This window comes from Numenius arquata, chromosome 6 (genome assembly GCF_964106895.1).
Source record: "Numenius arquata chromosome 6, bNumArq3.hap1.1, whole genome shotgun sequence".
Lineage (NCBI taxonomy): Eukaryota > Metazoa > Chordata > Aves > Charadriiformes > Scolopacidae > Numenius > Numenius arquata.
Window position 1 is genome coordinate 1 of NC_133581.1, and position 102123 is coordinate 102123.

The window sequence follows — 102123 nt, forward strand, 5'->3', positions numbered from 1 at the left end:
GACTAGATGTTAGGAGGAAATTCTTTACCGTGAGGGTGGTGAGGCACTGGAACAGGTTGCCCGGGGAAGCTGTGGATGCCCCATCCCTGGAAGTGTTTAAGGCCAGGCTGGACGGGGCTTTGAGCAACCCGCTCTAGTGGAGGCGTCCCTGCCCAAGGCAGGGGGGCTGCAACACGATGATCTTGAAGGTCCCTTCCAACTCTAACCATTCTACGATTCTATGGTTTTTAAGGTGGCAGAACCTCTTGCGACTTCCATTAACAAAAACTACTCTCACCATTCGGGGCAACAAATCTCACATTTTTGAATAAAAACACGAGGACGGCACTGATACAGCCAGTATTATTTCACAAAAAGGACAGTTTTGTCTCTTCTGTTCAAAGCACAGCATACAAATAGCAATAGGCCAGTATTTTATGGTCTCCTTTCCTCGCGTTCATCCTTCATATATGTAGCATAAATAGGAATTAAGAATAGAAATTAACTTTGTGTTCATACTGAGGAGGAGCCAATGGGAAAAAAGAAATTCTAAATTTTGCATTTCAGTGTTACTTTTGACCAGCTGCAGTTGTTATATCCCACTCTGATATTTGGGGAATACATCTTTATACTGGAAATAAGGCACAGCCGCTGGCATCCGGTGAAACGTCACCTTTAAATGCCACTTTGCTGAACAGACAAACCTGATCAGACGCATTGAAATAAACTAGCTCAAGTAGCTGATACACAGAGGAATGCTCTGTCTAGCAACAGAAGCTTTTGCAAAAATGGAGGAAGCCAGAACAAAGCTGCAACAGTTACAAGTTGCAGATTTGAAAACCTCACCTGCTGTTTGAGCACCCCGCAGCCCGCCCAGCCCCTGCTTTCCCCCGCAGCCCCCAACGCCCTCCTGCCCACCCCCCGTGCAGAACCAGCCAAAACGGCTTCTGCTCTCCGCCCCCAAACCGCATCACTTACTGCCCCCTTCCGAGCCCCAAAACCCAGCCGCTGAGCCTCTGCTCGAGTCCCCAAAACGCCGGACTCCACCCCCGCCCCTCAGCCCAAAGCCACACGACTCCCTCTCCGGCTGAAGCCCCAACACCAGCCACGCGAGCCCGTTTGCCAGCCCCAGGAGCCGCGAGCACCTCCCCAGACGCCTCAGCCCGCCCCCCCGCAACGCCGTCTCCCCTCGGAGCCGCCTCGGGACCCCGGCCGCCTTCCCCGCGCCCCCCCGCTGGCCTCGACGCTGTCCAGCTGCCTCGCGACGCTGTCCAGCGGCACCGCGACGCTGTCCAGCGGCACCGCGACGCTGTCCGGCTGCCCGGTGCTTTCCGCCCGCTGCGGACCGGTCCGGTGCGGTGCGGTCCGCGCCGCGCCGCGCCGCAGCCGCTTCTGCGCGCGCCGCCATTTTCCCCCGGCCCCCTCCGGTTCCGGAGCGGCTCGGCCCGCCCATGCGGCGCGCCCATTGGTCACGGCGCCGGAAGCGGCTTCCGTCCTCGGGGAGCCCGTCCCATTGGTCGGTCGCGCCGTCAATCTTCAGCGCCTCCCACCCCGGCCAATCGGAGCGCGGCAGGCGATCCGACCAATCGGAGCGCGGCGGTCGCGCTGTGATTGGCTCGTCCTCCTGTCAATCCGCCAGGGGGCGGTTGCCATGGTGAGGACGCCCCGCCCGGTGGCGCATGCGCAGTAGTGAGGGCGGCGCCGTCCTTACTACTGCGCATGCGCGACCGGGCGGGGCTTCCTCACCATGGCAACCGCCCCCCGGGCGGATTGACAGGAGGACGAGCCAATCACAACGCGACCGCCGCGCTCCGATTGGTCGGATCGCCTGCCGCGCTCCGATTGGCCGGAGTGGGACGTCAATGGCGGTTGCCATGGTGAGGACGCCCCGCCCGGTGGCGCATGCGCAGTAGTGAGGGCGGCGCCGTGCTCGCTACTGCCCCCTCGTGGACAAAAAGCGGTACTGCAGGTACGCAGGTACAGGGCGGGGGGGGGGGGGGGGGGGGACGCGCATGCCCAGTAGAAAGGGGGGCGCTGCGCTCGCCGCCGCTGCCGCCCGTGCCAGCAGAAACCGGCGGTGCGGCTCGGGGAGCGGGGGGAGGCGGGACCGGGGAAGGTTCCCTTTTCCCCAAATTGGGGAAAATGTTATTCATGTTCGGGGTTCAATTTGGGGGTTCAATTTACGGTTCTGCAGCGTCAGCCCCCGCATGGGCGCCGTCCCCGGCGGCGGGGAAGGGCAAGAAAAACCCTAACAAAACCCTGAAGTCTTTTCCGTTGCGGAAAAGCACCGAAAAAAACCCCAAATTGAATAATTTTCCCCAATTTGGGGAAAATGGAACCTCCCAGGGCTCCGCCTTCCCCCCCCGCATCCGCCGAGCTGCAGCGCCGGTTTCTGCTGGCACGGGCGGCAGCGGCGAGCGCAGCGCCCGCCCCCCCGTCCACTGCGCATGCGGCCGGACCCCCCTACCCCCGTACCTGCAGTACCGCTTTTTGTCCACAAGCGGCGGCAGCAGCGAGGGCGGCGCCACTCTTTCCACTGCGCATGCGCGCCCCCCCCACCTGCAGTACCGATTTTTGTCCACAAGGCGGCAGTAGCGAGCACGGCGCCGCCCTTACTACTGCGCATGCGCGACCAGGCGGGGCTTCCTCACCATGGCAACCGCCCCCGGGCGGATTGACAGGAGGACGAGCCAATCACAACGCGACCGCCGCGCTCCGATTGGTCGGATCGCCTGCCGCGCTCCGATTGGCCGGAGTGGGACGTCAATGGCGGTTGCCATGGTGAGGACGCCCCGCCCGGTGGCGCATGCGCAGTAGTGAGGGCGGCGCCGTCCTTACTACTGCGCATGCGCGACCGGGCGGGGCTTCCTCACCATGGCAACCGCCCCCGGGCGGATTGACAGGAGGACGAGCCAATCACAACGCGACCGCCCCGCTCCGATTGGTCGGATCGCCTGCCGCGCTCCGATTGGCCGGACTGGGAGGCGCTGGAGATTGACGGCGCGATCGACCAATGGGACGGGGGCTCCTAGAGGACGGACGCCGCTTACGGCACCGCGACCAATGGGCGCGCGGTATGGGCGGGCCGAGCCGCTCCGGAACCGGAGGGGGCCGGGGGAAAACGGCGGCCAGCCCAGAAATCGCTGCGGACCGGTCCGCAGCGGGCGGAAAGCACCGGGCAGCGCCCACGCCCCCTTCCTTGTCCCCCTCTGAGACCTCACCGGGGCCATGAGCGGTGACCGCTCTCAGCCCGCTTCCCTCCACCCAGGGACCGTGACCACTTACCGGCGGGCAGGCCTTCCCGCTCTCTGCCCTGTCCCCGCTCGCAGTCCGGGCAGCCGCAGCCGTCGCCTCGGCGCCAAAAACCTCCGGTGTTCGCCCCGCAACCAGCCCCAGGGACGCCGCGGCGCTCTGCGCGTGGCCCCGGGGGCCGTGGGGGCGACAGCAGCCAGTCCGCCGGCGTCCAGGAAGGCAGGCGGGGGTGCCGCCTTATCCACCACAGAGACATCGGGGAGCTTTGCGTCCCTGCAGGAAAACGGGGCTGCGTTTTTTTCCTCCTGTCCCGCTGCACCGATCCAGCTCCCCAGGGCGGGAGGGGAAACGGGGGAAGGGGCTGCTTTTCATAGAATCATAGAATCGTCTAGGTTGCAAGAGACCCTTGGCATCATCGAGTCCAACCATCTACCCTACTCTACAAAGTTCTCCCCTACACCATATCCCCCAACACCACATCTCAACGGTTCTTAAACACATCCAGGGATGGTGACTCGACCACCTCCCTGGGTAGCCTGTTCCAATGCCCGACCACTCCCTCTGTGAAACATTCTTTCCTAATGTCCAGTCTAAACCTACCCTGTTGGAGCTTGAAGCCGTTCCCTCTCGTTCTGTCATTACCTACCCGTGCCAGGAGACCAGCACCGACCTCTCTACAGTGTCCTTTCAAGTAGGTTTAGAGAGTGACGAGGTCTCCCCTCAGCCCCCTCTTCCTCATACTAAACAGTCCCAGCTCCTTCAACCGCTCTTCATAGGATTTGTTTTCCAGGCCCTTCACCAGCTTCGTTGCCCTCCTCTGCACTCGCTCCAGCACCTCGACATCTCTCTTGGATTGAGGTGCCCAAAACCGGACGCAATACTCCAGGTGCGGCCTCACCAGTGCCGAGTACAGGGGCACAATCGCCTCCCTACTTCTGCTGCTCACGCTGTTTCTAATACAAGCCAGGATGCCGTTGGCTTTCGTGGCCACCTGGGCACACTGCCGGCTCACGTTCAGCCGCTTGTCCATTAGAACCCCCAGGTCTCTTTCTTCCAGGTGGTTTTCCAGCCACGTTTCCCCAAGCCTGTAGCGCTGCTCGGGGTTATTGTGGCCCACGCGCAGAACCTGGCGCTCGCCCTTGTTGAAACTCATACCACTGATGTTGGCCCAACGATCCAATCTACCTAAGTCTCTCTGTAGAGCTTCCCTATCCTCCTGGGAATCAACACTCCTGCTTAAAGCGCTTTTGAAAGCGCTTGGACGCCGGCAAGAGAGAGCAGAGGGGAGGGCCAGTTTGGAAATCCCTTCTAGCGATAGGCTCTCTTTGCAGTCTGGAACCATCTACAGCACAGGCGTTTACGCCTCCGCACTGACCGACCCGTGGGTAAGACTTAGGGAAAACGGATGCTCTTGATACACTTCGACAGAACCTCTGCTAAGAGTCACATCTGTTTAGACTTACAGATTAACACGCACGATAGACAACATCCAATTGGACTAGCGACCTGTCCAGACATCCGCTTTGACGCTTCAATCTCTCTTTATAAATAAATCTTTTAAAAAATCTTTCCGTCGTCTAAACTCCCATTAAATAATACAGAATCCTTAGAGATACGGGTTGGTATTTGGAACTCCTTTTATATACGTAAGGGAATATTATTTTTCAACACACAGAAAAATGAGAGATTGTTCTCTACTCCAATGCCTCACCCCCGCATATACAGCTTTTAACATTTTTTAAACACCACCGCCCAAAACCCCAACCACCTGCCCCGCACCAAGTTTTCAGGCGTTTGGGGGCCGTGACCCACCCTCTTGTGGGGGGAACCCCACTTAACCCCCACTCACCTGCTCCTCCGCCGCACCGTCGCTCCCCCGCTGACATCCGGCTGCCCCAAATGACATCATCACCCCCCCCCCCCCCCCCCCACGCACCGGTTTTTTTAATTCGCCCAAAAAAATGCACCGAACGACCAGACCCAGGGCTGGCCCCTTCCCCTCAGGCGGCTCCACCACCGGCTGCAAACCCGGGCCGGGGCATCTGTCGAGCAGCACGAGACGCGGACAACGAGGCACCTGCAAAACAAACAGCAAACCCCAACCGGAGATCAGCATCATCAAACGAAAGAGCACCGAAGAGAGTAGAGGAATTCCCTCCGGCCGAGGGACAGGACAGGAGCTGAGCTACAGGAGGATTGCGGGGAAACAGCTCCGCTCCAAAGACGGCACGGCCTGCCAAAGCCGGAGCCATCCCGACGCTTCAGGTCCCTATTCAGACTGACCCGTGCCACTTGCAACACCTTCTCAGCCTAACAGCGGAACAAACCCTCCGCCCGCTGGGGGGAAGCGCCTCCTCCCTTCCCTTTCCCTGCCGCTGGAAAGCTCTGCGCGCGTTTAGATACGGCCAAGAAAAATACTCACGCTAGAAAAGCCTCGGGTTTTTTCTTCGGCGCTAATTCAACTGGCACAGCTCCGAACCCCCACCGTTGCGCTCTCCGTCTCCAGAACGCGCAGTTGTCATTTGACCGGGGGCTGCTTTCTCTCCTACCCAAGGAGGAGGGACATCTGGCCGGCGGCACTGCCCGAGAGAGATGCTACCGCACTGCCGGGGAAACGCGACGCTGAAAGCCAGGCAGAAATCAGGTTCTTCAGAGCGCTCCGCCTAAAGAAAAGGGGGGGGAAAAACAAAAAACAAAAAAACTAGAAAAAAAACCCAACCAAAAACCCAACCCGTTACCTTCAGTCGCCTCTCTTTTCAAAGATTTGGAACAAATACCTCGCCGCTTAGGGACGCCTAAGACGCTGTAGGCTACAGCCGGTGGACGGTTGCCGTTTAAAGCCTGCAAGTCAGTTTGCACGTTATACGACTTTAACCCTTTTTTTAAAGTCTCCTTTACGATAGAAAAAACCAGGAAGGTAAGAGATTCCCCAAACGGCTGTACTTTTGGCGGGGGGAAATCCAATCCCCGGTGCCGCGATCCACCAGGCTACCGAAAACGACCGGCGGACCGGCCAAGGCTTTTGGCTGTGCCGAACACGCAGAGGAACAGGGTTTGGCCGTGTCCCCGCTGTTACGGGGGACCCAGAGCCCAAAGGCCGGCCATGCCATCGGCCGTCGGAAGAGGTGCCGCGCTCGGGCCTTTGGAAGGACATCGTCTTTCTTTTTGTCCCTATTTAATAGAGCGCGCGACGTCTCCTCGCTGATGACTTCTGCTGCCCAGCGCATCGTCTCCGAGGATCCCCTCTCGTGGGAACTTCAGGAGAGGCAACCGCTTGGCACGAGAAACCGGTGCCCTTTCAGAAAGGGAAACCTCCTTCCGACTGACGTCCAAATGACACGCCGTAGGCTACGGACAACGGACGTTCCTGGAAGGCTCGACTCACCTAAGCCACCTCAGGACTCGCCGCCACCAGTGACGAGGCTGATGATGCTCCTTGGTTCGTGGCAAAGCCTGGAAAACAGGCAGAAGCGGCGCCGGTTCGTCCCGTTTCGTCCACGTCTCTTCGTTGACCGCCCCGGCTTTCAGCGCAGATGCCATGAAAGAGGAGTGACAAAGAAAAGGCGAGGTCAGGCAGCAAAAGAGCTCTGCAGGCTGCCACCTGCAGTCAACCGCGCACCCTGTTTTGGAAGCCACACGCCCGCCCGCCCGCCCGCCACCCCCCGCCCAAAACAAACAAACAAACAAACAAACAAAGAGACAAGAACCCCGGCACCTGGCCTCTTTCTTGTCTTCAGGAGCTCATCCTGAAGCTCATCGCTTCTGTCTTGTCAGAGCAGGAAGCGCAGACCATCTGTATCCCGAGGACACCTGACCGGGATTAACACGTGTCCAGAGGTAGTCCCCATCTCTACGAGCGTGTCGCTTTGGTGCTTTTAATAATCCTAACTCGACGGTAGTCACTGGGACGGTCCTTTACGGTGGCTTCTTCAGACTTCTGGATCGCCAGTCCCAGTATTTCCATTTCATCCTACCAAAAAAAACCCCAAAGCACGTTACAGCTGCACATAACATTTTCTGCACGTTCTTGTACGAGTATTTAAGGCGTAGGAGAAAGAGAAGATCTGAAAGGCAGAAGAGGCATTCAAAAACCGTGCAACTATGAAAAAGTAAAGCAGCTCTCTCGGAAAAGCACGAGAAACGGCCATAAAAGGTATACTTATGAAATACGCCAAGTAATATCGGGGCACCAAAATATACTATATAGGAAGGCTAGGTGGCTCATTTGATAGAAATTCGATGTAAATCTAAGACAGTACCGAGAATTCTGTCTGTAAATGGGTAATATTCGGCACCACTCGGCTCTAAAATTGCCGCTGCGCCTGCCTGTGAAAAATCCGACTTTAAAAGCATCTAGTACGAACCTTAAAGTTTTCATCACAGTTACAGCCATCTTTCACCTTAAAGCATGCTTTACATTTCTGCCAACTTGGAGTGTACACATCTGTGTATACACGCTTGTAATTCAGGATGATTTGCACAAATCGTTTCTGTGCAGAAAAACAGGCCTCGTTTCATTATGCAATCAAATTTGAAATTTTTTTTCTCGGGAGAAGTTTTGCCTTTTTAACTGTGAGAATTTTAACTAGGAATTCACGTGCTACCCATGCCTCAAATTATGAGGAGACGCATCACAAAACGAACTCAAAACGAACATCCCGGATTCAGGAAAACTAATTGTGCCTCCCCCCTCTGTGGAACGTGTCCGTAGGACAGGAGCAGGCACCCGCTTTGCCACAGAAGCAGACGGATGCGGAATTGCTCCACGCGTGTCGGTTAACACACATTCGGCTAATGGCCCACCACTCCTTGTACGCAGAGGCTGACGACAGCCAGGTCGCCCGGTACGGGCCGAACACTTTGCAGGATTTGTTACAAACCCTTTAGTGAAATAGATTTTGAAACCCCAGGAAACACACCCCTACCTCCGAGAATTGTAAGGCAATAAATATTTTGACAACTTACATTTCACGTCTATCCATGTATGTCCCGTTACTGTCTGTGGTCATAAACTATCTAATATAGAATACTAAACGTTGCTACCATTTAAGAACCGAACGACAGCAACTGAACTGAACCGAAAGGAAGAGCTTTTCTTTGAAAATCGCAGTGCGACCTGAGAAGAAGCTGAAGACTGAAAATCGGGCGAGAGAATCACGCAAAAATATCAGCCTCGCTCTAAAAGCAAGACAGGAGAAAACCCACCAAAAAATAAAATGCAGTTTAATTGACCCAAAGGTCACCAAACAAAACAGGCAAAAAGCTTCACAATACACAGCGTTTGCACCGCTGTCGCTTTTCTGGCTTTTGCTGGGCCTAAGAGGTTGCTGTGACTTCCTCGAGCTGCCCTTCTGCGGTCACCAGATTGTTTCAGGGGAGACAGACGTCTCCCGGGGAGGCGCACGCAGAGAGCGCCGCTACGTCTCGGCTGTGACCCCTTGGTCACTGCGTTCCTGCGGTGCCCGTACCCGTGCTACCAACAGGATGTCACAAAAGGACGCAAGAGCAGGGGGAATCGCTACAGGAGTCCTGAATGTTTCCACGGGCTTTTGAAAACCCCATTTTCTAAATTAAGTTACGCGAGGGAGTCTTTTTGAAAGTTACGAGGCTTCTGTGTGTCTGCTACTAAAAACATCCAACCGACCGACTCAAAAAACACCCAGAACACACTTTCCCCACGTTCCCCCGACACCGTAGCCTTTCATCTCGGGGGATTTCCTTTCCTGCCTTGCGAACGGATGCAGGTTAGGGACACCATAAAACAGCTTCCCTAGGGTATCCGAACGGCTGTCAGCGTACCATTTAGATCCCTTGAGTACAAGCAATAGCGCGCGTTACCTCTCCGGTTTGATGCTCGCTGACAGGCCGAATCCTTTGTGGAACCTTAAGCTGTTGTTCCGGCTTCCCTATCTCTTGCTGGAAAAGGTCTCTCTCGTGCTCTCGGTCAATTGCTCGCTCCTGAAAGTGACAAAACAGTGAGGATGCACCATTTCACGTAAAAACTGTCTAAATTAAGGATATTACAGCTTCTTGCTTCTTTTAACACGAGGCTGCTAACGGTACATCAGTAGCATTATTACATGTCAGTACGAGCCGGCAACGCGCGCTGGCAGCCCAGAAAGCCAACCCCACCCTGGGCTGCATCAAGAGAAGCGTGGCCAGCGGGTCACGGGAGGCGATTCTACCCCCCTCTACTCTGCGCACGCGAGACCCCACCTGGAGTACGGTGTCCAGCTTTGGAGTCCTCGACACGGGAAGGACGTGGACCTGTTGGAAGGGGCCCAGCGGAGGGCCATGAAAACCATCGGAGGGACGGAGCACCTCCCCTGTGAAGAGAGACTGAGAGAGCTGGGGTTGTTCAGCCTGGAGAAGAGAAGGCTCCGGGGAGACCTCAGAGCAGCCTTCCAATATCTGAAGGGAGCCTACGGGAGAGCCGGAGAGGGACTCTCTGTCGGGAAAGGTAGCGACAGGACAAGGGGTAACGGTTTTAAATCGGAAGAGGGGAGATTCAGACTAGATATTAGGAGGAAATTCTTTACCCTGAGGGTGGTGAGGCACTGGGACAGGTTGCCCGGGGAAGCTGTGGATGCCCCATCCCTGGAAGTGTTTAAGGCCAGGCTGGACGGGGCTTTGAGCAACCCGCTCTAGTGGAGGCGTCCCTGCCCAAGGCAGGGGGGCTGCAACACGATGATCTTGAAGGTCCCTTCCAACTCTAACCATTCTACGATTCTATGGTTTTTAAGGTGGCAGAACCTCTTGCGACTTCCATTAACAAAAACTACTCTCACCATTCGGGGCAACAAATCTCACATTTTTGAATAAAAACACGAGGACGGCACTGATACAGCCAGTATTATTTCACAAAAAGGACAGTTTTGTCTCTTCTGTTCAAAGCACAGCATACAAATAGCAATAGGCCAGTATTTTATGGTCTCCTTTCCTCGCGTTCATCCTTCATATATGTAGCATAAATAGGAATTAAGAATAGAAATTAACTTTGTGTTCATACTGAGGAGGAGCCAATGGGAAAAAAGAAATTCTAAATTTTGCATTTCAGTGTTACTTTTGACCAGCTGCAGTTGTTATATCCCACTCTGATATTTGGGGAATACATCTTTATACTGGAAATAAGGCACAGCCGCTGGCATCCGGTGAAACGTCACCTTTAAATGCCACTTTGCTGAACAGACAAACCTGATCAGACGCATTGAAATAAACTAGCTCAAGTAGCTGATACACAGAGGAATGCTCTGTCTAGCAACAGAAGCTTTTGCAAAAATGGAGGAAGCCAGAACAAAGCTGCAACAGTTACAAGTTGCAGATTTGAAAACCTCACCTGCTGTTTGAGCACCCCGCAGCCCGCCCAGCCCCTGCTTTCCCCCGCAGCCCCCAACGCCCTCCTGCCCACCCCCCGTGCAGAACCAGCCAAAACGGCTTCTGCTCTCCGCCCCCAAACCGCATCACTTACTGCCCCCTTCCGAGCCCCAAAACCCAGCCGCTGAGCCTCTGCTCGAGTCCCCAAAACGCCGGACTCCACCCCCGCCCCTCAGCCCAAAGCCACACGACTCCCTCTCCGGCTGAAGCCCCAACACCAGCCACGCGAGCCCGTTTGCCAGCCCCGGGAGCCGCGAGCACCTCCCCAGACGCCTCAGCCCGCCCCCCCGCAACGCCGTCTCCCCTCGGAGCCGCCTCGGGACCCCGGCCGCCTTCCCCGCGCCCCCCCGCTGGCCGCGACGCTGTCCAGCTGCCTCGCGACGCTGTCCGGCTGCCCGGTGCTTTCCGCCCGCGCCGGTTCGGTGCGGTGCGGTCCGGCCCGCGCCGCGCGGCAGCCGCTTCTGCGCGCGCCGCCATTTTCCCCCGGCCCCCTCCGCTTCCGGAGCGGCTCGGCCCGCCCATGCGGCGCGCCCATTGGTCGCGGCGCCGGAAGCGGCTTCCGTCCTCGAGGAGCCCGTCCCATTGGTCGGTCGTGCCGTCAATCTTCAGCGCCTCCCACCCCGGCCAATCGGAGCGCGGCAAGCGATCCGCCCAACCGGAGCGCGGCGGTCGCGCTGTGATTGGCTCGTCCTCCTGTCAATCCCTTCGGGGGCGGTTTGTGGTTCTAATGTGCCAGGCCATCGAATTCACACAGTCCAATAAACTCGGTTATCCCTCTCCTCCTCCTGGCTGGAGACAGGGCACCTCTAACGTCTATAATAGGCAGATGAGTTTCTATGTGGACCGGAGAACCGCCCCCTACGAACTGGAGCAGCAGTCCTCCTGGAATGGTTCTGTCTTCTATCTGCTTTACCTTGCAACTCACTTACTCGTGCCTGTAGGGCCGAGGTAGGTTTTTTATCCCACTTCCTCATGTCCTCTCCATAGTCACAGAGGCAAAACCACAGGCTATTTCGTAGTGTGTTCTGTCTCCTCTGAGTCGGTCTCATAGGAGAGTGTCTTCTCCTGACAGCTGCAACATTGGTCCATGGAGGGGAAGAATAAGATCTTTCCTTGATCCTAGACAGTTTATCAAACAGTTTATCAAACAGTTTCTCATTTTTCTCAATCATTTTCTCAGTTTTATCAGTCAATTTTTCTACAGCTGCTACAGTTAGGGGACGAGAGAGACTGTCATCATACTGTCGCATTCTGCTAGCCACTTCTCTTACAGTTAGTGAATCATCATCAACTCCTGCCCAAATCAGTACCGACAAAGCGTGGGAATACATTGGTGGTGCACTCCGTGAAAACTTCCGCAACATAGGTTGTCTGCATGGCATCTCATCAGGATTTACAGTTTTATCCCAGTCACCATAAATCACCTCTTTCACAGCCAATTCTCTCAGGTACTTAATACCTTTCTCTATGTTGGTCCATTTACTTGGGGAGCATTCAATATCATCCTTAAAGGGGTATCTGTCCTTTACAGCTGATAAGAGTTGTCTCCAGAGACTGAGAGTCTGTGACTTTTCCCCAAGAGCTTTATCTATACCAGCCTCTTTGGACAGGTTTCCTAACTGCTTAGCTTCTGCACCGTCTAATTCCATGCAACCAGCTCCATTATCCCAGCATCGGAGCAACCAGGAGACAAGTGTCTCACCATCATTACGGCTAAAATCCTTTCTTATATTCCACAAATCCTTCATAGAGAAGGATTTAATGCTTATCTCTGTGTCTGAGTCCTCCTCCCTTGCTGGCACAGGAGCCTCTCCCTTATCAGCTCTAGAAGAACCCTCCTCTGTATCTCCGTCAGAAAAGTCCTCTCCCCTGCTGTCTGGCCTTACTTGCTGTTTGTCACTAGGGACAGAGGGCTGAGCTGACCTCCTCCTTTTCCTTCTGGTCACCGGAGCAACTTCTACCGGTGCGGATGGAGTCTGAGTAAGGTCAGTGTCAGTGCATATCGCAAGTCTGCGCCAAGATTTAAAGAGAAACCACCCCTGCAGCCCATGCAGGAAAATTGACACTAAAATAATGATTTTAAGAATGCAGCTGTCATTCACACTATTCAAAGGGGCTGCATCCTCTGTCTCTGATGATGACATATTCGCCTAAGCAGTAAAGGGTGAAGTAAACATTCCCAAGGTAAAATTCGAAGTATAATTAGCAACAGAATTCAGTACAAAATGCCCGAGGAATCTAGGTAAAGAAACCAGCCATTCAATCACGGTATGGATCAGAATCAAACACAATACCAGAATACCACGTTTGAACCACCGCATACAGACACAAAGAGCAAGTAAATTATACAACACATAAGGCAAATTATACAGTGCCGAATCAAGTAACCTGGACGAAATCCCCATCAAGATATGATACAATATCCTGTCTAAAAACATGATGTGAGCTGTCTGTTTTAATCCCTGAGAAAGCTGGAATTCAAACTATTTAGACAATCTACCAGAGCTCTAGTCGTACCACAGTCGAGCCCCACGTTGGGCGCCAATAAATCTGTCGTGGTTTTGACCAGATTAACCAATCAGAGCGACAGATGGCCCCTCCCCCCCCCAAGGAAAAGAGAGGAGAGGAAGAGATAAAAGAGATTTATGAGTTTAGAAAAAACTAAACTACTTTAATGAAAATATTAATAAATAATGAAATAATAAATAATAAAAAAAAAAAGGGAAAAAAAATAAAAATATACAGTATATACAAAACCGTATCAAGCTCCCAGGGTGATGATCACGTCACCAGCAGGCACAGGGGAAAGTCCCAGGCTGGACTCGGTGATGGACAGGAGCTGGATTCCGGATCTGGAGTCAGGATTGCTCGGATTGGGATCAAAGGCAGACGAACAGACAGGGTCCTCCTCAGATGTCGGCCATTGAAGGAAGAGAGATGACCCTTTGATCCCTCAGCTTTTATACTGAGCATGATGCAGATGGGATGGAATACCCTGTTGGTCAGTTTTGGGTCACCTGTCCTGTCCGCTCCTCCCTACAGGTGTGACCCCTCTACGCTTTTCCGCTTCCGACCCTCCAACGGGGCAAATAACAAATTTACCTGACCTTGGTTGTTATAGCAATAAGTATAAGCAAGGGCCTCTCTGCATACCATTCCTTGGTATTATCAGGTCTTATCACTATGAGAGCGAGCAGTTTCTGAACAATATGCCGTTAATTTCAGAGTTTAGTTAGTTAGAAGAGGCCCAGCTAAAAAGGAAAAATTACTGAACAGAAAATTAGTTCTGTTTTACCTCAAACCAGGACAATTGTTCAATCAAATTGTTCAACGGTTCCTCTTCAATCGGTGTCCTCTTCGATGACTGAGTTTTGGTGCAGGCGCTTTTACCTTCTTACAGTTTCACGATGTCTTTGTCCCATCTGCGCCTGGATCTCATCCCTGACCCTAACCCTGACTGAAGAGAAAAGCAGAAGGACAGAGGGATGTAGAAGTGTAGGACAGGGAGCCAGAAAATGGGACACTGCGAACAAGAGAGGGGTGGGGAGCAGGATAACTGTGTAGAAAGAGGGTTGACTGTGCAAAAAACTGGGACAGAGAGATGGAGGAATGAATACCAGACACAGGGAGCGAGAGGCAGAAGGGACCAGCAGGACAAGGAGACAGAGACAAGTGGCCGGGGAAAAGAAATATAGGCAAGGGGAAAAAAAAAAAAAGGAAAAAGGGAGATGGACAGAGGTAGATGTCAAAAGAACATTTCAAAAAAGCAACAGGTTATACAAAACAGAGACAAGAACTAACAAATAAGGACAGGAAAATGTAAGTAGAAAATTGAAAAAGAGACAGGATGCAGGACAGAGAGGGAAGAACTAGACAGGGAGATGGCTAGAGGGAGACATAGAAAATTTTGGAAGCAACAGGATGAAACAAAGAAGCTGGACTCAATAGCCAATGTGACTATCAAGCGGTATTCTTCATTGCAGCGCTGGGGTTGCACCGGGACTTTTCCTCAAGGTGCTCCTGCTCAGCCACAATTTCAACAGGCTTATATTTACAAAAGTTTTGCATAATCATAGTTTTTCTGCGACATGATTAACATAAGTCTGCCTTTCTTAGAACTAATTACATATTCAGGAGGTGAGCTTCTCCACGGCCTTTATTGCCACTTAATGACTGTTTTCAGGAACCACAGTCACTCTGGTGGTTGTTTACTTCATCTGGTGGTCGTATCTTCCTCTTCATCAGTTGTCCCCTAGATGAACTTGGGTTGTTTTGCTCCCTTTTCCTGCTGACTTGGTAGCCAGCCTTGCTTCAAGCCGGTTTTCTCCAGTCTTCTTGTCTGAGCTCCCTTTATTTTGTTTTCTAGTTCTTCTTATGATAAGCGAGACTAGTTACTCCATTGTCTAACAATCACAGGGTAACCTTAGAATGTTGACAATCACACAACAGCTTACAACGGATAGGCAAATTATTAACTACTTTAGCAAGATTCACTAATAATCACAAGGCCCTTTATTTCAAGGATACAAGAATCATACATGACAATTGAAACACAGGCACACAGAACTATAGAGACGTAGGAAAACAATTTGAGAAGTGACAGGATACAGGAAACACCGGCGAAAATGGGGTTGGGGAGACAGAGAGAGGGTAAGATAGCAAGAAAATTTTAAGAACAACCGTGTTATAGAAGAATAAAGAAGTTTTCTGACAGTTCCGGTGTGCTGGAGGACCTCAGGACCATAGAGATCGATGTCCGGAGGACTGACGGGCACTTCTGGCGTGCCGGAGGACTACAAGATCATAGAGCTCGACTTCCGGGAGGATGGCAGATACTTCCGGTATGCTGGAGGACCGCAGGGCCGTAGAGAATGACGTCCGGAGGACTGACAACCAGCCTCCCCAGGAGGCGGGGGCGGGGAACGGCTGTATTTCCCACTTTTCCAGAATACTAAGTATTGGTATTTTTCATCCTTTTTCCACAACATAAGAATTGGTGAGTTTAAGTTTTTGCATGAAAGTGGGATATTTTTGCTTTCCAACTGCACAAATTCAGGTGGATTTAGCTTTACCAGGAGCCCCAAATTGGAATTTTTTTTTTTATTTTTTTTTCCCCAGTACAGTCCCAGAATCAGGGCTTTGGGGTATTTTTAATTGCTGTGGTGGCAGCTACCGCTTGGTGCGCCCAGCCCTGTTGTCACTGAAATGGGGAGTAAATTGCTGAACACCAATGTAGTCTTAAGAAGCAGGCATTAATTAATTTCTTGTCAAATAATGAGAAATAAGAACAAATCTAAAAACCACCTTCCCACAACCCCTCTCTCTTTTCCTGTGCTCATCGCCACTCTTGACTTCTCTACATCCTACCCCTGAGCAAGACCGGGTGACAGGGACCGGGGGTTGCGGTCAGTTCATCTCACATTGTCTCTGCTGCTCCCATAAACATTAAGCCTCGCACAAAGCGGCCTTAACATCTTGGAGAAGCGACCTGCTTCACTATCGCTGAAGAGCCTCTCCCAGATAGCTCTGCTCATCCCAAAAATCACTTACTGAAGAGCTGCCCTTGCAACCGGCTGGTGGTTACTTGATCTAACTTGACTACCACCTTTGCCTCAATAGTCTACCAGATCCACATGTTAACCACAGACTCTCACTGCTGTTCCACCTACCTCTGACTCTACGCCCCTGGGCAGGGCAGCTCCAAAACAAACACACACATGCACAGACCGACACTACACACAACACAACAAATAACACGCCTCAAAGGTGAGAGAAAACTCTTGACAAGAAGAATGACACCTGCTTGGAAGACGCCATTGTGCAAGAAGACCTGTGGGAGCATAAGGGTGATGTGAGTAGGCTCTAGGGAAACCCAAGAAACTAAGTATAGAATGTCATGGCCCAAGACAAGAAGTGACTCTCAAAGCTAAGATGACGTATGCGCTAGAAGCCAGGCTTAAAGACCTAAGAATTAAGGACGCAGGGAAGAAGACCCAGTCCATGAAAACTGAGAGGTAGGGAGCAGAGCTGCTTACGCCACCAGGAACAACTTGAAAACTGAGAACCAACCAGAAATTTCTGAGACACAAAATTGATCCACGCTTTAAGCTTGTAACGCAAGAAAAGCAGCACCCGATTGGGGCTATGCTGGTGAGTACAGGCCTTTGAGACTCCAGGGATGGTGCCTGAGGCACACACTGTGCTCCTGAAGTGTAAAGATGCCATCGGGACCCAAGGAAGGGCTAAGACACAGAAAACAGACCATACAAACTGTACAATAACAGACATTGTTATTAAGGCTGGAATCGGCCTGCCAGGCACAACCTGGCTTCGTGCTGAGAAGTAACCCGCTCCCTTCACTTGCCCAAAGGGGACCACAGCTGTAAAGCGCTTTCCCATACACTAACTTCAAAATCCCTCCCTGCAACTCCCAACTTTGTCTCCTCCTCCCAGCCCCTCCCCAGCCCTGGTCTCTAAACTTAGATATAAGAGGACTGGAGGTCTTAAATTCCCCATTGAAAAAAAAAAAAATAACATATCGGCTATCTGGGACATTTCTGCAATCACCAGGTTTGTCTTAATCATTGCAACTAAAAAAAACCCCAAACAACACCTGCAAGAACCAGCAGAGAAGTTGTCAGGGTTGGAGTGATTAACTTCACTCGTAAGAGAGAAGTAGTGAAGTATTTAATAAGGTGAAACAGTGATTTAACAAAATCAGTAGTAAATGCGATAGTGTTTTACGAGATTCGATGTCGAGGCACGCTCTATTATTTCCTGCAGAGAGGACAGGGTCAGACAAGCTGTCAGGGAGACCCTCCCATTGAGTCACGAGGTTCAGAAAGGACCCCCTTGCTTTCTAAACTCCTTCTCAGAGAGGAGTCTAGGTGCGGCTGGATCCAATCCTAGTCCCGGACTTGGTCAACGGTTTATGTCTAAAGGATTATATATGCGCAATCAACCCTTTATATTACTTAGCTAAGATACCGAAGTTTAGCATGCTTTAGTCACTTACCAAGAATCTGTTCGGCAAGGAGTCTCTCAGCCTCGAGGAGTAGATGCTTAAGCGAGCGTCCGCACAAAAGGGGAGATCCTGGCGTACAGCCCCCTGCCGTGCAGGAGAGCTCAAAGGGCTCTTGGGCTGTCCACTATTTACATATTCTCGTGGGAACAGAATATCTAGGTCCCCACTCCAGACAGTGTTTTGGCTGTGTTGCCAGCCATCCCCCAAAGTCCAGGTGCTTCAGCATTAGACTTCCCAATTAGACACCAACAGGGCCTACAACCACCTCACATTCTTGGCCCGCTCATGGGCATGAGGCTTTGCTTCTCTGAGCCCGCGTGAGGCATCTGAAAAATACAAAGCAAAAGGCACGTGCTGAGATACCGCCTGAAATCTCAGCCAGTCCCTAGCTATTCCTGTCTCCCACTCCCTTGCCTTGGCCACTCGCCCACCTGCCCTCTGTAATTTTGAGCTACAACTTTAAGGCTCGCGCACCAACTGTACAAAAGACCAAAGGACACTTAGAACTTCACCCGCAATACAATGTAGGCTCTTATAGTTGTTCCACCTACCGCTGACTCTATACCCCCGGGCAGGGCAGCTCCACGCCAAACACACCCCTGTGCAGCCCAACACCACACAACACAGTAGACAATGCGACTCCAAGATCAGACAACATTCCGCACAAGAAGAATGACTTCCAGACCGGAGGAGCCCTCAGGCAAGAAGACCTTAAGGGCAGCAACGCTGATGCAAGGAGGCTCTACGGTGATGCCGTAAGAGAACCAAATGCAATGTACCACTACAAGAAGATCCTGTAAAAACAGAGAGGATCTGAGTGCAAGAAGCCTGGCTTCAAGACCTGGGAACGTATGGATGCAGGGAAGAAAGCCCAGTCCCTGAAAACGGATGCCTAGAGAAGAGAGCCGCTCACGTAGCTGGAGACACAACACAAAGAGAGGACCTTGCAGAAACGTCTGAGATGGAAGCCCGATCCGTGCTTTAAGATTGTTATGCAAGAAAAGAAGCGCCCATCGGGCACGATGCTGATGAGTACACACCTTCGAGACCCTAACGGTGATGTGCGCCATGCCCCTTGAGCGCAAAGAGCAACGAGGACATCTAGACATGAGGAAAGTCTAAGATACAGGAGACAGACAACACAAAACACACAACAGACACCGGCAGGAACTGCCCTGCCCGGCACACGCCCGCTTTGTGCTGAAATGAAATCCGTTCCCTTTACCTAGCCAAAGGGGACTGCTCCAGGACAGCCCCCTGCCCCGCTCCGACTTTAAAACCCCTCCCTGCAGCTCCCAACCTTCTCCTTCCCTCCCTCAAACAATCACCAGCGCCAAACCCTCAACTTAGCCTTCAGAAGGCCAGGGGCCTGAAGCCATCCTCCACAAGACAAACCACAGCCAGCCAACGGGATCAATCCTGCAGCCCCTAGGCTCCTACACATCATCTGGAAAAAAAAAAAAATAAAGGGAAAAAGGAACAACGCATTCCACACAAAACAGTGAGCACCACAAAGGTCAACATGGACCTTTCACACAACATCCCCCTTCCTCACATACACCGTGACATTCTGCTCACCTGCTCTGCACGGATTCCAGAGTTGGGCTCATCAGCAGTCACTGCTTGTGGTGCCTAAGAAACCAAGGGACACAAAAATACCATTGAATGTGCAAGAAATCTCCAGCCCCAGGCGCCTCCTCTCTACTACCCGGCTCACCTCAGATGCTCATCCGCTTCCAAAGGCAGCCCGCACAGCGCCTGCAAAACCAGAGAGAAACACTTCAATGAGCTGCCACCTAATACTTTGCTATTAGATGCCAACCCCGCCCACAACAGCCTCACCAGCTCGAACCGCTCGTCAGCGTGCAGCGTCACCCCTCCGAGCCCGTCTGCAGCACCTGCAAAAACACAAGCAACACATGCTGAGATACTGCCCGAAACCGCAGCCTGTGCGTACCAGTTCCCATCTCCTGCCCCTTTACCTTGACAGCTAAAGGGCCCATCCTCCGTGCAAGTCTGGGTTGCCAGCCTCAGGCTTGCACACCACCTGTCAAACCCAAATAACAGGGGTCGCTTGGAACTCCACCAGCAAAACACCACCTGGAAAAGGAAGGATACTTCAGCCCAGCAATCGCTGCTCACCTTGCTCGAGTCAGCCCTGGTGCCTGTATCCCACGTCGCACATTGATTCAAAGCTGCAACTTGAAAAATCAAAACCTGTAAAGCAGTCACGGAGCCACCAGTCATGTCTTCCTTCTAACGCCACACACCGACCCACCTACTTAGAGTGCTCCGCTCAGCTTTGCTACATTGCTCTGCACAGCTTGTCCCTCTGCATCTGAAACAACAATATCAAACAAATCACATGGATGCAGAGCAATAGCTTCATCATTCCAAAGGTTTTGTTCCCATTTACAAGTATCATCTAGAGTCCAACTACAGTCTGCCATTAAAAAAACCTCCAAAAATCAGAGCCCCACACAAAGCAGCCATAACATCTGGAGATGCAATCTGCTTCACTACCACCGAACAGCCCCTCCCACACAGCTCAGATCTTCCCCATTGAACACTAATGAAAAAACTGTCCCCACAACCCAGTGACGGCTACTCAATCCGAGATGAACACACCATCTTTGCCTAAACAGTCTGGGCAGATCCACGTATTAACCACAGACTCTTACCGCTGTTCCACCGACCCCTGACTCTACACCCCTGGGCAGGGCAGCTCCAAGCCAAACACACACAAGGACAGACCGACACTACTCACAACACGACAAACAACATGCCTCAAAAGTGAGAGAAAACTCTCAGCAAGAAGAATGACACCTGCTTGGAAGACGCCATTAGGCAAGAAGACCTGCTGGACCATGAGTATGACATGAGGATGTTCTAGGGAAACCCCAGAAAGTGAGTACAATGTAATGGCCCAAGACAAGAAGTGACTCTCAAATCTGAGATGATGTCTGCGCGGGAAGCCTGGCTTCAAGACCTAAGAACGTAAGGATGCAGGGAAGAAGTTCCACTCCCTAGAAATGGATTGCTGGAGAGCAGAGCCACTCAAGCAGCCTGGAACAATGCTGCAAATGAGGACCTTCCAGAAGCTTCTGTGATACAAGACCAATCCACACATTAAGTTTGGAACACAAGAAAAGCAGCATCCAACTGGGGCTATGCCAATGAGTCCAGGCATTTGAGACTCTAGGAATAGCGCCCGAGGTACGTGCTGTGGTCCTCAAGTGTAAAGATGACACCAAGACCTGAGAAAGGTCTAAGACACAGAAGAGAGATCACAAAACAACACGACGGACACAGGCTGGAACTGCCCTGCCCAACACACGCTAGCATTGTGCTGAAGAGTAACCCGCTTCCTTTACCTGCCCAAAGGGGACTGCTCCCGAACAGCCCTCTGCATTTCTTTAACTTAAAAAACCCTCCCTGAAACTGTCTACCTTGGCCCCTCTCCAGTGCCAGTCCCTCAACTTAGCTTTTGGAGAGCTGGGGGTCTGAATTCATCCTTGACAAAAAACACACCAAACAGCTAACTCATAATTCCTGCAGTCACTGGCTTCCTCTTCATCTGCAAAAAAAAGAAGAAACCACAGCCCCAGTAGTGCGCATCACGACTGTAAATGCCAACCTCTTCCACAGCACCCTCAATCGCAGAAGCTCCGTGGCATTCCGCTCACCTGCTCCACACTGACATTTAATTATGGCACCTAAGAGACCAAGAAAAACAAAATTACCATTGTGCTTGTGAACGATCACCAGTCCTGTGCTCCTCCTCGATACTACCTGGCTCACCGCAAAGGCAAGAGACTCGAACACACCAGACCTCATCGACACCCAAACTGAAACGCAGCACCGACATACGAAAGACTAATGAACCTGCCTCCCTCTCCTAGCCATCCCCCAGTCCCAAAGATTTAGAAACCCCTTCTTGACTCCTGAATTGTCAAGGAAAGAACCCCACTTCTTCCTGACACTTCCAATCCTGTGTTTGAACCCTGAAGCTCCTGCATCAGCTGCTCCTTGGGAGCTGCTCTTCCGAGCCGTGTTCTGCACTCTGTGGGCACCTTCCATCTTCTGCCTTACCACAGACTCTGGGCTCTGGTGCAGTCCCACAAAACAAGTGATGCCCGGACACAATCTACGAGGGGCTGCCGTAACCTGCTAAAGCTCTAGGGACACCATAGTTCTCTGCGGGCAATCAGGAAAGGCAATGAGTCATCCCATACCCTGAAAGACACTAAGCCTTACATTCCTGCTGCTTTCTTCAGAAACGCTAAAACTCCATATACCGGTGCATACAAGATGCTCACCCCAACCCCTGCCAGATAATCTCACCACCAGTCTTTTTAAGAGAAATGGTATCAGCAATTACAGAGGATACAGCAAAACTGGGAAAAAAAAACAAAATTCCATCCTCAATAGGGTCAGGAATTTCAGGAAAATACAGTGCACCTGAAATAAGTAAAAGCACACTAATTAACCCTCTTGCCACACCTGAACACTCATTAGAAAAATTATTAACCTGCCAAAAAAAAAAAGGCAGCATAAAAGTCTACTTTCTGCTGTGTATCCCGCTGAACCTTACCTGGTCCTAAAGGTCTTACCTCAAACTTCCCACCTCTGCTCCTCTCAGTGCCCAAACACCCCTGCCCCCACAGCCCAGCCACCCTGAAGCTACAGTTCCCTGAGGGCTCAGCAGAGCTCCCACACCACAGCAGCCCGGGAGCAGAATGAGCTCCCTCATCAGGGGCTCTGGCTTATATACACCAAGCCCCGACCAACGCAGGGCCATAGCGATTTGTTTTCAGAGGACTAAGAAGCATATCTGCTGTTCTGGTGCCTCAAATGCCATCGACATGGATTCCGGAGGACTGAGGGGGAATTTACGGTGTCCTGGAGGACCAAGGCACCATAGAGACGCACGCCGGAGGACTGAGGGGGAACTTACGGTGTCCTGGAGGACCGAGGCACCATAGAGACGCACGCCGGAGGACTGAGGGAGAACTTCCGGTAGCTGGAGGACCGAGGCACCATAGAGACGTACGCCGGAGGACTGAGGGAGAACTTCCGGTAGCTGGAGGACCAAGGCACCATAGAGACGTGCGCCGGAGGACTGAGAGGAGTCCCTGGAGGACCAAGGCACCATAGAGACGTACGCCGGAGGACTGAGGGGAGTGCCTGGAGGACCGAGACACCATAGAGACGTACGCCGGAGGACTGAGGGGGAACTTCCGTTATCCTGGATGACTGAAAGGCCATAGAGATTTCCCCACGGAGCACCGACCGGATCTTCCGGGTGCCCCGGAGCAGGGTGTGAGACGCTACCGCAGCGCTAACGGCAGGTCCCGGGGCTGGGCAGCACAGAACCCGAAAGCATCGCCCTTTCTACTGCGCATGCGCGTCCCCCACCTGCAGCACCGATTTCTGTCTACAAGGCGGCAGCAGCGAGCACAGCGCCGCCCTTACTACTGCGCATGCGCGACCGGGAGGGGCTTCCTCACCATGGCAACCGCCCCCGGGCGGATTGACAGGAGGACGAGCCAATCACAGCGCGACCGCCGCGCTCCGATTGGTCGGATCGCCTGCCGCGCTCCGATTGGCCGGACTGGGAGGCGCTGGAGATTGACGGCGCGACCGACCAATGGGACGGGCTCTTCGAGGACGGACGCCGCTTACGGCACCGCGACCAATGGGCGCGCCGCATGGGCGGGCCGAGCCGCTCCGGAACCGGAAGGGGCCGGGGGAAAACGGCGGCCAGCCCAGAAATCGCTGCGGACCGGTCCGCAGCGGGCGGAAAGCACCGGGCAGCCGGACAGCGCCCACGCCCCCTTCCTTGTCCCCCTCTGAGACCTCACCGGGGCGATGAGCGGTGACCGCTCTCAGCCTGCTTCCCTCCACCCAGGGACCGTGACCACTTACCGGCGGGCAGGCCTTCCCGCTCTCTGCCCTGTCCCCGCTCGCAGTCCGGGCAGCCGCAGCCGTCGCCTCGGCGCCAAAAACCTCCGGTGTTCGCCCCGCAACCAGCCCCAGGGACGCCGCGGCGCTCTGCGCGTGGCCCCGGGGGCCGTGGGGGCGACAGCAGCCAGTCCGCCGGCGTCCAGGAAGGCAGGCGGGGGTGCCGCCTTATCCACCACAGAGACATCGGGGAGCTTTGCGTCCCTGCAGGAAAACGGGGCTGCGTTTTTTTCCTCCTGTCCCGCTGCACCGATCCAGCTCCCCAGGGCGGGAGGGGAAACGGGGGAAGGGGCTGCTTTTGAAAGCGCTTGGACGCCGGCAAGAGAGAGCAGAGGGGAGGGCCAGTTTGGAAATCCCTTCTAGCGATAGGCTCTCTTTGCAGTCTGGAACCATCTACAGCACAGGCGTTTACGCCTCCGCACTGACCGACCCGTGGGTAAGACTTAGGGAAAACGGATGCTCTTGTTACGCTTCGATAGAACATCTGCTAAGAGTCACATCTGTTTAGACTTACAGATTAACACGCACGATAGACAACATCCAATTGGACTAGCGACCTGTCCAGACATCCGCTTTGACGCTTCAATCTCTCTTTATAAATAAATCTTTTAAAAAATCTTTCCGTCGTCTAAACTCCCATTAAATAATACAGAATCCTTAGAGATACGGGTTGGTATTTGGAACTCCTTTTATATACGTAAGGGAATATTATTTTTCAACACACAGAAAAATGAGAGATTGTTCTCTACTCCAATGCCTCACCCCCGCATATACAGCTTTTAACATTTTTTAAACACCACCGCCCAAAACCCCAACCACCTGCCCCGCACCAAGTTTTCAGGCGTTTGGGGGCCGTGACCCACCCTCTTGTGGGGGGAACCCCACTTAACCCCCACTCACCTGCTCCTCCGCCGCACCGTCGCTCCCCCGCTGACATCCGGCTGCCCCAAATGACATCATCACACACACATACACACACCCACACCCACACACCCCATTTTTTTTAATTCGCCCAAAAAAATGCACCGAACGACCAGACCCAGGGCTGGCCCCTTCCCCTCAGGCGGCTCCACCACCGGCTGCAAACCCGGGCCGGGGCATCTGTCGAGCAGCACGAGACGCGGACAACGAGGCACCTGCAAAACAAACAGCAAACCCCAACCGGAGATCAGCATCATCAAACGAAAGAGCACCGAAGAGAGTAGAGGAATTCCCTCCGGCCGAGGGACAGGACAGGAGCTGAGCTACAGGAGGATTGCGGGGAAACAGCTCCGCTCCAAAGACGGCACGGCCTGCCAAAGCCGGAGCCATCCCGACGCTTCAGGTCCCTATTCAGACTGACCCGTGCCACTTGCAACACCTTCTCAGCCTAACAGTGAACCTCTGGCTGGTGCAGGGAAACGCCTGGCCCCTTCCTCCCGGTGCGGTGCAGGGAGATCACCCTGCGAGGGGCAGGACCAGGCTCTGCCGTGACCAGAATGACGCTGAGGGACCCAGCGCTGCCGCTACAGCCCTCGCACTGCTGCTGCTGCTGCTCTCGCTCACTCGGTCAATGCAGCTGAGAGGGAAGGGTAAAACCCTTGAGGGAAGGGTAAAACACAAGGATCAATAAAGAACAAAGCTCAGTCATTCACTTTATGCTGAAAAGCTGTGCCTGTCTTTATAGACATTCAATAAAAATACTTTTACCATAAAAGTGTCTGACTTTCCTTTGGCACTAATTGAGCTTGCACAGCTGTGCACTCTCCATCTCCAGAACACACAGTTATCATTTGACTACGGGGTTTTTTTTGTGTGCTACCCAACAAGGAGTAGTTTTTGAGTACTTCCATAAGATATTGTAAAAAGCTTGTATCATGAAAATAAAGTCTGTTTCTTCTGAATATCTGCACTCTAACGAACAGTTTCTTCTCTCTTTTAGTACAAACTTATTTTCATGGCATCATTTAACTAGTAAGCGCCCAGGAAGAGAAAATAAGCAGAGGGAAATAAGCTTTGCGTGGGTATAATGTGCTCCAGAACAGACCTTATTTATGTTAACTTCAAAGTCCACACTACAAGGACCTTAGGAAAAATGCAGACGCACATCGCAGACGTACCTTGTACTCGCAGAGCACTCCAGATCCTCTCCATCTGTCCTGTGCTGTCACAGCAGAAGAAAGGGCGACCCCGGAGAAACGGTGGCAGTTGATGTTTTGCCGAGAAAGGAAAAAACCCTTTAGCATAAAGCTGGATAGGAATCTAAAGCTTCCTTCTTTTGTGAAGGTTCGCAAAGACCACAGCCGAGTGGAGGAAAAACTATTTGACATCACCTCTAGCACAGCTGTGTATATGGGGCACTAGAGCTTTTGCATTTTTTAGACTACCCTGCCTTTTTTTGGCTCACTGGCAGCTTCAGTTTCACTAGAGCCACTTTCCCAGATACACACAGCTGACAGGCACAGACCTACCTTTTCTCAAGCCCACGTAGAGCCACGGTTTCCTGACCCTGTGCATCCCGAGTTGAATATCGTTGTTAAAAGGTACAGCAATCTACCTGTCCTTGTAAACTGACTCCCTGCAGAAAAGGAATTATTTTTTCCAGGCTGTTTCTCCCAATGGTCAAGATCTTTTCAAACTGCTGTCACACCACCAAACCTGCTCAGGGTCCCTCCCAGCTTTTGACTGCCCTGGGATTTACCAGACACACGCGCTGTTCTGTCCCCCGACAGCCAGAGCAGGGCAGGTCCCACAGCAGAGCGCAGACCCGCAGGTCCCCACGCACACCCTGCTGCTTGATCAGGAGCCCCCAAGCGCAGCCGCAGGCCCAAGGGCAGGTTCAACCACAACCATTTCAGGGGATGTGGCTTCTGAAGCTGTAAACTGAACACCCCATCTTCACGCTTGGCCACAGCAGGAGTGATCCACGACGAGAACCCCACAAAAACACAGTAACACTAATTGCAAACCCACAGCAGCAACAGCAGCAGCTTCAGAGACACTTAGGCTGGGAACAAGGGAGAAAAATAAAATGGCATCATTCGGTGCACAGGAAAGCAGCAGGAGAAAAGGGTCAGGATTCACAGCCTTTACAGAAGATGGGCATTCTCCTTCCACTCCTAAACCTGTCCATTAGATCTAAATATTGCAGCACTGCCATGGCCAGACCGAGAGCAGGGAACAACGGCCCTGCTGCCGGACACTTACGGAGCAGGACACATAGACAGAGGGACTTCTTTTGCCACACACAACTCTGAATTTCCTGAAAATTTATGTTTACCAAAAACAGCCACTTGGAACATACTGCCAAACAGCAGTTGGCAATTAAACTTTGATGTGTGTTTGACACACACAATTTTTTCGGAACTTGAGATTTGCCCTGCTGCTGCTGCTGTTCTTCCTTCAGAAATTCTACTTGTAGCCAAGTTATTCGCTACTGGCTCAAGCACTTACCTTCCTCGTACCACCAGTAGTTTTACACAGGCAAGTCATTTAATTGCCCTGCTAAAATTACCCAAATGAAAGCTGTTGCAGCCATGAAAGAGGAGTGAAAAAGAAAAGGAAAGATCAGGCAGAAAAAGAGCTCTGCGGGCTGCCACCTGCAGTCAACCTTGCGCCCTGTTTTGGAAACCACACGCCCACCCCCACAAAACAAAGAGAGAGACAAAAACCCCGGCACCTGGCCTCTTTTTTGTCTTCAGGAGCTCATCCCTGTCTCGGCACACTGTCTTGTCAGAGCAGGAAACGCAGACGATCTGTATCCCGAGGACACCTGCATGTGAGGAATATGTGTCCAGAAATAGTCCCCATCTCTAAGAGTGGTGTCACTGCTGTGGTTTTAATAATCATAACTCAATTTGATTCACTGGCACATTTGGGAGGAAACTAATTAACTTTTAAACGTAGCCTGTCCTTGGGGAAAATGTGTTAGAGACTGAAAAAACATTATGATTCAGAGCTCCCACCCACGAGGGAGCTGTGGGGGCATTAACAAAAGTGAAGCTCAACAGGAGTAACATTCAGTGAAACTTGGCTTTAATTCTGATCGTGTCCTTAAGAGACCCTCCAATTCTACCTCCTACAAAGGATTGGTCCTTTTCTGGAATGACAAACTTTTTTCACTTAAAAGTCCTAGAGTGAAGGCTCCTTGGAACAACATGGATTGAGCCACAGCAAAACATGCCATCAACACTCTAATAAATCAATTAAAAAAGAATAAAAATCAAGTGACATCCATTTCCATCGTGTTTCATTCATTACATTTCTACTGGCATCTAGATGCTCAAAAATCAACTGCACTGACACCACATACCAATAAAAATTGAGTTATGAATCCAAACTAAAAGGCTGTTTCCAAGTTGCCCGTAAAATTAGTAGGAACAAACAGAAGAGAAACACTTGAGCCCAAGGAAGGTAACGGGCAGCTCTTAATTTATCTTAGGTGAAAGTCTGTTCTTTTATCCCAAAGGAAGACATTCCTAACTACTGAGGGCCCGATTCGGGCAGGAGACACACTCCGTTAACTGCAATTCCTCATCAGCTTTTCCCCACTGGTAGCAAATCGGCCTTTTCCACGGGTTGGACGTGGAGCATCTGTAGCGTCCCTGAACTCGCAAACGTTTCTCCCCGCTCCCCCAGCCCCACGCGTGCAGTTCCTGAGCAGCAAGCGGAATCAGCCCTGCAGGACTTCCTTCCCACCCCGCAGAAGAGAAATGACCCTGTTTGTCACACCTAGCAAATGGGGACAAGCCAGGGGACCTCCACACCGCCTCTGCCCTCGGAAGTAGGGCTGGGACAGACCCACCGCACAGAGAGAGGGGCCAGGCATGGATTTCATTTTGATCCCTGTTCCGGAGCCCAAAGCCACACACGTCCCTCTCTTTCTGAGCCCCAAAACCACCATACGAGCCTGTTTTCCAGCCCGGGAGCACAAGACCTGGTCTCTGTGTTGGGCCCCAAAGCAGCTCACCCTCTCTGCTTCCCCACTCCCTCTGCAGCCTCCCCGGGCCACGCCGAGGGGCGGGGGGAGCGCAGCCACCCCACAGCCCGGCACCCCCAGGGCCCCACGGCCAGTTTCGGAGAGCGCTGGGCAACTGCGGTGGGACCGGCCCCGCGTCTCTGCGGGGCGGCACCGGCATGGCCCGGGCACCGCTTTCGTATCGCCGTTCCGGGTTTTTTTTCTCCGGCAGGGCCAACACCGCACCCCAAACCGCCCCAGGCCGAAGGGAACCCGCGGGGAGCCGGGCCCAGCCACCCGCCTCCAAGCCCAGCGGGGCCCAGTGTCCCCCGCCCACCCCCAAGAGCCCCCGGCCGTGGCGGCAGCAGCCGGGGCCCTTCCCCGCCCGTGCAAGCACTGGCACCCGCGCGCCGCCGCCGGAGCCCTCCGGGCCGCCGCTGCCCGACACTCGCCGGGAGCGGCAGCGGCTGCCCGGCCTCAGCACGGAGCAGCTGAGCCGGGCGGGGCCGCCCCTGCTCCCCCCGGCCGGACACGGGCTCGGCCCCGAAACCCCCCCAACGACCCCAGGGCAGCGCTCGGCCCGGAGCCGCTGCCGGTCCCGGGAGCGCAGAGCCCGGACCCGCCCGCCGAGGCTCCGGCCCCGCGCCCGCGGCCCCTCACCCGCCCCGGCGCGACTCCCGCTGCCTCGCGGCCGAAGAACGAAACGCCGCCGCTCTGCTGAGCACGCCCTGCTCGCCTCCCCGGTGGTCCCGGCCCTCCCCCACCGCCGGGGACGGCGCCTGGCAGCCGCCCACGCGAGGCCGGCTCTGCAGAACCGCGCTTGGGCCACGGGGAGGCGGCAGCGAGTGCGGCGGCACCGCGCTATCTCGTCGCCGGTACCGGCCGGCGGCAGCGCGGAGAGCGGCGGTGCTGCCGCGCATGCGCGGGTCCCCCGCTGCGGTACCGGTCGCCGGGGGCAAGTCCCCGCCGTCTGTGTGCCCCCGCTACGGGAGGCAGCCCCGGAGCACTGCTGCAGGGCCGATCCTCCCATCGGGTCTGCGAGCTCACGCCCGGACGAACCACTGCGGAGCTGAGCCCGAGAGGCGGCTAAAGGCCGGCAGGGAGCCACCCAGTCCCTAGAGGTGCCGAGGAAGCTCTGCTAGCCCTGAGACAGGGCTGGGACCTGGGGGACGCTGCTGTGTTGGAGCCACTCTCGTGGAAGGCTCGGGTCGGAGGGCGAGTTGAGCCCAAGGACCTGCCCTGCAGGGTGTAAAACCCAACTGGCTGCGGAAGGAGCTGACGGCCTGTTCCTGCCACTATCTGCTCCAGGCATGGGGCAGCACAGGCTGTGAGGTGAGGTTGACCCCATGTCACGGCCAGAGCAGGGCTGAGGAGGAGCAGCCAGCTCACCCAGGCTGATCCTCATCGCCTCGTCCTCCTGCGGGGACAGCACAGCCTCCTCCGTGTCCCTGAGCCCACCGTCCCTTGCCCATCTCCAGGGCACCCTGCCCCACTGGCATGGTGAGACCCCTCACATGGCTCTCTCCAGAACAACCCCACGTGTTTATTTACAACAGAGCCTTTTTGAAAAGCAGCAGCTGCACAAATCCCAGCCCTGCCCCTCCACAGCATGACAGCTGTGGTCAGAGGCAGAGCTCCTCAGAGATGGGGACACACTCCTTTGCCACTAGCAAATCTTCTCCAAGAGCAAGGGGGAAGTGTTTCCAGTCAGCACTGCTGCAGGACCCTGGGTGCCATGGGCCTAGGAGCCAGAGCACACCAGTGCTACCACAAGGACGGGCTGTCCTGGCTGGGCGTCCCTTCCAATCTGGAGGGTGTTAAGACAGGAGGATGGCACGGCCATCTGGGCTGGCATTCCCTGTGGGAGTCCAACACAGGGCCAGTACCCTTGCAAGTCCGTGTTCCTGGCACTGCCTCCTTGAGGACCACCACCTTTACCTTTCATGGCCTGCCTCAGCTCCACAGGGATTGGATGCTGTGGCCCCTTCTGGCGAGACATGCTCACTCCTCCTGTCTGCCCTTGGCATCCCTGAAGGCATGGTGACCATTGCTGGTCCCAGTGGTGTGGTGAAACTGTCCCCAGGGGACTCCTGGGCTCCTTGCTGCTTTTGCAGCACTCTGCTGGGGAATGATCTGACCCTGTCCAGATGGTCCACAAAGCCCTAAAAATTTCAGGAGATCACTTGTAGAAAAACAGGTTGTGGCTGACTTTCAGGAGAAAGGGCCTTTCTGTCTGAAGGTGCTTTGAGTTTGAGTGTCTCTAGGAGGCAGGTCTTGACACTCGATAAAATGACCGTCTTAATGCAGAGACATTAATTAAAACAAGCAGCCAGGACCACACTTACAACCACTCAAGTCATACCTGCATCTGCATCCCACTTTGTCTCTTTCATTTATCAGGCCATGTGCCAGGCACAGAGTTCGCAAAATTGCTCAGTCCCACTTTCTCCACAGAAATCCACAAATTGGGCCCCCTCCTTTACCAACTGCTAATAGTCACAGCTGGAAAAAAGGAACAACACTGAAAACATAGTTCATTTTGACAGTTTTTGAACTCACATTTCTCCACTTCTCATTGTGACAAGATTCTCCAAGCTTTGCCTAAAAATAAAACAACAGTGAGGACAAAAGGGTTGTTTCTTGTAAAAGTATCTCCTCCCCTTTCTGCATAGCCAAGGAAAGTTTAAATATCTATATGTGTGTGGGCATATATAGAGACTATTTATTTATTGACATGATATATACACTGTTTTTCATCAATCCTAAGCAATTTCCACGCTTTGGTGCTGCGCAGATCCAAGCCAGCAACTAACCACTGGCTGGCACAAGCCCTGCTGGCTATAGCATACCTCATATTTTCCTGGTTTAAGGGCGGTCTTGGGTGATCCCCACAAGCACTTAGGCTCATATTGCTCAGTGGTTACAATCTGTGGCTTTCCTGTTCACCAAGTAACAATCGCTAATTCCTCCCACCAGGAACTTTGCTACAAACTGATATATTTATTAGTAGCCTTTGGGCATTTTTCTAAGGCCACCCACTTTTTACAGCCAGAGCACTTCGCTGTGCTGCCTTCCCAGCTTAATGTATTCTCGACTTGCCAGTGCGGGGAACAAGCAGCAGGAGGAGGATACACAAGAGGCAGGAGGAGGCTATACAACTGCAGGGAATCCCGGCCCACAGGAAGTCCTGGCATGATGGTGATGCATGAGGCTGGCGTGCTCGGCGGCTGCGTCCTTGGAGCTTGGACCCAGGTGGCCAAGGGTCCCTGCCAGACCCAGCAATGGGGCTAGAAGTCAGCCCTGGCACCCAGCAGCCCTGAAGAAACACCAAAAAGGTTTTACATCGCCTCCAACCATCCCAGGCCCTGCTGATTTGGGTTTCCTGAGTGCCGTGGTTTGCTATGAGCAGCACGCCCTGCCCCTTGCCCAGCCCCAAGCATTTAAAGGCTCTGCTGTTTTCAGAGGGAGGTCCAAACCACATTTCCCCCTCCTGCTCCAGCACCTGCAGCTCCACTGGTGGCCATCCTCCCTCACTTCCCTGTTCTCACCCTCAGGACGGTTGCAGCAGCCCTGGCCAGGGCTCTCTGTCTCCCCTCACAGTGCCCACCAACTGGTGAGCATGGCTTGTCTCCTGCTTCAGTGTTTGCTCATGCCCCCAAGCTGAGCGTGGTGGGCAAGTTTTGCCTTGCTCTGCCACATGTCAGTCACCACGGGATGGGATGGCTCACAGCAGCAGACACAGTCTGGGGAAACCCTGGTTTCTGTTTGGGAGCTGCTCCTGCATGGTGGAAAGACAAGGCAGCTCCCGTCTGCCCCACAGCCACAGGGCTTCTCTCCCCTTCTCTGATCCCAAGGGCCACAGCCACCGTCGGCCATGGCTCTCTGCCAGCTGGGCCACTGCTTAGGCTTCGAAGTTGGGTAGCAGTGAAACCCATGTCTGGATTTTAGCTGAGGTGACCTCACAGCCCAGCCTGAAATGCACATGGCTCTAGGTTGGTGTGGGACCCTCCAGCAAGGGGCTCCTCACACCAGTGTTTTCCAGATATTCCAGGCCCAAGCCCCACAGTGGGGCAAATAAGACCATCCCCAGCCATGTTTCTACCATCCATTACCCCCAACTCTCAGCATTATCCTAGCAAAAACACATGTGCATCTATGCCGTGCCCCCCCCCCCCCCCCCCCCCCCAATCGGAGCTCTCGCTTCAGCCTTGTCCCATGCCAGAACTGTGCTGAGAAGAGGAACAAACAAGCAAAAATAGGGGAAGTGAGCCTGTCCATATGGAAAGAGTCACAGCTTTCACAGCAGAAGCTGTTTTAACTGTTTACTCCCCAAAATCCACAGTAGCTGCCCTGTGCTGCTGAAACTGGGGCCCAGCCACACAGCAGCATCACTGGCAGAGCTGGCTCAGTAGCACTGGGACCAGCTTCTCATGGCCCAGCAACCCCAAGCAGGAGGTGCTTTTCCCAGCTGGGGGCACCACGGGCCCTGGGGTAAGGACAGGGATGGGGTAGAGGAAGCTAGAGAGGGCCCTAAGGCAGATGTTGGTATGGCGGGGGGACACCTGTGCCATGGGCTGGCCACCATGGGGGGAAACCTCCAAACCCATCAGTGCCTGCCCCAGGGTCTCAGGCAGCCTCTTCCCCCAGCGAGAAGGGAGACAAGCATTGTATTGTGCCCCACACTGAAACCACACTGCACCACCTCCCTGCTTCCTCTCCTCACCTCCGACGTGGAGGAAACCCTTAGAGTCAGCAGCAAAGTCCATGCGACGAGGACCAGGTGGCACCCCATCACGTGAGCAGGACCCCAAGGCAGTGAGACCAGGGACAGGTTGCTGGCATGGCACAAAGGAGCCAGGGTCACCCAGGGGCAGGGGGGGATTCATCTGGGGGAGTCACTGAGGCATTGGCCAAGGGAGATTCACACAGTGAAATTCCCTGGGCATGCTGAAGCGCTGAAGGTGAGATTTCTCCTGCCCCATCCCCAGCAGAGCAGTTTCATGGGGAAGGAGCTTTTGCAACAGGGAGGCAATGAGCTCCAGGCACCTTTACTTTCTGCCCCCACCCACTTGTCTCAGCTCCGCTCAGTTGTTTCTCACATTCATCAGTTCTCACTTCTCCTTTCCCTTTTGTTAATTCAACCCCCAAAAGGAGGAACCACCCCACAGCTGCATCCCCAGCCAGCTCATTTCCCCAGCTCCCACCTCACCGCTCGGACGCCTGGTGAGGCCCCTGCGCCGGTTCAGCCATGGGGTGGGTGTTGTGCGGGGTCCTGCTCGCCTGGGCACCGGTGGCTTGGGTCAGAGCAGCTGAGCAGTCCCAGGAGCTCTCCTCCTCTGCGGGGTTTCCAGACTGCAAGAAGGCCCTGAAGCTCCCAAGTCTGGAGGTCCTGCCAGGGGGGGGCTGGGATAATCTGAGGAATTTGGATATGGGCAGAGTCATCAGCCTGGGCTACTCACTGTGCAAGACCACAGAAGACGGATCTTATATCATCCCAGATGAGATCTTCACTATCCCTCGCAAGCAGAGCAACCTGGACATCAACTCTGAGATCATTGAGTCCTGGAAAGATTACCAAAGCATCACCTCCGCCTCCATCAACCTGGAACTGTCCCTCTTCTCCTCCATCAATGGCAAGTTCTCTTACAACTTCCACCGGACCAAGACCCACCAAGTGAAAGACCGTGCTGTCACCACCCGAGTGCAAGTCAGGAACCTGGTTTACACTGCCAAGATCGACCCAGGGGCAGTCCTGGACAAGGGCTTCAAGAAGCAGCTGCTGACAATCGCCAGCCACCTGGAGAACAACCAGACACGGATGGCTGATTTTCTGGCCGAGGTGCTAGTGCTTAACTACGGCACCCACACCATCACCTCTGTGGACGCTGGAGCCAGCTTGGTGCAGGAGGATCAGATCAAGGCAACCTTCCTGAAGGACAGCTGGGCCACACGGAGCGCTGTCACTGCCTCAGCTGGTGTGGCCTTCCACAGCATCATCAGTGTAAAAAATGAGGAGTCCCTGGACATCAACTCTGGCTTCACCAAGCAGTATGTGGGGAACCGCACCAACTCCAGGGTAGAGAGCATCGGTGGGACCCCCTTTTACCCAGGCATCACCCTCAAGACCTGGCAGGAGGGAATCAGAAACCAGCTGGTGGCTCTCGACCGCTCGGGGTTGCCCCTGTACTTCTTCATCAACCCCAGCACCCTGCCAGAGCTGCCCACCCCCACGGTGAAGAAGCTGGCCAGGCGAGTGGAGCTGGCTATACGCCGCTACTACACCTTCAACACCTACCCAGGCTGCACCGACGCCACCTCGCCCAACTTCAACTTCCATGCCAATGCCGACGACGGCTCCTGTGAGGGTACCATGACCAACTTCACCTTTGGGGGAGTCTTCCAGGAGTGTGCTGGGCTGGCCGGCCCCGACACCAGTATGTTGTGCCGGGGGCTGGAGCAGAGGAACCCCCTTACTGGGGCTTTCTCCTGCCCCACCACCTACACTCCGGTGCTGCTGGGCGTGCAGGAGCGGGAGGAAGGCCACAGCCATCTGGAGTGCCACAACAAGTGCATCCTGGGCATCTTCTGCCACCACGAGTGCAGGGACGTCTTCTGGCTCTCCCGGGTGCAATTCAGTGCCTACTGGTGTGCTACGAGTGGACCAGTGGCCCCAAATTCAGGATACCTCTTTGGGGGGTTGTTCAGCGCCCACAGTGCCAACTCCATCACCGGTGCCCAGTCCTGCCCCTCAGGGTACTTTCCACTGAAGCTCTTTGATGAGCTCAGGGTGTGCGTGAGCCAGGATTATGAGCAGGGCAGCCAGTACGCGGTGCCCTTTGGGGGCTTCTTCAGCTGCCAGGCAGGGAACCCCTTGGCAGGGCGGCACCAGGGCACTGCCGAGGACCCCCATGCCAAGAGCTGCCCCCCAGGCTTCAGCCAGCACTTGGCGCTCATCAGCGATAGCTGCCAGGTGGAGTACTGCGTCCAGGCTGGCATCTTCACAGGCGGCTCACTGCCACCTGCCCGCCTGCCACCCTTCACCCGGCCCCCCACCAACCTGCCGACCATCAACACCGTGCTGGTGAGCAGCGGGGATGGGGACAACGCCTGGGTCAGGGATGGGCAAAGCCACACGTGGAGGCTGGCGCGACCAGAAGAGGTCCAGCACGCAGCAGAGATGGTGAGGGGCCGGGGGCTGACCGGGGGTGAGGTGGCGGGCGTCACTGCGGCAGTCCTGGCAGGGCTGGCCACTATCCTGGCAATGGTCTGCTACAGCCACCGGAGGTACAAGGCACAGGGGTATCACACGGTGGGTGAAGGGGACAGCCTGGCTGCTGCAAGCCCTGAGGACAGCACCGTGCTGAGTGTGGGCGAGGCGTACCAGCAAGAGCCGGAGGGGCTGATGGCGTGAGCGTTTCCCCCTCCCTGCTCCCCGCAGTTGCCAGGCAATGCCTTCTGCCCCAAACCCAGGCAAAGCCCCCTGTTCACCACCCTTTCCAGGGACAAAGCTATGCAGCAGCACCAGCCCCCTGCCCTCGCTGCCCCGCAGCCGAGGGTCCCTGTTCCCACAGATGCCCCAGGCTCTCCCCTCCGTGGGGCAACACATACTCTCGCCCTCCATCGGATCCCTGGTCTCCAGCCTCGAGCACCTGGGAGGCTCCATGGCCCTTCAGACGTCCCTCCCCAACTGACCTCAGAGGCCAACTCCCAGGGTCAACCCATCATTGGGACCCACCATGATCTCCCTCTCCCAGTCCCTGCACCTCCATGGTTGCATCTCCCTGCTCCAAGCAGTGCTGGGGCTTTGCCCCTTCAGAGATAAGTGAGTTTCCCTTCCACTGCAAGCCATGCCCCAGCTGTCCCCACCACCCCAAAACCAGAAAAGGGGACCTAGGGCTCTTCAACAAGCCACTGGGGACACTGGGGTGCCCAAGGAGAATGAAATCCTGAGCACAGCCACCTTCTTCCCCCCAGGCTGGCCCCAAAAAGCCAGGGGAAGCCGTGCAAACCCCTCCCCTGACACACAGGAACACCAGTGGGACTCAAGCGCATCCACAGTGGAGACTTGCTGCTTGTAAAAACATTGGGTGGGGATCGAAGATGGGGCCCAGTGCCTGGGCAAAGAGCCCCCAGCCCTCCAAACCCAAAGAGCCCCCCAGCTACCGCAGGCACCCAGGGGCCAGCACAGAGGCCCTTAGCAATGCTTTGCCTCACGGGAAAGGAGGGAGCAGAGGGGTCCCGTGGGGACACCCAGAGTTAGCCACTGATTCCTGCCCACAGCAACCGGAGGGCAACCCCTGTCTCCATGTATATCTATCGGGATAGATATACACACGCATGCAGAGAGGCACGGATCAGTTTTATTTCAGCCAGCAACTAATTGCGTAGGCAACACAGCATTAAAAAGGAAAAAAAAAAAAAAAATCAAGTTGTGTAAAGACCGTGTCACATTAAGAGCCGTCAGGCTGGCAGCTGGGGAGGGTGGGGGAACCCCCTTCCTTCCTCAGATCACGGGAGGGTTTTGCATAGCTCCAGCCAGGGTTTTTCTGCAGTGCGGGAAGCCCAGGGCTCCAGTGGAGGAGAAATCACACTCCTGAAGCTCCCCAGCTACAGAGCTGCCTGAAAAGGGGTTTTCCTGGAGAAAGAGGTTTTCTCTTTTGAGGTAGAAAATAACATCCCATGCTAAGGACAGCTGGGGACAGACCTGTGCAAAGGGGCACCAGGGGGATGAGGGGTGCCTAGCCCTCCCCATGGTGCCCCCTCGCTCGCCTGGCCACACAGACGACGGACAGAAGACAACAGAGGCCAGGCCATGCAGGGACAGAGAGCGTCCCCTGCCATCCGCTTTATTGACTCCCCCCTCCCCCGGGGGGCAGCCGGCTGGGGGCAACGTGCCCCCTGGGCTGGGGAGAGGAAAAACAGTGACAACAACAGAACGGTGCACAGCAGGACAGGTCCTCCTCCCACACCACCATCCCCTGGGACAGAGGGCGAGGTGACTCCCCCAGGAAAACTGGGAGGGGAATGCAATGAAACGGGCCAGGAGGCCCCAGTCCCCCAGGGGAGCAACAGTGCGGGTCTGGGGCAGCTTGGACAGTGGTGGGTGCTGCCCCCCACTCCACTCTCCAACCACAGGGGTCTCACAGGACCGGGGCATGAGTGCAGCCAGCCCCCCAGGCAGCCCTCAAGGCTGTGGGCATCTCCCTGGCACCCCATTGCAAGTGGCTCTGAGAGGGCCCCTATGAAGTCCCTCCAGGGGCTGGCCCCCGAGATGCCATGCAACAACCAACAATCCCTCCCCTGCCCCCATTACCCCCACTCCCATCCCCACATCAACCCCCCCCAGCCCCAGCCCAGAACTGCTGTGACAACCCACCGCCAGCAGCCACCTCCCCCCAGCTCCCCAGGGTCCCCCAAGGGACCTCTGGGGATGGTGCCGGGACCCAGCAAGAAGGGGAACGGATACCAGCACACCTGCGCCAGGCCCCACAGGGACCCAGAGGCGACAGCCCCACTTTGGTGCCAGGAGGGGTCCCCACCATAGGGGAGTGGAGCTGCCCCTGTTCTCCCTTCCCCCTGGGCACCACTGGGCTCAGTCCCCAGTCCGGCCCCAGCATCACATTCTCCCAGCCCCCAGGGCCACTTCCCAAAACGCCACCACTATATGTACATATATACGACAAAACCCCAAAACACGAGGTATATAAAAATTCAACACGGGGACGCCCCCATACGAACAGTTCAAGGAACCCACTACAGGCAGGGTGGGAGACAGGCCAGTAAACATGCCCCAAACCCTCACCCCCAACTTCCTACCACCCACCGCCCCCTCCCTGACATGGGGGGCAGCCCAGACAAGGGGATCCTGCAGGGCACAGCTCAGACACAGCCAAGAGGAGAAGGCGGTACAGGACTAGGGGGTCAGCTGAGGGAGACAGGGCCCCCCCAACCTCCGTGGACACAGGAGACCAGTGGGGAGGTACCAGACAGGACAAACAAATGAACAAACGGCTGAGGGATGAGGCAGAGCGAGGGGGACTCCCGTGACCTCCGCTCCCAGCCCAAGTGGGTGTCAGGGGCACCGGGTCAGTCTGGGACCGCCTGATGGATGAGGAAGGAGGGGAAGCCCCCAAGTCCTCAGCATGGCAGCAGCAGGGATAAGACATCAGCTGGCCGCAACAGCCAGGCCAGTGCGAAGCCCCGTGGCTCCATCGAGGGAGGATCCCTACCCATGGGAGCGAAGGGGATGGTCAAAAGGACCTTCTCCCACATCCCCAGCCTGGGGACGCTCCCACTGGCAGGTGCCACCAGGAGCGGGAGGCTCCAGGAGCCCCCTGCAAAGCCCCCAGGGTGGTTTCTCCAGCAGCTTTATCCTCGGTGGCTGGGACAGGGGTGCCCCTTCCCTTGCCTCCCTTCCATGGTCTCAGTCCTTCTCCTGCGCCAGGCTCTCCTCCGTGATGCCCTGGGCCGCGAGCTCAGCGAGGACATTGTCCAGATAGTTGATGTCAGGGTAGCCGTGGCCAGTGAGGTTGGAGCCAAACTCTGTCTTGTGGTGGATCTCGTTCCAGATCACTGTGTCTGACTCGCCTGTAGTGCTGGAAGTCCCGATGGCAAAGATCAAGCGCCGGTCCCAGGCTACCAGCAGCAATTTCAGTACCTGTGGAGGGGAGAGATAGGGCAGGCAGCAGGGCAAATGCTCAGGGGGGAAGCGCCCACTTCTGCTCAGGGCACGCCTGATCATCCTGGTAGGCCCTGGCCATGTGGGCAACTCAGGGACCTCAGGATCCCAGCATGGGGTCCTACCCCAACCAAAATAGTGGGACCAGGCTGCAGAGCTCCCCCAGTGCATGGGAACATCACTGGGCTCCTGCAGAGCGTGCCAGATGGGCTACAGGGAAAACCTGCACCCAGATTTCCCTGCATAAACCCTATCTGCTTTTCTCCATGCTCCAAATAGCTGCTTATTCCCTCTTCCCCTTGAGCATGCCTTGGCCAGCTTGAGCTGCCCATGTGAGCCCCTCACCTTTCTGCCTTTCTCGCTGTCTGGCAGGTAGCAGTGCCGGGGGAAGCCGCGGGCAGTGAAGCTCTTCCCCGGGTTTGGATGCTCCGGTCCCTGCAGTGCATGGAGTGTAAGAATAATAAAACCCTTTTTGAGCTTGGAAGGATGCTCTGGGCACAAGGTAACCCCCCAGCCTCGGTGCACATAGAGCTGCTGTGCTGGGCGGCCACGCTCCAACTTGGTGGCCCTGAACACCACTGTCCCCTTTGCCACCAAGCAGACAGGGCCAACACTTTCATGTAGATGTACCCCCGACACACTTATGGACACAACTCCCAAGACATTGTTGAATCCAGAGCCCTGAGTCAAAGCATGAGCTGCAGCATGACCCAGGGGTGATGCAGCAGTGACAAGGGCCACCAGCCCCAACAGGGGACCAGCCCTGTACCCCCTGGACATAGGGCTAGGCTGTACCTGCACTCCTGGGGGGATGTTGTAGATGATGCGGATGGTTTTGCAGTCAGAGTGGCCGGGCAGCGCGTGAGGGATGATATGATACTCCATCTTCCCTGGAGGCTGCGTCCCTGTCTTCACTCCATAGATGGTTTTGCAGGTGGGACACTGCAGGCTCCCATCCTGAGAGCAGGAAAAGAGAAGAACATCACAAAACCCATATCCTCCATCACTGAGCCAGACCGGGCACTTTGTCCCTGAGCACCACTGAATGCCGTTTCCATTATGAAAGCAGTCACTTCAAAAACACTCAGGAAGCAGGGGGTAGGGCTGGAAGAGTTTGCTACAGAGACCTAACTGTAACCAAAAAGCTGAGGTCTGCATTTCTCTTCCTCATCAGTTTTACTGTCCTCGCTACTTTCCCTACCTCTGTTTTGGGATTTTTTGTTTATTTTTCAAAGAGGGAAAGACAATAAATATTAAGAAAAAAAACAAGCAATGTGAAACACATTTTCCTGTGAATGTCCAGTACAAGGGCCATTTGCAGGGGGCTCAGGAAAGCCCACCTGTGGCTGGAAAAGCACAGCCCGGTGCCAGATAGCTCGTCAAACATGCAGGGATCAAAGTTCACCGCCACTAACCTTGGGAAGGAAAGCAAGGATGTAAAAATGGGCGGAGGGGGTGGGGGTGGAAACCACCTACACAGCTCTGGATTCTGATTTAGCAGTCCCAAAGTGCTTGCTGCTGATAAAAATTAAACTCTCCAAAAGGGCAGAGAGGTCAGAACCCTCTGGAGCAGCAGCAGGACTTGAGCACCGTCCCAATGAGGGCAGGTGGAAGTTGCCAAGTGCTGCGGGCTCAGGCATCCCTTGGGTCTGCAGCTTTGCACCTTGTTGCCGTTGTTGTACATGGCGACCAGGCAGTGGAGGTGGAAGACGTGGCCGCATTTCACCAGCTTCCCCACCAGGTCAGGCTTGACGGACGGCTGGGCTCCCTTGTAGCCAGAGGGTGCGGAGAGGCGCTCCATGCAGATGGTGCAGTCCTGCACAGAAGGGAGGAGAGAGTCAGATGGATGGGTGCAGCTGGAGCCTCACCAAGGACACAGGGCTGATGAGCTGCCCCGCTCTCGCCCAGGGACCAGCACCCATCCCTGGTCCCATGCCATCACCCTGGGCCACCGCAGGGGCCAGGCAACACATGCATGCGGCACACAGCCCCTCTTCGGAGGGGACAGGGCAGAGCCATGAGGGGTAGGAGGATAACCCTGCATGGCATGGGGCAATGCCCATGTCCCCAGTCTCTCTTCCCAGAGCAAAGCACCCCAGGGACACCCCATTGCGACCCCCACTGCTCGCACCTCATCTGGTGGATGCCGCACCTTCTGCAAGTATTTTTTGAGTACCTCCTCCGGGGTTTTACCTGTAGGAGAGCAAGAGTCACAGGGGTTGTAGGGCAGCGTGGGGGAAACCCACTGCTGGGGGCAGCGGAAGGGGACAGGGGGAGCAGGGGAACCAGGCAGGGAAGGGGGGACAAGAACAGGGGCCAAGTGGCAAAGTGCCTCTCACCCTTCTTGGCCTGTTTCTTGGTGGTCTTGCGGCAGGTGTGGGAGATGCCAGGGATGGACTGGATCTCGCTTTTGCTGACAGGCGGCGGGTGCAGCACCAGCTTGGGGGGCCGTGTCAGGCAGACGGGCAGCCCAGCTGCGCTCATCAGGATCCCCGTGATCCCTAGGTGAGGTGGCTCGAAATGGCACTGAGGAACCAGTATCACCCCAAACCCCAGATGTTCTCCCAAAAACCACCCCGCTGGGGATGACTTCCCCCAGCACCTGCAGGCACCAGCCCCGCTGCAGCCCCATACTTACCTGCCAGTGCTGGGTTGACGGGACTGGAACCAGTGAGGTTCTTCACGGGGACAGTGGGGACCCTGCGAGGAGCCAGCAGAGACCACATCAGGGCCAGCAGCAGGCACCCATGGCCCCACGGCCCCCAGGGGCCAGCCCAGGCCAGACAATAGTTGCCTGAGCAACTGCACAGGCCCTGGCTGGAAATAGAGAATCCCCCGACAGGGCGACGTGCCCCCCTTGCCCCACCGCCTTTTCTCTCACTCTTTAGAAACCCTGCCTGCGTCTCCATTCACAGCCCCTTTTTGTCACCGCTCCCTGGGCTGGTCTGTTGTTTTTGGGGTTTTTTTCCCCTCTTTTCTCCTATGGCCACGTCGCTGCCACAGCTCTTTCCTCCCCCTCCCCTTGGGGCTCTCTTCCATGGGAAAGTTTCCCAGCGGATCAGGAGTGGAGGGAAGGGGGAGGATGGAGAGGGAGAGGAAAGGGGCCAAGCTGCAACAGAAGGCTGACGGCAGAGCCACACAAAGGGGAGAAACGAGCTCATTAACCACCCACCCCCTCAAAAAAAAAGTGTCTTCAGAGTGTGGGGGTCTGGAGAGAACCTTTCTCATGGGGCCTGAATGGCTTTTCTTTGGGCCTTTTGCAGTCCCTCACCCATCCCCTGCCACCAAGAGAAAGAGCAGCCTCAGTCTCCTCATTGAGATGCAGGAGTCACCCCATCCCCACTCCAGCACCAACGGGGAAGGCAAGGGGCCCAGCACAGCCCTCCACCAGCAGGAGGTTTGAAGACCACCGAGGTCTTTCTCCCACCAGGCTAAGGAGTGAGAGCACCCCCGCAGTAGGGAGCCCCATGGGGCTGCAGCCCCTCTGTGCCCCGGAGAGGGGAAAAAAAAAAAAAAAATCGTGTTGCTCCTTTTTCCCTCCCAACTACCCTCTTGCCCACATACAGCAGGGCTCACCCAGAGGCAATGAGCACCCGGGACTGGGCAATGGCCAGACGCTGGAGGTGGCTGCGGTTCAGGGTGCTGAGGCCAGGACGGGATGCCTTCCCACTGCCGGCGCCGGGGGGGCTGGCGTTGGAGCTGGCTGAGCTCAAGGTGGGCGTGCTGGCTGCCTGCCGCCGGCCCCCTTGGGCTGCTAGTGGCTTCAGCGAGCCACGTGCTGTGGCCATACTGTCAGGCACCTTGGACCCTGGGGCCGGTGCTGTGGCTTTGGGGGCAGCAGGTGGCACAGAAAGGGCTTTGCGGGTCTGCAGGGTGGCGGTGCTGGGGCCGGTGGCCGACACTGTGGCTTTGACACTCATGACCAAGAGGCACTGGGGACAGGCACAGGCGGGGACCGGGGGGGCTGCTGCCGCCCCAGGGCTGGTTGGCCAGGACTGTGACTTGGGCAGAGTGCCGGAGACCAGTGGGTAGACCATGTCAAGGCGTCGGCGGACACGGCGCTTGCGCTGGGTCTGCCGGTTGATCTGGCCCATGGTGGCAAAGTCGATGACATAGCAGAAGCCAATGGCGCTCAGGTCCACCCAGGGGTGCTGCTTCTCATAGGCGCGCTGGATGGTGATGCCCACATCCATGTCGTAGGGCGTCCAGGACCCACTGTCGTTCTCCCACTCCCACACAACTCCCTTGCCTGGTGCCGACGATGGGTCGTAGTAGCTGCGCCGGACAGGACGGATAGTGCCTGAGGGAGGGTGAGAGATGCTGTCAGACCCTGGCACTCACCTGTGGGCAGGAAGCGAAACCACTCCAACCTGCCCCACCAGTGCCACTCCGTGTGGGGACAGGATAGCTTCCTGTCCTCAGCTCAGTCCTCAGCTGTCGTCCCCACCCTGCCAGGGGACTGCTGTGCCTTGGGTTCCCCAGGCCACTGCCTGAAGCTGCCCCACTGCTGGCGCACCTGAAGAGCCAGGGAGTCCCCAGGCAGTACGCACACGATACTGGGCACACCCCCAGTGTGATGGGGGTGAGGGGAGGGCAGATTTCACCCCCATTGGTCTACAGTGGCAGCCGCCCGCCCAGCCCCAGCCCGCAGCCGCTCAGCCCTGATAGGAAAACAGAACCACAAGCTCAGCTGCTCCAACCTACTCCCAGGGATCTCCCACAGGACCCTGATGACACCAGGCGTGTAGGCACCAGACTCCTGCAGTGCTCTGTCTGCCTCTCAGCTCAGGACAGGGGAATAAAGGATTTAAGGGGCAGCTCTGAGCTCCGCCGTGGTGACATGCACAGGCACCCACACGCGCAGGAGAGCAGGGCTTGCGCCAGGCCACCCGTCCTGCAGCTGCCAAACTGGCCCGTGACGACAACACAGCCCATGGCACAGGGAAAATCCCCACGAGGCTGAACAAAGGAGTCTGAGCAGGGGCCCGTGCCTGGCTCCTGCTCTGCCATCAGCGAGCATTAAGAATGGGATGAGAACGCAAAGCATGAAGGCTTTGTGGCTTCCATCCTTATTTTTGCTAGGCGTTTCCTTTCCTACCGCTCCCAGTCAACAAGGATGCATTCAAAGCATGACACAAATTTTGGAAGCTCCTACAATGAGGAGAAAGCCTTCCTCTTTGGGACATTTCATGGCACAGCAGAGCTGGCTGACCATGGCCAGGCTCAGCCTTGGGGCCTATCCTGAGCCTGCTACTAGCACCCAGAGTTGTTCGGTTAATAGGTGGGATTAGCTCACAGACATCACTGCCTCCATGCTCTTCTGCAAAACCCCATGGCTTGGCCCTGCTGCCAGAGGTAGGAACAAAAAAGCTCAAAGAGAAGAAACAATAAGCCTGCTTCTTTGGCTTTTCACCACGTGTCTTGCAAAGCCTGCAAGAATTCCAGTCCCTTTTCACCCCCACCTCTCCACTGGGAGCAGCCGCCACCATTGGTCCCCACACAGAACCACTTGCCACAAAAAAAAAAAAAGTGGGCTAAAAAGGAAAAGCTGTTTGTTAGCACTAATGACAGGCACGCATCAAGCACCCTGCAATGCAGAATGAGGTGCAACTGCACCCAGGCAAGCCAGGCCACCCGTCCTGCAAAGGAGCACCCAGGGCAGAAAAGCCGCCAGTGCTGGAGGCACAAAGTGCAGCCGGAGGGGAGCGGGGTGGTGATTTATCCTAATCTGGCGCGAGGCGGGGAGGGCGGCAGTGGCGGCATGCGGCATCTGGCAGTCCCCGGGCGGCGGTGTGGGAACGCTGTGCATCCCCCCAGCCCAGCAGGGCCAGCCAGCCTCCCATTCAGCACGGGAAGAAAAGGGACAATAGCTATTCAGGGCCTGCCAGGGTCGCGACCCCCCCAAATCAGAACTGTTTAATGACCCAAAATACCAACATCCCCAGCAACCCGGAGAGAGACAGAACAATCCCCCTTTCAGGCCTCCTCCCCAGGCGACAATAGCCCTCAGAGGCTGGCCCCCAGCCCTGCCGCAGAGGTCCCTTGTCCCCCATACCCCCAGGCAGGGGAGGATCCCCGCCAGCCCCCAGAGCTGCTGAGGAAAGGAGGATAAAGAAGCGTGTCTGGCACCCCACTGCACCCTGCACCCCCTGTCCCAGGGACAAGCGACATTGGCTGGTCCCCTTCCCATGGCCACCAGCGGGGTGTTGGGGGGGGCACAAGTCCCCTGTGCCAACCTCTCCCCCGTGGGTGCCTCTGCCCCACATCCCAGACACCCCTAGGGCTGTATCCCTCCACACTGCCACCACCCTGGCGACCCCCATGCCTGCTTGTTGCCACCACCACCAAAAATACCCCCCTTTACCTGCCCAAGCCACCACCCTGGGGAGCCCCCACTTGCCTGTGCCCTCCCTGAGCAGGCCCTATCTGCCTTTGCCCCCACCATGGGCACCACCATGGGCTGCCAGGACCCGGGGCAGGATTTGGCCCCCAAATCCTGAACAACACCTGGCCTTTGGGGCAGATGGCAGCTCTGAGATAGCACAGGGGAAGCTGGGCATGGTGGGTCAGGGCTCTAGGAAAGGTCTGGAGGGGATGGGCTCCATGCACAAAGGGACCCTGGGCTGGGAGAGGAAAAGGCCGTAGCGTGCAATGGGGCTCAGAGCAGTGCGACAGGGAGGAGGCTGGACAGCAAGACCCCGTAAGAGTCTGGGGACGTGCGGACAGGGGCAGGCATCAGAGGATACGGCAAGCACCTGGGGACCAGGCAGGATGGCATAATGCAAGCTAGCAGCGGGCGACCCCAGGCAGTGAAGAAGCAGAGCTGTGCAATTCCAGGGCAGGCAGAGCAGGGTAGTGCAAGGCAGTGTAGGACCAGGGGATGCAATCCAGGATCAGGCAGCGTAACACAGCTCAGTGCCACAGCCAGCAACGCGACGGGAGAGCGGGCGAGGGGACATAACACAGGGCAAGGCAGCACAGTGCCATACAGGGCTGGGGAAGGCAGCGCAGCACAGCCCAGCTCCAGATCAGGCTGTGCAATACGGTGTGGGCCCCGGCAGCACAGCATTGTGCAAACACCGTGCAATGCAATTCCAGGTCAGGCAGTGCCGTGCAACACCAGACCTGGCAGCAAAGCACCGCGCGGTGCAACTCTGCGCCAACCGGCGCCACGCAACGAGCACCTGGGAACACAGCGCAAATCCAGATCAGCCGTGTCAGGCAGGAAGGCACCTGACCGGGCAGCGGGGGCCTGGCACCGCCGTCCCGGGACCAGGGGGCACGGTGCGGTGGCGGGCGGGTCACGGGAGTACAGCGCGGGGCAGGGACACGGCGGAGCGGGGCGAGGCCGGGCAGCGCAGGAAGGCGCAGGACGGTGCGGGGCAACTCCCCAGCGGGCAGCAAGCGCTGTGCCATGCCGGACGGGACCCTCGGGCACCGGGCAGCGCGGGGCAGCACGTGGCGGCGCTGAGCGACGCGGGGCCAGCCGAGGGAGCCCGGTGCGGCGGGCAGGCGGGGCTGCGCGGCACCCGGCGACACGAAGTAGCGCGAAGCGACGCATCTCGCGGAGCCCGGCGCAGGGCCCCGGCCGGGCAGGGTGGGGCTCGGCCGTCCGGCGACTCCCCCCGGAGCGACTCACCGGTGTCCTGGCGGAACTGGTGCATGGACTGCAGGTCGATGATGTAGGGCGCCAAGCGGCTGTCGGCTTGGCCCAGCACCACGCTGCCGCCCGCCCGCGGCCCGGCGCGGGCCACCGCCTCGATGTGGTGGCTGACGGCCGGGCTGTAGGGCCGCCAGCGCCCGTGCTCGTTCAGCCATTCCCACACCACCACGGCCGAGGCCAGCAGCATGGCTCCGCCGCCTCCTCGGGCTGGGGCTCCGGCTCCGCTGGCCGCCGCAGACGCCCCGCGGCCGCTGCAGCCCGCCCCGCCGGCACTCGCATGCTCGGCGCGGCGCAGGGCTCTGCCCCCGCCCCGGGGCCGGCCGCCGTGCGGGCGCGGAGGCGAGGCCGCCCCTCAGCGCCGCGGGGCCGCAGCGCCGCTCCCCGGGCGGCGGCAGGCGGCTCCGCTCCGCCCCGCCCCGCCCCTGACGTCACCGCCCCGGCCCGGCGGCACGGAGCGCCCCGCCGGGGGGGCGGGGGGGGGGGAGCGCGGCCGGGAGGAACCATTCCCGCCGCGGGGGGAGCCGGGCGCGGCTGGGCTCTGGGCACCCCGCGGGCCCCGTACCCCACCACAGTAACCCCGGTGCCCCCGCACTCGCCACCCGGCACCGCTGGGACCCCCTGTGCCCCCCACATCCCCACCCTGCAGCCCCGGGACCCCTCCCAGTGCCCCCGCACCCCGACCTGGGACCCCTTCCAGTGCCCCCGGTGCTCGCCCTTCCCCACAGCCCCCAAAAAAGTTCATCGTGAGCTTGCTCTTTTGCTGAGCACCGCGAGCAGCATCCCAGGGCAGCCCCAAACGCCAGGGTGTTGGTCACAGGCAAGTGCTGGCATCAGGTCTCACCTCATTTAATGCTCCTGTGCTCAAACATACAAACCACTGATTTTCTTGGATACTAAACAAAACACCCACCGTTGCCTGGTTTGGGGAGAACTGTACAAATTGCATCCGTGCCCCACGATCAGGGATTTCCCAGCACCTGCAAATCCCCCAGTCCATGGACCATGTCAGCTCAGAGGGTGACTCATCCCCAGGACGCTGAGCTCAGGTGCTGGTGTGGCTCCTCTCCCGACAAACCTGTTTCCCAAGCACTGCCCAGCCCACCAAGCATCCGCCAGCAGTGCTTGTGGTGAGAAACCATTAGGCAAGACCTAAATAGAGGGGAAAAAAAGGAAGGGAGGAAAAAAAAAAGGAGGAAAGAACAGGTGGGGACTAACTGCAGTGATGCCAGCTGGTGAGTGCTGTGGTGAGAGAAGAGGCAAATCTCTCCTTCCAGCTCACCCTCGCAGACACACACAAAGTGTGTTTTCCTGAAAGAAGGGAGGGCTCCCAGCCCTTCCTGGGAGGGCAGCACAGGAGCGGAGAGATGCTCCTCTGCGTTTTCACCTGCGCCTTTGAGGCAGGCGAGTGCAGCCAAGGCCACAGTGGGGAAACTCTGGGAAATCCTTTCCGCTGACTCAGGCAGGAGGAGAAGGTTTTCCTGCTATTAAAAAGGAAAACATTGGTGAACTTCGCCCCCCGCCCCCCCCAGCTCAGGATCAAAAAGTCAGAAGCCAGAGCCGCGATGCTGGTCTGGGATGGTCCAAGGGGACCGGTGAGCTGATGGGACTGGCACAGCTGAACCCTGCTTGCCTGCGGTGCACGGTGGGTGAGGGATGAATTTATTCTCTCTTAACGCCCTGTGCCGATGCCAGCACCCAGGTACAGGCATGCCTGAGGTCAGGGAGCAGCCTCAGGTCACTTAAAACCTTTCCATCCCCACAAAGTGTGCCCAACTCAACCACACGTTTAACCCAAACATTTGTTTTTTTAAATTAAACACATCCGTGGGTTGGTGTTGGTGGGTCATTTCTCACTGCAATTCAGGAGCACAGCCCTCCCACCACCTTTCCCCATTTCCACCAGCACTGCAAATCCTCTTCCCAAACAATAACCTTGGACGGCTTTTTGGTGGGTTTTTAGTTTGCAGGAAGCCATTTGGGGTCCTCAGTGGCGTTGCCCGTGGGGGTAGGACTGGCCTCCCCTCAAGCTCTTCATGTCTGTCTCCAAAATCAACAGCTTCAGTCACCTCCAGCCACACAGATAAATTTAACTTCAGCCTGCAGCAATGCAAGTCCAAAGGGCCTCCCAGCAGCCAGGGAGCTCGGCCGTCAGATGCCCCTCTTCTCACCAAATCAGTTTCTTAGTGATTCCCTTTGGGGTTGCAGCTGAAAAATAACATTAGAACTTGGCAGCGCCTCTCTGCTGCGTTGTGAGGGTTTGCTGGTGGGGAAAGCTCGAGACCTGTCACCTCTCACTCAGACAGACCATGGAGGTTTGGATTATGGTTTGTTTTTTTTACATTATTCTTTGTTACAGTGGCCATTTCAAAGCATTGTGGGTGCTTTGCAAACACAGACGCACCCAGTGCCACTGGCAAGGAAGAAATAAGGAAGGTTGCAAAAGCAGGGATTAACGCTGCTGGGCACAGCCCAAGGGAAGCCCCTGGAGCAACATCATCGCCCACCTTCGACCCCCATAGCTGCTCTGGCTCTAGCCGAGCTCAGCTCCCAGCGGCGCCAGCAGCTGATGGGGAAGGATCAAGTGTCAGGGACCTGTGCCAGGGCTGGGGCCGGCTCCCCAGGGATGTGAAGGTCACCCCACACCCATCTGCGGTGGCGGGAGAAAAGGGGTCTGTCTGTTCCCACCTGCTCGGGTCGGGAGGTTCAGTGGCGGGTGTGTGGCACGGGAGCTGTGTGTGCCCGCCATCAGGAAGGCGAGTGGCAGCGGGTGGGTGAGGATGGGAACATCCGGGTACTGCTGAGCATGGGGGTGCGAGGGGAGAAAGGCAAGATGGCTTCAAGCGCACAAAGCAGACAAGACTGGGAGAGAGAAGCACTTGCTGGGAAAGGGACCTACTTTGACTAATCCTGAAAAAAAAAATAAAGGCCAAAAATTGTTATTCATAAATGCAGGGAAGCAGAAACATTGCAAATAATCTGGTGTGAGCTGCAAACCTGAGGTCAGCCAATAAGTGGCAATAAAGAACATTCTTCCTCTTGGGCATCACCCACAAAAAACGGGCACCCCCAAAACACCCTCACCCCAACCCTGCAGGGCAGCCCCAACCCCACAGCCCTGCTTGCCCCGATGTGGCCAACGGACGGGCAGGATGGGCACTGGGGCCCTGCACTGCCCTTTGTCCTGCTGCAGTTCAGGGCCCCCCATGCCCACGCAGACGCCGCCGGCACTGGGTTGGGCACCATGCCTGGTGCTGCCGCCACCCGCCACCACAAAGCTACTTTGTGTGGGGCTGGCTGGTCACGTCCCCAGCCTCGTCCCCACCCTGTGCGCCCAGTGTCCCCCCACATTCCCTTCCCTCTTGCATGGGCCACACAAGGATGGGGCACAAGCCCAGCAACTCCTCCCCACCTCCTCATTGTCCCACCACCTCCAGCTCCTTCATCCCCAGTTCCTTCATCTTCCCACAGCCTCCCAGTGGGTCCCATCCCCTCCAAACCTCCCACCCCACCAGGACTGACCCTTCCCTGGGTTGGGAATGGGGCAGCCCAGGTCTCTGGTAAGGTTGAGCCCCACTGTTCTACCTCCCCCAAGAACTCACATCACCACAGTAGATCTCACAGCCCTTTTATTTGCTAGGCAGCCAGCAGCCATCACATCCATTCAGCAAGAAAACCATGTCCCAGGCAGCTGCAAAACCCTACAGCATTCCCCTTCACCGGGTGAGCAATGTGGTTGGGGCTGTTTAATCCTCCATGCCATTTCCAGTCCCAAAATAGACCCTGGAGGCACAAACCTCCTTGCAGAGGGTCTTTTGAATCACAGCCTTCAGTTAAAAGATCCTCTCTGTTACTTTGTCCAAGCAGTTGAGAAATCCTCTCCTGATTGTACGCACCCCCCCACCAAAAAAGCTCTCAAGTAATTAGAGCAGAAATTCAATGCACAGAAAATGCGAGCCAGGCAGCAGAAGAGCCCATGTGAAGGAGGTGAAGCCTTGCATCTTGCTGCTGGGGGCCAGGTCCCAAGACTCCTTTCACCAGATGATATTTCTCTGTCCCTTTGTTCCTGCCTTGCCTCTGCAAGTGCCCCAAGGTAGCTTCCCTCCACTGCAAGCCAAGCAGCAGCCACATTTCAAAGAAAAGGCCAGCGCTGCTGCAGCCTGCCGAGGGCCACGGACTCTGGGGTGAGCGGCAAAGCTGCTTCCTGGGGGATAATTCTGGCCCCCCAGCAGGCAGAGCCCAAGCCACCCCTGGGGCTGGCCCTGCCTGGGGATCCCCCTCCCTCTGGGCTGGAGCACAGCCCATGCCTCAGTTTCCCCACAGGGAAAGGAGCCCACAGGGAGTGGCACCAAAAGCATGGGGGGCCTTAGGGGCTAATGACATGGTCCTTCCTGTCTGCCCACCTCCTTGAACAGCCCCTTTGGCTGTCAGCAGCCCTCCACAGGGGCGGTCAGGGGGCCCCCCGCCATGCCCCAGTGGGACCCCAGCCCCCCCCCACCCCACACCCATCTTCAGGGGCTCTCAGCCCAGCTGGAGTCCGAGCTGCTGCCTGGGCTGAGCTTGGCGAGCTGCCGCAGGTCCCGCGCAGACCTGACAGCCCACTGGGCCAGCTCCCGCAGCACCCCCAGGCCCCGCAGCTTTCTCTCAAAGAGGCCGAGGTGGGGGACTGGAGGGGGGGCAGCACCCTCCTCGCTGGGGGGCCCACGGCTCTCCAGCCGCAGCAGCTCCTCCAGGTGGTAGGCGAAGGCTGAGACCTGCAGCAGGACGGCCGCCAGCGCCCGGCCCAGGGTGGTGTCGGCCTCCCCCAGCTGCTCCCGGTGCTCCTCCAGCATCTGGGCCAGCAGGACGCGGAAGGCCCGGTACGCTGCCAGGTTCTCCAGCAGCCGTTGGGTCCCCGTCTGCTCATCCCAGCGCTCCACCGCCGCCACCGGCACCCCCTCCACCACCGCCACGCTGGCCGAGGCATCCAAGCCCTGACGCTCCACCTGCGGGGTAAGAGCAGCTGGGGGTCAGCAGCGGCAGGGGAAACAGTGGGACCCCCCTGCGCTGAGCCCTGGCTCTGGGGGTCCCTGGTTCAGCTTCGGTGCTGGCAAGAAGCCATTCGGGGCAGTGTGAGGCCCAGTGCTCAAGGTTTGCCCAAGCATTTTCCAGCGGTGCCAAAGGTGGGACACCGGCAGCATTTCATCCCCCTTCTCTCCCGTGGCACAAAGCCCTCGTGCCCCCAAACAGCTGCCAGGAGCCCCTCAGACCTCAGCAGCAGCGGCTGCCCCAGCAGCGCTCCCAGCCCGTGGGCAGCCGGAGGGAATGGGCTAAACTCACGTAAGTGTCCAGGAGGTCGATGACATCCGAGCGCATCTTCCCGGCCAGGCGGATACCTCGGCTGCAGAGGTCGCGTCGCCGCAGGGCGGCTGAGGGGCTGTCTGCTGCCGCCATGGCCTGGGCAGCCGTCACAGGCACTAGGCTCCCGGCGTGGTGCCCGTCCGGCCCAGGGAGGACAATCCCTTGCTGAGCTGGTGCATTCCAGCTGGGAGCTCCGCTCACACATCCGCTGGCCTGGCTCTCCCCCTCTTCCGCGCCTGGGGCCTGGCACAACGCTGCAAATTCCCGCCACTGGGATCAACAGCAACAGATTATTTCCCTAATTCCCCCATGCTTTGCTACTTCCAAGCGCCTTGCCCAGAATGGTCCTGCCCAGCAGCACCAGGCTCCCAGCCCTGACCCATTCCCCCTCCCAGCCACGCGGTGCGATGAGCAGCACGCTAATCCCCCGGCTCACGCTGGAGCACGGGAAATGGCGAGCAAAGCCCAGACATTGCTCAACACCTCGGCCCGGGCAGCGGCCTGGGGCCTGAGCGGGGCAGGGCACTGGGGGTTCGCCAGCAAGGGACGGAGGGGATCCCCAGCACTGGAGAGCCACCACTGGCCAGGCTGCAAACCAAACCCCAGCAGAAGGCTGTCTGCCTCCAGCCCTCTTAGACCCCCATGGCTGCTTGGGACTGGGTCCCCCAGGTCTAACCCCCCTTTCCCAGAGGGACCCTGCCCCAGAGGAGGGATGCAGACAGGGGAGGAGGTCCTGGCCACCCCAGGGCAACACCAGCCACCCACCACAGCTGAGCTGCATGCACCAAGACAAAAACAGCCCTTTTGGTTGGTTTGGTTTTTCCTCAGTACATTTATTTTGGTTATGTATTACCCAGATTAAGAGAAAAAAACAGGAGTTGAAAAGCAGTTTCCCTTTCATATCACAGTACACTGAGCCTTGCTCAGCCCGGCCAGGGGACTGCCCCGGCCCCCGGCCCCAGCTCCCAGGGCCGGTGGCCAACCCAACAGCGTGGTTGCCACCTGGTGGCTACTGCAGAAAGCGCTGCTGAGCTGCGGGAGCCCCCCAGCTCCAGCGGCAACAGCCCCCGGCCCAAACCCTGCCCGCATGCCGCTGCCCGGGCACAGCGCTCTCTGGGGCGCTGGGGGCAGGCTAGGGGCCCTGCGCCCCCTCCATGCCCTCCCCGGGAGGAGGAAAAAAAATAAATACAGGGAAAAAAATACAAAAAAGTTTATTGCAAACTACTACAATAATTTATTGAAGCAAACTGCATGCGAGTGAAGGAGAGACATCGAGGGGAGGAGGAGCTGCAGGAGGGCTGTGTCAGTTTTAGGCTTTCAAACAGGAGTGGGAAGGGAGCTGCACCAGTCTCTCCTGCACCGGGGTTAGTTAGCAGGCTGTGGTTAAAGGACAGACAGGCAACTGGCCGAGACCAGAAAAAGAAAAAGGAGAGCTACAAGAGGTGTGCATGGAACGGCAAGGCAGGGATCAGAGGTGTCCGGGCCGGGAAGCAAATGAGCTGCTTGATTCTGCGTCCCAGGAACGCAGCCGATGGCAAACTCGTTGATGGGCTCGGTTGGGGAGACGCAGGACAAGGCAGCCTCCCCTGCCTCCCAGCCAGGTGCCAAGTGTTGTGTCACTAGAGGTGAGCAAGCCCTTCACCCAAAAGCATTTTAGTGCCATCCCTCAGAAAATAAACCCCCGAGCTCTCGGATTAGTGTTCTGTGCAAGGCTCTGCTCACTCTGCACCCCCACGGGGCAGGGCACGAGAAGCAGCTCCAGCAGCATGGTCTGCAGCAAGCGTGGGGACAACATGGCTGACCAGCACCACAGGAGCACATCTGCCGCTGACGGCCGGGTTGCTGGGCCAAGGGACACTCCGCCACACAACGTGGCTCAGCCAGAAGACCTGCACTGCTCGGGGGGTGAAAACATCCGAGTTGGGTTTGAACATGTCTCATTGTGCTGCTGCTCTTTAGTTTGCAAGGGGAGGGGACCGGCAGGCCACCCAAAAGCTTCCTGCTGGAAATCACAGTAACTTGATCCAAGCAAAAAATTGGAACGTGCCAACTGAAGAAGCTGGTTTCGTTCAACACCGTACCACCACAGACCTGACATGCACTGACCCCGGAGACCCGCGCTTGGGTACCTGTGCCCTCATCCTCATCTCCGGCAGAGGCTCGTGGAGCCTCGCCGCTGCCACAGAGCATGAACGTGGGATGCCCACACCCAGGGCACAAGACACCAGAGTTGCAAACTGTTCCACCACGAACCGCCCCAACACCAGAAGTGTTTCAACTTGCTCTGACAAAGGTACCGGTGTAAGAGGGGAAAGGGAGGGGGCAAATCAGGACAAATAGCCCAATAAAAGCCATCAGGCTCGAGCCACAGCTGGATTTCCAGGCAGCACAAGGGGACAGAGTGGGTGCTCAAGTCAGTTTGCTGTAAAAAGTTTCCAATTAAATTCCATGTTTTATCGCCATTCTCCAGACCCCAGGTACCTGATTTTGCCTAGCTGCTGTGTACTACAGACCAATTTAGCTGGTCTTGTGCTCGGACAAGATACTTCAGCTCTGCTCCCAACCACATAAACCCAACCAAAAAACCAAGCAAACAAACAAAAAGCCCAGGTTATTCTTCACCTCTTCCAAAACGACTATGAATTCAAGGCCACTGAATTTCCACACAAAGTTTCAGATAAGAGCAAAAAGATCCAAGTCTCCATAGCAGACACATCATATGCTACGTGAACTTTTCCAAGGGCTCAGAGCTGTCCTCACTGCACCAGCAGGCAACACCTGAACTGCCACATTTCACTGAAAGCAGGGGTGTTTGCACAGAAGAGAAGCTTTGAGAACAGGGCTGCACAACACCCTCCACCCAAAACAGGGGCAGGGAGAAAGGCTGACAGGCCCTTAGTCCCGCGTCAGTCTATTGCCTTGGATAAACAAGCCTGAGACAACCATATCCTGCTTCTGTATCTCTGTCTAGAGCTGGAGAGGAGAGGCAGAGTTGGATGAGGAGCACATCCCCCAGCAGAAAGCAGCTCACAACTGTCTTAAGTCACCAGAACAAGTTCCTGACTAATGGTGTTCTTCCCAGAAAGGCTGGGGAGCAAGGAGGAGGCAAAAAGAGCACTGAATGCAAGGAGCTCACCCCAACCTGGGAGGGAGGGAGACAACAGCCGTCTCTTCCACCACTCACCTCATCCTCCTGCCAAAACACCGCTGCAGAGACTCCCACCGCAAAAAGGCTCTTCTCCCTCTACTCAGGAAAAGCTGCAAGAGACATCTGACTCCAGAGGGCTGCCTTCACCTCAGCTCTCCCAGCGGCTGTTACAATAGCACAGCATGCTCCCTGCAGCTCGCTAGTGTGGAGGAGCCTACTGGGAAACAGCGTGAACCCCTTCCACCCACGCCCCCTAAGAACATAACTTAAAAATACCGACCCTTTTTTAATCAATAAATAAGGAATCTTGTTACCACAACACAAAAACGAAACATGTTCAAAGTGCAAATTACTGTCGTCAAACTGGGATGCTCCTCCTTGCCTCTCCCACGCAGGGCTCCCGTAGCCCCCGGGCCTCTCCAAGCAAACATGATCTATGAGCCAGGGCGTTCCCTCAGCTCCTGCCAGAGCCGAGCAGAGGAGCGCGGCAGGGAGCAGGACGTGCACGGCTTCACAGCCCGCCCTGCCGAGGGGGGCTAAAGTGCCAAGCCAAACCCCCAGCCCCGGAGGAAGAATGAGACTGCAAGGACCGGAGTGCAGTGATGCATAGAAGTTGGGACCAGGGGCCAGAGGGAGTCCTAAGAAACTTTTCCAGAGCACAGCAAATGCTTTCTCGTTTGCAAGTGGGGCCACGTCAAGGGGCCAGAAAGACATCTGCTTTGGGGTTGAGCAAAGGGTTTCAAGCAGGCCCCGCTACCTTGGAGAAATCCATCGCTCAGTCCAACTTGCTCTGGTAATGGCAGCATGTGCCCCTTTCTACAAAGGAGCAGTGGGAGAGAGAGAAGTGGTTGGGAGAGAGAGGATGTGCTGTGATCCACGCTGGAAGGGAGCAGACCCTTCGGTTATTTACTAGTATTGTAAGTTTTCTCTCTTTCAGTAAGTGTCTCCTCTTTTTTTTTTTTTTCTTTTCTTTTAAATACAGAGTCCAAACTGTCCCAGCACCCACGTGCTCCCCACCCACTAGGGTCCAGTGGAGTCTGAATCTTCGATGAGCACCTCCGTGGTGGCTCCCAGGATCTCTGTGTTCATGACCAGCCCCTCTGGGTTTGTACTGCTGCCGCTGCCCACAAAGAGCTTGCCATCAGCCACCAGGCTGACACGCTCTGCACCACTGCAGTATGTCTTCGGCATCCCCTCGGGGTTCAGCAGCAGACAATCTGCTGGGGCGGTGCTTCCCAGGGGGTCAGGAAGAAGGGGGAGGCCCTGGCCATCAGTGGGTGGCGCAATGGCCTCAGGATTAGTGCCCAGAATGTCGGTGCTGGTGATCAGGGCACCCGCATTGGCAGCCAGCGCTTCAGCAATAAGCACTTCGGGGTGGCTCTTGGCTTTGTGGGCCACAACGCTGTCCTTCTTCTCAAATTTCTTGCCACAAATGTTGCAGGAGAACTGGTAGAAGGAGTCCGCATCATGCTTCTTCATGTGCCAGTTGAGGGAAGCCTTCTGCCGGCAGGTGAATCCACAGATCTCACACCTGGGAGGGGAGAAGAGGGAGGTCACAACAAAGGGACATCCCCAGACACTTGTGGGGACAGCAGCAGCAAAGAGACAGCCCAGGAACACAGCAGGGGCTCACTAAGATGGGATTTCACTGCAGCTCCAGCTTTTCCAGTTTTATTTGCAGAGGTCTTATGTTCCTCAGACCTCTGCTGTGACACTGCCTCAAGCAGCAAGCGAGACAAGTAGCAGCTCAAACACACCTACAAGTGTGTGTTTAAGGAGAGCTGGGACACCAAGAACAGGTTCTGACCCTGGCTTTGGAGCTGCCCTGCTCTCGGTGCAGCCCAAGAATGGGTGTATCCAAGGGTCCCTCAAAGCAGGAGAGCAAGAGACAGGCAGAGGTACTCACTGCAAGGGCTTCTCGCCCGTATGGATCATTCGGTGCACCGCCAAGTTATGAGAACTCTTAAACGCCCGGGCACAGTACTCACAGATGTAATCCCTTTGATCTAAAAAGCAAGACCAGTTGAAGCATTACTCTCCCGCAGACCTGCTCCCTTTCCCAGCTCTCACATGTTGCAGGTAGAGCTGCCCAGGAAGCAGCAGAACTAGAAGTGCTGGGAGGCCAGCAGGCAGAGCAGAGGAGGAGGTGTCCCACAATACTGCACAGCAGCTGATCTGGACAGTTAAGGCATGATTAAGACTCTCCTAAGAGCTAATTATCCATTCTGACCAATACAGAAAGACTGGCAAGTTAGGATAAAGCTTGGCTTGTTTTATTCCTGTACAAAATCCCTGAGTGATGCTTGCCAGGGGGCGAATTAAAAACTCTATAGCCTATTTGTTTAATTTCCTTAAAAGATGATAATCCAGAAGGAAATAATACCCTGCTGCTGGGGCAAATCTATGCCATGTGCCTTGGCTTCACTCTCCCCTTAAGTCCTAGAGGTTTTTCATTGTTTTTCCCCCTCTCTATTCACTGACCTAAGGAGGAGTCTGTATCTATTTCCCCCCACCCTGTACCTGTGTGGTGTTTGGCATGCCGCAGGAGCTGCTTCTGGAGTCGGAAGAGCCGACCACAGGAGGGATGAGGACACACGTATTTTTTCTTCAGCAAGTGCTGGTACTTTATGTGATGCTATAAAGGAAGAGGTGAAAGGTTGCAGACTCTCTCTTTACACGACTAAGAGAACAGCTGAGACTGATCCCAGATGGCCCCTCAGTACGCCACCAGGCCCCAGTCACAGACAAGACACCCTTATACCATGAACTCAAAGGCTTTGATCTCCACTGAGAGAAGTAAGCCAAACAAACATGGACATCTAACAACAGGACAGGTACAGAGACACATGTGGCCACAACTGATTAAGTCTACCAAAAAGGCAGCGTTAGAAAGGAGTGCTTCAGTGCCAGTGGAGGATTAGCCGCCTGTTCCAAAGGCCCTTCCCTGCGCTCACACATGCCATTCAGGAAGGGAAAACCTCAACCCACCTGCAGGTAACGCGGGTGAGCCAAGACCGTGCCGCAGCCTTCCATTTCACAGCGGACATACTGTATCGGAGGCTTCTTCCTAGGGAGTCAGTAAGGAGATGGGCAGTGGTGAGCTGATGCACCTGAAGCCAGGACAGCAGCCAGATAAATGAGTGCCAGGGCACTCAGCGATGCGACAGTTTCTGCTCCAATAGTCCTGTTTGGGCTACCCTGACAGAGACTCTGTCCAAGAGTTCCCTCCACTCCCAGCGCTACTGGAGGGCTCCCCCCAGAGCTGAGAAAACGCCAGGAGCCACAGAGTTCCCAGAACCTTATTGCTAGGCGATGTCAGGCTAGCGATCAACTTAGAAGTGGGGACGGGGGGGGCATTCAGTTGGCAGAAATCAAACCCACACCTACAGGGAGAAGGGGGAAGGAAAGGAGGGAAGTCAAAGTATGCTGCTTTTTTGGGGGGTTGTGTTTTTTGTTTTGGTTTTTTTTTCCCCTTTAAGGCAGATTTCTATACTGTGCAAGAGAGAAGGCTTTGAGACAATCAACATCTCTGTGTAAACCACAATGGTAACAAGCGTTCAGAACTGAACTGAGGGGATCACTTACCTTCTCTTGGGCACCCTTGGGCTCTTGTCATCCTTTCTCCTCCTTCCCCTCCTGTAACAGGGTTACAGAAACAGAATTGAAAGAAGCTTCTTTACATCATTAGTGGGCAGAGGTTTTTTTGAAGCGTATGCTATAAAGCGGGAGCATGCTACAAGAAATACTACAGAACTCCTCTACACTTTTAGGCTGAAAAGTAACACTGCACCCAGCAAGTCAGCTGCTCTGCTAAGTCAGCCACCAGCTCTGGATCAAAACACCTGACGAGTTTCTAAGGAAATGTTCTTGTAATAGATGGGCAGGTTCCTTAACGAAGTTAAGTAACCATGTGTCATAGTCTAACCCCAGCCAGTAACCAGGACCACACAGCCATTCACGCAGTTCCCCCACTTCCCCCAGAAGGGCAGGGAAAAGAGGGAGAAAAGGAGGGGAACGGGAAAGGAAAAAAACCAACCTTGTGGGTTGAAATAAAGACAGTTTAATAGAACAGTAACAGAAAAGGAAAATAACAACAATAAACACAAGTCACTCACCACTTGGAGAATTGGTACATTCCCAAGCAGCAATCACAAGTACTCCCCCTGCCCCGGCTATCCCCATTTATATACCACGGTATGGAATATTCCATTGGCCATTCTATCTTTCTGTCTATAATGCTTCTCAGCTACTATGGGAAGCTGAAAAAGGTCCTTGAAAAATATAAGCATCACCTGGCAACAACTAAAACAATACACATTATTGACATTCCTTTCATACCAAATCTGAAAATACAGCAACTGTTAGAAAATTAACTCTGTCCCAGCTGAACCCAGGACACCAGGCCTCCATGCAAATTGTCCCTACATTTTGCAGAACTGCCACGTCAGACAGAAGACCACTCCCTGTGGAACTGTGGTCCCTATGTTTCTGATACCTTGGTGACACTTTTTTCTGCATGACATTTAGTGGCATATGGCAGACCTGAAATCATCCTGCCCCTGCAAACACAGCCAGGCTGTGGCTGCATGATAACCTGCCAGGTGTAACACACTACACATTTTTGAACGTGGTTGCCTAGCTCAAGTATGTCTCACCCCACAGGTATCAGACAGCCACAGATCATCAGGCTGCAGTTTGGAATTACCAGCTCTTCTGCCACAACGGAGTGAGCAAGGGCTATTTTAAAAAACCCTGAACCAGACACCACATGCTTCACATTTTTTCTTTTAAACCTGCAACTGCTCAAACAACTTGCAACCTTATAATTAAATTCATCCCTTTCCAGGCTGTGCATCAGCACATGAGATTCTGCTCTCATAGGTTTCTGCTGCAGACGTTTAGCAAGCTATCGCCTCATTAACTGCAAGCTCTAGAAAAATCAATCGCGTGCAAATTGGAGGCAGATTCAAAGGCAACATTCTCAAGGAATAAATGCTTCATGTGGTTTGCTTTCACAACCCCTCCCATTTCCTAATGCGTTTTTTATAAACATGTAATTTTGCCACCACAGACCAGAATTGATGGTGCACCCCATTTCTTCTGCTCTGTTGGGTAACGTTTTATACCATGTGAAAAACATCAATCTGCATGACTAGGAGGAATGGGATTAATGATCAGCTATTTTACAGTCCTCTGAATTAACTATAGCAGCTTATACACCTGGCAAGACAAAATAAAAAAAATCTACGCTCTGTCAAGCTTATATGTAATACGCACCCTCCCAAGCAATAGCTCTGTCCAGAATATCACGCCTGCTTGAACGTATTGCTGCAGAAACACTTACAGTAGATTGTTGGAAGTCTTCTACAGACTGCATTGAGGCATCTTTATTGATAGCAAGACCATGCCAGTAAAATGCTGAACAGACACGCAGCCTTCAAGCCAAGCCTTCAGAAGAGGGATAGGCTTTATTATGCACAAAAGTAGTGTCTGATCCAAACAACACAACCACAAGCCTCAGAAACCCATCTCTAACAGGAAAAAAAAAAGTTCTCAAAAGATCATCATTCTTACTCCTCTCCAATGTAAATCTGCTCTGCAGCAGCTTAGAAACAGCAAAAGAAATAAAACAAAGATGTGCAGAGCCCCATGATGCAGACCAGCAGAGGGAGCCCCATTTGTTCTTATAGAGGAGCTTAAATAAAAAACCTGCTTTTTTTCCCCCTACACTATCCCAAAGAACACCTTTCACACACACACACACACACACAAATCCAACCTGCCTCAGTTGCCAGAAGTGAAGCTTCAGTGTTGAGTTCCAGTGGCAGCATACCCAAAGGTGCTGAGTCTCCACTCAAGCACTAGTGACTCACTATGTAGCAAACATCTGTTCTTTTATTTCTCCAAAATGAGGGAGAACCCAGCTGTTTCTCCTGAGCTCTGGCGTGTTAGGCCCAAATGTAGAAAGACACTGACCACACAACATGTACAAAGTATTCCTGTCTCTGCCTCTAGGCACACAACAGAAGAGACACTGCCTGCTTAGACTGGCTTTCTAATCCACTTCAGACATCGCACCAGAAACCAATTTTAAGAATGCTCTAAAGTATTTCACACAGTATGGCCATATCCAGGTAGGCTGACTAAACCACAGTATGGAGAAAAACTCCTCAACTTAAACTAAATGAAAATAACTACTTGTTTATTTTTCCTTGCCGAACATGCACAAGATACTACGCAGCAGGACTTCTATGAGAACAAAAAGTTCTCCCCTATTATCTTTCAGGCCCAGAGGAGGAGAAGCCAGCAACAACAAAACACTGTTGTACACCAGCAAGTATGCAAAATATACAATACACACTGCTACATAAAACTGCAGAGCTTTACTCACTTCCTTGGTTGTTCTTCATCTTCCTGAAACTCACTCTCTTCTTTCACTTCTACTTTAATCTCCTTCTGTTTCTCTTTTTCCTCCTTCCCCTTGCTAGCTTTTCTCCTTTGTTTTGGTGCTTCCCTGCAAAGATACAAATACAACATATCACTCCAATACTCTCCCAGTTGTCTGCTTTTTACAAAGATTTAAGCAAAAAACACCTGATGGAAGCTCAGGTGTATTTATCGTCCCACTTCTAAGGAGAAGTATGAACAAGGATTAAGGAAGAACCTGGCAGCCAGCACGGCTCTAAAGGCTTTAGTCTATTAAGAGAAGAACAGTCCCTATAGCTGCAGGCAATATTTAGAAAACACTGTGTCCATTGGGGGCCATTCCACCTCAGCAACTAGAACGGGTTCTTTGGGTTATATTGAGTTCATTCAACTAAGATGTCGTGGTTTTTTTTTGGTCTAAAAACACAGTAAGTACGTAATCCAATATACTTTTCTAGGTGGGGCTTGTAGGTTTCATCTCTTGGATCATCTTTGAAGGGAACTTCTTCCTCACTGATGAGCATCTCCTCCTCATCATCACTGCTGGGAGAAAAGAACAACATAGGACTTTAGCAGCAACAGCTTAAGCACTACTGCAAGAATATTCACGCATCACCCCCTCGGATGGGAGAGACACTATTACACAGCACTTTCTCATCCAGCACGACTGGGGAGAGCTGACAGCTTGTACTAACAAAGGAGCATGATGACAGCCAAAACAGACAGCCTGGGAAGAGCGGTCTCCTCTTGTGAACCCACCTAACTACAGCATCTGCTCCGGAAGCTATAAAGCCACCAGGTGAAATGCCTGTATCAAATCTTACTATCCACAATATCTCCTGACATCTGCAGTCCAGCCATAATCCAGACTGAAAATGCAAAGGTGCAGGACTGAATGAAAACAGAGTTACTATCCATCCCATAGATCCTTTCACAGAAGCATTTATTTTGAAAAAACTCAGGCCCTTATTTTCCCTTCTTGAGACACTAAAGAGTAAGAAATATCACAAAATAAAGAGTTTCCTACCTGACTCCAGCTGGAGACTGATGCTCTTCTGTGACCTCTGGAAGGAAAAGTCACCATTAGGTTTCAATCTGTGTTTGCTGCAGTGAGCTCATCTGCCTCAAGATACCTCCGGGACATTCATTGCCAGGAGTGCTGGTGGCAGAAGGTACTCGTGACCAAACAGCACCACGCCTGTACCAGCCACGTCTGCATACAGCTCCAGTGTGACACCCACACCCAGCACCCTGCAGAGGTTCCCCAGACCTGATTATCTCCAAACACTTTCACGCCAAGGCTTCCCACGTACCGTACTCGATCTGGTCCGTGTTCGGCTCTGACTTGCAGATGAGCTGCAGGGAACCGGTCTTGGATCTGGAGGCACGGGAGTTCTCGGCGTCACGCTGCCGGGCCACCCCAGCTGACCTGTTGCTGCGCCAGCTTCTGCTGGGCCTGCTGACAGCAGAGCCATGGCTGAGGACACTGGAGACTTCCTCCTCTTCCTTCTCCTCTTTGGGATCTGAAACACCCATGGCAGTCATTTAATAGTAATAAACAGCATAAATCCTGTCATGAATTCACACTCCTCTCTGTTGCAGGATGTTGAATAGCATAACTGCCCTGTCTGCTGTGACGGGGAAGCCATGGCCTTGCACAGCTCTGCAGCGTGGCTCTGCCGAGACAGACAGGACACAGCCAAGGGCCCTCCCTCAGCAAGCCTTCCTTTAAAACTCTCATCACAGCTCCTACTACCTTTAAGTAAAGACACAAATATTTAAAAACAGCTTAGATTTCCCTCTGATAAAGACTTTGCTGGCTCTGATCTCCCCTAAGCACTACAAGACAGACACCCATAAACCTCAGCAACTGCTTTATGAAAGATTAGCTTCAAAATTGGTCCACATTAAAAGTCATGTTTGGAGAGACCCCCAAACACATACTTAATCAGAGTTGTACTCCTGGTAATAACCCTGAGGAATCTTGAGCTGGACGTTCCTGGTCTTATGCTAGAGCAAACAGCATCACAAGCACTGTTAGCCCGAGGTCTTTGCACTCATTTATAGCTCCTACAGGTGGTTTCTTTTCAGCTGATGGCTGATCTCCAGATACATTTTGGCAAGATAACGAGCAAGTTCATCCCTTAAAAACTACAATTCCCAAGAACAGTTCACTTGATCTCACATTTTTGGTGCTTGCTGTGACGCTATGCCTTAATGAATTCAAACGCCTTCTGAAATTCTGGGGCTGATGCCCCAGAGCTGGAGGCAGCACTGGGGGGGCAGGGGGGGGTCTCCCCAGAGCGGAGCAGAGGGGCAGAATCCTCCCCCTCGCCCTGCTGGCCACGCTGCTGAGGATGCAGCCCAGGCTGCAGAGGGCTTTCTGGGCTGCCAGCGCATGTTGCTGGCCCATGGCCAGCTTCTCACCCCCCAGCCCTTCCAAGCCCTTCTGGGCAGGGCTGCTCTCCATCCCTCCGTCCCCAGCCTGGGTTGGTACCAGGGGTTGCCCTGACCCTGGTGCAGGACCCTGCACTTGACCATATTGGACCTCATGAGGTTCACATGGGCCCCCTTCTCCAGCCTGTCCAGACCTGACTGGAGAAAGCCCTGAGCAATGTGATGTGAACTCTGTGTTGAATGCCGCTGTGCTAAGTGGCAGGTGGGACCAGAGATATCCTGAGGTTCCTCCCAACCTAAAATCTCCAATTTTGCATCAAGCCTTTTGAACCAAATTATCCTTTTACTTCTAGCACATAGTTTGCTTTGTGTGACTCATTCACCAATCCTTGATTAACAGGGTGGGAATAATCAACATTTGACTGAAAAAAAATCTGACTGGAATACAGGATGTGAGGCATCACAATTTCACTGTCAAACAGCAACCAAGTCTGATGTCTTGCACATATAAAGCCACTTTACCATCACAGCATGAACTACTCCCCCTTTTTGGCTTCCTACTTCAGCAGATCTCAAGGTGAACTATGACTGCTTTACGTTTTTAATCTTAATTGTGATCATCCTCAGTTATTTTTGAACATTAAATTGAACCCAGAGACACTTGAAACCCTTCTCTAGAAAGTTCTCCCTCAAACACTACCACGCCACCAGTGTCAGCACACACTGCTGTTCCTGAAATAGGTTTATTTCCTTGGAAGATCAGGCATTCAGCTGATTTCTTCGTAAGAGCTAGTATCTTGAAGATTAGACTTATTAGTTGAAATAGACCTCACTCAGAATACATTTCTACAAAATATACCACTCAGCAATTTTACTTCATTGCTCTGAAGCGAAGGTGTTTAATAAGCCTTTCCCTATGATTTCTCCTCTTTACTTCTTCCTCTACTTCAGCATGCTTGTCTAACAGATTCACTGTATTTTTGCATGCTGTGAATACCTATGTACCTTCAAAAAAAAAACCCCGTAGTTAGGAGAAGCATCAAATATCAAATTTCCTTTGCAGTAGAAGCCATAAAGCAATATAGAGCTCTTAGTTGAAAACCCTTGTAATTCTAGACCCTCCCAACAGGAGACAACAGGTCTCTATGCAAGGGCCAGAGCTGCACCAGGAAACTTGTATCTGGAAAGTATTCAGCTGCACTAGCAGCTGGAATCAACACTCAACAAGGCTTTGCCCAAAATCTAAAATTGCAAAAGGAGAGTCCTAGGTTTTTAATAAGTTTTATGTCTCTTTCCCACACCTAAATTTCCTTTTTCCTTCACAAAAACAGCCTCCTGATGCATCCAGCCTGCCTCTCAAAAAAACAACAATCCAAATAATAAAAAACCCAGCAATAAATACAGAGATAACAACTGGCTTAGAGAGAAAGGCAGCACTTCCTCCTCCTCCTGCTGTGTTCCTGCCCCCCACAGGGGCCATTACAAGTCTGTCACTGGAGGTGCTGCAGTTTCACCTGCCTTTGAGGATTCCTCCCCAGACTTGTGACCTTGGCCAGGAAGCAACAGGACTCACGTTCACGTTTAGGTTAGGAACACGGCTGCCCGCCTCTCTGTCACCAGTGGGAGGAGTTGGGAGATACCTACCTCTCCCAACGGACTATACAGGAACCTCACTGCTATTTTCAGTCCTGTCTTGGGTACCACGCTTGGCCTGGTGAAATCCAGGGGCTGTGGATGAACACAGCGTTACCCCTCTTCTCTCACAAACGCCTCTACACAGAAAGCCACGCTTCTCAGTTCGCAGTATTTGGCTAACAGCACAAAGAAGCAAGAGAAACAAGGTAGAGGGAACAAACATTGCTATTATAGATAATCAGGCGCTGCTCTTCCAACAACAACAAAAAAAAAGATGCTGCTTTAATCTCTTGAGACTAAAACATAGGAAAATTTCAAATTAGAAAGGCTGTGATCAATTCTGCATTTAAAACTGTATAAACTTGTGAAGACTGCTAGCTCTGGCTAGCTGCAATTTCTCTGGAAGGTTCCTGTCCGCCCCCAGATGATGGACGGAAAATGGATTATAGGCCAACATCCTGTTATTTCACTGCAAGTGTCACCAGTGGTGATGGACTCCGGGTCACAAGAACTCAGACTGCAGGAGGACAAAAAAATACATGAGACACAATAGGTAGAGGCAACCCCCCCTGCAAAGCAAAAAGAAGCACTGAGCATTTTCTTTTCAGATCAGCCACTGCAAGAGGAATTCCGAGCCCTCCTTTGGGCAGAGCCTGCCCGCCAGCTGGCACGTGCAGCCACGGACTAAGGCCCAATGCTGCTCTCTCTGCCTGAACCACATTTCACAGAGAGGGGGCAAGAGAAGCCACAACTTGGCACACGGAGTCTGCCAAGAAATGCCCCCATGCTCACGCTGCCTCGCGACTCTCCAATACTGACACTAATTGTTATCCTCCGCATCCCACAGCCTCTGCAGGAGCCGGTTTGGGGGACTGTGTGGATGCTACATCCCACAGGAAGTCATTCAAGAGAGACGGAGAAACCCACTTTCTGAAGTCCCACCAATACTTTTGGTCTTTTGGCTCCTGGGGATCTTCCTACCTTGAACACTCCCTTAAGTCACTTAATGACAAACGTCTCGTATTCTGGGGTACTTTCATCATTCTGCTCACTCTTCCCAACAGCCTTTAAACTTAGCAGCGTCCAGAGCAGAAAACATGTATAGATTTATTTGAGTGATGGTACATAAGAGGCATCCAACATCTCTTAATCTTAAAATTTGTGAAGCAAACACCAGTCACTGACAGAAAGGACAAGAAAAGGAAACCTGAGAGGAAGTCCGTAACAAGGCTGTAGCTCTGTTATAATTATTTAGACAACCAAAAGACAAGTCTCTGGGCACTGCTCTGCTTCCTAACAGAGCTTATCCCAGTAAGGCTCCATCTTTACTCAGCATCCTACTCAGCAGGGATCCCCACTTCAGACGGGCAGCAGAAACATGCTCTCACTCATACTCTCTTCCCACCCCTGGAGCGCCGCACGCAGGGTTACCAAACCAGCAAAAGCATCTCTCTCAGAACCTATATCATATTTTTCTACATCTACCAGCATTGCCATAATCTGAAACAAAAAGGATAAGTACCAAAGTTTGTCCACTGTCTCCCAGATCAGGAGATGAGACTCGTAAGGGTAAGTTTAATTCCTCTCTATATTATAAATGCACTTTGCAGGCAAGATCCTCCAGCCGCATCACTCCCCAGACCCTCAGCACCTTCTTGATTGAAGACTGTTCCGAGAACAGGGCACTTACTGGGGACGAAGCACAGAAACCCTCTGGAAGCAGAGCTTCTTGCTTCTGATGCTCACAGCACAACCTGGCATAAATCAGCCCCTTGTAACTGGCGCATGGCTCTGCACCAGTCCTGCTGCACTGGAGCTGGAAAATCCACCCACCTGCCCTCAGATGTGGGAGCTGTTTGGGGCTCCACAGTCACTTCTGCACCCACACTTGTCCAGATGTTCCAGCTCTTATTCACCAAGCCCCTTTCCGCCTGCAGCTCAGGGGTAAGCTTGCTGCAGTAACAGATTCCTGTCTTTTTTTGACATCACCACAGTAACAAATGCCCATGCCACTTCATCTATCCTTGATGTGTAGAAAAATGAACTTTCAACTGTTACAAATAAACAGGTTGCTGATTACTAACATGAAATTTTCTAAACTTTGATTTACAAGGCATTTGAAAGCATCTTACTAACCCTGCAAAGTAGACGCTTCCAGAAAACACCCACGTACAATTAAGTGAAATGAAAATAAAATACGAATTATTAAGTTACAAACCATCTATTATGAAAATAAATGCACTACAATGTATATACATCTCAGACTGCAACTTAGATTTAACATAGTAAGCAGACAACAGATAAGGCACTGAACACATAATTTTATAACAGCACAGACAAAAATGAATCTCGGGGAAAAAAATCCAGTGTAAACCTCTATTGAAATGTCTTCCCCCCAAAAGAGCTGTGAAATTGTGCATACTGGACACAGGAAAATCCTTGTAGGAGTCAAAGTAGGTTTGGGCAATCCGAGTTATTTAAATTCGGCACCTTTTTATAAGGTTTGATTTTAAGTAATGACATTTCTCTCTCAAAACTCTGACAAAGTCTTAAGGAAAAGCAGTCATTTCCAGAGAAGAATGAAGCTTTAAGAATACAAATAATGAGGTATAATGCAAGTTATCTATCTACAAAACCATTTTGTACAACTGGAGTCTTCCAGTTCCAAAAAAAGTGTTCCATCTTTTTTTTTTTTTTGATCTGTGGGACCTTACAGCGTTTCCAGCAGTCAGAAGTAGACAGACCAAGCCTGTATTTCCCATCCGTTTCCTTCCTCAGCCCCCGAAGGACCGGCTCCCGCCCCTGCCCCCCCCGGGAGCCCCCACGGTGAGAGACAGGCTGTGACTCCAGACACCCACACAGCGCGGCTGCAGGCCCACAGGGACAGAGCCGGGAGACAACACACCACGGAACACATCACCGAGACAGTTCTCCACACGTGCAGATATCTAACAAAAGTATTCCAGGCAGGAATCCCTTTCTAACACAGGGTTTCTATAACCATGCGCCAAGGTATGTCAATACTGCTGGCACCATCCTCTAGCCCAGACTGTGCAAAAAGACTTTGATTTGAGGATGGACTTCCAGGGAGGTGACTCTCCATGTGGGCACTACATCCTTTTGATCACAGCTTTAACTAAATAAAGGCTTCACATGGCCCTGTTTTACCTCTCCAACAAACTCTTCTTTCCACCCTTTAATAGCAGTACCACACAGCTGTGCACCTACACGTACTTCAAGAATTACATTGCATCTTGTTCTTGCCATTGCAAAAAAGCATCAATATCAATGTAAAGTTGCAAGACAAAAACACACAAGAAAAATAGCTTGCATAAACAAGAGTTCACATGGAGCACGTTTACACGACACAAGCAGAGCAACATTAAAGAGATTAAATAATCTGAGTGTTCATTCACAGTGTACTACGCTCGTGTAAACGTTGCCAACCCCACCCTCCTCCTCCTCCTCCTCGGTGCAGGAGAAGTCTCTTCCTGCAACCTGCAGCTCTAAAATCTGGAAGACGAAGCACTTTGTGAACACAGTCAGGCAAGGGCTCTACCACTAAGCACAAACCCGGTGCCTTTATATTCAGCCACTACTCCAACACTCCTTCCAGAACAGCTACACAGCCCGTTTTTTCAACTGTCATTGACTGAAACACTTCATTCAAACGCTTAAGAGTGATTACTAAACAGCAGAGATAAAAATCTTACAAAAAGGTGGATAGAGTCAGAAACTGGTTTGGGTGTAAAATTAGGTCAGAGAAGCAAGTTTTGTTTGACTGCTGACATGGCTTTAAGAGTTATAGTAAGCACTGAGTTTTGAATTCAGTGATGGAAGGACATGAAGTGTATTCATTAAATCTATATTCCAATAATTAAAATTATTGAGGCCTAACCAAAATGAAAATTATTTCCACAGGAATGTATAGTCATGGGAAGTCACATGTGAATTATACTACACAGCCCGACTCTAGCTACATGGATTCATTTATAAGCTGAGATTAAATGTTCTACTTATGTAACTAATATTTCTACAGCAATGCATTAGGGAAAATATTGCAATTGCATGACTAAGCAGAGGAGACGGGAAATATAATCAGTGCGGCTGACTTTGCAGCTGCTTTCGTGCACACCAGTACGGTGACTATCGCGTACCAATTGACACAATACACACCTTTGACTTTACCCTTCCCGTCATCGTCCCACCAGACCTGCACAGCCAGACCTTTGTGCCTGTGCTCCCACGTCGCCGAGCAGAAAAGTCTCCGATCCCACAGCTCTGTACAGAAGAAGCTAAAACTTGGTGAGAGACTTCCACTGTTAGAGCACCTCGGTTATCATCGACAGCACAAATTTAGCCATGATCACACTCATCACCTCTAAGCTTTCTTTACCAACAGCAACACTGGTGATTTTACTCCAAAATATAATCCCAAACATCAGGCAACAAAACTTACTGAGCAAATTTCGGTGCAGCAAGCTTTTCCTTTGTCCAATAGACACTGAGGATGTGCCACCAGGTACACCTCACCTCCACAGGTCATTTGCCTTTATGGCTGAGCTCACGTGAATTTAATATTCTAAACTGGATTTAGTATTTTCATAGAATCATAGAATGGTTAGAGTTGGAAGGGACTTTAAAGATCATAGAGTTCCAACGCCCCTGCCCTGGGCAGGGACACCTCCCACCAGACCAGGTTGCTCAAAGCCCCGTCCAGCCTGGCCTTGAACCCCTCCAGGGATGGGGCAGCCACAGCTTCTCTGGGCAACCTGGGCCAGGGTCTCACCACCCTTCACAATAAAAAATTTATTTCTAGTATCTAATCTAAATGTCCTCTCTTTCGTTTTAAAACCATTACCCCTCGTCCTATCGCTATACTCCCTGACAACGAGTCCCTCCCCATCTCTCCTGTAGGCTCCCTTCAGATATTGGAAGGCTGATATGAGGTCTCCCTGGAGCCTCCTCTTCTCCAGGCTGAACAACCTCAGCTCTCCCAGCCTGTCTTCATAGGAGAGGTGCTCCATCCCTCTGATCATTTTTTTTTTTTTACAGTAAAGGATAACAGTACAATGCAAAACTGCAAAAACAGTACCATGCAGAATTAAATTCCGTGTCAGAACTCACGCCAGTAAACACCAGCCTTCCCCAGAACCACTCAGCGGTTTCACTGGATTTCTTCCTTGACCCAGCTCCACCCAAGGGTGAAAGGATGAATGGTATTTTACCTTCCAGAATCGCAGAGGACTCCTAGCTACCAAAACTCCGCCGTGCAAGGAAAGCTGCAGTTTCCTTACACCTGATTAGGCTTCTTCAAACATTTTATGCTAGCAGCCAAAAGGGGGGGAGCTTCTCTCCTGCACACTGCATGATCTGTCCGAGGCAGACACTTCATTCGGTCTGTTCCCACCTCTGCCCCAATACACACAAGCAGCAAGGACTCCATCCCATGCGTAGCTGCCACAAAGAAGTGCAGCTTTCTCACTTTTCCATTTTTAAAGACTAAAAACCAAACCAGAAACAAAGAAACAAAAAAATCACCAAGGCAGATTTCTTTTGGACTAGAAGTAGTCATCACTTCTCAGTGCTAACTTCCATACAGATGTTCATGCCATCCATTTTGGCTGCAAGTCTAATCATAAAAGAGCCCAAGAAATGTAACAAATACATTTTCCACTCCCACATTCGAGGACAGATGAACCTCTCAGAGCCCAAAGTTAAAGTCTAGAACGGCTAGAGTGCAGACATCCACCAAACTTAGGAAATTTCAGACTGACATTTTCCATTTCAGAGCACATCCCAATAAACTGAGGTAAAAACAGGACTATTCTGCCTGCTTTCCACCACTATCACATAAACATTTCTGCTTAAGGGTATCCAAAACATCGAGAATCACCAGTAAAACGTGATGTTAACGCGATATGCATATTAAGTGACAACACCATGCCCTTTTTACACATTTCAGCAACTTTGCTTTGACCTAAAAGGCTGAAGCTTTTACAATGCCCACCCTTTATGCAGTAAGAGGCAAATGCAGACAAGCGGGGTCTGTGCTAAACATACATGGGTTAATTCTGCTTTTGTTTGCAAAAATACACCTTGCCAGCTAGAACTTGATGGATTTCAACACCCAAATGGAATAAAGCTATAGACTTACAGGAATAAAGTTAAAGACGTACAGAAATAAAGGCAGCCTTCAACACACAAATTCCTGCAAACAAGAGCTGAACAGCCCCAGCAGAAAGATGAGTTAATTTGCACAGGTGTATGACCTTCTTTCCTCACTATTTCATTCTGTGACAATTCTCTAGTGCCAGATCAAAACTAACACCACACAAAGCCTTTTACTTGGAACTGTTTCAGAAGTCATCACTGGGTAAGGAGCAAAGATCTCCAACATTTTTTTTTTTTCCACAAGAAGCTGGTAAATAGATGCAGATTTCACATAGTTTGCACTGGACGAACAAAAGCTGTGTTCCCAGTCACAGCTCACCACAGTTGGGGCTTTCTTGATTAGACCCATTAAGCTACTCTCTCCCCTTCAAAACTTTTCTCTTTCATCTGTGAAGACACACACACACAAAAATTTGCCATCCACTAAAGCTAGAAAAGGATAAGTATAAATATGTGAATACTCTTATTTCCCCATATCTTTCACATGTCTCTTGAGGACCTACACTTGTGCTTGTGATGGCAGCAGAACAGATGCAAGCCCAGGTTTCCCAGCTACTCGAGACCACTGTCTAAGAAGAGCTGTTGGACTGCGATGCAGAGTGGTCTCAACTTCTGATAGCGAAGCAAAACCCTAGTGGTTATTTGGAAGAATAAGTTTTTGCACATTGAGCACGTGCAAACATCATCAGCAGTTTATCGCAGTTCCACAATCTTGAGAGAGACCTTGGAAAGAAACTACATGTCATCAAGCAACACAACATTCTTTAAAAGGAAGATCCAGCAGATGTTTGGCTACCTTCGTGAGAAAGCCCTGACTTTCTGGATGGAACACAACAGTATGACTAAACAATTGAGCTCTTACCTTTACCAGCTGCTTTATCTGCACGCCTGAAAAAAATACAAAAGGCACACGTAAGAGACAGGTTCTACAGTACAGCAGCAGAAACAAGAAACTGAATGATGTGGAGAACGAGCCCTAAGTTCCCAACTGTGAGCAGACCCATGCCTTGTTCTCAAATCGCTGGTTTCAGCCCCTTATACCAACACGGATTACCTCGCCCCGAGAAAGCTTAGGCGAACATCAGCAAAAGCCCCGTCTCGACCATAATAGCTATGCCTGAATCAGAGCGACTCTGTCGTTAGAACAAGGGGGATCAGGTTCGTTACAAAACGCCCCAAGCACACACGTGCACGTGGCTGGTTCCCTACTCCGGGAACGAGCCATCTCCGCACGGTAAATAAACCCGCCGCCTCCTTGGCTGAGGCTCCCGGCGTGTGGGGCCCAGACACGCCGGGGACCGAGGGGCCCCGAGGAGGCTGCGCGGCGGGCGGCTGGCACCGGAGGCACGCACGGTTTGGGTCTCGACCGGGCCGGCCGCGCTCGGGACACGGCCCTTCCCGGGAAGGGACCGCTGGGCCCGGCCCGGAACAAAGAGGCGGAGGCGCGGAGACCCCGCGGCGGGAGGCGGCCCTGGCGCGGGACGGGAAGGGGCCGCCCGCCAGCCCTCCCACCCCCGGCCCCGGCCCGTGGAGAGCGGGCCCGCCCAGCGCCGCAGAGCACTCACCCGGCCCGGGGGGCCTTCCTGGCGGCAGGCGGCGTCTCGGTGGCGGGCTGCTCGGCGGCGAGCCGGGCCCCGGGGCTGCTCCGCCGGCGACGGGGATACTCGGCCTTACGGCGGCGGGAGGCGGCAGCGGCAACTCCTCCCGCGGCCGAGGCGGCAGCGGCCCGGCCCCGCTCCCGGCCACCCCTCAGCACCCGGCTGCCGCCGGACTCCTCCCCCTGGTCGGCGGCGGGTGGCGGCGGCCGGCGGCGGCCCGAAGACGGTGGCCTCTCCACCGGAGCCGGCGGGCCCTGGGCGGGCGGCTGCTCCTCGGCGCCCCCCGGCTGCTCGGTGCCCGCCGGCATCGGGGCGGCGAGCGGCGGGGCCGCGACGGCTCTGCGCTCCCCCTCCCGCTGCCTCCCGCCGAGCCCGCCCCGCTCGCCTCCGCCGCGCCCAATCACCGCTCGCCGAGCGCACCCCGCCCGCCCCCGCCGCGCCCAATCACCGCCCACCCTCACGCGGGGCTGTCAAACGACCCACCTCCCCCGCGCGCCCGCCAATCCGCGGGCGGGAGACGGGGATTGGCCCTGCCCCCCAGCCCAGCCTCCCCCTGCCCGCGGCCCTCCCGCCTTTCTCCGCCGCTCGCGCGTCGCCCAGCCAATGGGCGGCCCGGCTGCGGCGGGACCCACCCCCGCGCCGCGGCGCGGCCAACCAATGGGCTGCTCCCCACGCGTGCGCCGCGCAGGCGCCGCTGGGGCGGCCGCGCTCGCTCTCCCGGTCCCCCCCCGGCCGGCCCCGCCGCGGCGCCCGCCCGAGCGCGGCCCCTCCGCCGGCCGCTCCGCCGGCCCGCCGCCCGCTTCGCCCCTCCGCCGCGCCGCCGCTGCCCGGCTCGCAGCACCGCCGGGCTCCCTACCGCCGCCGCTGCCTGCGCCCCTCCGGCTGCCCCGGGGTCCCCTCGCCCTGCGGGCGAGGCCTGGCAAGGGAAGCCGCTCGCCCCCCGCCGCCGCTCGCTGCCGCGGGGCTGCGGCGCTGCTCGCGGGTGCGGCGGGGCCTGGCGGCGGGGCCGGCTTTTGGCTGTCGCTTCGCCTTTAAGAAAAAAAAAAAAACGCCCCGTCGGGCGGCGGGTGAAAGTCGGTGACAAAATGGCGGCCGGCGCAAAGAGGGCGGGGCTTGAGGCACTCGTCCCGCCCACTTCCGCCCAGCCCTCGCGCATGCGCGCTGCCTGCCGGGAGATGTAGTTCCCGGCGGCTCGGGCGCGGCCTAGCCGGAAGCGGCTGCGAGGCACACTGGGAGCAGTGGGGCCGCCCCATCGCGGATGGCCCGCGGGCCGAGGCACTGATCCTGCGGCCGCAGGATCTCGGTGACAGACGAGCACTACCGTCGCGTTCTCTGCCTGGGAGCGGGCCGCGACCCGCAGGGCTGCGGGCCCTGTGCTGCCATGGCCCCCTACGCCACCCACCTTCGCTGGGAGCACCTCCGTGCCCTGCTGCAGGCCCGACCCGGCGGTGGCACCGACCTGCGCCCTGAGCGGGTGAGCTGCGGGGCAGCCAAGGGGAAATCCACCAGGCGCCGGCATGAGCTCACCTTCCCGGCCAGCAGGCAGGGCTCCGTCCCAGCACTGCAGCCGGCAGCCCCATTGTGCCTTCCGGCAGAACCTGGGAGAGCGGCTCTGCCGAAGGACCTGCTGTTGTGACCTCCAAAAACTGAGTCCCCTCCCCAAAGCAAAACTTTCACAGTACCTGACAACACACACTCCCTGCAGAAGCAGCACTGTCATGTAAGAACCAAACAGAACCCAAAAGCTTCAAGCCCACGAATACTGAAGGCATCACCTTCAAGCAGTTTTGTGTCCCAGCCTCCATTCCATCCCCTGCACTCAGTGTCAGGACCAGAGCAGCAGTCCAGGGGATCTCCGTGGCTGGCTGTGCTCTCAGACTTGGCCAGATCCATCCTCCTAATTGCTGAGGCTGCCTCAAGACCCAGAGAGCCACCTCCAGAACTTGCCACAGATCCTTTGGTGAGCTCCAGTGCAGCCGGAATGCTTTTGGAGCCAGGGATGTCCTCTGGATCTCAAGAGCTGGCTGTCTCACTGGATGAAGCAGTTACCTCAAGTCGAATGCCCCCTCTGCCAACTATCTCAGAACAGCTGCTGTTGTCCCTCTGTGACAGTGTCCCCTCGCCCCATCTTGTCAACAGGGGGTTGTGACTCATCCAGCTGGATGCCAGGTGTTGCTTTTGGAGTTGAGGGCTGTTGCTACGATTCTTCTAGAGAGGATGATTTGGCTGATCTTATTTACCATTTTAGAACAGAAGAACAAGAGAGTAATACTTCCACATCAGAAAATGCATCTTTCCCCGAGTTCTTGAAAAGATTGGCTAAACTGGTTGGATTTCATTTAATGCCATTCCAGGAGTCAACAGGGTGTCTTACTGATCAGTATCTGGATCGAAAGCCTTCCTGCGATAGAGTTGCTGTGCCCACGTATCCTGTCTTGGACATGCTGGTAAAGAATGTATGGCAGACACCCCACACCATTCCTCCCATGTCAAAGGAAATTGAAAGAAAATACCTCCTCCCTGAAGATGCAGTCGGTTCCATTTCTCAACCGGCACACAGGAGCATGGTTGTTGAGGCAGCAAGGGAGAAGGAGGGCCAGGAGCATGACACTGCACCCCAAAACCCAGAACTGCAGTGCCTGGATTCGTTTGGGCAGAGGGTTTACCAATCAGCAGCCGCAGCCCTTCATGTCGTGGACTACCAAGTCTACATGGCCAGAGGTCAAGTTGAACTCTGGAAGAGAGTTTCTGCGCTAGTGAAACATCTTCCACAGGATCAGCGCCAGGCCTTCCAGGCCGTTGTTCTCCAGGGCATGGACCTGGCCAGGCATCAGGTGCGGGCAGCCTTGGACACAAGGGATACAGTGGCAAGAGCTGCTGCGTCGGGGGTGGATGCATGGCAGTCTGCTTGCCTGCAAGCCTCCAGCTTCCACAAGGAGGTCCAAACAAAGCTTGAGAATTTACCCTACACAGGGGAGAATCTCTTTTGGCGAACAGGCAGAAGCTGCTTTACAGAGAGACGGAGAACGGCAGGCCATGCTGCACTTCCTGAGGTCGGCGTGCTTTCCCTCAGCCCCCCTCAGTGGGGCTGGGAAGGGGAAGGCTCCTCTGCAGAAGCCGGCTTTCACGTCCACTGTTTGTTCCAAAGGTGTACAGTGCCCTTCTGGGGAAGATACCCCACCACAGCAGCAGAATGAGGTGCTCTTCATCCCCTCTTACACACAGCAAAAAATAAAAGGAGGTTCAAAGAGCCTGAGGCATTTAGCTGGTAAATCGTGTTCGTTAAACTGACATCCATTAGTGAGATGACTCTGCCTTTTATTTCCTCCCACTTTTGAGTTTCAAGTCCTAACCTTTATTATGGATGACTAGAAAATCAAAGCCTGTCCAAATCTACATTCCTCAGTTCCTGAGAGTGGTCTAATAAACCATCTAATTGTGGAGAACTGTGTAGGGTCTGATGCCTCTTGGCAAAGAGAGGGGGCAGTGAGGAGGAGTACATCCTCATGTGAAAGTTAAAGAACCAGAAAAGTTTGATATTTGCAGAGGGATTCCATTTGTCCATTCTAGAGCAAGGCAGGAGGCTGCCGATTCAGCTGTGGCAGTCTGCGTTCTCAGCAGAAACGGTTTTTAAAGGTAAGGTACAAACCTTCTCTAGAGGTGATGACCCAAGTGGTGGGAGGCTCATTTTCAGTTTGGCGGGCTCTTGCTTTTTGTGAGTCCAGTGTCAATCTGTTAATTTTCTTTCAATTGAAATGTTTCTCTCTCTTCTCAAGAAGGAAATCTCAGCAAGAATTTTAGTAATGTCTGCTACTGCTGTATTGTAAGTGGCTGAAAATATTCTTTCTCTCCCCAAGGACTTGTCTAGCTGGAAAACCGATTGACATCACTTTGCAAACTAACTGCTGCAGTTCACCCATATTCTCTGCTATGAAAGGACTTTGCATTTATTCTTAAATAAAATCAATTTTATTTCAAACTAGAGAGTCTTGATGTGGGAATTTATCCTCAAGTCACTGTCATGATTGCTTTCTCCTTTGTAGGCAAGGCATGGTGTCGCTTAATTCTTGTTAAAAGAGGTTGGCTAAACTGCTGCAGGGAAACACAGCTCAGCCCTTTGCCTCTGGTGGGCTCCTGTTTTATAAAGGGAAATTTTATGATACGAAGTTACAGCTCCAGATACTTGTTTACACTAGAGCTCACATTATCAGTGGAGGGGGAGTAAATCACCGAGAGGTCTAAAAATAGCCTGAAACCTTCCGCAGACAGGAAGGTTCTGTTATTTGCAGAAAGGGAAGTGTCTGATGCAACGATCCTGTCTCAAAGTAGCCATAAAGGAGTGAAAGGAGCAGCACCTCGTCTTTCGGGTAGCTCTCGGTGTTGCTTGTCCTGAAGCACACGATGGGACTCACAGTTCAGTGTCCCACTTGGCTCCTCCCAAGGCAGTGCTGCTGGATGTCCCTGCTGTGAGCAGACAACAAAGGAGCTGTGACCAGCGTCGAGTATCAGTAATTAAGTGAACGTACCAGCTTGGGACAAAGGGGCTTATTCAACCCTGTTCCACCCTGACGGTGTGGAGGGGTCAGCAGTGTGTGAGATTGGGCAGCAGAGGCCGCATCAGCTTGACCTGCGCAGCAAATGTTCGTTCCTCAGCTGTGCAGGATGCTGCAGCTCCTCTGCACGGGGGCTTGAGGGTCTCACAGAAAGGACGGACTCATCCCAGCCATCGATGGAACCTGCAGGTGCCTGTGAGGATGTTCACCAGTTGAGACTGCAGACCCCCTGCCAGGTGCCAGCAGATGGCTGCATCCTGCTGGTCTGCTGCCACAGAGCCCCACTGGCTTTTACTGGGCCTGGAGGTGAACCTCTCCTTCCCCAGCATCAGTAATGTTTCTGAAGCAGCCACATCTTGTGTTTCTGGGGCATTTTGTGGCAAATCACACATCTACAGGCAATGCAGTGCTTGATTGAACCCTTTCTTTGAGGTTCTCCTGAAAGCTCTCCTGATGAGCCATAAAGCTGCCACAGTGAAGCTACACCCAGAATTGGGGCTCCTCTTGCCTGGCAACGCTGGGGAAAAAATGAGGCTTATTTGGCTTTATCTGGAATGTGGGTTTTTTTCCAAACAAGCCTCTTCCCTGGGGATGAAATGGAGGGTTGGTGGGAGAGAGATATGGGAGGGGTGGCAGAGGCGAAACATTGCAAGAAGTGTTGCATGCCCACAGGAGAAGCGGCAGGCAGCCATGGACTCAGGCTTGGCTGCTCCCGAGTCTTTTATAGCATCCTTGAAACCCTCAAGTAGCCCGAAGTCAGCAGGAGCCCAGCAAGGACGCAGTGAAGCTCGCAGGCTTGCATGGAGCTGGCAGCCAAAGTGTCCGAGATGTTATCCATGTTATCACCTACAAGGTGATGCCTCATCCAAAAACCCAGCAAGAGTACAAAGGACATTTCAAGCCACATGCAGCCCCCCCTGCACATGCTGCCCAGGGTTAATCACCACACTTGGTTCTAACAAGAGCGGGGCAGGGGTGTCGTGATGGGACTATAGACCAGCAAGGGGAGTGCACCAGCAGCAGTGTGGGGGGACCCACTTCGCAGCAGGTTGGAAAAGCAGCTCTGGGGGAGAAATGGGAGCTGGAGGGTTGTGGTGGGGCAGGGGGAGCATCTTGGTGCCACACTCCCCCGCCATATAATCCCAGATATCTACACCTCAGGTCTGGGGCATGTTTTGATTGTGGGCATCGTTGCACTGCCATCACCTGCCATTCCTCTGTCTACTGGTGCAATGAATACGCCAGTTCTTTACCTCTCTCTGCTGCAGCAGCCTCCGCTTCATCCCCCCCCGCCCCCAACTAACCAGTCCCTTGGAGCTGTTCCAACACCTACTGGCTGCTCTCAGTGGTACCAGATTTGTCTGCTAAAAACCCAATCTGTAAATACCATTAGATCACCCTCACAGGAGCAGGGTGTCGGTGGAGGCACCGGGGAAAGCAGCTGCTGGGTGTTGTGCCTGGCCAGTGCTGAGCAGGCGTATCTGCTGCCCGTAGTGTCAGGGCTGAGCTGTGCCCAGCAGTCACGCGTGTGGCACTCTGGGGAACTTTTAAGTGACCCAAACTTAACACAGAGAGAACGTAGCACAAGTCACCAGCTCCAGCAATACCACCAGCGCTGCACCGCTGCAGCGCCCCAAGTCCTTGTGCTGATGCTAGCTCTAAGTGACACAAAGGGATTCGTGTTACCTGGAAATCCAAGATGAGGCTCCAGAAACATCCCACAAGGCGAGGCTGTGTTGGAGCTCGCTGGCACTGTGGGTCCAGCACCTGCCTCCATTGCTCCATCACAAATGGGCTTCCATCAGGTGTGTGGGTGCTGTCCCTCTTCACATGCAGCTGATGGCTTCTGGAAAGGGCCTAGGTCTCCAGGACACACACACTCTGACTTCCAGCCAAGAATCCCACAGAGCTCAAATGTTTTAAGGAGTCAGGAGCTCCTTAAACAACCTGCTGGCCAGTTTCTCGCCTCTCCAGCTCCAAACCGGGGCTGCTCTCGGCTCCCCTTGCCCCAGCCTCTGCCACCACTCTCTGCCTAGCACACGGCTCACAACCCACAAAGGAAAAACCCTGAGCGACAAACCCCGGCCCTGGGGGGCGGAGGAAGGCTGAGAGCGGAACCAAAAGTCTGCGCAGCCCAGACTGCCAGCTCGCCGCCCTGCCGGCGCGCCTCTGGCCCCCAGGACCCCATGCTGAGGCCCAATGGAGGACTTAGGTAAGCTGGGCCCCTCCGGAGCCAGGCCCGCACCCAGGCCTGGTGCGGGGTCGAGCCTTTGGTGGCTTGGGGGGAGCCTTGTCCTTCCCCTCCCTCCGGGTGAGGTGGGGACACTACAGAGAGGGCAGCAATGGAGCTGGTGCACTCCTTGCTGTGCCTCCCCCATCTCAGGGGACGGACAGGGCCCAGGTGGCCAAGTGAGCGTGTAGCCAAAAACAGTGAGGGCTTGAAGGCAGGAAACATGCTGCGGCAGCCATGCAATCCGGGCCGCACGCAACGGGGCCAAGCAGCCCCAGAGTTCAGCATGACACCCAAGGGTGCTGGGAGTCATCCCTGCCCCAGAGCGGGGAGATGGGGCCGGGGAAACAGCCACGCTGTGGGGTGGCAGCCCTCCTCTTTCCTGACGTGAGGCCAGCAAGATGCCGAGGGACGGTCAAGGTGGTGAGTAAAAGCGGAAGGAGAAAGAGCTTTGCCCTCCCTGGCGGAAAGCCGCTCTGGGTGCACAGGAAGCACCGAGGTTTAGCCCTCCTGGGCCAGGGCTTCTGCTGGGATGAATTTAAGGGCTGGGGGATGGTTCCTCATAAGCCAGAGACGGTGTGCGGGGGACCGGGGCCCCCATTGCCAGCATCCCCCACACTGCAGGAAGGCTGCGCAGCATGGGAGGTGCATCCTTCCCTGGGGACGAGAGTTCAGGTGAGTGTTCAGGGCCACCACCACCCCTCGGGGCCCTGGCACCTGGCTGGTAGAAGCTGCTGTGAGGCAACTTTTGCTCCTGAGATTTCAGGAGTGGCACAGGACCGCTTTGGGGGTGCACAGGCAGGGAGGGCAGCCAGAGGCTGGGGTGCCCGACCCAGGTCTCTCTGTGCAGATGCTTTGCTGGCAGAACTGGAGCAGAGCTCTCGCCCAGCCTCCAAGGACCCTGTGCTACAGACACCAAACTCCTGCAAGTGGGACTCGGCCACAGCTGGGCCCCCAGCGCCCCATGGCCATGAGCCACTTGCTTCAGCGGCCATGAAGGTAACACCTCAACACAGGGAGGCTAGTGGCTGAGCCCCTGCTCAGCTTGTGACGGGGCGGTGGTGCTGGGGAGCATCCTGCAGGCTCAGCTACAAGGGTTTGTCCTTCCAGGTGCAGCTGCCGCCTCCGGCTCAGCCTCCGGGAGAGGATTTGAAGACAGTGTACAGGTAAAGCATGGCCATGGGAGGGCAAAGCCCTCTGGGACTACCCTTTCCATTGTTTGGACGTGTCCTCCAGGGTCACCTCGGCTCCTGCACGTCCTCCCCCAAAAAACAGGTCCTCCCACGAGCTGGAGCAGGGGGTTGTATCCTGCATCCTGGTGGCACTGCTGGGGTGAGGGCAGGGCTTCCAGCCACATGTGGCCACCCCCACCCCCCCCCCCCCGCCAGCACATCCCCAGGAAGGCCTCCTACCCCCTGCCCCGCTGTGGTCTGTGGGGAAAGGGCACTGTCTCACTGGGGTGGGGGTTCTCAGTCTTGGGCACTCTGGCCTGGAGGTGGAAGCCGCAGCATCCATCACACTCTGCCCTGTGCCCAGCAGCCCCACACCGCTCCTGTGGCCACTGTCCCCCTCGCCCCCACGCATGGCAGCCACCCAGCAGCTGGATGAGCTCCTGGCTGACCTGGGCCACATGCAGAACAAGGTGAGCCTTGTCCCTGGGGAAAGGAGGTTGGGGGCCCAGCCTCCACCTGGCCCCCACCACCCTCCTTCCTGGCAGCTGGGGGCCAGGGAGCTGGCGGAGCCCTCGCTGGACAACATGCTGGGCAGCCTCACCCGGGACCTGCAGGAGCTGGGCATCACGGCCACCCCCACCGGTGTCTGCGCTGCCTGCCGCAAGCCCATCGCTGGCAAGGTGAGCTCCCACACTGCCATCCCAGCACCCCTCTCCCCTCGGCTCACGGCAGCCCCCGGAGCTGCCCCCCGCCTCCCTGCAGGTGCTCACGGCCCTGGGAAAGACCTGGCACCCCGAGCACTTCGCTTGCACCCGCTGTGGTCAGGAGCTGGGAGGACGGCCCTTCTTTGAGCGGGGTGGGCGGGCATACTGCGAGGAGGACTACCACCAGGCCTTCTCCCCCCGCTGCGCCTACTGTGCCGGCCCCATCCGTGAGGTAAGTATGTGTCCCCCGGCCGTCCCTGCCACCCCCCGCTGTCATCAGCCACCTCACCTCTTCCTGCAGAAAGTCCTCACGGCCCTGGACCAGACCTGGCACCCCGAGCACTTCTTCTGTGCCCACTGCGGGAAAGTGTTTGGAGATGATGGTATGTCCCAGGGGACTAGTGTGGGGGTCCTGCCCCCATTACCCCCACCCCAGGTATCCCCCCCAACAGCCCAGCCCTTGCACCCATCGCTCTGTCTGACATCCCCCCCGTGGTCTTCCCCTTGCCTTACCTCCTATCCTGCCCCCCACCATGGCCATGCCCCACCACCCCCCTCTGCGAGCCTTCCCCCAGGGGGATGCCCACCCTGATGTCCCCCCCCCCCAGGTTTCCATGAGCGGAGTGGGAAGCCATACTGCCGCCAGGACTTCCTGGCCATGTTTGCCCCAAAGTGCCAAGGCTGTGAGCGCCCCGTGACGGACAATTACCTGTCTGCGCTGCAGGGCGTCTGGCACCCCGAGTGCTTCGTGTGTGCAGTGAGTGGGTGGCGGGCTAGGGGGGACGTGGGGACACAGGGGTGAGCATGTCCCCGAGGCTGTGGCAGCCTTCCCCATCTCCTCCCTCCAGGAGTGCCTGAGCAGCTTCAGCAGCGGCTCCTTCTTTGAGCTGGAGGGTCGGCCCTACTGCGAGCTGCACTTCCACCAGCAGCAGGGCAGCATCTGCCACGGCTGCGGCCACCCCGTCACCGGCCGCTGCATCACAGCCGCGGGGCGCAAGTACCACCCTGAGCACTTCATCTGCGCCTACTGCCTGGGCCAGCTGCAGAAAGGGACCTTCCGCGAGCACGGTGAGAAGATGTACTGCCAGGTCTGCCATGACAAGCTCTTCCTCTGACCCCTGGCACATGGCCACCCTTCCTGCCTGCCTGGGTGTCCCCTCTATCATCCCCACCATCAACATCCCTGGCACCTTCTCTGCCAGGCCAGGCATCCCTGGCATTGTCCCTGCTGAGACAAACATCCCTTGTATTTTCCCACCCATCAATGTCCCTGGCATTGGTCCAGCTGCGCCAAATGTCCCCAGCATTGTCTCTGCCAAGCCGGGCATCATTCTTTGTCCCCCTCCACCCAAGACATTCCTGGCATTGTCCCTGCCAAGCAACATGTCCTGGGCATTGTCCCCTCCACCTGAAGCAATAAAACACCTGGCTTTGCCTTTGCGCTCCTCACTTTGTGGACAGGGCTGCAAGGAGGGAGGGCTGGAGCCCGCATATCCAAGTGCATCCATCAGTGCTCCCCACAGCACATGGGTGCACCAGGCCCTCATCTCCCAGGGTGCTGCAAGCCGGGGTGACTCTGCCCCAGCTGCCTTTCCCCAGCAACCTTGAGGACACAGCCCCAGCCTCCCTGAGGGAGCAGCTCAAGCTCCAGCCACACAGAAAATTGACACCACTCCAGCCCTGTGTCACCACAGACCCAGGTCCTGCTACCACAGGGCAAAACCTGCTGCTCCGTGCCCTGGTGAAATCTCTCCAACAGCAACACAGCTTCAGTAAAAAGCTGGTTTGAAGCAGAAGCCAGAAAACTGCTTCCAAATAGGAATTTCCACAAGTTTACAGAATTTCTTTCTGTATTTATTTTCACACACACACGGGTGAAAGTGAAGAGCGTTAACACAGTGTTTCAGCCTGGACTCAGTACTCCCCAGGAAGGGATGAGCGTAGTCGCAGCCTAGCCATGCTCTGCAGGGGCAGCCCTTGCTCCAGGTTTTTTAAGGATGCACTCAGCACTAGAGAAATGATGGCATTTCTCCACTTGTGCTAAGTCTACCAGCCACCACAGGAGAGGGAAAATTCAGGGAAAGGCTTCCCAGCAGGAAGCCCTAATGCTCTGGGGAGAGCCCACCTCCTGAGCAGCCCCAAGCACCCTGCAAAGATGGTCAGGAGCTCAGTACAAAGTGAAGTTTTGGCGCCTTTTATTTTTCCTCCAATCTTTTGCTAGAAAGCGGAGGAAATGTCACTTTGTAAAGGGTTTGCCGCACAGTGGCATGTTTTAGAGCCACACACAGCCAAGCAACACTCAAGAGCGCAGCCCAGCCCCTGGAAAAGACACTTGGTCCCAACTGCAAAGCTAAGAACGCCAACGTGGCAGCCACAGACACACTTTAAAAACTTTATTTATATAAAAAAATCATTTTGTTTCAAAAGCGTTACAAGAGTGTGCAGAGGAATCAGACAAGGAACGGCTGGTTGCTCCCTGCTCCCCTCCTCCCTTGCCCCACTCCCCACCAGGGCAGGGGAGGAGAGGAGCAGGAAGCTTTTTTTTTTTTGGTTCATTTGGAATTAAAAATTAAAAAAGGAATTAGTGTTTTACATATTTAAAGGAAAAGAGAAGAGTTAGACCCCAGAACAGAACATATGTGAGCTGAGGTGGGGATGGAGCCAGAGAGGGTTCAGCCGGAGCTGGGAGGTGAGTTTGGGCAGAGGAGGGGGCAGGAGCAAGGCACCAGTTCTACCTGTTGGACCCCCCCGGCTCCCGCCCATGGTTTGGGGGGAGTCCCAGGCTGGGGAGGGCTCCCGCTCCAGTTTGCAGCCTCCTACAGAGGCTTCCAGTTGCACAGGGAGCCCATGGGCTCCCTGAAAGATCACAGCACTTATACATGCCCCCACCACTGCAGCAGAGAGGAGGAAGAGGATGTTTACGTCCTAGCTCCAGTGGCAGCCCAGTCTCCCCAAGACAGGAGGCAGAGGGGGCATGGGGGGCTGGGATCCCCCCAAAGTAGGCTTCCAGCCCCACTGCAGACAGTGAAGGCTCCCAGCAGGGATGGGAAGCACTCAGCCCTGCCAGAAGCCCAGGAAACACCCCTTCCAGCAAAGAAGCCAGACAGTACAATTCAAAGAGCTATTTCACAGTGGCAAAAGAAAGGCACGTGTCAAGAGAAGTCCGAGGGGCACCGCTGTGGCAGCTGGTGCGTAGGGGTGAGGGGAGGTCCTGGCTCTGCTCGCCTGCAGCCCTGCCAGCGCCTGCTCCTCACGCAGTGCACCCCAAAAGCCCTGCCGCATCTCCTCCTTCCACAGGGACCCACTGCCCCCCATGCAGGGAGGTCCATCCCAAGCCCCCCACACTGACCAACCACATCAGGATCCCTCCTCGCACAGTCACTGGGTAGGGGCCAGCAGCCCCATCCGGACCCCTCCACAGGATTCAGAGCCAGATCCCCCTTCCCATGCCCCTGAAGCCTCATCGAGAGCAAAGCAAGAGAAGTTATTGCTGTTTTTCCTTCCCCTCATCCCCTCAAGACTCCAGCCCCTCCTCATCCTGGTCCCACTGCGACCAGGGGAGGGATGCTCCCATTGTCCCCACAGCCCTGGTTGAAGAGTGATCCCGCACAAAAATATATCCTATAGACAACAAAACAAAATGCGGTGAGTGAGGTCCCAGTCTCTGTCCCTGCGGATGTCTCCAAGCAGAGGGAAAGCATGGGAGAGAAGGCAGTTCCTGGTCAAGGCAGAGATCCAGAGTCCTTTTGCAGCATCCACGCCGGTCAACCCGGCAGAGTCAGGCAGGAGGGTTTTACTCTCTGGAGGAAGGAGGTGGTGGAGGACAGGGAGGAAGAGTTATTGGTCGAGGTGTCCCAGAACGGGGAGGTGCGGCGGTCTAGAGGAGGCAGAGTGGCCCGGGCTGTCCCTGGGGGACCAGGCCCAGTCATTTGGCTGGCTAGTTGGCACAAACAGTCCAGCAAAAAATCCAAAAATAAGACAAGGTAAAAGTCGGTCCATTCCACCACGAAGAGTTATATATATATATATATATATATTTATATATATAATATATTATCAACCCAAACTGAGTGGAGGCAGGGACGGCAGCTAGATCTTCTGCTGTGGAGAGAGAGTGAGACACATTAGCATGCCCAGAGAGCGAGCAAGCGGTAGAGACATGATCGTGGTCCCGATGATCAGGCAGCGATTGCAGACAGCAGCGATCAGAGCAGAATTTGGCTGGCCAAAGCACCCCTAACAGCGCAGCAGGATCTGTCACTGCTGTTCAGATTGGGCAGGACGCTGCAGGACATACCGACACGGGGGGAAACACGGCAGCATCCTCCTCCGCCTCCACTACCTCAGGCTGCGGTTCCTGCCCCTCCTCCTGCTGCAGACACATGGGGGTTAGTAGGGGCGATGGAGCGGGGTGGGGGTGTTAGTGGTGGGAGCTCAGTTCTCCCCTCCTCCTGCCAGCCAGGACAGCAATGTATCATCTCCTGCACCCCAGTCCTGCTCAATCTTCCCTTGTTAGGAAGAGCTGCTTACCATCAATGGCGCTGCCTTCACCGGCTCCATATCTCCGAGGTCACCGGATCGGTCCAGTGTCCTGCTGTGGTCCCTCTCATTGAGTGTGGAATAGTTGTCTGGAGCAGGAGAGGGGACAGTCAGTCATGTCACCTCCATGGGAGGCAGCATCATCCCCATAGGAGATGCAAGCTCTGCCCCCTCCCAGCAAGATGCTCCCCCTTCTAGTCCCTCTCCTACCTGGTCCCATGTTGCTCATCTGGATCTCCTCCCGGGAGGATTTCTTGTCTACAAGCATGGGAGAGCAGCAGGTCAGACACAGCCCCTGCAGCCACGAGCAGCAGAGGAACCACTGCCTGCCCCAGCGAGCAGAGCCCAGACCCAGCTGCAGCACTGGTGACCCAAGGATGCTACAGTACCTACATTAACTACATGCATCATTTCTAGCCCTGAAAAGCCATCTAAATCCCAAATTGATGGCTTTGTGCAAGCAGCTGTGGCTGCCAAGAAAGCCAGGGCTGAAGAGCAGGGAAGGGACAAAGGCCAAGCTGTTCTGGGTACCCACAAGGCAGAAGGATGACAGTGGAGACAGGTGCTGAAGGGAAGGCTCATACCTGTTTTTTGGTTTCTGTCGATGAGAGGTAAGGTGCTGTCATCAAACGAGTTGCCCCCCTGGGTCCGAGAGGCATTGCTCAGGTTCACCTGGAGTGTCAGACAGCGACCGCTCACACCCTGGCCCAGATGCTCCTTCCCCATCAAGCACATCCCACCCCTCCAGCCCCCAACACCAGGATGGACCCAGGAACCCTCCCACAGCCCTCGAACAAGGGCCCTGAAGCAACCAGAGGGTGCTCCAGAGCCCACGGCTGCACCCACATCAAAGAGCGGGGGTGGCCTGTCTGGACTGGGTCGGGGCAGCACCCAGCAGCAAGGACAGTCCCAGCTTTTGGGAAAGAAACTGAGTCCTGGAGAACCTTGCTCTTCAGTGCTGCCACAGTAGCTTTCATGCCTGCAGATCTGCACGCTTACGGGTGGGACACAGGGCTTAAACCTTTACAGAGTGTTTCTCCCTTAGTAGATGCTGGCCATCCACTGAGAAATGGCAGAGGGGACACCCTCAAGCGTCTCCAATCCCACCAGCAAGGGTCTCCATCCCACCAGAAATCTAGTACTGCTGAGCTCCAGGAACGCCCTTCTCCCTGCTGCAAGGCCCTACCTACAACAGGTGATTCCCATTCCCCTATTCCCATACCTGGAAATCTGACTTCTTCCAGCCTTCCTTCTCCAGGGGCTTCCGCAGCTCTTTATATCCCCAGACTGTCTGCAAGACGAGGGCAGCTGCTCGGACTTCTCTCTCTGAGCGGTTCCTAGAAAGCCATGAAGGAAGAGATGTTTGGAAATACCCACGGCCTCGAAGAAGCTCCTGGAGAAGCCCCTCTCTGCCCCTTGCATTGTCCTTCAAGCAGAGCCTACCCAGATTTGTTGATCAGCACCAACTTCTCAATTCCCTGTGTTTCCCGCAGCTTTTTGGCGGCCTCAAGATTGTCTACAATGACTTCATTGATGGTGTTGAGGATTGACACCACTGTGTCCTCAGAGAGGTTTTTGGCTGGGGTCTGCTGGCCTCCAGGCAGGTTCTTCACTAGGTTGGGGATGGCATGTTTACCTGGGAAGGGGAAAGAGCCAGGTGTGAGCAAGTGAGGAAGAGAACTGCAAGGGAAAAGAAATCACTGCAGAAAGATCAGGGACAGGTGAGCAATTCTGTTGTCCCTCTCAGTAGAGCTCAGCACTTGCTACTCTGGGAGAGGAGCAGCAGACAGACACCGGGCTGATGCCCTGCCCACACACTCTCAGCTGCCAAGGCCAGAAGGAATTTCCTGCCTAACCCAGACGGACACGGACAGAAGGATATCCTCTCCTGCGCAGCCCTCACCTATCAGCTCTTTGTTACGCAAGTCGACAGCCAGGTTGCGCAGGGCTCCAGATGCCGCTTTCACCACTCGCTCGCTGTCATGGGTGAGGAGGTCGGCAATGGCGGAGAGTCCCTTCTCCTGGCGCAGCGCCGAGCGGATGTACCGGCCATACTGCGGGGGAGAGGCAGAGCACACCCTGTCACCTGGGCAGGCACAGTCTCTCCCGCTCCTGGGGCTGGGGGACACCACTGGAGCCCTGCCACCCAGCCTCATCTTGAGAGCTGGGGGTCCTGGTTTCACCCACAGCAAGAAGAGACTGCAAAGGTCCCATTCCTGACCCAAAAGGCCCCCTGCAGACCAGGCAAGCAAGACTTCCCAGACAGTCTTCCCATACACACCAGAAGAATGCAGGTAGAGCTGCTGTAGAGCAGCCCCAAACCTTCATCCCCAGCCTACAGAAAGGAAGGAAGGGCAGGGAGCCGGCTGCAAGGAGGGACACAGACAGGTAGCCCTTGGGAAGACACAGCTGGCAGGGAGCACAGAGCCCTTAACAGCACAGGAGAGACCTGATCCATGCCCGAACTGTATCTTCTTGGGCATAAGCCATGCACAAAGCAAACAGCCTAAAATGGCAGAGTTGTGGCCATCTACAGCTCTGCTGGTACTCCATGGGTAATGTTCCCTTCTTCCCAAGGCCCACTTCCCTGCACCACAGAGGATCATGGACACTGCCAGCTCCACAAAGCACTCACTGTCCAGCTGCCAGCACACAGGTTCTGAATGGCTCCTGCCGAAGCCTCTAGGATGGCTGGAGTCTTGCTTTCCTTTAGAAGGGAGATGTATATCCGAACCACTTCTGGCTGGAAAAGGAGCTCGTAGCCTGCCAGAAGAACACAGGTAGGAAGCACTTACTCAAGGGTTCTGATAGCATCTGACTCAAAGGAGCACCGCTGGGCAGATGAGGCTGGAAGCTTTCACTCAGGCTCACTGCTCCCTGGAGGCTGGATCCTCAGTACAGAGGGAGCCAGGTTGCCCCACAGCACCAGAAACCCCAGCCCTGATCAAGGATGCCATAGCTGCCACCCACAGCCCCCAACACACTGCTGCAGCTCAGGAGAGGTTTGAGCTGAGCCACAGCACTGCTGCCATCAGCAAGGAGAACCCAATTTCAGTACAACACTTGGTGGAGAAGTACCCAACCCAGGCAAGAGCATGTGGTGGGGCAGCAAACCTGGCAGCCGGGTGCTGCGGTTGCAAAAGGCTCAGCCCAAGTGGCCACCAACACCACGTTGTAGAAGCTTGGGTTCAGCTCATCCTCAGAAACTGAACCAGGTCTGCAGCTCTCCACTATGCTAGCAAGCAGGCAGGGATCAGGCCTTCAAGTATTAACTCTTCTCCATGGCAGTGCCTGTCCAAAAGTCACTTCTAAAGCAGTGATGAGATTGCAGTTTACAGTTGCAACGCCAGGTTTTCCATCTTGCTGCCTGTCCTCAGCTGTGGTAAGGAATGTCCCCAGCCCCCAAAGCAGATTGCTCCTCAGGCTTCCATCAGAGATGTGCTGACTCTTCCCACAGGCCAGGTCAGACTGGGGAGCCACCATCACATATTTGAGCTGCTCACAAGGTCAGGACTGTCTTAAGTTTCCTTGCGATTCTTCTAGCTTGACTCTTTGTACCCCTCGGAGCACCAGGGTCCTCCGAGGTGTTTGCCCCAAAACAGGGTGTTTTGGGGCAGAAGGAACAGAACTCAAGTCCCGGGCTAATGCCCGCTGCTTGGCCAGCCAGAGATGGGTGTGATTCAAAGCCCTCTAGATGGTGAGACACTTCCTCATGCTGGAGAACACTTTAGGGCAAGGGGTTTTGGCTTTAAATCCTGCCTGTTCTTCATGCCCAGAAGAGCAGGCAAGAGGGCAATTGTGCTAAGAAGAGACCACCATAGAGGGCTACCCTTCCTAAGGCTGGGTCACCATGCTGTCCCTCAGTCCCTAAGGGAATAGTTCCCTCCGCAGCCCCAGGAAGCCCGTCTTGAGGGTGCGCTGACCTCCTCCAAACACAACAAGCATCCTCACAACTGTCTGTGGCACAGCTAGTGCTTTAACAGACACCTGGGGAACCAGAAACATACCTCTAAACCAAATCTCTGTCTATTTAAGAGGCTCACTCCAGCAGGAAATCAACTCTACTCACTCCTCTCCTGGACTGTGTGTGGAGAAGCAGCCCTGCACACCCAGGCCTTGCACAAACACACCCAGGAACATACCTTTGGCTGGAGTTGTTCTTTTGGGAAAATCCACTGTGTCAGCACCAGGATCTTCTGGGAGCTTTTTACCTTCAAAGGGCAAGCAGAGCAGCATAAGACACCTCCTCTCCCCACCCATCTCAGCCCAACAGCTCTTAGCCACTTGCTACAAGAACAAGCCCAGAGGTGAGCTGAAGCTCAGCTGCCAGCATGTCCCAGGAAGGGATGTCAAGGGCATTAGCCACACTGCAGGCAGTACATGCCCAGCTGGGAGGGAACAAAGAGAGCTAGAGAAAGCACCCAATCGAACCATGGAAAAATTAAAACCAAGAGCGCACTCACCTCTGGAGAACCATTCGTCTATTGGCGAAGCGGAGAGAAGGACAGGAGAGAGAGGAGGCAGGAGGAGAGAAGTGCCGACAGCATCATGGGGCAGATCATTTGGCAAGAAAGCAAAGGGGAGGGGAAGGGGCAACACAGGAGAAAAGGGAAGGCATGGAGTTAGTGGACATCCATCCATCACCATCCCACCACCACAGACACCCACCATTAGCTTGTGCCAAATGCCCTGGGTAAGCCAAGCAACAGCTCCTAAAGCCAGGGGAGGCAAGGACCACTGTGCCTCCAGAGAGAGCTGCAGTTTGGCCTTCACACAAGAGATGCCAAAGTAGGAGCACAGAGACCCCAGACCACCCTCAAGCTCCACTGTGTCAGATATGTCCTTATCCCACCTCCCTCCACACTGCTGCCACCCAACAAACCTTTGCCCTTCTTGGCACCGAAGCAGCTCGCAGCATGGGGCCCAGCGTTGTTGGCAGGGGCCAGAGGCGTCTCCTGGTAGCGCTCAGCATGGGGGATCTCACGGTGGACTTGGTAGGACAAGTTTCTCAGCAGGCACACACAGTTCTCCACCAGCTAGAAAGAAAGGCAGATAGTTTGACTTGGAGCAGCTCATGCCCGCCCCATACGTCTGAGTGAGGGCCCCATCACAGGTTGCAACGCAGAGCCCAGCCAAGGGGGGCTGAACTCGGACTGGAGGGATTTGCAGCTCCATCTCAGATGGAGCTGGAGCATGCCCCCATCCCAGAGCAGGCATGGCCAGCTCTGCAGGCATGAGTTCTTACTCTGCTGGGCCAAAAATATCTCTGCCATAAGCACAAAAGGTCCAAGGCAAGTCTCAAGGAAAATTCAAGCCAATGCCTGGTCAAGGCAGACCAGGGAGCCCTGAGCCCTCAGCCCCCACCAGCATGGGGATGAGTGACACGACCAGACGCCTGTTGGAGGGCCAACGTTCCCACTGTAGGCTGAGTGCCAGACACCTCCTGGTCAAACACGTTACTCCTCATGCAGGCTATCGCTTCCCAAGCCAAGATCGTGGAAAGGAATAAGCCTGGATTGTTTTTTCCCCAAGCTGGTCCTGTCAGACCAAATCCCCTCCCCGGTGAGAGCTGTCCCCCAGCCACTGTTCATGTATCTTGGAATGAACCCAGCTTCAGCCACCACGAACAGCAGAGAGCTGCTGGAGCTGGCTGATAAGGGCAGAGCTCTTCATGTGCCCTCACAACACCCCTGGTGTGGTACCTTGCTGTCCGAGTCCTTCTGGCCAATCTCAGCCTGGACGATGTAGATCAGGGCATCCACCAGCCCATCACATTCCCTCAGCTTCCGACGGGCCTCGCTCCGCTCTGAGCTCACATTCCTGGCAGGCAGGAGAGAATTGTCACGGAAGAGACAGCGGAGAGCAGGCGAGGAACAGACCACACCCAGCAGACCTCAAACCAGAGAAAGACTCCTGTAGCTCCCCCTCTACTGAGAAACACCTGCAAAATCAAGGACTGCATCACCAGTAGCTGTCCCAGGAGAGCAGCTCCTCTGCAGACCTCCTTTAGCTGTCCCAGAAAGCTACCAGGAGCAGACAGGAAGAAGCATCACAGCAGCCCCAACCCATGCCAGCTCTCTGCCAGCAGTTGGTGAGCCCCCTCCCATACCTAAGGCAGCCAGCAGTGTTGGTGAGCACCGACTCCCACTCGATATGGCGGGGTTTCGAGTCCTCATTGGGTTCCCGCTCCCAGCCCGAGCGGGGAATGACCACCTCATCGGTCAGAGCATGTAGTGCGTGATCCACAATGGCCATCTTGATAGAGTCATGTGAGGACAGGTTCCACAGTGTTCCTGCAATGCCACAGGTGGGAGGAGATCAGTCAGATCACGTGGGCTTAGAAAACCTGCACTGTGCATCCCTCAACTGACAGATTAGCCCCTCCACTCCTCCCTGGTGCCATTACCTGTGATGACCTCTGTGAGGTCCATGTCATGGGCCTTCCGCAATAGGCGCACCAAAGCAGGCACCCCATCGCAGTTCTTGATGGCAATCTTATTGTCTTGGTCCTTGCCGAAGGAGATGTTCTTGAGGGCTCCACAGGCACCATAGTGCACCTCTTTCTTAGGATGGTCTAGCAATCCCACCAGCACAGGGATACCCTTCAGCTTGCGCACCTCTGTCTTCACCTTGTCATTACGGTAGCAGAGGTGCTGCAGGTAGGCGGCCGCGTTGGACTTGACGGCGTCCAGCCGGAAGCTCAGCATGGCTATCACCTCCGGCAGCTCCGGCTGGCGCCAGTTACCCGGGGCCGGACCCCCCTTCCGCAGGCTGTCCAGACTGGCCAAGCTGCCCCGCTCATGCTGGGCCAGAGGCGCCCAGTAGTAGCGGTCGGGGGCCACTTCATCCACCAGCATGTCTTCATAACTCCTACAAGAGAAGACAGCAGGCATCAGCATGAGTCCTAGACCTGCGGGGGGACGCTGCGTCCCCTCCAGTCCACCAGAAGATGGGCTGAGGCTCACACAGTGTCTAGTCACCACTACCCCGCTGAGTGCGCCAGGCAGATGCCCATCAGGGCTCAGAGCCAGGCAGCAGAGTCACATCAGGGCACCTTCCTGCTCCCTACACAGGGTCCAGCTGGAGTTCCTAGCTGTAGGAGGCCCCCTCCCATGTGTCCCCAGGCCTGCTCAGGAAACAGGCGTTTTTTCCCCAGGAGAAGGCAGCCTCAAATAGCTACTCCAGTCCCTTCCCACCCATTCACTGGGTTTAGCTTTTGATCAGAGGCTGGATCCTGGTCTCTGCATAACCTCCACGGAGGTAGAAACCAGCCCCAGAGGCATGAAAGACCACCCGGCCCTACGGCCACTAGAGGGCAAGTCCACACCGCAGCAGATCACTGGTAGAGCAAACCACCCCGGAGCTCCGGGCCCGACATCGAGCTGCCTGGGCACAGTGAGCCCAGAGCCCAGCTCCAGGCCACCCCGCTTCTCTGCCGCTCCCCCTGGCCGTACCCCACCACTCCAGCTGCCTCCCAGCAGCCCAGGACACACAAGCTGCTGCCAGACCAAGCCACTGATGTTATTTCACAGCATCATGGCCAGAACAAAGATTTTTACCCAGGATGGGGCTGAAACTTTTGCCTGCAGATGCAGAAGGGGATGGGAGGGGACTTGGCACATCAGCAGAGGGGCCTGACCAGCTGTTACCCCTGCTGTGCCAGGACACTGGGGGTGCACCACCAGCGTCCAAGATGAGATACCACCCTCTGGCTCACATCTGTCCTGGGGACTGCTCAGCCACCTTCTGAGCCCCCGAATCAGGTGCAGGCAGCCCCCTACCCCTGAGGAGGCAAGGGAAGTTGCAAAGAAGGATGGCAGCAGGTCCTGCTCCTTATGCCATGGCTTTCCCTACAGCCTCTGGTATGGGACTAGCCAAAACCACCAGCTCCGGGTGGCAACTGCTTCCACAGCCACATTCCCCTGGCACCATGGACTGTGGTAGTGGGCTGCGAGGCTGGCTTTCAAACACATCCTGACGGGAAATGCACTGCTTGCCGTGTGGCCTGGCTATTAAGAGATGTTGAGGACTCTGGCTACTCCACGGAGTCAGTCTGCGCTGCTTCAGCGCACGGTGCTCAGTGCACCAACACCATCCCTGCAGCAGGACGGCAGGAGCGAGATGCAGGCAAGTGCCAGTGCTACCAAAGAGCCACCCAATGCTTGTCAGCATGGCCAGCAGCTGGCCTGGCTCCCAGGCCAAGATGCACGTGCCCAGGAAGGGAGCTCCCATCCAGCTGAGGGTCCTTCAGTGCCAATCCCCCCCCTGCCCCTCCAGGTGAGAGGGGCTGGCGGGGGTGGGGTGGGAGAGCACACCCTGCACTGCCACTGACTCCCCCTTCCCTCTTCCCCTGCAGAGAAGGAGCTCCGAGAGCCACAGGAGAGGGGACCCGCACGCTTGGTGGCTGATGGCAGCCAGCACGGGCTGTGTCTCTCAGCTCAAGGCGCTGCATCGTCTCCTGCACGGCTGGCAGGCTGCCTCCCTGAAGGAAGTCATTAACAGCCAGGCCCCTGCTCAAGACAAACATCTGAAGCAGGCGGGATGCTGATCTTGCCTCTTCCCATTCCTGCAAGCCCGGCAGCGGAGCGCGGATGGTAACTGAGAAGGCAGGGGACAAGCCAAGCTCAACAGCGCCTGGATTCCACAGATTGCTGCGATCTTTATCGGTCTGCGTGGGGAGGGAGAGCCTGCTCACAGGCTGCACCAACCCATCTCCCATGGCCTGAACCATCCTTGCAGGACAAGGTGGCATCTCCACCAGGGCTGCTCCTTGGCTGTGCTTGGAAATGGGACCTTCTCTCTCTGTTGTGACCAAAGTCCCCGAGTCTCCCACCCGGCTGCAGCTCCTGCATCGGCCTCCAGACCTGGCTACTGTAACTCCTGTCCCCCAAAGTCTGGAGGGGCAGAAGGAGCAGACACCATCCAGCCCAGCAGAGAGGGCTCGTGGGCTCAAAGACTGTTCAAACTGGGCCATCTAGGGAGGGCTCCTGCCCCCGCAGCCCCCGCATGCTGGGTAGGACACAGACCTAGGGCAGGTTTGCAAGCCAGAGCCCCCATCTTGGCTGGCATTTGCTCCTTCCGCAGCCCCAGGCTGGAGAGAAGCAGCCACAGGTGGGACCCACCTGCTTAACCCCTTCTGCCGAGACTGTTTGGAAGGTACAGCCATGAAACTGCTATTGCTGGCTTCTGGCGGGGGGCTTGAGTGGGTGCAGGCAGCGGGAGCAGCAGCCTCTGCCTGCCCTCCCCTCCTCTAACCTGCAAAAGCTTCGCAGGGCGGGACAGGGAAATCAATCTGGGCGAGCAACTGCCCCGACTGGTTCAGCACAGCAACAGAAACGCTTGTGCTGGCAACAGCCAAAAGGACAGACAGAGCTCCTCCTTCAGCCCCTTCAGCAGCCAGGAGCTGCCGTGGATTTACAGTATGTGTCCCAAGATGGGGGATCTCCAGCAGGGGCTGGCAAGAGCCTCCTGTCCTTCAGGTCTCTCCCCCTGCCTCTATTTTATGCCCTGAGAACTTAATCAGCCTGTGCTCGGCTTTACCTGTCCCCCCTGCCCTGGGGCACTCAGGAGGTGTACATCCATCCTGGCCTGATGACACAGCCTTGGCACCCAAGCTCAGCCCCTCGCTCCATTCCTACTTTGCCACCCTCCGAGGCTCCCCCAGCACCTCCCCAAGCACGGCCTGACACCCAGGCAGCAAGCGGAGCCGGTGAGAGCCTTAAGCAGGCAGCAGCGGCAGGGTTTGTGCAAGAGGGACAGTTGGCACAAGACACCAGCCCACTGGAGTCATGGCCTCAGGCCCATCCTGTCCCCAGAGGCCCAGCCACATGGCTGGCGGGGTGGTTAAAGGACCACCAGGACCCTGCTGGGGGCAGCAGAGGGGCTGCGTGTCTCAGGAGCTCGGCTGGAGGAGCCGTCGATCACCCACAGACAAAGGAGGCGGAGAAGCTGCTGCTGCCAAACAGGTTGAGCAGCCTCTCCCGCCCTGCCCTGCAGCAGGGCAACCGCGGGAAGGCTCCAGGCACCATGGGCCGAGTCTCGCTCATGCCAGCCCCGGGCTCAGCTCCGCTCCGGGGCTGCTCTGGGGCTGCTCTCGGCTCCTGGGGCTGCATCACAAAGCTGAGCTGCCAGGCCGGGGATGGATGAGCCCATCGTCCCACCAGCAGCAGAGGCGGCAGAGAGGGAAGGGCCTGGAGCTACATCTGACCGCCCAGTGGAACTCCTTGCTGCAGGATGACCAGCTCAATTAGCACTGAGTTTTAACCACCAATTAAGCAGACAATTAGAAGCGGATGCAAAGTTTTCTCCTGCATGTGACTCAGCTCATGGTATTGTCTCTGTGCTCTTCCTTCCTTCGAAGAGTGTGAAGTTAAAGGGACCCCATGGCACCCCCAGCCCCAGTGCCTCCTGGCACATACCTGAGCCGCCGCCGGGGATCAGAGGGGGTCCCTGCCCGCCTGGCCGTGCCGTAGTCAGACATAAGCCCGTAGTCCACATCTTCAAAGCCCACACTGCGCTGGTCGTCCTCCAGGCCATACGGCTCAGGGTGGAAGTGATTGAGGTCCATGTTGCTGCCCCCGACACGTACTTGAGGCTGGGGCCCGTAGATGTCCTGGCGGCTGGGAGCCCGGTAGGTGTCCATGGAGGGACGGTAGCGCTCGTCAATGCGGGTGACACGGGACAGGCTGCCATAGCTGTGATCGCTGCCCGGGTAACCATCCTCATAGGGGCGGCCGTAGCCATCAGGGTAGTGATAGTTACGAGGGAGGGTGGCTGTGCCCGGCTGGCTCAGGTAGCCACCAGGGCCCCCGTTGCCATTCTTGCGGAAGTTCCTGTCCATGGTCTGGACGTAGTTGCTGGTGACAGGGGAGGTTTCCAAAGGTAACCCATCGGGCCCCACCGGCACCTGCTGCACCGTCCGGGTGGTGACAGTCTTCACCACTTTCTTCACCTAGAGGGATGGATGCAGGACATTCTCCCATCAGCAAATCCACTACACCCCTGTGTCCCCAGATTCCCCTTCCAGCCCAGCACCTTTCCCCAGGCAGATCTCACACCCTGTTTCAGCTCATAGCATGGCAACCTCACAGGCATTGGGGCTGCAGCACCCCGGCCATCAGGGTCCCTGGCCAGAGCCCTGTCCCTCCATGCTCTCCCCAGGCCTCTACCGTGGTCTCTGTACGCCGGGTTGTCCCATCATCTGATGTCTCCACGGACACGACTGACATGGCCCCTTCTGGGTCCTCCTCCATAGTGTAGGTCTCCTCCACAATCTGTCCTGGGTCCTGCATCCTGGGGATCGTGCTGTACAAGAGGTGGCTGTGGTCCTGAGGGGAGTGAGGGCCGGGCAGTCAGACACCCTGCCAACTTGGGCCTCCCTGCAGCCAGCTGGCCAAGAGATCTCACCTCCCCAGGAGCCCTGATACCCTCTTGCACGAGGGTACCAAGAACCCCACACCCAAAGCGTCTTCAAGCCAGGGCAGCCACATTAAAGACACAAATCCTCCTCTCCCAGCTCAGGTGGGGACACTGGAGCCATGCCCTGCACCCCCCTCCCAGCAAACAGCCCACAGCCCCCTTACCTGCGGCCCGTTGACCTTCAGATCTGGATATTTCTGCCTTTCCAGGTCAGCATCGCCCAAGAAACGGCCGTTCTGAAATACAGAGCACCACAGCAGGCCCATTACCAGACTGATTGCCTGCTGCCAGGATCCCACATATCCATCCCTCCCATTCCCTGGCCCTGAGCAGGCCATCTCCTGTGTCCAGTAGAGGCACCCAATGTGAACCCCATGTGTCCCTCCCAGGAGAGGGAGAAGCTCCTTGGGGGTCTGTGCGACATGCAGCAAGCCACCCCCCTGTTCCAGCCTGGGGAAGGACTGGAGGACACACCGTTCAGCGGCCCTCCAGACAGCCCAGCTCTCCCACGGTGCCCACATGCTCCTGATGGAACAGCCAAGACCCTTCCCTGCTCCCCAGCACGGCCTTGGAGACCTTCCACATCTCTACACCTTCTGACGCAGGGGCCACAAGCAACATCCCAGAGCCATCCCATGACTGCAAGGGAACAGCACGATGCTCGGCGGCTGATTGCAGAGTGCTGTTTGACTCTCTCGTGCTCCTCCTCTGCCCACCCCTTCCTTCCCCCAACCCACACGTCTCTCCCTGCACCACCACCTTCCACAGACAGAGAGGCACCTGCCTTTCCACCTGCAGGAAAGGCACAACACCATGCACCAGCCCCTCCAGCACCCCTCCCCAAAACAGAGCCCGGGAAAGTGAGAACAGGAGAGAGACCTCAAGCCAAGGCAGATGAAACCACATTTCCAGCCCTGGAGAGTAAAGAGACCTCTCCTAGCCTTGGTTTGGCTGTTTGGGGGATAGACTGAGACTGCAGGGACTCATCCACTGTCACAGGAGAGGGAGACACACACACTCCCCCACAGCTGTACACCAGCCCCTGTGTTTCAGCCACCTTCCAAGAACTGGGTGGGATGGGAAGCAAAGATGCCCAGGTACTGAACACAGACAGCTTCCAACCTTCACAAAACCAAACCAGAGCCGACCTGGTAGCAAGACCCTCCAGGCTGGCTCCTCCTCCCTAGAAGACTCCTGCTGCTGAGGTACATCCCCAGACCACCTTCAGCCCCCGAGCACACAGCACCATGGGTGTTCCAAGACCAGACCAGCCCTCCTCTACCTCATGTACCCAAGGAGGGCCAAAGAGAGGACAGCAGTCCAGGACTGACATGATGGGGGCTCCTGGAGCCTCCGCACCCACCTCTGCCGAGGGGGTTTTTTACCTGGTGCCGCCGGGTGAGTGTGCCGTTGGCCAAACCCGGGCCGGCGTCCTGTGGGGAGACCCGGACTCGTTCCAGTTGGGCTGAGACATGGCGCCGTTCCTCCTCGAGCGCCCGGGTCAGCTTCTCAAACTGTGCCTCCTGCTCCTTGACAGAGGCAAGGATGCTGGCGGTCGACTCCACTTCCGAGTCGTCCATGGGTGATGGGTGCCCAGGACGGGCAGGGCGGGGGACACAAGGAGGCACAAGCAGAGGCGGCTTGGTGTCAAGGTGAGGGGAAGAAAAGTGACCCAGAAGGGCAGGAGCCCCTCTCTCCACTGCACATGATTTGGGAGAGGAAAGGAGGAGAGAAGAGCGGTCAGAAGAGACTGATTTCATTAAGACAGATTCTCAGAACAAGAAAAAAAAAATATTGTCTTATGGCATTAACACCCATTCCCACCCACCACCAGAGAGCTGGCAAGAGGGTCTCAGAGCAGCACAGCCCTAGGTGAGACTCAGATGCTCCTTGCGCCAGCATTTAAGCTCAGAGAAGTGGACCTTTGGGGGCAGAAGGTCCTCCCCCATCACATCAAGCGGTTGGGGTTGAGCCAGGTTCAGAAGAGCTGCTGTGTCCTCCCTCTTCCCACGAGGGCCCTGCTCAGGCTGCAGGAAAACCTCCCCTACAAGGAAAAGCTGCCTGTTGGTGGCAGGAGGGGAGAGCATGTCCTGGGGCAAACAGAGGACACTTCTGCAGAGTAAGTGACCCACATGCCATTATTCCTCCAGGGAGGGGCTGAGGGAGAGGGCTGTGTCACTTATCTGCTCCCTCCTCCCCAGTGTGACAAGAGGTGGGGAGACAGCCCCAGCTCCACAGCTCCTTTCTACCCAGGAAAGGGAATGAAGTGGGACAGGATCCCCCTAAAGGGGACCCCACAAGCCCCTTCGACTGCTGCCAAAACTCAGCACCCTCCAGGTTCTCACCAGGGCTCTCAGGGCTGCAGCCACCCCAGGAGGTCCTCAGTCCACAAATCTAGGGCCAGGCATCAGTTTGGACCCCTCCAGCACCCCCTCGCAAAGGAAAACAGCAATCGAGCACACCACAATCAACATATTTTGATATAGAAAGGCAATATTCTTCCATACAGACCTGTTAGAGGAGGAAGTTCGGGTTTGATTGGCAAAGGCACGGGACAGCCAGGTCTAGACGCAGAGAGTCATGGGGGAGAGAGCCCAGCCACCAGTGAAGAAGCAGGAGGGAAGAGAGCTGCAGGGACAGCAGGAGAGGAGGTCAAAAATCACACTCAAAACAGAAGGTAGGGCAGGCAACAGAGCAGGGAAACGGGGTCCTCTCCCACCCCCTCCTCTGAGGGACTGGGCAGTGTCTGGAGAGGGCTGGTGGGGTGGAAAACACGGTGCTGCTCCCCCAGCAGCCCCCCAGCAGCAGGCAGAGAGGAGTGGCAAGGGCTCAGCCCTCCGCCCCCTGTGCAGCCGTGTCCCGGCAAGCCCAGCAGAGGTTTTCCCAAACCCCAGCAGCCGTGGCAGGCGTGTGGGGACTCGCTCGAGCCAGGCAGCCGGCACAGAAACTGCTTTCCCACGGTCTCCAGCGTTGGCTCTGCCCACCCCCCCATGCCACCGCCCCGGCATGGCTGTAATGCTGACCTGGGACCAAGAGCATGGGCAGAATCACCCCTCCACAGCCCTGTCCCACCTGCCTCCCACAGCCCCATGCTCCCTGGCCGCCCTGCTTCTCCAGTCCCAGCCTGCAGCTGGTGGTTCAGAGGAGCTCAGAGCAGGGCTTTTTGGGTTCTTCTTATTATTTTCCGACACTATCTTAAGTGTATCCAGATCAAACCCTTCCTGAAATGCCTCCCTCGCTCCCAATGAGTCCACTCCTCCCTGTCGCTCTGCCCCTCAAAAGCTCCTCTCGGACACTGGCAGTCCTGGCGCTTATCAGACACCGTGGCACCACCACGGCTCAGCCCAGCAAAGCAAGGCGGACATTTTCCAAGTGCTTTGGAGGCTGCCTGCAGCACATTGGAACATCTGGTCACCGCCACCCTGTAATCTGCCTTCATCAATAAAAAATCCAGTTGTTCTCCCTGTGCCCATGTGGTGCCCAGCAGAGACGAAGCCATGGCGGATGCACACCCGCTCCAGCTCCCAGAGCCTGCTCCAGCCCAGTGTGGGCTGGGATTCTTGCCCTGGAGGAATGCAGCCCACCACTCTTGGCTCAGGAGCCCAAGCAGGCTGAGGCTCCCAGACATGACTCCTGGCTCACGCATGCAGCTTTCCACTCCTCCCACCTTGCAACAGGTATGCCCTAAGGCTTTTTTCAACAGATTGACTCCCCAAGCCTTGTATGGAAGTGTAGGGACAGCTCTGACCCTCACCACTCCCAGGTCTCACCTGCCCCACGGATCTGCAGCAGAGATCATCTGAAGGAGAGGCTCGGTGCCTCCCAGGAGGGTGCTGACACATCCCACCTCTCACCCTTGAGTCAAACACTCCCCACCTTTGGTGAGCAGCCACCCACTTCAAGCAGGGATGCAGATCATCCA

At 55.3% G+C, this 102123-nt stretch overlaps 6 protein-coding genes across 7 annotated transcripts; 2 read left to right on the top strand and 4 right to left on the bottom strand.

Annotated features, from left to right (window-relative positions):
- The first annotated feature begins 33777 nt into the window (after positions 1-33777).
- Positions 33778-35940, top strand: MPEG1 (macrophage expressed 1). The gene has a single exon (XM_074149790.1). It carries the CDS (start codon positions 33778-33780, stop codon positions 35938-35940), a length of 2163 nt encoding a protein of 720 aa, XP_074005891.1.
- A 3012-nt stretch (positions 35941-38952) lies between these two features.
- On the bottom strand, positions 38953-47057 carry DTX4 (deltex E3 ubiquitin ligase 4). The gene is made up of 9 exons (XM_074149194.1): positions 46847-47057; positions 42784-43507; positions 41846-41907; positions 41547-41708; positions 41339-41400; positions 40871-41023; positions 40003-40164; positions 39553-39642; positions 38953-39186 (listed from the first exon to the last, which is right to left on the bottom strand). Exons 1-9 carry the CDS (start codon positions 47055-47057, stop codon positions 38953-38955), a joined length of 1860 nt encoding a protein of 619 aa, XP_074005295.1.
- A 4321-nt stretch (positions 47058-51378) lies between these two features.
- CNTF (ciliary neurotrophic factor) lies at positions 51379-52300 on the bottom strand. The gene is made up of 2 exons (XM_074149915.1): positions 52187-52300; positions 51379-51852 (listed from the first exon to the last, which is right to left on the bottom strand). Exons 1-2 carry the CDS (start codon positions 52298-52300, stop codon positions 51379-51381), a joined length of 588 nt encoding a protein of 195 aa, XP_074006016.1.
- A 4032-nt stretch (positions 52301-56332) lies between these two features.
- ZFP91 (ZFP91 zinc finger protein, atypical E3 ubiquitin ligase) lies at positions 56333-73739 on the bottom strand. Of its 2 annotated transcripts, none has more exons than XM_074148990.1 (11): positions 73553-73739; positions 72850-72875; positions 63095-63304; positions 62809-62845; positions 62232-62324; positions 61747-61869; positions 58941-58991; positions 58344-58422; positions 57876-57990; positions 57262-57361; positions 56333-56886 (listed from the first exon to the last, which is right to left on the bottom strand). In XM_074148990.1, the coding sequence occupies exons 5-11, from the start codon at positions 62303-62305 to the stop codon at positions 56376-56378; spliced, it is 1053 nt and encodes a 350-aa protein (XP_074005091.1). In that variant the 5' UTR covers positions 62306-62324; positions 62809-62845; positions 63095-63304; positions 72850-72875; positions 73553-73739; the 3' UTR covers positions 56333-56375. The 2 variants fall into 2 exon arrangements, with proteins under 2 accessions (XP_074005091.1, XP_074005090.1); XM_074148989.1 differs by having other exon boundaries at positions 62232-62321; positions 73553-73738.
- A 6598-nt stretch (positions 73740-80337) lies between these two features.
- On the top strand, positions 80338-83679 carry LPXN (leupaxin). The gene is made up of 9 exons (XM_074149553.1): positions 80338-80350; positions 81219-81297; positions 81451-81534; positions 81905-82010; positions 82086-82220; positions 82303-82476; positions 82546-82627; positions 82853-83001; positions 83093-83679. Exons 1-9 carry the CDS (start codon positions 80338-80340, stop codon positions 83357-83359), a joined length of 1089 nt encoding a protein of 362 aa, XP_074005654.1. The 3' UTR covers positions 83360-83679.
- Positions 83680-86511: 2832 nt separating this feature from the next.
- On the bottom strand, positions 86512-99781 carry CTNND1 (catenin delta 1). The gene is made up of 18 exons (XM_074149499.1): positions 99587-99781; positions 98366-98437; positions 97952-98110; positions 97202-97734; positions 93190-93653; positions 92893-93076; positions 92486-92603; positions 91666-91819; positions 91247-91264; positions 90926-90994; positions 89419-89546; positions 88687-88837; positions 88227-88419; positions 88006-88120; positions 87368-87455; positions 86994-87041; positions 86775-86872; positions 86512-86616 (listed from the first exon to the last, which is right to left on the bottom strand). Exons 1-18 carry the CDS (start codon positions 99779-99781, stop codon positions 86512-86514), a joined length of 2892 nt encoding a protein of 963 aa, XP_074005600.1.
- Positions 99782-102123: the final 2342 nt, after the last annotated feature.

Coding starts and splice junctions, on each gene's coding strand:
- MPEG1 (XM_074149790.1), top strand. CDS start 33,778: ATGGGGTGGGTGTTGTGCGGGGTCCTGCTCGCCTGGGCACCGGTGGCT.
- DTX4 (XM_074149194.1), bottom strand. CDS start 47,057: ATGCTGCTGGCCTCGGCCGTGGTGGTGTGGGAATGGCTGAACGAGCAC. Junction 43,508..46,846: donor CCAGTTCCGCCAGGACACCG/GTGAGTCGCTCC, acceptor ACCCTCCCTCAG/GCACTATCCGTCCTGTCCGG. Junction 41,401..41,546: donor CAAGAAACAGGCCAAGAAGG/GTGAGAGGCACT, acceptor GCTCTCCTACAG/GTAAAACCCCGGAGGAGGTA.
- CNTF (XM_074149915.1), bottom strand. CDS start 52,300: ATGGCGGCAGCAGACAGCCCCTCAGCCGCCCTGCGGCGACGCGACCTC. Junction 51,853..52,186: donor TCGACCTCCTGGACACTTAC/GTGAGTTTAGCC, acceptor CTTACCCCGCAG/GTGGAGCGTCAGGGCTTGGA.
- ZFP91 (XM_074148990.1), bottom strand. CDS start 62,305: ATGCTCATCAGTGAGGAAGAAGTTCCCTTCAAAGATGATCCAAGAGAT. Junction 57,362..57,875: donor GCATGCCAAACACCACACAG/GTACAGGGTGGG, acceptor CTTGCTTTTTAG/ATCAAAGGGATTACATCTGT. Junction 56,887..57,261: donor ACGGGCGAGAAGCCCTTGCA/GTGAGTACCTCT, acceptor CTCCCCTCCCAG/GTGTGAGATCTGTGGATTCA.
- LPXN (XM_074149553.1), top strand. Junction 81,535..81,904: donor GATTTGAAGACAGTGTACAG/GTAAAGCATGGC, acceptor CCCTGTGCCCAG/CAGCCCCACACCGCTCCTGT. Junction 82,221..82,302: donor GCAAGCCCATCGCTGGCAAG/GTGAGCTCCCAC, acceptor GCCTCCCTGCAG/GTGCTCACGGCCCTGGGAAA.
- CTNND1 (XM_074149499.1), bottom strand. CDS start 99,781: ATGGACGACTCGGAAGTGGAGTCGACCGCCAGCATCCTTGCCTCTGTC. Junction 93,654..97,201: donor GATCCCCGGCGGCGGCTCAG/GTATGTGCCAGG, acceptor CTTCTCTTGTAG/GAGTTATGAAGACATGCTGG. Junction 91,820..92,485: donor AGAAGGACTCGGACAGCAAG/GTACCACACCAG, acceptor CTTTCTTTCTAG/CTGGTGGAGAACTGTGTGTG.